General features: G+C 42.7%; 16 protein-coding genes and 2 long non-coding RNA genes across 20 annotated transcripts; 11 read left to right on the forward strand and 7 right to left on the reverse strand.

Moving 5' to 3' along the window:
* Window positions 4,773–7,440, reverse strand: LOC8080799 (peptide methionine sulfoxide reductase B5). Its single transcript, XM_002467783.2, has 3 exons — window positions 7,232–7,440; window positions 5,309–5,465; window positions 4,773–5,222 (listed from the first exon to the last, which is right to left on the reverse strand). The coding sequence occupies exons 1-3, from the start codon at window positions 7,327–7,329 to the stop codon at window positions 5,073–5,075; spliced, it is 405 nt and encodes a 134-aa protein (XP_002467828.1). The 5' UTR covers window positions 7,330–7,440; the 3' UTR covers window positions 4,773–5,072.
* LOC8080800 (ER membrane protein complex subunit 4) lies at window positions 9,504–12,709 on the forward strand. Its single transcript, XM_002465190.2, has 6 exons — window positions 9,504–9,758; window positions 9,849–9,905; window positions 10,074–10,227; window positions 11,530–11,627; window positions 11,711–11,776; window positions 12,448–12,709. The coding sequence occupies exons 1-6, from the start codon at window positions 9,648–9,650 to the stop codon at window positions 12,484–12,486; spliced, it is 525 nt and encodes a 174-aa protein (XP_002465235.1). The 5' UTR covers window positions 9,504–9,647; the 3' UTR covers window positions 12,487–12,709.
* LOC8082615 (probable galacturonosyltransferase-like 4) lies at window positions 12,860–14,402 on the forward strand. Its single transcript, XM_002465191.2, has one exon. It carries the CDS (start codon window positions 13,222–13,224, stop codon window positions 14,281–14,283), a length of 1,062 nt encoding a protein of 353 aa, XP_002465236.1. The 5' UTR covers window positions 12,860–13,221; the 3' UTR covers window positions 14,284–14,402.
* On the forward strand, window positions 18,219–22,713 carry LOC8082616 (putative MO25-like protein At4g17270). The gene is made up of 11 exons (XM_002465192.2): window positions 18,219–18,476; window positions 19,084–19,248; window positions 19,338–19,456; window positions 19,800–19,874; window positions 20,426–20,519; window positions 20,597–20,656; window positions 20,896–20,961; window positions 21,042–21,140; window positions 21,962–22,006; window positions 22,117–22,219; window positions 22,350–22,713. The coding sequence occupies exons 1-11, from the start codon at window positions 18,366–18,368 to the stop codon at window positions 22,409–22,411; spliced, it is 999 nt and encodes a 332-aa protein (XP_002465237.1). The 5' UTR covers window positions 18,219–18,365; the 3' UTR covers window positions 22,412–22,713.
* LOC8082617 lies at window positions 23,105–27,264 on the reverse strand. The gene is made up of 3 exons (XM_002467784.2): window positions 27,151–27,264; window positions 26,670–27,026; window positions 23,105–23,574 (listed from the first exon to the last, which is right to left on the reverse strand). The coding sequence occupies exons 1-3, from the start codon at window positions 27,172–27,174 to the stop codon at window positions 23,500–23,502; spliced, it is 456 nt and encodes a 151-aa protein (XP_002467829.2). The 5' UTR covers window positions 27,175–27,264; the 3' UTR covers window positions 23,105–23,499.
* Window positions 30,177–31,034, reverse strand: LOC8080801 (translation initiation factor IF-2). Its single transcript, XM_002467785.2, has one exon. The coding sequence runs from the start codon at window positions 30,990–30,992 to the stop codon at window positions 30,435–30,437; it is 558 nt and encodes a 185-aa protein (XP_002467830.1). The 5' UTR covers window positions 30,993–31,034; the 3' UTR covers window positions 30,177–30,434.
* LOC8080804 (phospholipase A1-II 7) lies at window positions 40,320–42,882 on the forward strand. The gene is made up of 2 exons (XM_002465193.2): window positions 40,320–41,089; window positions 42,009–42,882. The coding sequence occupies exons 1-2, from the start codon at window positions 40,463–40,465 to the stop codon at window positions 42,651–42,653; spliced, it is 1,272 nt and encodes a 423-aa protein (XP_002465238.1). The 5' UTR covers window positions 40,320–40,462; the 3' UTR covers window positions 42,654–42,882.
* LOC110431647 (branched-chain-amino-acid aminotransferase-like protein 1) lies at window positions 49,280–57,404 on the forward strand. Its single transcript, XM_021450887.1, has 19 exons — window positions 49,280–49,536; window positions 49,895–49,993; window positions 50,371–50,442; window positions 50,529–50,621; window positions 50,844–50,981; window positions 51,380–51,438; window positions 51,539–51,641; window positions 52,585–52,773; window positions 52,864–52,964; window positions 53,054–53,108; window positions 53,274–53,360; window positions 53,474–53,525; window positions 53,917–54,002; window positions 55,132–55,185; window positions 55,300–55,383; window positions 55,466–55,537; window positions 56,186–56,266; window positions 56,557–56,592; window positions 57,012–57,404. The coding sequence occupies exons 1-19, from the start codon at window positions 49,441–49,443 to the stop codon at window positions 57,138–57,140; spliced, it is 1,686 nt and encodes a 561-aa protein (XP_021306562.1). The 5' UTR covers window positions 49,280–49,440; the 3' UTR covers window positions 57,141–57,404.
* On the reverse strand, window positions 57,984–60,470 carry LOC8082618. The gene is made up of 2 exons (XM_021450888.1): window positions 60,331–60,470; window positions 57,984–60,081 (listed from the first exon to the last, which is right to left on the reverse strand). The coding sequence occupies exon 2, from the start codon at window positions 59,061–59,063 to the stop codon at window positions 58,170–58,172; it is 894 nt and encodes a 297-aa protein (XP_021306563.1). The 5' UTR covers window positions 59,064–60,081; window positions 60,331–60,470; the 3' UTR covers window positions 57,984–58,169.
* LOC8080806 lies at window positions 61,876–63,495 on the reverse strand. Its single transcript, XM_002467790.2, has 2 exons — window positions 63,409–63,495; window positions 61,876–62,976 (listed from the first exon to the last, which is right to left on the reverse strand). Exons 1-2 carry the CDS (start codon window positions 63,493–63,495, stop codon window positions 61,876–61,878), a joined length of 1,188 nt encoding a protein of 395 aa, XP_002467835.2.
* Window positions 63,794–66,595, forward strand: LOC110432947. The gene is made up of 3 exons (XR_002450250.1): window positions 63,794–64,855; window positions 65,029–65,141; window positions 66,254–66,595. It is a non-coding gene; the product is annotated as an uncharacterized LOC110432947 (long non-coding RNA).
* On the reverse strand, window positions 66,688–67,938 carry LOC8080805. The gene is made up of 2 exons (XM_002467789.2): window positions 67,866–67,938; window positions 66,688–67,437 (listed from the first exon to the last, which is right to left on the reverse strand). The coding sequence occupies exon 2, from the start codon at window positions 67,432–67,434 to the stop codon at window positions 66,688–66,690; it is 747 nt and encodes a 248-aa protein (XP_002467834.2). The 5' UTR covers window positions 67,435–67,437; window positions 67,866–67,938.
* On the forward strand, window positions 74,063–83,594 carry LOC8080807. 2 transcript variants are annotated; one of them, XM_021449328.1, is made up of 14 exons: window positions 74,063–74,335; window positions 75,204–75,285; window positions 76,025–76,128; window positions 76,290–76,416; window positions 76,806–76,900; window positions 77,420–77,543; window positions 78,660–78,740; window positions 79,429–79,527; window positions 79,616–79,771; window positions 79,842–79,896; window positions 79,973–80,046; window positions 80,363–80,407; window positions 81,202–81,369; window positions 82,803–83,594. In XM_021449328.1, exons 1-14 carry the CDS (start codon window positions 74,298–74,300, stop codon window positions 83,271–83,273), a joined length of 1,719 nt encoding a protein of 572 aa, XP_021305003.1. In that variant the 5' UTR covers window positions 74,063–74,297; the 3' UTR covers window positions 83,274–83,594. The 2 variants fall into 2 exon arrangements, with proteins under 2 accessions (XP_021305003.1, XP_021305010.1); XM_021449335.1 differs by having other exon boundaries at window positions 74,166–74,335; window positions 79,979–80,046.
* LOC8082619 (rhomboid-like protein 19) lies at window positions 84,316–88,375 on the forward strand. The gene is made up of 8 exons (XM_002465195.2): window positions 84,316–84,615; window positions 84,881–85,005; window positions 85,572–85,632; window positions 86,036–86,202; window positions 86,607–86,718; window positions 86,815–87,017; window positions 87,502–87,636; window positions 87,842–88,375. Exons 1-8 carry the CDS (start codon window positions 84,583–84,585, stop codon window positions 87,969–87,971), a joined length of 966 nt encoding a protein of 321 aa, XP_002465240.1. The 5' UTR covers window positions 84,316–84,582; the 3' UTR covers window positions 87,972–88,375.
* On the reverse strand, window positions 88,797–91,503 carry LOC110431615 (probable glutathione peroxidase 4). The gene is made up of 6 exons (XM_021450783.1): window positions 91,234–91,503; window positions 91,040–91,116; window positions 90,880–90,941; window positions 89,868–89,986; window positions 89,234–89,404; window positions 88,797–89,142 (listed from the first exon to the last, which is right to left on the reverse strand). Exons 1-6 carry the CDS (start codon window positions 91,285–91,287, stop codon window positions 89,110–89,112), a joined length of 516 nt encoding a protein of 171 aa, XP_021306458.1. The 5' UTR covers window positions 91,288–91,503; the 3' UTR covers window positions 88,797–89,109.
* LOC8082620 (protein HUA2-LIKE 2) lies at window positions 110,777–123,587 on the forward strand. 2 transcript variants are annotated; one of them, XM_021451712.1, is made up of 12 exons: window positions 110,779–111,300; window positions 113,993–114,069; window positions 114,279–116,351; window positions 118,127–118,571; window positions 119,112–119,220; window positions 119,292–119,404; window positions 119,496–119,677; window positions 120,891–121,365; window positions 121,455–122,073; window positions 122,248–122,421; window positions 122,930–122,975; window positions 123,064–123,587. In XM_021451712.1, the coding sequence occupies exons 1-11, from the start codon at window positions 111,175–111,177 to the stop codon at window positions 122,953–122,955; spliced, it is 4,419 nt and encodes a 1,472-aa protein (XP_021307387.1). In that variant the 5' UTR covers window positions 110,779–111,174; the 3' UTR covers window positions 122,956–122,975; window positions 123,064–123,587. The 2 variants fall into 2 exon arrangements, with proteins under 2 accessions (XP_021307421.1, XP_021307387.1); XM_021451746.1 differs by lacking the exons at window positions 122,930–122,975; window positions 123,064–123,587 and having other exon boundaries at window positions 110,777–111,300; window positions 122,238–122,407.
* Window positions 124,688–125,545, forward strand: LOC8082621 (sarcoplasmic reticulum histidine-rich calcium-binding protein). The gene has a single exon (XM_021452781.1). It carries the CDS (start codon window positions 124,688–124,690, stop codon window positions 125,543–125,545), a length of 858 nt encoding a protein of 285 aa, XP_021308456.1.
* LOC110433367 lies at window positions 128,912–131,114 on the forward strand. The gene is made up of 3 exons (XR_002450779.1): window positions 128,912–129,138; window positions 129,279–129,584; window positions 131,063–131,114. It is a non-coding gene; the product is annotated as an uncharacterized LOC110433367 (long non-coding RNA).

Genomic DNA, 138,977 nt, shown 5'->3' on the forward strand with positions numbered 1-138,977 from the left:
GGCAGAGTCATTAAATAAAGAAGTTTCATCTCCATAAAACTCATGTGGCTCGGTTAATTAGTTTATAGTCTTGGTAACTGTGTCATGAAACTATGTATTAAGACTGGCCTAAGGCCAATCTCAATGGGAGGTTTCATTTCACTGTTTCCAAGACATGAAATCATTGGTATCAGTGAATGAAATAGACTCTCTCAATGCACATTTTCATTTTGTTGTTTCATAGACTATTTGCAACATTTAATTCTTGTAAAGTGTTGTGATCGTTTGTGTCATATGAACTGTGTAGCCATTTTATATTTTTCTAAGAATTAGCATGTTAGAATATCACAGTATGTAAAGAACGATTATTTTTCTCCAAAAGAATATTAGTATTTTTCTCTTTTAAAAATAGTATATATGTTGCCTTCCGTCCATATCCATGCATCTGCTCCCCTGCTAATCCATCCATCCATTCGAAGCTTGAAGGGCGGCCAGGTCGAACGACCTTGGTGTGGCCTAGAGTGGAGCAAAGCCTAGAAGGACGCCCGGAGCTCCCTGCAGGATGCACCGCTGATGTAGGAGGGGGTGCAACTGTGCAAGGAGGAAGCGGAGGTGCGCGTCTGAAGCAGGGGATCAATGCAGATGAAACTTTTCCTCTCAACGCAAGTGTCGTACGGTTTCCAATGACTAGGAAACGGCGCCCAAACGTTTCATGCCCATGAAACATATCCCTTCTCTCTCCTTCTCAAATCATGCAAAAATTCTATTTTTGCTGATGTGTTACTCTATTTAATGTGCATGAAACACTCATGAAATACCTATTGAGACTGGCCTAAGTGTCCTGAGGTCTTAGGTTTAACCTCCGGTGGGCACAATTTTGTTTGCTGGATTTTGCATGGTGCTGTTCATTTGGCCCTCATTTTGGCCGTATGGCGCGCTGGTCCGCTGGTTTGAGCTGCATGGCGCGTTGCATGCCGCCCGATTTTAATTTTTTCGCTGAAAAAACTCTTGCATGGCATGGCGCTAGGATTTAATTTTTTTCGCTGCTCGGCGCGCTCAAGCAAGACGCTTGGACTGCCCACGCTGCTGCGTTTTTAAACGCTTGGACTGCTGCCCAGTGCCCACGCTGCGTGCTCCAGTACTCAAGCTTGCTTGCTTCTCCATCTAGTACTCAAATGTCTGATTACATTTCAACATTCCTTGTGATCCATTATTGCTACATGAAGCCGAGGCTACTCTTGCTGTATGAAAAATTATCATGATGCTTGTTAGCTTTTGTAGTAGGGACATCTTGCTTTCTTGTAATGTTACATGAACTAAGTCATTGCCGACTGTTGCATGAAAATGTAATGCCTCGGCACTATGAAAAACATTTAGATTCAGTACTGCATGAAAAATATTATCCCTTGGCCAAACAAAACTACCAGCACTGCCGCTCGACCACCCAATAATTTTAACTGAGATGGTCGCTGGGCTTGCCGCTCGACCACCCAATAACAGACCTAGGCCTTATTTAGTTCTAAAATTTTTTGCAAAATAGGAATAGTAGTATTTTCGTTTGTATTTAACAAATATTGTCCGATCATGAACTAATTAGGCTCAAAAGATTCGTCTCGTCAATTCCAACCAAACTGTGCAATTAGTTTTTATTTTTATTTATATTTAATACTCCATGCATGCGTTTAAAGATTTGATGTGACGAGAAATCTGAAAAATTTTGTAAAAATTTTTAGGAACTAAACAAGGCCCTAGCTTTGCAAACACTGCACAAAAGCTTTTATGTAGTAGTAAAACTTATATGAAACTTTCACTAAAAACTGGCCTTGTGCAATTCCCTGGCATCCGCCAGCTCAGTGCTGTCATACTACGCGCCGGTTTGGCTCACTCTGGTAGGCCAGTCGGTAGTGCACGAGTACAAGCACCGCTAGGGGGTTCAGAGATGCCAAAGCGCCAGGGATCTACAGGCGGTTGACCGTTGACCGCTAACCGTTGGCCAGCTGGTTCCACCTGTTAGCCACGGTTAACCATGGCCCCTGCCTGTTAGTGACCGCACAGGAGCTTAAGCCAATCAGAAACCGCCACGTTTGACTCCTGGATTTAATCCACCCTTTTCTTTTTTCAGAAATAGATTTAATGTTAGAAAATTCATAATTAATTCACGCTCGTTGAGTCGTTGTCTCTGTCAACATGATACACGTTGAAATGGACGAGTACCCCGTCGGCCGTCAGTCACTACCGAGCTGCAGGTATCCTACTCTGTACTCTCGCCCGTAGGAAGCCCGCCCACACCAATGTCGTGTCATCTGAGGCTAATCTTAATAGAGTTTTATTAAAGTTTTATGGACACTAAATATGCTAATGTGGTACTATATTAATGAAAAGAGAGAGATGATAAGAGTTTTATAGAAGTAGAGAGAGTTTTATAAAAATAAAACTTTTCTACACTGTTTTAAAAATGGATGTGTTGAAAACTTAATCATAAAACCTGTGATAGCCTAATACTCTACAGCGACATAGTAGTGCAGATTCCCAAATGGAAATACTCCTAGCTGCAATGGGAAGAAGACAACGTGCCAACCCTCAGCATGTACAAGAGTGTCCGGTTCTTGTGGCACTCAAATCTGTAACCATAAACTCTGTAATGGTTCTAACAGTTTCTTGCTGTTAATTAAGAAATGAGGTTGTTGTCAAAAAAAAAAAAATGGCCCCAAGTTCCAACGGGCGCGGATGAGCTACTACATAAACTGAAGGAAAACTACGGCCATCGGCATCCAACGATTATTATAGCACTACAATTTTAGAAACAGGACTACACACAAGTCAAGCCTCGGTTGATAGTTTTAAAAATAAATATAAACTTCTGCCGGCGACATCAAGTTGGCGCCAAATTTAAAATGCTATGTTAATTATTAATATAAACTCACCTGATCCTAGCGCTGGCAAAGATAGGAAGACTGGCAAGTTGCTATCCTCCAACGCAAACGCAAGCAGCAAAATTGCAAACACGCAAGCATCCCTTGTCACCATGCATGACTGACACCATCAGGTTGCTTAATTAACATATCAAGCTACTTCATCCCTGAGACCCTGACGAGAGGTTCCTTATAATGATAGTCAATTAATCGATAGAAAAACATGGCAGATGATGCGGCGCCATCATCCGCATGTCAGTGACCGTGCGCCGTGGCAGTGCGACCGGCGCCAGGTGACGCACAACTTTTTTAGGCCTGTTTTAGTTCTAAAAAATTTTGCAAAAAAAAAATTAGATTCTCTATCACATTAAATCTTACGGCGCATACATGGAGTATTAAATATAAATAAAAATAATAACTAATTATACAGTTTGCCTATAATTTGCGAGACGTATCTTTTGAGCGTAGTCCATAATTAGACAATATTTATCAAATACAAACGAAAGTGCTACCGTATCAATTTTGTAAAACTTTTTGGAACTAAACAAGGCCTAAGAGTAGGTGACGCACAACTAGTGGGAGGTTCCTTGGCCATTTGTTGAGCTACATACACATCCCTCCAAAGCTAAGAACACTCTCTCATCGTCTCCTCTCTTGACTTGGTGCCATTGTTGGGTGTCAGAAACCTAACTCCCCAAAAAATGATGAAAATATGATTGGATCGAAAAGAAATCCTCCAAATCACTTCAAATATATCAGTCCATCATGCTCCTTAAGAAAATGGTAGGGTTTGATATTTATAGGGGAGGCGACATGTCTTTCTTTGTTCTGACCATTTGGCCGCCGCCGCTACTACGTTTTAGGCATATTCTAGGGCAATACGACCATTAAATAATTAATTTTTTATTAGATTCAAAACCTATTTCGAATATCGAAAGATCAAGTTGAGAAGACGCCTGATAAATGGTTCGATGTAGACCCTCCGACGGACGCAAACAATCAATGTATCCCACAATCTAACCTAATTAATGACTATTAGGTTTATATACCACACATGGTTGGACGTTTAACTATATAGTACGCAACTAACTGTGTAAACTGAGTAGGTCCTAACGGTTCTACCAATAGAGTTGAAGCTATTTTGGTGAACTATTTGACAAAATAGCTCTATATATAGAGCTCTTTGAAATACAACCTAACAGAATTCCCGACGCAGGAGCCCATATAGGTAATTGAAACTGGAAGAAGCTGCTATTGAAAAACACGTGTTTTGTGTTAACCGCTCGCACGGCAGCACAAAGATACCAATTAATAAGCTCTAAGATCCCGATTTGAAAAAAAAAGAAACAAACAAACAAACAAAAAAACACGTGAAAATGCATTATCTAACGACACTTCCAACAAAAATATATCTATGGCTCTCAGCGAGCTCTTTTTGCGGTAAAAGATAAGCCACGACACAGCCAGTGACGAAGCATGTGCCTGAATATTTCTTGGGTCTCCATTCATCGCTCTGATCTGATGTACCCCTGCTAGCTGCTTGAATAGGAGAAAGGGTCGAGACAGTTGAATCGCAGGCTGTGCAGTGTAGACAGTGGTACTGGTCGTCTGGTACCCAAATCTCCTCTCTCTCTTTTTTGAGCATTGGCTGTGGAGCGCCTAAAGCCAAGCACTGGAACTGAGGCGTGACCGCGACAGCCAGTGTGAGCCCGACACCATGCTTCAACGAAGGCAATGGCACGGGGCAGACAAAGCCCTGCGAACCTGCGAGTGCGACCGATGGTGGATATGCAGCTAGGTCTGTTTGGAACGCGGAGGTTTTCTCGTGAAATTGAACTGATTTCTGTAAACTTCCTGCAGAATTCCTATGAAATCCCTGCATTTCAAACAAGCCCTCAGTGGAGACGAGTTCATTTGACGAGTAATGATCACAACTTCACATGTATCCGACTGACTGAACATTCTGGGAAAACAAATGGACAAAGCAACTTCAGGATAACTTTCATGAAAACATTACTGGCTGATGTAAATGACAAATCACGTAGAGTAACAACTGATTATGGTAATAGATCCATCTCTCAACCAGATAACACATGTGCTGAATAGATCTTATTCATCGTTTCGCTGTGCTCCCCCACAGTTCCAGGCACGAGAATCTCATCCAGGGGGAAGATGATCTAGCTAGGAGCTAGGACTGAACTTGATAGAAACACTGTTCACGCAGTGGCGCTCATCAGTAGGTGTCTTGAAGCCTTCTCCCTTGAACACATGGCCCAGATGCCCACCACAAGCTGCACATGTAATCTCTGTCCTCCTACCATCAGGATCCGGCTGAAACAATGAAATATAGGTATACACATTTGAAACAGGCAAATGAGGGGATGTAAGAGATCGAATTAACGGCTACTGAGGATTACTGTTCGGTTTATGGCTCCTGGAAGCCCCTCAAAGAATGCAGGCCAGCCGCAGCCAGAATCAAATTTTGTGGTGGACTTGTACAGGGGAGTCCCGCAGCCAGCACAGTTATAAACCCCGTCGCCATAGAATTTGTTGTACTCTCCTGTCCCAGGTAACCTGGACATGAATATGAGCCTAGCTTGAGAACAGATGTTTTATTATTATATGGGACCATTTGCATGTCAAGTGACAGCTATGATATTATTTTCCTGAAGCAAGGTCCAAGCCTCCAAGGTAACAGAAAGTACGGTACTGGAATTGCCAATATATGATTTCTAGCAATATAGATTTAGTTTATTCCTTTTAAAACTTTATTAATTGAGAATCCATGACTGAACATAGCCTGAAGAATTTGATAAAGCATTCACAGTCACACACACGTGCGATGATCACCTGTAATTACTCCACTCTTCTGATAGAGGTTACAGCTCACAAAACAGCATCATTAGAAATTTGTAAATGTTTGCCCGTAGCCCTGTGTAGGTGGTAATTACTAATGACTGTTCGCTGGTCTGAAAAGTCATGACTGAAATTACTGTTGGCTGATTTATTGTGAGAGAGCTGGCAGAAAAAGTACGGCTAAAAAGAAAAGAGAACAGGCTACTGACACTTGGATCTGGAAAAAAAGTACGGCTGACTGACACTTGGATCTGGAAGTTATGGTAGACTGTATACCAACCCTGATAAGGAGGAATGATGATTAGCACATGGCCAGCAGGTATAATAGAATGTACATACAGTGGATCCAAATTATACAGAGGAGCTTTCAAGTTCCCACTGTACAGTTCATTCAGCAGTGTTTTACTTCCAATCAGTATTTCAAATCACAGGTTATGACATCTAGCGATCTGCCTCCTCAAACAGCTAATCACCGAATAAATCAAGCTATAGCGGCTAAATTATACTACATGAGAGCAAATAGCTAAATCCTCCTCAAACAGCTATATCTAGAGATTCAAAACCATGTCGGATCCATATTATGCCCCCCCCCCCCTCTCCCCCCACCCCCCACCCATCTCTCCTTTTATTTTTGACAAGGGCGATTTCAAATCCTACAGTTGCAAGGGAGATTACTGAACCTGTTATGATTAGCCAATCAGCAGTACTCTTACAACACAAGATAATGTTTCATGCTCTCTGTGAATCATATTTACTCTGTTTCAAATTGCAAGTTGTTATTTTGGCTTTTCAGGTATTTGCTATGCACCCATATATTCGCTATATAGAAAAGCCAAAGCAAACTTACAGTATGTAACATAAGGAGTATTTTTAGTTTGGCCACTGCAATTGCTCAAATCCACACGTGAACAGAGCAGCAACTACATGTGTTTCTCTTAAACCAAGAGACCGATCGTGTTAAGAAATGATAAATCAAACCATAAGGATATTTCAAGTCAAGTTTCAAGTCTGAACTTAGATGTATGACATAAATAGTACACGTACTACAAGGCTAACATGTTGGCATTTTTTCTTCTCCTCTAGACTAGACTCATTTTATATCAGAAGTCAACTTGAACACTGAAAGTGGAACAGTTTGAGACCGAAATCCAAGAGGACTTGGCGCAACGCTCGATGAACTAGTAGACGAACAAGAATCTGAACGAGGAGGTAAAATCCCTCCGTCGGAAACTCTAGGACGGGTTCAAAAATCAGTGATCAGTAATCTCAACAAACCGGTGGCCATGGGTCCTGGCATCGAAGTCGACGGCCACTGGTATCAGACATTCGAAGAACATCAAACAGGATCCGATCGGATCGAATCGATCCATGGGCAAGGTAAGTAGATCAGAGGAACAACAGACAAGCAGCACGCTCAGCCACAAATCAATCGTCATTAGCGGCAGTCTCTTAGGGAAAAGGACGAGGGGGGCTAGAGTACTGACTCGGTGCCCTTCTGGCGGATGATGCGGAACTGCTCGGGGGAGAGCACGGCGCGCCACTCCTCCTCGCTCCTCTGCTTGCTGTTGTCACCCGACGCCATCGCCGCGGCAGGAAGGAAGAGAAAACACCGGCGCAAAGAAGCACAGGGGGGAAGAGCCGAAGAGGAATGCACGAATGACTGCGATAAAGCACAACGGCAGTCACCAACAGTATTTTAAGGATTAGGTATACGTCTCTTCGTTTACAGATACACTGTACCCGGACATAGGGCCTGTTTAGATTGGTAACGAAAATTTTTTGGATGTCACATCGGATATGTCGGAAGGATGTCGGGAGGGGTTTGAAACTAATAAAAAAACAAATTACATAGCTCGTCAGGAAACTGCAAGACAAATTTATTAAACATAATTAATCTGTCATTAGCATATGTGGGTTACTGTAGCACTTAAGGCTAATCATGGAGTAACTAGGCTTAAAAGATTCGTCTCGCGATTCTTAACTAAATTGTGTAATTAGTTTATTTTTTTATCTACATTTAATGTTCCATACATGTGTCCAAAGATTCGATGAGATGGATGAAAAATTTTTAGGTGGGAAACTAAACAGGGCCATATTGTACGTCTAAATGAATAACGAATCTGTTCATAAAAAATATAATTCTTGTTTTTCAAGAAAATCAAGTCATCTGAACTTTAGCTGAATTTATATAATAAAGTATAAAGTACTAGCATTCATGTAAATGGATAATAAACGTTATATTCGTTATGTTTATAAAAAAATATAATTATTGGTTTTCGAGAAAATCAAGTCATCTGAACTTTAGTTGAATTTATATAATAAAGTATAAAGTACTAATATTTACGATATAAAATAAGTACTGAATTAGTTGTATATTTTATAATAAATTTGTTTAGAGATATAAATATTAATATTATTTACTATAAATTTAATCAAACTTCGACTAGTTTGACCGCTACCCTTCTTATAATTATGTTCTTTTTGCGGACGGAGAATGTACATCTAAAAAATTAAAAAAATCTTATAATCTAGAACGTAAAGAAATATTTATCGGATAAGTTTCATAGTGCCGTATGTTCTATGTGTGGTACTCGTAAAATCAGCTGCTCTAGTATGTCCCAAAGAAGTATCGTTATGTTATTTGTGTCAACCAAACTTTTTTTGATTTGACTAAGTTTATAGAAAATATTAACAATATTTATATCTTCGAATAAGTTTATTATAAAAATAAACACTGTAATAGATAAAGAGAGGATTATACTAGACTAGCTATTTCGGAGTGACTAGTTACTCTATAACAATAGAATTTTTTTGACTAGCTATTTGGAAACCATTAGGAACATCCTTATAGAACATAAAAAAGTAATTACGCCTTATATACTAAGATAAGATAGAGAGAGTACTAATTTAGTGTTTTAAATCTTTACAATCTTTTTATTAAATTTAGTTTTTTCTATAAAAAACAACTTAAAACAACTTTAGAAATTGCACGTACGGAGGTATAATATTTTTTGGGCTAGAATGCTGATCCATGAACTCTGGATACCCTATCCATGCCTGGATATCCGATGGGCCAAATGTGGCCTTAGCCGTGTTTAGACGGTGGAGGAAAATTTTTTAGATAAATGTGTCGGAAAGATGTCGTGAAGAGTTTTTAAAAACTAATAAAAAATAAATTACATAGCTCGTCAGAAAACTGCAAGACAATCTGTTAAGTATAATTAATCTATCATTAGTATATGTGGGTTACTGTAGCACTTAAGGCTAATCATGGAGTAATTAGGCTTAAAAAATTTGTCTCGCGATTTTCAACCAAACTGTATAATTAGTTTATTTTTTTATCTACATTTAATATTCCATACATTTGTCCAAAGATTCGATGGGATGGATGAAAATATTTTAGGGGAGTAACTGCCTTAAATCGGACCGAGGCGAACCAGGCCAAATTCATTTCCAGAATCGACCAGTGTTACTCATGGCCTTGTTTACTTCTATCCCAAAATACAAAATTTTTCAAAATTCACCGTCACATTGAATCTTGAGACGCATACATGCAGTATCACAAATATAGACAAAAATAAAAACTAATTTTATAGTTTGGTCAAAATTGACGAGATGAATCTTTTGAGCTGAGTTAGTTTATGGTCACAAATAAACGAAAATATTACGGTGTCATGAATTTTTTTTCATAAGAAACTAAACACGGCCCATATTGGCCTCATAATTGAACACATTACAATATCGAGGACCTATCCCGGAAATTCACGGTCACGGCCCCACTAGTTCGAGGCTGCAACTCGGACTAGCACTCGTCCCCGTCTCGAGCCCAGACGCAGACGGCCACAAAAACGACGGCGGCGGAGCGCCAGGTCGTCGATCTCCGAGCCTCGGCCCGCCGGCATGGAGAAGGGAAAGGGCCTCGCTCGCCGCTGGGCGGTGGAGCTCCCCGACGCCTCCTCCTCCCCTGCCGTCCCCGACCCGCCCGGCTTCACCAGATCCGCACCCGATGCGGTAACCCCTACTCCTCCTCCTCCCCCCCGTTCGCCCCTTCGTTGGTTTGGCTCTGTCTCCCGCAATTCACGTGCTTGCTCTGGCTCGCAGGACGACGCCGCGGGTGCACGCCAGCGCAAGGACTCCGAGACTGCATGGAAGGCGCAGGTTCGTTCGATCGGCACCGTATTTGTGCTTGGTCTAGTAGATCCAGGCCGCGGTCAGCGCGACCTGCCCGCTATGATATGATAACTATACCGTGCAGTTTTACAAGAGCTCAGATCTTGATAGCCTTGGAATTGCTGTCTAACTGTGTGCGCTCCCTGATGTGAGCAGAAAGCTTGGGAAGTCGCACAGGCCCCGTTCAAGAACCTGATGATGATGGGATTCATGATGTGGATGGCAGGGAGCACCGTCCACCTCTTCAGCATCGGAATTACCTTCTCTGCTCTGTGGCAACCCCTCAACGCCCTCCGTTCTGTTGGGAAAGGTACTGCTTTATGGTTTCACCCAAGTGATTGGTATGATCTATAAAGGTTTGCAAACCCATGGCACTCTAGGACTGTTTTAGTTTATGGGCAACTAGTATATTATGTGTTTAAGGCCATACTTAGCAATTTAGCTTAGCTGAGCTACAAAGGCTAGGAGGTTTACTTCCAGTGAGCACTCAATGTTCCATGGATTGCCATCTAACTTCTGATGTAATTTTTAAGCCTTCATGTTCATGTTAAGTCATTTGGGAACATGCACCACTCGGCGTGTACTCATGTCGATTCATTCTGGATGTGCAAGTAACTTTTAGGTGTGCGTTTTAGTTTTGACAAGCAAGTTGATGGTTTATGCTCGTAACCCTTGTACAGTTTGTAAATCAAACACAACATTAATCATTCCTAAAAGGCTCAAATTGAGTTCCTATGAATTATTATGTATTTCCTGATTCTGTAACATATATACTATTGCAAATGTGCAATTCAGACAAGAATGCGTGTGCCAGAAACAAGGCATAAGGGTACCTTTTATGCTGCTGCTCATAACTACCATCGTGTGAACTTGGTGAACGAATAGCATAGCACAGCTATTTCATGGGATGGCTAAAGTTTTCGTGATCGGCTGGCTTCTTTTCTCTAGTAATACACTTCTCCATGTGATCATTGTGTTCTTTTCAGTCTCCCGTAGGTGCATTTTCTTATATATTTGGTATGCCCACACAAAAGAATGCAATGTTAGTATCACTTTATGGCTTATTGAAAGCTGACAGTTCTGCACATACAAATTGACTTATGAGTCTCCAATGCAGTGCGATAAGATTGTCTTATTCCCTAAGTATTATTTGGGATACTGTAAATATTATTTGCGGTATGGTAGTGCATATAGTAACAATAGCCACATATTTCACTTGTATATGCTGCTTTATTTTGTTGTGTTATGCTAGTCAGCACATCTGCACATGGAACTACAGAGAACAACAAAGTTGGCTGAATGCAATGTGTGTTGAAATGAAATTAATCATGTTTAAGTTATTTGCTTTTGGTCCATAACGTGGCGACATGTTTACAAAGTTCTGGGTGTGCTTTATGAAGAGAAGTGAACAGATTGCAAATAAAAAACTAGAACAAGATGACCAATGTGATTTCACGCCATACTTCAAAAATCCACTTGGAAACAGGAAATAACTTGGGATGCTTCAGTTGATTTCTTGGGTCATTGTAGTTATTCCAAATCGAGTGATATCCTTAGTTTCTAAGCAACTCAACATTGAGTATTTTCTTATAAACAGTTTTTCTCTTTGCAGTTTTTGAACCATTTAAGGACCCAAGGGTGGATACTATTGCTCCTAAGTTGCTCTTCATTGCCCTCAATTTGGCTGCCATGGGTCTGGGTGTATGGAAGGTGAGCTTTTTTACATGGCTAGTCATAGATAATTATCTTGTTTTCTCTAAGCATTTGAAGTTCTGATATAACCTCTTCTACAGCTTAATACATTGGGCCTTCTTCCAACAAATCCATCAGATTGGGTATCTTCACTGGCTCCTGCTCGGGTATGCTTTTTATAGCCTGATAACATACGAGCTAAATTCCTTGACTTCAGTGCTCAGTTTTGACATTGTTCAATCATCTTTAGGTTTTGGACGATAGTTTGAAAGTACTGTTCACTTTAGTAATTATTAGTTATATATACTGTAAGTAACAGTGTGCAACTTTGTATTACTTATCTGTATATTCCCAGCTGTTATTTAGTGTGCTGTAAACTGGTACTAGTGAGTATTAGTTGCTGGCACTGGTTTTGATATCTGATGGAAGTGGAACATAGTCTCATCTGTGTTACAATGCACCTTTGGCACTATCTATGATCTGCCTGAAAATGATCTAATTGACCAATCCTAAAGAAAATTAGTTTTTGTACAAATTGTGAGATTGTTTCTTCTCTCCAGAATCAAAACGAAACTTCGCCAGAATCATATGTTGTTGCTGATTAGCCGATCTGACTTACTTTATAGTGCCAATGAAACATTTTTTTTAGAGTGCATGTTTGCGTAGTGGAATTAAATGTTACAATTTTACCATGATGACTAAAGGCAAACTTTAATACATGAGCTGAATGTAATCCATGGCCTCTGATTGAGATGCATTTGAAGCTGACAACTGTACTATTCCGCTGATCAAGCTTAGATTGGTTGTCTAAACTGTTTTTTTCTCTCTTATATTTCAGGAGGTTGAATATGCTGGAGGAGGGGTCCCCTTAATTTAATGACCATTTCCACTTTGGAACTCATTTTACTAGTTGTAATATTACATCAGTACTGAGTGAAATTTTACCCCTGCACTCCTGAATACACGAGAAGTGCAGTTTTATTTTGTGTGGACCTAGATGATTCTGTACCCAATTTGCGACCGTGCAGCAAAGTCGCAGGATATCCACTGGACAGTAACAGACAGGCAGGTTTTATTATAGATAGTTTGTTCATTTCCCATGGTTCCTTTGTTACCCTTGTTTCAGAAAAAGAATCTGTTACTGCTTTCCAAGAGTAGTTTTGTGCCAAATTTCAGCAGCCGTCAGGCGTCAGCTGATTCCACATGCATCTGCATGCAATGGAACCATCCATATCCACGAATAGGCAACGGAATAATCCCAGCTTGTCTCCAAGTATAGGCAGCACCCAAAGCCGGCAAGCAGGCGTCAGCCACCATCTTCCCTTCTCCTAGCTAGCTTGTCTCCTGGCCCTCCGCCCCTCCATTGCCGCGGCCTTTATGTAGCCCTTGGCCTTCCGCTCCTTCGCCTCCTTTCCCCACCATTCCCATGGTGGCCCCCCTCGCCTCCTAAACCCTTCACGCACCATCTCGCCGAGGACCAGGGCGGCCACCACCTACCCCGCTTCGCCTTCATTCGCCACCGCCACCTGCGTCGCCGGCAGCCGCCTCAGTCGGCCGGCCGCCTTTCGGTCCTTGCGTGCCCAGGGGCACGGGCGGCGCATTTTACAATACAATGCCTTCAAATTGTGCCGTAGTAGTAGTTATCGCCATCTTTGTTGTTGTTGTTGTTATCCTCAGCGCCAGCCACGCGGTCACCGGCGCCCGCGTTGGCACCATGATGATCCGGCAGCCTTCGTCCGTCCTCATGTTCAGGGAGGCGCCCGCGTTCCGGAACGGGCCCGAGTGCGACGGCGACGGCCGGGTGGACATCGCCATGACGCTGGACGCCAACTACCTCCGCGGCACCATGGCGGCGGTGCTGTCCATCCTGCAGCACACGGCGTGCCCCGAGAGCGTGGCGTTCCACTTCCTGACCGCCGACGCCGACGCCGACGACCACGTCGGCCTCGCCGCCGCGCTGCGCGCCTCGTTCCCGTTCCTCGACCTCCGGGTGTACCGCTTCGACCCGTCCCGCGTCCGCGACCGCATCTCCCGGTCCGTCCGGCAGGAGCTGGACCAGCCGCTCAACTACGCGCGCGTCTACCTCGCCGACACGCTCCCGCCGGACGTGCGCCGGGTCACCTACCTCGACTCCGACGTGATCGTGGTGGACGACGTCCGGACGCTGGCGTCCGTCGACCTCGCGGGGCACGTGGTGGCGGCGCCCGAGTACTGCCACGCCAACTTCAGCAACTACTTCACGGACGCCTTCTGGTCGCACCCGGCGCTCAACGGCACCTTCCACGGCCGCCGGCCCTGCTACTTCAACACGGGCGTCATGGTCATGGACGTCGACAAGTGGCGCGCCGGCGGGTACACGCGCAGGGTGGAGGAGTGGATGGCCGTGCAGAAGCGCCGCCGGATCTACCACCTCGGCTCGCTGCCGCCGTTCCTGCTCGTCTTCGCGGGGCACATCAGGGCGGTGGACCACCGGTGGAACCAGCACGGGCTCGGCGGCGACAACGTCGAGGGCCGCTGCCGGGGCCTCCACCCGGGCCCCATCAGCCTCCTGCACTGGAGCGGCAAGGGTAAGCCGTGGCTCCGCCTCGACGCCCGGCGGCCGTGCTCCGTCGACTACCTCTGGGCGCCCTACGACCTATACCGTTACTCGTCGCCGGTGATCGACGAGTGGTGAGCCGTGACGTGTACGTGAGCATGCATGCACCACCGTACCTGAGCTACTAGCAATGGTAATTAACGTAGGACAGTTGTTGCAGAGGGAAGAGGCGCCATAACAATGCATGCATGGCTATATATATATATATATATATATATATATATATATATATATATATATATATCTCTTGGTCTTGGATGGATCTTCTAATTTTTTCTACTGTGCAATTCACCCTCTTAATTTTGTATATATATATAGATCATGTTGTAAATTTGTACAGATTATATATATATATATATATATATTATTAGCATGCATGGTGGGGAAGCTCATGCTGACAAATGTATATGTACTATTGTGTACTGTATATTTCGAGTTCATGTTAATACAACACACAGATTCCGTATGCAGTACAGGCTGTTAAATACTCCTAGATAGGACTGGACGTCTGTGTTTTCGCTAGTTATACCGCCGATCGAGGAACTAACGATGCTTATCGGCAGGGCGGCGGAAGGGCCTTCCGTCATCATCAAGACGAAAGGCCTTTCGACCTTTGTGACCCGTTTGAGCAGTGCGCGGTGCTGTTCGCCATGACGCTTTCAGTATGAGGTAGTGTTGTGTTGTGCAGGTTGCATGACCCATTCATCGATAGCGCGAAATGGTAGAAGCATCCGAAAGGATGAAGATTGTGAGGCTCCTTTGGCGGGGTCCCCCCGTACGTCAGTTGCACAGGAGGGGTCTCTTGGGGTTCTATTGTTCGGACCGAATTGTCGGTCCGGTAATTTTCCCGCCGAGGCTGAAGACTGTTTTCCGCCGAACCGTATGCTGCCGTCACCCAAATTATTGAGTTGGGTCCGTCTGGACTGTTCTTCAATTTTTCGCGCGTGTGGCACACAATCCACCTCACTCAACAGCCTAGCTCACTGCTGACACGTGACGCACAATCCACCCCACTCAACAGCCTAGCTCATGCATGCACATATACTTTCAACAAACTAAAAAAAGTCATAACTCCAAAACTAAAAATCCAAATTAAATTTCGATTTCACCATCAAATTTCTTAAAATAAATTCTTCGAAACAATATCCCACATGAATATATTTAGACAAATTTATTAACGAGCATTTCTCTTATGAAGATAGAACATTTTTTTATTGAGTAGAGACAATGTTCTAGATTTAAGGAACATTCCGTCTTCGTACGGAAAATATTCGCAATTTAGAAAAACAGTATTTTTCAAATAGTAGACAATGTTCTAGGTTCAAAAAATAATGTTCCATCTTTGTAAGAAGAATGTTCTCAGTTTAGGTTCATAAAATTAGTACTGTAATATACGTAAAACTAAATAAAAAAAATACATAATACAAATAGAGATCAATAAAATCCAGAGCAAAACATAAGAAAAAAAATAAAAATATGTAGTAGAGAAAAATTAAAAGAATACAATATGGATACTTTTCAAACATTCTGAAATATATTATAGGACATTACATGCGAACTAAGTGAACATCAAAGAATAATAGAACAACACATGAAACATAATAGAACAACACATGTATACTACATGAACATCAAAGAATACATCATAGAACATTATTATATATTATGTGAACATCACATATGTACTTTGCGAACATCACAAAAAACATCACATCTATACCACGTGAATATAAACAAAATATAATAGAACATCACATTTGTAACACATGAATATCACATAAAATATCGTAGAACATCACATGTATACTACATAAACATCATAAAAAATATCACAGAACATAATATTATAATCATATGCATATCACAAAAAACATAGTAGAATATCACATCTATACTATATGAGCATAGAAAATAGAAAAATTAAATATAAAACATAATTAAGTAAGATAAAATCGCAAAAAAGATATGCAGAAAACCTAAAGACAAAAAAGAAAATAAAAAATAATGAAAGGTCACACCAAACAAAAAATAAGCAAAAAAATAAATTGAAAAAAGAAAATAAAAAATAATCAAAAAATAATGGAAAAGAAAAGAAAAATAAGTTGAAGCTATAAAAAGGAAATAATAAAAAAAAGAAAGAAAAGAAATGAAAAGAAAAACAAAATAAAGAAAAAAAAAGTACCAAGAAAATAGAAAAGAAACAAAAACAAAAGAAAATAAACAGGCAGGAGTGAAAAGTAAATAAAATAAAGTACGAAAAAAGAAAAGAAAAAGAAAAAGGAAAGAAAAAGAAAAAGAAAAAAAAAGAAACACACGTACTTACCTGAAGAATCGTCGCGTGTGTACGTGAACCACGCCTGCCTGCTCACGTCCGCATGCGAGAATCAGGCGGGAAAGCATTGCGCGGGAATCATCGGACAAGCGCTCCCGTCCGAACGTTCGGACTACCAAGGGAGGCCCAAAGCGAATTGGACGAAGGATGCGCCATGGATTCAAAATATGGTTTAGGATCTAGCTAGGTAGTTAGCAGAGCATTTGGTCTTATAAAAGATACAGATCTATATAAATCAGTGGCGGATCTAGGGGTATTCCCCGGTATTTCCGGGAATACCCAACTATTTTGGTACACTTTTATGTAAATATGTGTATATACTTATATATATAAATGTATAATGCTATAATATATAGTATTTTGCACATTTGAGCTCAAAACATGTAAAAAACTAGCATTTCAATTAGAAGTCTATGTTCTAGAAAGCAAATATTAGTTTAAAGTTGCTAAATTGCAGTACAATTAACTATATTTTCAACCTATAGATTAACTTTGTGGAAGTAGGAATACCCAAATTTAAAATTTTGGCTCCGCCACTGATATAAATAGAGCTCCAAGAGAGCTGTGAAAACGAGGAGGAATGAAACCTTAATTCCTTTAGTTAAAAAACCATATATACTTCTTTTGTCTCAAAATAAAAGTCATTCTCGCTTCCAAGCAAGGGCGGATCTAGGATGAGATAAGGGAGAGAGGGGGGGGCTAAATAGTAAAAATTTAGAACTTAAGCTATAAATTACTTGTGATTTAAGGCTAATCAATATTAATTTAATGGACAAATCATGTTCATAGGGGAGGCCTGCAGCCCACCCAGCCCCCCTGGATCCGCCCCTGCCAAGAAGTTATCTTTTTTTAACTTCAACCAATTATATATATATATATATAAATATTAATATTTATAATACATAATTAGTATCAATACATAGATCGTTGAATATACTCTTTTAATAAATTTATTTAAAGATATAAATGTTATTGTACATATTTTTTACAAATCTAGTCAAAGTTAAAAAAGTTTGATCAACACACAATCTATAGCAGTCATCTATTCTAAGACGGAGGGAGTATATTTCTAAAGGCCATTGTCGTGCACTCTCTCTCTCTCTTTTTCAGACTTGGTCTGTCCACGGTTAATTTTACCCTTCTCGCCACAACATGTCTATTGCGTAAATTAATTGTATATTTCTCATGCATTCCGTATATATTTACGTTTCACATGTACTTGTGGATATTCATGTCAGTAATTTTGTAAAAACATGCGTAAATATCCTGTTTAGAATAAGTTTTTCTGCAATTAGCATAGATATTTCCTGATAGGTTATTTTCGCAGAGGTGGAGGTGAGGCGGAGTTAGTTAAAAAATGCAACGGACAGAGACATAAAGTTTTGTGTTGCGTAACAATGATTTTACATGGAGAAACGCGGCATGATATTTGGCATTACCTTATATCTTCTAAGAGCGAGATCTGTGAAATTGTTGAAGGAAGCTAACAAATATGCTCTTAATTTTTTTAGTCGCTTGAAATCTCATTAATTTACCAAGTGATTTTTTTAGAAATTAGTGGAGATGCTCCATCGATAGGTTCAAATATAATTCATAGATAGGTCTGGAGTGAAAAGAAGTATTGTAACAGGCACGGGAGTTATATATGTAAAATCTATGCGCGGCCAAATACAGGGCCAGGCCAGAGGAGACAGAAAAAGGGCGTCGCAATCGCAACCGCCCGAGCCCGACCGCTCCGTCCCTGTGCATTGACGCCCGCCAGTGTGCATTATTACGCCCCGTCCGCGGTCCGCCGTCGGCCCGCCGGCAACGCCGCGACAGAGCTGAGATGTCCTTCTTCTTCCGCATGGCGTCGCGGCTGCGGCCGTCGACGCCGGAGGAGGTGGTCCGCTCCATCAAGGACTCCTTCCTGGCGCTCCACACGCGGACCCACGCCAAGGTGATTTTGCTAGTCTCCCCGCCCCCTTCCGCCGGGCCTCTCCCTCCCTCCTCTTCAGTAGTTCTTGCGCGCTTTTCTCTGGAGATCTAGAGGCCGATCGATCCATGCGAACCCACTCCCGGATAGCCTCTGGTGACGCAATCGGATGTGCCGATTTCGTTTCGGTGGTCGTCTCAAGATCATCATCTTTGTTGGGTTCTCCCCATGTGCCTGGTGATCATTTCCTTCCTTTTGTTTTGTTTATATAATTAAGGGGTTCCGATTGGTCGTGACACTACTGGCATATTTTGGTGGGTCGAAATGGGATAATGCGAAATGGCTCAACCCTTCGTCGTGATGATGCTTGAATAAAACAGAGAACTACTGTTTTTTTTTTTGCTAAATTAAATTGGTAGAGGAATACGCAGTTGCTAGGGTGTCATGTTCTTGTACTGCTTTGTTTGTCTGACTGTCTCCACCATGATGTCAGGATGTGATTGATTATTTCCCTTGTTCTTTGCTCCTCAATGCCAAGTGATAGTTCTGATGTAACTCAGTTTACTTTGAATTCTCTATCAAATTATTAGAATACTACTTGTAGACTGATTGGTATTCACCTTCTTGTTAGGCTCTGGAAGAGGTCGAGAAAAATATCTCATCCTTGAGATTGTTGATCTATGGTGATGGCGAAGTAGAACCAAATCAAGAGCAGGTCCTACAAATAACCCTTGAGATTTGCAAGGAGGACGTCATTTCCCTGATCATCCAGAATCTTCCTTCTTTGGGTTGGGGAGTACGTTAGCTCTCCTTTAATATTTCTTCATGACTTTTTTTTTTCAATTCAATGATGTGTTTAACTGATTATTAGCTCTATGCTTACAGGTAAGAAAAGATCTGGTTCTCTGCTGGTGCATTTTTCTTAGGCAGAAAGTTGATGAAACTTATTGCTGTGTGCAGTATATTGAAAATCATCTGGAGCTTTTAGATTTCCTTGTTGGTTGGTAAGCCATCTATTTCTTGATGTTAACATGATAAATAATTCATTGATATATGAAAAGTGATTTCGAGCTAATAGTGTTATAAGAAAGATATATTTCAACAAGCTTGTAGTTAGCTAGCTGCTTGTGCTTAGCTTATGTCACATATTCTCCTTTTTGGACCTTTATAATTGTCAATGGGGTCTTTAACTACTTGCGTGTAGCTAAAGTGTGTTGAATTTGAGCCTTTTGGTCCATGGTTTTCATCTTTTTATGGTAGCAGATTATGACTTTCTTGGTCCATTTTCCATGTCTGTCTTATACTCTTATGTCCTTTATATTAAGCTTAACTGTTATTTTTCAACAGCTACAAGAACTTGGATATTGCATTGAACTGTGGGAATATGCTAAGAGAATGCATAAAGTACCCTACACTTGCAAAGTAAGGGTTCAAAGTTACCATTCAGCTATGGTTCCCTTCTATTCATAATTTAAATAGACGATGCATGCACGACCTTAATAAACATAGCACTGCATGCCTCAGAGAGAACAAATTGAGGTGATCTATATATTTGGGTTTTACCTTGCTTGGAACTCTCTGTTTTTATGATAAGTAGGACATAAAAGTCACTTGCTCTCTGATGATTTATGACAGTCACGTGTAACAAGGGAAGATAGAAGATGGTAGATGGACACATGATGTTTTCCTAATTTGCACTTGGAATTTTTTAATGAAAAAGACAACACCATTGCAACTTTACAGGACATAATACAATAAAACCTTCGTTTTAGTTGTATCTTTCTAGTTCCAACACATTATTATGCACTAAGTCAGCAACCAAACCAGATCTGCATCCTTACATTAGCCTTTCGATTAGTCTATTCGCTAAATGAGCTTTTCTGCTCTGTTGAGAACTTGAGGCAGACTTCTAAAATAGCACTGGGTTTCCTAAAAGTGAATTTCATGCATTTGATTTTGAAGTGCTCTTTCAGATACATATTGGAATCTGGTAGCTTTGAGCTGTTCTTTGAGTATGTTGAGCTGCCAAACTTTGATATTGCTTCAGATGCTCTGAACACCTTCAAGGTAAATCCACATGTGCATGCTTTTTCAGATGGTCGAAGAATCAATATTGATGATCGTCCTTGATAAGATTGTTGCAGGATCTGCTTACCAAGCACGAAGATGTAGTCGCAGGGTTTTTGAGTTCCCACTACGAGCAGGTCATTACTTGTTCTGAAATACACCTTTGGTCATGTCAACAAAAGAAAGACATCAAAAAACTTTTTTAGATAAAGTTTCATTAAAGCATATACTCCTTGAATCTATCTTATTTATTCCATACTCTATATGTTGTTGCTTCGCTAATGCCTTATTCAAAAATTGTATTGCAATTGTATCAGCATGTCAGATATATTCTGTTTGTTTCTGTTTATCACTCTGATTACGTAATCTTCTATAGTTTTTTGAACTCTACTCAAGGCTCTTGTCGTCAACTAATTATGTAACTAGAAGGCAGGCAATCAAGGTTTGACTATTTTTAGCTTAACTATATTATTATCTCATTCACTTCAGAAGGAAACTTATAGTGCCATCTGTTGTTGTCAGTTCCTTTCAGAATTTCTACTAGAGGCTCCTAACTCTCAAATAATGAAGAGATACATTGTGGAAGTTCGCTTTTTAAATATTATGATCAATCTACTAAAGGTATTATATATATTACTTCAACTCTTCTTTTGGAAATTACTAGAGAAAATTGGATTTATATGATGATTACATTACAGTCTCTTCTTAGGTTAAATTTATAACTTTACTGCCTAACTTTTTCTTGTTCATGGTATACAAATCGAACCAAATACACATTTGATTATACTAGATCAGATCCCCACTACGAATTTGAAAGGGAAAAGGTAGTATTGCACTATATACACATTTTACTGAATTTTCAATCGCTGAGGTTATCGTGCATCATTACAGGTGAAAATCTTTTGGGTATCGGATCTTCCTTTTGAACTATACTTGTATCTGCACAATATTTAAAAGTTCTTGACCAATTTAAGTACTCCCTTTGGCTGTTTTAATTTTGTTCTAAGTCAGAGTTATCTAACTTTGACCAAGTTTACAGAATGATGCATATCAAATTAGTTTCATTAAATTCACTATGAAATGTTCTTAATAGTGAATTCATTTGGTATCGTATATTCATATATATTAATATATTTTCGTACAACTTTTATCAACATTAGAGAAGTTTGACCTCAGAGAAAACTAAAACGGCCTACATTTTGTTACGGAGGGAATAGCTCTTATAATAGATATGTTTCTTGATAAGATGGATGGTAATAGTTGTCACAGGCATGTTTAAAAGGTTCAGCAATGTATTCCTGATCTTTCATAAAACAGCATATCTTATTTAAAGCATTTCAGCAGTTCTCCCTTTTATGCCACGAAGTGTGTTTAGTCAGGTTTTTTCATGCACTTCAAACTGACCTTGTAGCTCTGTTTCTTCTAACCTGTATCTTTTGTAGGATTCAAGCAAAAATATCAGAATATGTGCCTTCCATGTTTTTAAGGTATGATGATCTTTTTTAAGCATGAACTTCTTTGCACATGCGGCTATGCATTTGAATGACCCCCACCCCCAAAAAAAAAAAACAATTAACCATTTCCTGTGCTCAAACAGGTATTTGTTGCCAATCCGAACAAGCCTCAGTGTATCATTGTAGCTTTGCTAGACAATCGCAGGGAAGTTTTGAAGCTACTGCACAGTCTTCCTACAAGTAAAGGTATTGCTGTGCATGAATATCCTATATTCCACTTGGGGAATCAAGATACGAACTGACCAGAACACCACAGTGTTGTAAGTAATGAAGTATGGAAGTATATTAAGATCGCCATTTTTCCTCCTTTATACAGGTGACGATGAACTTGATGAGGAGAAAGACCTAATCATTCAGGAAATCCAGAAACTGGCATAGCCCAAAAGCTTCAAGTTACCATTTAGCAATGCAAGAGTGTCTTTCTGGAGGACTTTTAGCACTTGTCAGCCATATAATTCCAAATGCCAAGAACAAAACCATGTATATCACATTGCACATGTAGCCATCTAGAGCTGTTGTCTTTTTTTTTTTTGGGGGGGGGGGCGGGGGGGGTTCGTTTTTTGTCTCAGGAGACCATAGCAAAGGATTGTCTTTTTGACAGAATTCTACATATGATTTTGCGGTACCATGATTTACAGGGAAAAGAGACAGAGAATCGCACCGTGAGATTGCCAACCAAATGAATTTTAGTTTTGTTTCAGAAAAAAGCGAAGGTGTAGCCATTGTAGTATGTAGAATCGACGATACTAGTAAAATATCCAGTGCTCCAGAACTTCTTAAAGCGACATACAAATAATCATGAAAAATTATAACAAATTTGGACGCTGTTGGATATGCTACTCCCTCTGTTCCAAATTAAACTCTACGTTAACAAACCTTTTCGTAATAATTTTTCTCTGATTATCCGCATGCCGCTTATAAAGACTAGAAATTTGGAAGTGCCAGCTATGGTCTGCCTTTTGCAGGAAGAAGGGTCCTAACCTATATTCAGCTCTGCCTTTTGCCGGAAGAAGGGTCCTAACCTTCAGAGATTATAGAGAAAACCCAGAATAGCTAATAACACTTGGGAAATTCTCCGAACATAGCATGAACAAACACATGTACGAGACCGTCGTATTCAGCAACCAGACATTACCTTCCCGTCCTTACCCCCATAGAATACCATGAAACTGAAAGCCCCCCAACCGCATTACGGCGAAGTAATGACAACATCATCCAAATTCAAGCAGGTAGAGCAGTAAAATTCAGAATCCCAAAGCGAGCAGCAGCATACGATACAGTAGGATGCACCGAGTTACTAAACGAAACAAATCGAACGACAGCAATTGTCAAACAACTGATCAGTTTCCAGAAGTCTATCGCTGCTCACAGCTCGCTGATGCCCAAGTACCAGTTGCCAGCATAGTCAGCCAGCACGGAGCAGTCATGCTCGCCGGCCGGTGCCCGCCGGGCCAACCAGCACCTTCTCAGCTGCGCCCACCACAACGAGGACGAGGATGCAGTGGAACCAGTATGTGACCCTTCTCCTCGTCATAGTAAGTCTGCACATGCACACGCACACAGTCCAAACACAGGAAGTAAAACAAACTGGTCTTAGTTTAAAAGGAAAAGGGTCAGCTACTGGTTCTGCTGAAACAAAATATACAAAGTTGCCTATCATGTCGAGCTCTACAATTTTATATAATATTATATTTCTTATAAAAGAGAGATCTCATAATGGGACACCTAAAAAATCAGTTTGAAATGGTCAAGAGATATTTTGTCCTTCTTTAAAAGTTAATGAGATGCCCCCTCCCCCCCAAAATTCGGTGATAAGTTTATGAGTTGTCACCAATCGTTCCTCAAACCAGCAAATGCACCAACCATTATTCCTACTAGCCTTGTAATATCCGAATGCATGGACCTTTTCATGAACTTGTATGAAAGTATGAAACTATAAACAATCGAGTCCACGAGCCCTGTAAGAACTAGAAATAGGAGGCAGAAATTAATCCTTAATCCTGCAGAGTACTTTCGGTAGGGACCCAAAATAGGGCACCTATTCTATCTTTCCGTGTAAGAGGGAAAAAAAACTTAATGCAATATAATCCTAACTAATAAAGTCCCCAATTCTTGGAGCCCCCAAATCTCCCACCTCAGCCCCATCTCTTAGGGATGCCTATCTCCCTACTTCTTTCCAGGAAATTTTCTCCTGTATCAACTCACTTGCACACGGACGCAGATTCAGTAACGTTGCTCAAGGAAATCACAACGTAACTTCCGCCTGTACATCCACCATTCAAGAGAGATCCAATGGCTCACAATGCTTGCAAGCAAACTAGCACAGATATGTCAGCTTTTTGACAAGGGAAACGAGGCGGGCAGGAGCCTCAGCTATCATATGCTGCCGGTTGGCTCCGGCCGAGATCTCCGTTCCCCATCCTCTTCCTCGCATTCGACTTCAGCTCCAGCAAGCTGCTGCATGCGGAGCAGCTCGCTGCTGCTGCCGCTGAACATCACTTAACAAGTTTTACCACTACTTTGTAAAACACAAAATTAGCCCCCAAATCATCATCACAGTGAGATGAACTGCAAAGAAACGGCAAGCACTACCTACAAACTGTCCATTGTTCACCTAGGTGTTGTGGCAGGGACACGGAGTGCAGGCCTGCAGGGTTCCTCACTCACGGTTGGGCCACAGTCACTCGACGACGGATGCAGTCTATGGCAGCAGCGGCATGGCCCTCGAGGCCTCGACAACTGCGGCTGAACATGGGGCGGCAGCGGCAATGCGCCAGGCCTGCACGGGCAAGCCCCATGAGAGAGCGGGATGGCAGAGCAGGAAGGAGCGCAGCGGGCGGGAAAGGTCTGTCCAACGCGGGAAGCTGTGAGCGCTCCTGCCCGCCTCATTTTCCTTTGTCAAAAAGCAGAGATTCTATGTCTAGATTGCTTGCAAGCATTGTGAGCCATTGGATCGCACTTGAATGGTGGATGTAAGTGCGAAAGTTACGTCGTGACTTCCTTAAGCAACGTTACTGAATCCGCGTCCGCATTAAAAAAAGACGTGTGCAAGGGTATATCCCCTTTTCCATGTGTCGCCCTATTTCCCTCCCTGGTGAAGTCCCTCAACCCAATTCACGTCTTTTTTTGTCCAGACTCTCTCCCACGTTGCTGCCCTATTCCCCTCCCCTGACACGGTGTGGCTCCCCTGCGAAGCCCCTCAGCTTGGCGTGGCTCCCCTCCTAGGCGCTCGTCCTGTCCCTCTCTTGCCAATGCCCGTCTCTTTTCAGCAAGGCCCATTCAATGTGGCTCCTCTCCTCTCGGCGAGGCACTCGACCCTGCCGCATCTTCGCTCCTCAAGTCCCAATGCTCCCCGTCCTCTCTCAAAATGTCAATGGGGAACCGATCCCCGATTCTCCGCGGGGAATTCCCCTATTTGGTGATGGGTTTGGGGTAAAATCTCTCCCCACGGGGAGCTAAATGGGGCAAAATCTGTCCCCGTCGGGTTTCGCGAGGGCGGGTCTTGTGTGCCTCCCCCCGTCCCCGTTCCCCGTGGAGACCCGATAATAATAAACCTATGCTTGATGTTTGGATTCTTAGTTGCTATTTCTAGTTGATGAATCACTTGTGGTGAATGTATGAACAATGTGATTGTTTCTGTGTTGTTATGAACTATGCAATAGACAATTATAGACAAATGGCTGTTATTTGCATGTGACTTATTGGATATTTGTTGTTGTTGTTTATGTAAGTGATTTGTTGTTGTTTATATAATTGACGCGGAGACGGGGATCCCCGCGGGGATTTAATCCCCGAGCGGGGACGGGGATGGGGGAGAATTTGCCTCCGCGGGGACGGGTTTGGGGCAGTAACCTCCGACGGAGAATTCCCCGTTGACATCCCTAGTCCTCTCCCATGCTCTCATAGCCCGATTGGAGCAAAGGTGGATATAACCTAATGACGAGTAGATCTCGAATGCTAGTGTCTGCTAGAATGGATTTGAGGGCAGCCTATCCATGTCCCCCTCCTTTCCCACGCCCCCATATATAGCTCGATTGGAACAATGGTGGATATAACCTAATGATAAGTGGATTTTATATGACAGTGTCTACTACAATGTATTTGAGGGTGCTCCTGCTAGAGTACTTGAGCACTTTTTAAACATGAATTCATTTTCTAACTGCCTTTCGTGTTTTGCTGAGTTGATTGAGGAGATTTTTTCGCTGACCACACCCTCAAGAGTAGGAGAGCCCTCAAATCAAAGATAGAGTCGACTCTAATTTAAGGGTTTATACTGAAGTTGCTCAAGACCTAAAGGGTACTAATATTAACACAAAACAACACAAATCTAGAGAATTGATACCCTAGTTTTCGTAGTCTAAACTAATACCCAATACACAAAATGACAAATTCGGGATTTCGGAATTATTCAAGTATCGAGGGAAGATAAAATGCTGTGTTGTCCGTGAAGGATTTCAAGTTGGTGTCTGACACCCGATGTCATCTATCATCTGACTCTGATCCACCACGACCACGACGTAACAGAACAACAGCAAAGTAGCAGAAAAACGGCCCCGGTCTCGAAAAATCAGCAAAGTAGCAGGCTAACAGCACTGGTTGTACTCGTCATGGAAGGGGAGGGGGAAAAAATGCTTACATCGATACCGTCGAACACGTGGAACCACGGCTCGGAGCCCGTGCAGCGAGCGCAGTAGCGGCCGTCGCAGACGTCGATGCGGAAGCTGTCGTGGCCATTGTGGTGCGCGCACAGCGCGGCGGAGAAGCCCGCGGCGCAGATCACGCAGAACGAGTCCCTGCTGCTGCTGCCGGAGTGGCCCTGCGCCGCGCCGGGTTCCGCTTCGGCGCGGACGACGACCTCGTGGCCCTGGCCGCGGTGGTGCGCGCCGCAGCAGTGGTTGCAGAAGGCGGCGGCGCAGGGCACGCAGAAGCGGTCCTCCTTGCAGCCGGCGGAGAAGTCCTCCGCGAGGAGCCGGTTGATCCACCCGCCGCTGGCCTGCGCGCGTGCGTAGAGAGCAGCATATATGCGCCGCCGACGGGTCGCGTCAGCGCGCCCAGCAGAAACAGACGAGCGAGATCGTACAAAGGAACCACGCGGGGATCGGAGAAGAATCACTCACCCAGATGACCCAGTCGTTCGCCATTGCTGAGATCAAGGAGAGGGGATTCGCTTGCAATCGGGTTTCGTGCGGCGGAAAGCCAGAAAAACAGGGCGCTTATCAAGGTGGGGTTTATGGCCTGAGCCCTGAGATGATTATATAGCCATTTATATACCAAAAAAAAAGGGGCATCGCAATTTTAAAATAAAGTATTTCTCTTAAAAATTGTTAGTTTTTTTATATTAGTAGGATCAATGACCCAGCGAAACCATAATCCTAACCCAACTGGACGTGCCTCTTTGCTGAGGGTCCGAAGCCCACAACAAAGGCTTTAATATAATTTTAAATCATTTTTTCAACAAGTGGTTTATCATGTTACGCGTAAAAAAATATGTAGAATTTGATGCGAGTTCGTGTATAGAGACTCGACATACAAAATAACATGAATAATATTTTTCGAAAGACTATAATAAATTATTCTATGCACCTACAGTTCAAATTTATAACAGCCAGAAAATTATGACAAATTGAAAGAAATTAATGAAATATATAAAAAGCGTCAAATTTAGCCCAATTTTTAAAATTGTGTTTAAAACAATGTATTTTGTACCCACAAAAAATGGGCTCAAAAATCCAAAAAAAACTTCTTTGTCGAGAGCCTGAGCTGTGGTCCTCGACAAAGATTTTTTTAAAAAAAAAAATTAAAAACCTTTGCCTGGGGCCCGACAATTGGCCCTCAGCAAAGGCTGATGGATCTCGGTCGTCGTTACCCAATGGACCAAAATTGTCGAGGGCTAGGCTCTTGGCAAAGGCATCTTTGCCGAGGGCTTTTCTTTGTCGAGGCCTCTGAGATAGGCCCTCGGCAAATGGGGTCTTTGCTCAGGGCCTAAGTTGTGGCCCTCAGCAAATATTTTTTTTAAAGAAAGATTAAAAACCTTTGCCGAGGGTCTGACGGTTGGCCCTCGGCAAAGGCTGACGGGCCTCGGCCGCGCCGTTACCCAACAGACCAAATTTGCTGAGGTCATCTTTGCCGAGGGCTAGGCCCTTGGCAAAGACAACTTTGCCGAGGGCTTTTCTTTGTCGAGGGCCTCTGAGAAAGGCCCTCGGCAAAGAGTGTCTTTGCCGAGTGCTCGAGATTTGACCCTCGGCAAAGCCTCAGGCCCTCAGCAAAGAACGGGTTTCCAGTAGTGTACATTTATTTTTTGCACACCCATGTCCCCCCTCTCTCGTCCTTGCACATCGCCACCCTGCTCCTCTACCAACATCTACTTCATATTCACATGATCAATGACCCAACGGCTTAGATTTATTTGGAAACTCTAATCCTATCTTCGTTTTTTTGTCCACCCGCCTCCCTAAGCGCCACCACCCCACTCCTCTACCAACTTATTGTAATGGTCATCTTAGTGTAGCACACCACGCTTTACTATAGTATTCATATTAACGATACATTAGTGTAGCACACCACACCACGCTTGGGGCATGAACACTTTGAAACCATCAAAACCATTGTGTTTTTTATGGTATTGTCCCCAATCTTGGTGGTGCTCTTACCCTTGCCGGAGAAGAGTGCTAATTGTGGAGTCTAACAAGCAGAGAAGCTAAGGGTATATCCCCTTTGAACTTTGATAACCCCTCTTCTTGATGGTTACCCTTCTTAGTGCTAGTCTTTTTGGTCACCATCCTTTCTTTTTTGGGTGCAAATATAATTTTTAAGTAATGTGTGGCGTGTGTGTTATGGGCTGTGGCCCATTTCTTTATTCTTATATAATATAATATAATGAAGCGCACTTCTCGTACTTTTTTTTAGAAAAAAAAATCATCGCTACTTACTCTTGTATGCCTATATTTTTCACTAGAACTTCAAAACCAGATCTTATATATTTTCTTATTACTTGTGCAATGTGTTCACTAGATCTCAACTGTCACATATGGATCTCTCTTCTATCCTTTTCTAGAACTACCATCACTATTTACTCTTGAATGCTCGGCGGGCTTCCATCGGACTTGTTTTTCTCAAGTCTATTCCCTAAGTCACTCGAGAACCCAAAATGAAACTGAGTTAATTTTCTACATAAAACTTACATAGAGGACTATTAAAGCATTTTCACCCAATTGACGAAAATAATACTCTTTTCTTAAAAAATATCGTATAAAGGAATGAGGTGAAAGAAAACTTAGATCATGTTAGTTTTCTTTGCTAAATTTTAGTCAGTTAAAACTATTTTAGCTACTATTGGATGACTCGTGGACCTAAACTATTTTTAACTCTTTTTTAGTCAACGTGTTTGGAAGTTTACCTACTAAAGTGACTAAAGTTTAGCTGGCTATCAAAGGAAACCAAACAGTCCTTAGGCCTTGTTTAGATACACTCAAAAACCCAAAATTTTACAAGATTTTCCATCACATCGAATCTTGCGGTACATGCATGGAACATTAAATATAGATAAAAAAGATAACTAATTTTACAGTTTACCTGTAAATCACGAGACGAATCTTTTAAGCCTAGTTGCTCCATGATTGGATAAATGGATAATGTTTGTCAAATAAAAACGAAAATGCTACAGTGTCAAAATTTAAAAAGTTTTCGGATCTAAACAAGTAGTCTAGTGGATCCCTTTTTGCACCTTTTTTGAGCTCAAAGGGGAGAACCCCAGGTCCCTTTCGACACCATTTTTTCCTTCTGTTTCGCTCGCATCCACGGGCCGGCGCATCCCATCACGTCCAACGCACCGGGGTTCGTTGCCGGCGAGGATGGAAATCGATCAGAATCGGCTTACCGTAGCACTACCGACCTTTCCGAAACTCACAGTGGTGGCGCCTCCAACGGAGGGCTACTTGTCGTCGTCATCACTAGTAGTTGTCGTTGCCCCCACTGGCAGGAGCAGTTTGTGCAGCTACCTGTGCCCGCCTCACCGAATGTGCAACGAAGAAGGTGTGCACAGGAGTGATTGTTTTTCTCAATCTGTTGCATTTATCCAATTTTAAAACTGGTGGAGTTGCTCTAGTGGACAAATTAGAACCTCACAACACACTTAATCCAAGAGTAAAAGTTCTAAGGAAATCGATCACTAAAACTTCTTCTTTGATACTCATAATTAATTTTGTAACAAAGTGTGGTCTTCTCCGTGTGGATGGCAACAACGGTTTCGGGCCTAATTAATCATCATATGACGGGCTTCTTGTTCATTCGTATTCCACGGACTTTGCTACGATACCAACGTTATGGAAGGAACACGTACTAGCTGCTGCATACACCATTAGGATCAACCTTCTTCCGAAATCCCACCCTGTTCATCTCTCTATTACTTGGACGACAGCAACTGACGAACCCTGGACTTCCCTTTGGTCTGCTGGCCTATGTCCCCGGCCTTGGCATCCGCCGGTGTCGCCATTCCCGCCATCACGTCCGGCGGTGGCACAGGCACCGGCGGCCCCGTTAGCGCGCTGCCCGCCGCCACTTTACTGGTGACGGCTGGTAAGCGCACGGGAACCGGCCGCTGCTGCTCAGCCTGCGGTGCTATGGCCGGGGCCGAGGTAGCGCCGCCAACGCCAACCGGAGCCGGCGACGGCGTTAGTGGCCGCGGCGCGGCTGGCAGTGGCGGGCCGCTGTGCTTAGCCTTAGGGGCAGGCCCGCCAGGCGCAGCGCTGGTGGCTCCATCACCGGCACCGGCAGGCTTGTCAGCTCCTCCTCCTCCGCCGTCCTGGTGGCGGACGGTGAGGCGGCGGAGGGGACGGAACGCTGGAGGACGGGTTTGGAAGGCCCTCTGGAGCCTGTCGCAGATGCTCGGCGACTTGCCGCCGGCGGCGGCGGCGGCGGGGGCCGCCGCAGCAGCTGCAGGCTCTGCCTTGTCTGCCTGCATCGCGCACAAACTTGCAGCGCTCGCCTAAGCGCGGATGATGAACTGAACTGCCACTTTTATAGGCAAATGGCGGTAGCTTTACTGGTGACGTGAAACAGATGCAACTGCAACAGTTTATGTCCGTTCTTTTCAACTGATGCTGTGCGCACAAACTAAAGTGAGCTTCTATGAACCGACGAGAAGAGGCATCACATTCCCCAGGAAAAAAACAGAATCTGCTTTTACATCATGTAGAAACTAATTTACTAAACAAATTGCGTGACAGCAAAACTTTCAGAAACAAAAAAAAAAGTTAGTGCTGCCAACTTCCAGAACAGAATTCCTCGTACCGCCAACAGGTTCAGAGGCGGATAACAGAGTATCGACGTTCTCACAACAATTTGCATACTTCGCTACCATCTACCAAGTGTTACAGATACAACACATCGTCCTCCTCTTAATGAAACACAGGTGAATGGCCTGTTCTCAAAAAAAAAAGTACAACACATCACGTGTTCATGTTAAAAACCGGATGAGCTAGAGTGAAAGAACATACTGTACTTAGAGCTTGTTTGGCACAGCTCAACTTCACTAGTAAAACTGTTTTTTTAGAAAATAGCATTATGAGTGACTTTCTAGATGAAGCTGAGCTGTTTTGGAGAAAGTGTTTGACAAAATAGCTTCACCAACTACTTCATGCATAGTTGAGAGAGAGAAATGAGAGAGAAGCTGCAATAAGCTACTTTTTTCCAGCTTCATCCAACTTATGTCTTTGTGAGAGGAGAGAAAAAACAGCTTCACCCATGAAGCTGTTGTAAGCTGTACCAAACAGGCCCTTAGTAGCCCGACAGCTTGATAGATAGAACTAAGAATATTTTTACAATTGTTGGAGAGGCGATAGATGTATCTATGGTCGGTGAACATCAAAGGCGATGAGAGGCGATAGATGTGTCTATGATCAGTGGGCTCATATGTGTCACGTCGCCTCCATCGCCTCTGATCACTTTCGAAATTGTGGAGATTAGGACCCAAAATACAAAAGTGGTAATTCCCTTTTTGTAGTTCTTTTATTCAATGAAGAGTAAAAGGGTAAATTTATAATTGCCAAAAAGAAATGTTTTGGAATTAGGGTGTATAATTAAGCAGTATAGTTAGCTGTATATTTTTTTGTTAGGGTTCCCTGCCGCTTTGCAGATTGGGCCGGCCCAAAAATAGATAGTTCTCAGGTGTTCTCCTCATGCACGTGAGAGCTTCGTTTTTGTTACAAAAATTGTACTGTGTAGTGTAGTTCTATATTACTCACATAGAAATAAAAATAAAAAATCAAATTCTATTCTATCGTCATATGACACAAGCTTTTATTAATTTCAACTTTCAATTTACACCTAATGCTACCAACCGATGGTCCTATAAATCAGGCGCTGAGCAGGCACAACTATATAATATAAATATTATAAAACTTCCACAAAAGAAAACAATCTTATATTTAGGTCAGTTGGTGGTATTGCCCTTAAGGGCAAGGCTGCATGGGTTCAACTCTCAAGGTGTATTGTTATTTATTTTTTATTTTATTCTTTTTGGTTTTACCTATAGACTTTTTTATAAGCATTACATCTTGTAGTTAACTATAAGAGTAAAGTCCATCAGCGGTCCCTAAACTTGTTCGGATGTGTCATCCCGGTCCTTAAACTCGCAAAATGACCGTTTAGGTACCTAAACTTGTTTGGTTGTGTCATCCTGGTCCCTAAACTTAAAAATCTCCCGTATAGGTACTTAAACTTGTTCATTTGTGTCATCCCGGTCCCTAAACTTGTTTTTAAGTCTTATATGGGTCAAAACAGGACGAATCTAAAAACTATATTGAAAAATAATTCATAACTTTTTTATATGAACTCAAATAAAGATAAACTTTATATCAAAATTGTAGGCAGCAACATGATCTACAACTTTGCAGTTGAAAAGTTTTTAAATTAAAATCATTTAGGTTCGCAAAATATTTTTTATAAGTTTATAGATTTTAAAATTTAAAATTTAAAATTAAATTTTATAACACTAAACGACTTCAAATAAAAAACTTTTCAACTACAAAGTTGTAGATTGTGCTGAGGACTATAACTTTGGTATAAAATTTGTCTTCATTTGAGTTCATATGAAAAAGTTATGAATTATTTTTTGATATAGAGTTGTTAGATCGCTTTGTTTTGACCCAGATGAGATTCAAAACCAAGCTTAGGGACCGAGATGACACAACTGAACAACTTTGAGGACCTAAACGGATGATTTCTAAGTTTAGGGACCGGGATGACACAATTGAACAAGTTTAGGGACCGAGATGACACAGATGAACAAGTTTGAGGACCTAAACAATCGATTTGTGAGTTTAGAGACCGGGATGACACGACAGCACAAGTTTAGGGACCGGTAGTGGACTTTACTCTAACTATAATATAGACTTTTTGTAAGCACTATATCTCATAGTTAATTGGACCAACTATTTACAGTTTAGTGTTTGGAGGACATTGCTCGTTAGTGTGGACTGATAGTACCACTTTCTTAAAAAATGAGAATTTTATAAAATTCTTATGGACTCAAAATACGTCGATGTGTCAATTTGTTGAATCTTGTGACCAAATTTACATATTATTGTAATTGTTTGGTGGAATTACCATATAATAATTTAAATAATATGTAAATTTTGCTAGAAAATTCTGAAAATTTTGCTAGAAAATTCTGAAAATTTTGCTAGAAATCTTTTCTTATTTTTATTTCTTTTTATACCCTTCAACCTCTATATTTATATATTCTTTCTCACTTGTACATTTACATCAGGAATCCTTTCTTGTTATTTATTTTATTTCGCACCCTTCCACTTAGGAAGTGTCGTGGGATCGCACGTCGTAGGCGGACCGATGGAACGAAAAAAAGTCGCACGATAAAATAGTCTTACTTTTGTTCTTTTTAGTTGTAGTAGAAATAAACTAAATAAAAAAATAAGAGAAAAATTATTTATTTAATTTATTAAATTATACTAGAGAAGAAACGTGAGTATTCATCGTCATCCTTTTTTTTTGAGGAAGGTAGGATTTATATTATCACTTTGAAGTGTTTACATAAATAGATACAGGAGGGGACTCAAACCATATATATCTTCCAGAATCAAAAGTACATACGAACTTTGCAATCATATGAGCCTCCCTATTGAACATCCTACCTTCATGTGCAAACTGCACATAATTAAAAGACTTTGATCTTTTATAGATGTCTTGAAGAATCATCATATAAGGACATCGAGGCATCTCCCTGATGTTTTTTATAACATTAAGACAATCTGAAGCAACAATGAAACTCTTGATTCCACAATCTTCAGCAAGAGCGAGAGCCTCTAAACAAGCCATTGCTTCTAGTGTTTCCGGATCAATTATATATGGTATCACCATAGCGCTTGCAGCAACAAATTCTCCCTGATCAGTACGGCATACAGCTGCCACTACACCTTTTGTTCCTGATCGGTCAATAGCAGCATCCGTATTAATCTTGCTGATACCATTTTGAGGAGATATTAAATTTTGAGTTGACTTGTTTTGATAGTGATCTTTCTCCTTGAAATCAATTTCTTGAATAAATTCAAATTCTTCTATCAAGCGATTAGTCATCATCATAATAGAGAGAGGACTTTGGAAGATCCTGTCATGAATAGCTTTTCTCCTAGCATACCAGATGGCCCAGCAAGTAACCAAGATGCGAACACCATCAGCTTTTGGAATATTGCAGCATATATATGAAATCCAATGCTTTGGGTCAGAGAAGTGTAATGAAGCTAATAAATCCAACAAATCTTCATCCATTAGTGCCCACACACACTTTGATATATTACATTGTAGCAACGAATGAATCCAAGTATCTTCTTCTGCCCCACAAATCTTGCAATTCGCTGTAGCTGTAAGGTTCTTGTTCTTCAAAATAGTACCAGTAGGTAAAGAGTTATGTGCCAAACGCCAACAAAAAACTTTGATTTTATCTTCATACTCCAAAGATGTTTCCATTCATTCTGAATTCTTTGGACATCAGAACAATTGCCTCGACTTTCAAGGTAGTCCTCTCTATTTTTCTTTGTTTCAATCAACATCATGTATGCAGAACGAACAGTGAACAAGCCATTTCTTTCATGATGCCATGCCCAACAATCTTCTTGTTTTCTCATGCTGAGGGGAATTTTAAGGATTACATCACTGTCAAATTCAAAGAAACAACTCCTTACCAAATCAGCTTTCCATGTCATAGAAGTGTGATCAATAAGTTCACTTACTAGAGTTGGAGGCTGAGGAACTTTGGAGGCTATAGGCCTGAACATCCCAGTTCTTGGTATCCAATTGGAAGCCCAAATTAGAGTGCTTTCACCATCTCCGATACGCTTAATCAATCCTTGTTTCAACACATCAGTCCCATCACATGTAGCTCTCCATGTCTTAGATGGATTGGAACCAGTATATGCACTAAGAAGATCACCTGAGGGGAAATAGATAGCCCTTAATAATTGTGAGCATATAGATTGAGGATTAACAAGAATGCGCCAGGCTTGCCGAGCTAACAGGGCTAAATTGAAAATTTCTAAATCTCTAAATCCAATTCCCCCCATATACTTAGGTTGGACCAACTTCTCCCATGCTATCCAATTTGTTTTTCTTTTGCCTCTATCACATCCCCACCAAAATTTTCGTAACAGAGAATTTAAATGATCACATAATCCTTTTGGCAATCTGAAACACCCCATGGTATAGGTAGGAATTGCTTGGGCAACAGCTTTGATTAAAACTTCCTTCCCTCCAGCAGACAAAGTTTGTTCTATCCAACCTTGAACTTTATTCCAAACTCTATCCTTAAGATACTGGAAAGCCCCAATTGTTGATCTTCCTACTTCAGTAGGAAGACCCAAATACTTTTCATTTAAGGATTCATTTTCCATATGAAGTATAGATTTAATTTCATTACGGGTGATTTGCCTACAACCCTTGCTAAAAAATATAGAAGATTTTGCTAGATTTACCTTTTGACCCGAGGCATTGCAATATTTTGATATGAAATCTTGCACCATTCTTGCTTCACTTGTTGTAGCCTTAAAAAATAGAAGACTGTCATCAGCAAACAGAAGATGATTGATTTTTGGAGCTGTTTGCACAATCTGAATTCCTTGTACACCATTTTCACCTTTCAGCATACTCGAAAAACCTTCAACACATAACAAGAATAAATAGGGTGAAATTGGGTCTCCTTGTCTTATTCCTCTTGTTGGTTTAAATTCTTGCAGCTGCTCTCCATTGAACAAGACTGAAAAAGAAACAGATGTAACACATTTCATAACTTTATCAACCCAAGATCGAGCAAAACCCAATTTTAGCATTATAGCTTCTAAATAGTTCCATTCAACTCTATCATAGGCCTTTGTCATGTCTAATTTTAGAGCACAATGAGCATTATTTTTTGATCGGCTTGTACGCATAAAATGCAAACATTCATAAGCCACTAGGACATTGTCAGTAATGATCCTACCAGGAACAAAAGCTGATTGCTCTTGGGAAATGATATCTGGAAGAACCCTTTTCAGCCGATTAGCCAGAGCCTTTGATATGATTTTATAAACCACATTGCAAAGACTAATAGGGCGAAATTGGTTCAAAGAAATTGGATTCTGCATCTTCGGGATTAGAACAATGAACGTGCTATTGATTTCAGTGGGTATATCATCTCCATTAAGAACCCTCAGCACCATCCTTGTTAGATCCTCACCACAAATATCCCAGTGACGCTGAAAAAAATATGCAGGAAATCCATCAGGGCCTGGTGATTTTGTTGGGCACATTTGGAAAAGTGCATTTTTAACTTCATTTTCATCAAAAGGGGCACATAAAAAACTATTCATGTCATCCGTAACCTTTCGACAGACATGGTTTAAAACTAGATGCATATCAGAGGTTCCTTCAGACTCGAATAACTTGCAAAAATAATCACTTGCCATTCCATGTAATTCATTTATATTTGTGCATTCTGAGCCATCGGGTCGATTCAATTTTATAATTTTGTTTTTTCTTCTTCTTCTGGATGCTATTTGATGAAAGAACTTAGTATTGCTATCTCCCTCTCTAAGCCAAGTAACCTGTGATCTTTGTTTCCACATAATCTCTTCTTGGTAATTCAACGTGATAATGCGCTCAATTATTTTTTGTTCCTCCTCAGATATATAATTCCTGGCTGGGTCAGTTCTTAACCTTTCTAGTTTTTTCTTTTGGTCACGTAGTTCACGCCTTATGGCACCAAACTTCTTATTTCCCCAAGATCTAAGTTCTTTGGCAAGGTTATGTAATTTTTCCTTCAGATCTTGCATTGAACTGCAACTCTCCCTATTCTCCCACTTGTGTTGAATCAGGGAGCGCAGACCCTTATTAGTTTCCCACATAATTTCATATCTGAAAGGTTTTCCTTGGCCACACTCAAAATTACTTCTTTCATCTAGCTGAAGGGATAATAGAATTGGACAATGATCAGATTTCACTGCTGTAAGGTGGCGAAGTACCGCAAAAGGAAAATAAGAGCTCCAACTAGCTGATGCAAGTGCCCTATCGAGACGAACTCGAACAAAATGACCTCCAGCCACTTTCTTTTCAAAAGTCCAGTCCAATCCCATGTAGCCTATGTCACAAAGCTGGCATACATCCACAGCTTCCCTGAAACCCTCCATAAGATAATCTTCTCTGATATTTGGACCCAACTGTTCATCTCTCCTTAGAATTTCATTAAAATCACCTATACACAGCCAAGGAAGATCAAAATCGCTCCTCATTTGCTTCATGATATCCCATGTACGGTGCCTAAGAGATCTATTTGGCTCCCCATATATGAAGGACATACGCCAAGGCTCCTTTCCATTCTCCTCAATAATTGTATCGATATGATACTTTGAGAATTTTTTAATGGAAACATTCACATCATTCTTCCAAAAAAGCCCCAAACCACCACTCTTCCCTGAACTATTAACAGCAAAACTATCATCATAACCCGGCGAGTAACGCAGATTTTCCACTCGGTATTTATTAATTTGAGTTTCCATGATAAAAATTACTGCAGGGGCATAATCCTTCGCTAAATCGCGAAGTTCCTTTACTGTCGCAGGGTTGCCAATCCCACGACAGTTCCAACTCAAGATTTTCATTGCTCCCGGCGGTACTCCTCAAGGGAGCCCGCCGATCTCATTTCAATGTCATTTACTTCATCTTCTACCCCCTCTACTCTTAGGCGCTTTTGGTCACGGTTATGCAGAATTTTGTCAAATTTAGAATCATCATGAACACCAATTGTTGTCAAAGGAGATCCAACAATCGCCATCGGCATTTCAGAAGTAGGGACTAGAGCTAAGGCTAGATTATTTGTTTCCTGCTTTTCACCACATCGAAGCACGGGACCATTTTGAGCCTCAGATCCATCATATTTTAGGAGTCGATCACTATCCCTCTTCAAGGTGCTTCTTGTATCATCTTTTAAATTAGCTGAGTCATGGGGAATACTTAGACTGGTACCATCTTTTCCATGTTCAGAATTTCTTAGAAGGGGAATATCCTTGGTTGTTTCTTTTGGATTTGACCCTTTTGTATCTAACGAACCTGATGATCTACTTCCTTTGATTGTTGCTTTCCTGTCAGGCGCAATTAACCAATCCCCATATTGGAATGTTTCCTTGTCATGCACTCCATCCCCACATTCAGTATACTTAGAACACGCGGATGGGTCCATGCTCTCTTGCGCACGTGTCGAGAAGAGCCCAACACCAATTGGAGAGATCAGCCCAGCCCAGCCCATACAGTGGCCGTGGAACCTGCTGCATTCTTACGGGCCGGGCCAACGGGCTGATTAACATCGATGCTTTCTATGCCCGTTCTGATTCTAGTTGTTGGAAACGGTTAGGAAAAAGTCTACCCTCAACTTTCGCGAAAGTCTGATTTTCATCCCTGAACTCTAAAACCGGATGAAATACATCCCTCAACTTTTAAACCGTGCACATTACATCCTTGACCTAGTTTTGAAAGCGGTTTTACCTTTTTCTTTTTATTTATTTGGCTGATTTTTTAAAAAAAAAATCACAGTAAATCACATAAAAATCATAAATAGAAAACTCAATTTTGTTGGACTTCAGATCAGTAGATCTACAAATTGAATATATAATATAGTATGTTCTAGTATAAATTTTTTGATGCATCTTTAGATCTATGTTTTTCTGTAATTAATTAGACTAATTATAGCTACATTTTCTATGGTCTAATTGTGATGAAATTTATATGGTGAGCTAATTATTCTATGTTTGAGTTATAGTAAAAATTTTATACTCATTGAATCATGTATTACATAGTTATAGATTTATTTAGGTTTATGCTTGTTAAATTATAATAAATCTATAACTAAGTTATACATGATCTAATGAGTATGAATTTTTTACCATAGTTTAAACATATAATAATTAGTCTAACATAAAAAATTCACCACAATTGGACCATACAAACTATAGCTATGAATTATTCTAATTAATTATAGAAAAAACAGTTCTAAAGCTACAATAAAAATTTTGTACTAAAGCATATTATATTATATGTTCACTATGTAGAACTACTTATCTGGAGTCCAACAAAATCAGATTTACTATGAATTTTATGTGATTTACTATAATTTTATAAATATTCAGCCAAAATAAATAAAAATGAAAAAGACAAAACTGCCTTCAATACCGCCCGTAAATGACAGGGACGTAATATGTATGGTTTCAAAAATTGAGAGATGTATTTTACCCGCTTTTGAAGTTTAGGGATGAAAAAAAGACTTTTGCGGAAGTCGAGGGACCGGTTACAGCGACAATCCTACTGGTTAGCAGTACGAGTATAGTCTATACAGTACTCAGTACATACTGATCTATCATAACCGTAGAAATACGCATTGAATACAAAGATAATGGTTCCGGCTCTATCTACATCATCAATAAGCTAATATGTTATTGGCTGGCCTGCATACTGGTCAGAAGTTGCATTTTTTTAAAAAAAATTAAGACATGTATACAAATCATGAAATAAAATAATTTTGAAAGCAGGAGTATTGTTTTTATAAAGCCGCAATTGTAGTTGCCGACCAGTTTCCTATAACATATACTTGGGCATATACTTAGTCAGTTAGTCTACGAGTATACATAGACACATTACTGAAAGCCTCCAAAAAAAACGCATATTATTGAATGATAAGTGTGCTATAGGAGTAGGTTAGACCGAGTAAAACCACATCGATGAAGTGATCCTGCAGCGTGTAGTGATTATTATGTGATTATGTGATACAAATAGCACCAATGCAAAGCACCAAGCAAAAGCAAAGAAACCTGAATTCCTGAACCAAAGCACTTGCGCGAGCTACTACTACTACTACGGCCCAGGTGCAGCCACACACGTACGCCGTAGCCATCGGCGATGCCTGGAAGCATAGCCAGCAGGTGGCGCGAGCTCCATGGCAAGGACTCATGGAAAGGCCTGCTGGACCCGCTGGACATCGACCTGCGCGCGTCCGTCATCTCCTACGGCGAGCTCGCGCAGGCCACCTACGACGGGTTCAACACGGAGCCGCGGTCGCCGCACGCGGGCGCGTGCGTGTACGGCCTCGCGGACCTGCTGACGGCCAGCGGCGGGGCCGGCGGCGCCGCCGCGGCGGGCGGCAGCAACCGGTACAGGGTGACCAAGTTCGTGTACGCCACGTCGGGGCTGCAGGTGCCCGACGCGTTCCTGCTCCTGCCGCAGCCGGGGCTGCAGGGGCAGGAGCCGGCGTGGTGCAGGGAGTCCAACTGGATGGGGTACGTGGCGGTGGCCACGGACGAGGGCGCGGCGGAGCTGGGGCGGCGCGACGTCGTGGTGGCGTGGCGCGGCACCGTGCGCAGCCTGGAGTGGGTCAACGACCTCGACTTCACGCCCGTGCCCGCCGCGCCCGTGCTGGGCGCCGCGGCGGACACGCACCCGCGCGCCATGGTGCACAGGGGGTTCCTGTCGCTCTACACGTCCAGTAACGCCAGCTCCAAGTACAACAAGCTCAGCGCCAGAGACCAGGCAAGTGGATCCGTATCGATATCACTTTATTATTTAATAGTTTGATTTGGAGAATTTCATTCATTTCTTACTGAGCTTAGTTACGTTCTATGAAATTTTTTTTATTGATTCTTATACTGAACTTAGTTTGCAGAGAGATTGTGTTGTTCGATGATCCGTGGTACAATACTAGTCTAAACCCAACATAGGATGCATGAACACGAACTACACTCACACACACGTCATTCTGATTTTGGTGCTGATGGTTTGAACTCTTTTACCCTTCTTTTTTTATATTTTTATCTTCTTTTTGCGAAGGAGGTCTCTTTTAGCCTTTCTACGTTCAAACTTCAAATGAAGGCACTTTTTCAATGCAATACTTGTACCAGGTCTACTACAGATGGTGGTTACTGATTCTTAATGACTGAAGTTAATTTACTGAGAGATCTTGTTGTTTGACCATTGGTACATCACTAAACTAAGAATCAATAACTTGTACTGGGTCTGCAGCACACGGTAGTTACTGACTACAACTGACAGGACTTCCTCTATCTAACATTGTCTACAATACTAATAAGTGTGGCATGAGTCGCATGACTGAAGGCATTAAGGATCGCTGTTTCCCTATCACTATTCACTGACGGTGGACCAATCATGAGGTTCGATCATGGTTGTTTTTCTAACGATTAATGATTGTAATAGAAATCTGTGGTCAAATTGTATTCTGCGGGAAGACACCGTATGTAGCATCGATGATCTCAGCTAGAGTGTCTCGTTGATTCCTTCCTTTCAAGCATTTCGGCTTCTGATGTTTCAGCCATCTACTACCCACGAGAGCGACACCTGGATTAGCTATCGGACCCACGAAAGCTACAGCTACATCTACATGCCATTTTGCCTTTGTCTGAAGCAACCGAGACATGCATATGCGTGCGCGCAGGTTCTTGAGGAGATCAGGAGGCTGATGGAGTTGTACAAGCATGAAGAGACGAGCATCACCATCACCGGGCACAGCCTCGGCGCGTCGCTCGCCACCCTCAACGCCGTGGACATCGTCGCCAACGGCCTCAACTCGCCCGCCGCCGCCGCCGGCGGCCATTCCTCCTCCTCCTCCTCGGCGCAGCCGGCCCCGGTGACGGCCATCGTGTTCGCGAGCCCACACGTGGGGGGTCCTTTCTTCAAGGCCGCCTTCGCCTCGTTCGGTGAGCAGCTGAGGGCGCTGCACGTGAAGAACCAGGGCGACGTGGTGCCGCTGTACCCGCCGCTCGGGTACGTGGACGTGGCCGTGCCGCTGCCCATCCACACGGCGCGCTCGCCGTGGCTGCGCCAGCCGGGCACGCCGCAGACGCTCCACAACCTCGAGTGCTACCTGCACGGCGTGGCCGGGGAGCAGGGCGGCGGCGGCGCCGACGACGGAGGAGGGTTCAGGCTGGAGGTGGACCGCGACGTGGCGCTGGTGAACAAGGCCGCCGACGCGCTCAGGGACGAGTACCCCGTGCCGGTGAAGTGGCGGGTGGCTCTCAACAAGGGCATGGTCAGGGGCGCCGATGGCCGTTGGGTTCTCAAGGACTTCGAGCATGTCTGATTCAGCTTTATTAACAAGCTGCCGATAGTCGACAAACTTCGGCCTTCTAATAAAGGTGGGTGAATGAGTCTGTTCGCCGGTCATATTGTTAAATGATTGGCAAATTCAACGGATAAATTCAAATGAACAGGGGTGTCTAGAAAAAGAACAAGCTGCCTATGCATGATTCTGCATGCTGTAATGCATGCCTTTTTTTTTCAAGTGTCAATCAGAACTCAAGTACTACAGATGCTCGTTTTGCTGCATGTTATTGAGTCAACATTTTCAGTCCTAGAGATGTGCAGCATTTGTACATGTCTGATGTGCAGCATTTGTACGCGTCAAAAGGAGTGATACGTACACGTACCATGAGTCCATGAGTAGTGCATTATCATTCGTATAGTAGCATCGTTTTCAGAAAAGGTGCAGAACAGAAGGCACAGCACCAGCACAACACACGCTAACGCTACCCCTCATGTTGAACCGAGGTCTGCTTCCGGTTCCGGGGGTTGGGTTCCGGGGGTTGAGAGAGAGAGAGAGGATCAGCTCGTGGGCTGAGCGGCGGTGTGGCGCTCTCTGGGCTCTGCCTCTGCTGAAACACGGCAGGCGTTCTCATGACTCATCGTGAGTGGGCTGGCGGCGGTGTGTGCCTCTCTGCTGGGCCGCGGGCCGTCTGGTGAACGAGAACGTACGTAACGGCAGCGAAACCCTTCATTCGACGCGAGCAGCTGGGTGGCGTCAGCGGCATAGGGGGAAATCCAAAAAGTCGGAGGAGCGATCATGATGTCCCTCCGGGCCCTCGGTTCTCTCCTCGGCCGGCGGTTCTCGCCACGCGGCGGGCGGGATGATCCCCCGCGCCGCCGCGCGGGGGTGCTTGGCTTTGCACAGGCCACTTCCGGTTCGGTCTCTCCACACTCCGATGGATCTTGACGTCGTCGACGGCGCTATCGGCGCCTTATTAGGGTCTGTTTAGATTGGAGATGAAAATTTTTTGGATGTCACATCGAATATGTCGGAAGGATGTCGGGAGGGTTTTTTTGAAACTAATAAAAAAACAAATTACATAGCTCGTCAGGAAACTGCAAGACAAATTTATTAAGCATAATTAATCTGTCATTAGCATATGTGGGTTACTGTATCACTTAAGGCTAATCATAGAGTAACTAGGCTTAAAAAATTCGTCTCGCGATTCTCAACTAAACTGTGTAATTAGTTTAGTTTTTTATTTACATTTAATGTTCTATGCATGTGTCTAAAGATTCGATGGGATGGATGAAAAATTTTTGGGTGGGGAACTAAACAGGGCCTTAGCCGCTGCGGGTGGGATATAGCTGCATTGATCGGAATTCTGTTCTCCAACGGAGACGAGTCACCTTCTTCATCTCTGGAGGTGACCGGCGGCGCCAAGGAGGACGAGATCACGAACAACGTCGTGACTGACAGCGTGAAGAGGCGCCCCCCGGTTGATGCATGATCCAGCTATCAGAGCAAACTTCACGGATGAAGATGGCAAGGTTGCCTGGGTTTCAGTACGTACCGTGACTGTACATCAACTTTCTAATGCGGCATCCTGAGGTCACTGACCAAGACTGAGGAACAGGAGGGCATGATATATGAACGTTGGTGATGAGCCAGCGATGAAGGCGAGGTTTGAGGAATGGATGAAACACGGTTTGGGAGGACATACAAGAACGAGGAGGAGAAAGCTATGAGATGTGAACTATTCAAGGCGTGCGCAATCATATGTGACAAGAACAATGCATCAACCAAAGTCCAGGCCAGCGCCCGTTCCCTCACCCCCCCCCCCCCCCCACCCCCACAAACGACCTCGACCAAGAGATGTATGGTCCTAGTCGCCAGATGGATGGCCTTGTTTAGTTCCACGTCCCATCACATCAAATATTTGAATACATGCATGGAGCATTAAATATAGATGAAAACAGAATCTTATAATTTACCTGTATATCACGAGACGAATCTTTTAAGTCCAATTAGTTGGGTTATGCATTCTAGGAATTTGCCAAAAACCTTAAAAATTGGTCTCCAACAGTTGGCCATTTGACTTATGTATTTTGTCAAACTTGATATTTGATGGACCAAACTAGACATTTTTGCATAGGCTCTTTGGCTTGGCAAATTTAGAATCCCGGACTACCTGGAGCACGCGCGTTGAACCTTTGACAGGAGTGAACGACGACTTGAATCGGTGTTTGCCAATCTGGAGTCCATCGGTTGAACGACGACCAGACCGCGATCTAGTTCCCGTGCGTCGAGCGCTGCTTTGGCGACCTGTCGTCCGCGATGGAGCAGCGATGGAGTGGAGGACAAGGAGCCGCGATGGAAGCCTGTATCTGGATGCCGCGATGGAGCGATGGACCGATGGTTTCCCTAGACGACGGAGCGATGGTTTCCTAGGACGACGGAGCGATGGACGATGGGGCGATGGATGCCGCGACCTCGACTTGGCGGGTTTCTGGTGCCGCGATGGTTGACGGGCGCCGCGATCTGGTCGAGGGATGCCGCGATGGATGCGCGCAAATAGGATCAGAATCCCGGACAAATCTTGGTGGATCCACAATTTTGAAAAATGGTAAGGCCTTGTTTAGTTCCCAAAAAATTTTGCAAAATTTTTCAGATTCCCCGTCACATCGAATCTTTAGACACATGCATGAAGTACTAAATATAAACAAAAATAAAAACTAATTGAACAGTTTGGTCGGAATTGACGACACAAATCTTTTGAGCCTAGTTAGTCCATGATTAGATAATATTTGTCAAATACAAACGAAAAAGCTACAGTGTTCATTTTGCAAAATATTTTGGAACTAAACAAGGCCTAAGTCAAAAATACCCAATTGTTGGAGATCATCTTTTTTTCCCTTTGCCAAATGGTTTTGAGACTTGGCATTCTCCAAAAAATGGCAAAGGAAAAATGGCCAACTGTTCGAGATGCTCTTATAAGCTCTACTTTTTTTACCAGATAGTAGTGTTTTTCTCTTATAATAAATCAGCAAATAATATTTTAGTCATGATTTTTCAGACAAATAAATGAACAAACTTTCGCAGCAGCATGCCCGGAGCGTTACCAACTCCTCCGAGCAACTTAAATGGATAATAAATCTGCAAATTATATTTATATAAGAAATGTTTTAAATGCGGCAGTGTGCCAATTGGTGTTAGTTTAGCAAAGTCAGCCGGCGACACAGCTAGCTACTAACAGGCTGTCTATAGCAGGGGAAAAAAATTAAAAACATGCCAACTAGTCCATTGTTATTCTTATGATCTTATCCAGTAGAAGCAGTAGATGCAGGCGACGATCGTGGTGCCATCAATCATCATCGTTTGTAATAATAATAAAAAAAAGGAGCGTGAGAACCGCGCGCATCCATCACGGCTGACTTGCTTGCTTGTTTAATCGTGTAAACACGTGCACCAATAAGTTCACTACTAGGTTTATCCGTTCATGCTGCCGAGGTCAACGGTAAGCGGGCGAGGATAAGTATGTACTCGTGATTGGGAAAAAGAATTGTTTGCACCCGTCATGTATAGCATCCCTGCGTGCAGCAGGAACCGTCGATGTGTCGATGGACCGTGTTTCGTGGCGTGAAAATATTGGGCTGCAAGATGGGCCAACCGGCCCAAGGCCTGCATGTTGCGGAGTCGGTGCTGCACGCATGCACCGTGCATCACGAGTGCATTTTTTTTTTGTCTCTCTCGTGATTCGTGCAATCGTGGCACGCTGCATCACGAGTGCATAGTTTTTTTTTTCTCTCTCTCGTGAAGTCGTGATTCATGCAATCGTGTTCGTGAAGGGAGAGGATAGCCGTCTCCGTCAATTCCACCCACCCTGTGTCCCTGCATAGCACTGTTGACTTCCTAAAAATACAAAATGTTCAAGATCTCTGTCACATCGAATCTTACAGCACATATATAAGACATTAAATATAGATAAAAAATAATTAATTATATAATTCACATGTATTTTGCAAGACGATTTTTTTAACCTAGTTAATCTATAATTAGACAATAATTGTCAAATACAAATAAAAGTGATACAGTATCATTTTACAAAAAAAATAGAAACTAAACAACCCTTTATTATGCACTAAGGCTCATCTCATCAAATCTTTCGACACATTTATAAAACAGTAAATATAGACAAAAAATTAACTGCATAATTTAGTTGTAAATGAATCTTTTAAGTCTAATTAATCTATAATTAGCCATACTACAATAACTAACATCTCGCAATTTCCACGAGCTATGTAATTTATTTTTTTATTAGTCTATATTTAATACTTCCAATATATACTGACATATCCAATATAACATTAAAAAACTTCTTTTCATAAACTAAGGCCTTGTTTGGATCCAAAAAGTTTGGATTTTAACATCGTAGCATTTTCATTTTTATTTAACAACTATTGTCCAACCATAGACTAACTAGGCTTAAAAGATTCGTCTTACAAATTACAAACAAACTATTTAATTAGTTTTTATTTTTTATCAATATTTAATGCTTCATATATGTGCTGCAAGATTTGATGTGACAAATAATCTTGAAAAGTTTTTGATTTTTGGTGTGAACTAAACAAGGCCTAAACAAGACCTATAGCACTTAGGCCTTGTTTAGATGCATTTTTTTTTGAATTTTGACACTATAGCACTTTCGTTTGTATTTGATAAACATTGACTAACTAGCCTTAAAAGATTCGTCTCGCGATTTACATGTAAATTGCGCAATTAGTGTGTATATATATATATATGCAAGATTCGATGTGATAGAGAATCTTATAAACTTTTGAAATTTTGGGTGCATCTAAGGCCTTGTTTTTAATTTTTTTGCAAAACGGATACTATAACATTTTCATTTGTATTTGATAAATACTGTTTAATCATAGACTAACTAAGCTCAAAATATTCGTCTCACAAATTACAGACAATCTATATAATTAATTATTATTTTTATCTACATTTAATATTCTATGCATGCGTCAAAAAATTTGATGTGATGGAAAATCTGAATTTTTTGTATTTTTTTTAAAAACAAGGTCAAGGCAAACTTCAGGCTTGTTCAGTTTGCAAAAAGCATGGTTTTTGGCTACTGTAGCACTTTCGTTTTTATTTGACAAACATTATCCAATTATGAAGTAACTAGGCTCAAAAGATTCATCGAACAAATTACAGGTAAACTATGCAATTAGATTTTATTTTCATCTATATTTAATGCTTAATGCATATGACCAAAGATTCGATATGATAGGGAATCTTAAAAATTTTTGCGAACTAAAAGAGACCTATTTCGCCAGCTAGTGTTCACTTTTGAGCGAGTGAGGGGAATCTGGCCCGTGACGTGACATGCAAAATGACAACCAATAATCCACACGCCGGCTGGTGCTACGTTCTTTTGCTAGCTTAGCTCGGGACCTACCTGGCAGTCGCGTCGTGCTCCTCTTGCCGCGCCCAGGCCACTTCACCCACCAGGGCACCATCGCGGCATCGCTGGTGTGGGGTGAACCTGAAATCGGATGGATTTTTATTTTATTGGAGTAAAGGTACAAGTTAATTTCTCTATTTATAGATTTGTTAATGAGTAAAAATCTAGATCCAACAGGTTTATGAGATGTAATACCTAAACTCGTAAATCTATAAGTTTTCGAAATCCGATCCATTATAATAAAACAATCATGTCGGTTCACAAAATTCTTAATTTTTCTACTAAACTACTTTGTTCAAAGATATATATAAGATGACATATTCATTCAAGTGAAAAATAAAAAAATGAATTCAATTTCATGCTCGAAGATATGATTTTTCATGTTATGTTTTTTCTTTGTTGCTATGGTGGTGTTTAGTTCCCAGAAAAAATGCAAAATGTAAAATGGCAACAAATTTGGAATGATGAAATGTAAAATGCTAAATTTCAGGGTCATGTTTAATTTCATCTAAAATAAAGAATTTATTGTCCTCATGAGAGCCACTTGAGGCTCTTTTTGGTTTTTTTGTCTCTTGATGCCAAAATTCAAAATGAAGAATAACCACCTTTTTACCAAAAAAAATTTGCATGGTATTTAGTTTCATTATGCAAAATAATAAACTAAAACCTAATTTTTTTTTAAAAAAAAGGGTAACTAAACATCCCTTATGGCCCTATATATATATGCCCATAGACAACCCAATGGGTACCCGTGACCCAATAGACATCTTATACTCCTATAAAGCTAAACCCCACTACTTATTTCTCTCAATATGCAAGTTATCTAACTAAGCAATCCACTATCACATATAATTAAAAATCTACTAGCCCATGCAATTGTAGTATCCACGTCAGCAAGTTATTATATTTCTCTCAACATACAATTGTCCAACTAAGTAATGCACTATCACACATAACTAAAATCTGTTAGCCATACAATTATAATTTTCCACATCAACAAGACATATAAGTACTTTGTTTGTCCACGTCATCATGCCACGTAATTTATTAATCTATATTTCTGTAGCGACGCACGGGGTATTCTTCTAATTAATCTGAATACCAAATTAAACTCGCCATAATTTTTTTTAATAGGCAAATTTTATATTCATGGTGCTCCCCGCCTCTCCCTCCTACAGTCCTACTAATAGCCTTCCTGTACTCCCCCTCCTCCCTTCCCAAATCCCAATTGACACACACTCCAGTCGGGCACTCGAGCGGGTCAATTCGACTCGGGAGGGAGGAAACAACCACCCGGAAATCCCCCTCCCCTCCACGGCCAGTCCCCAGTCCCCACTCGATCGGCGAGGCGCTGCGGCCGCGCGCGGGCGAATGGCGCCGGAGGCGGAAGCGGAGTCGCCCGTGGTGATCCACGCGTGGTCGGCGCCGCGCTCCCTCAGCACCAGCCTCATGTACTCCTTCGCCCAGGTCGGTCCGCCACCCTCCTCCTCCTCCCTCCTCTCCTGCTCTGTTCGCGCCTCGACGCATTCCCGAGGGCGCGAGATGGGGGATCACAAACGGACGGGAACCCGTTCCGGCGCACGCGCGTTCGCTCAGCTGCAACGCAGGCGCGTTCTCGGTGCTCCGACCGACGAGGGCTTGTGGTAGGCGGTAGTAGGCCTATGCGTGCGACGCGCGTGCTGCGTTAGCGAGTCTATAATCGACTGCCACTCTCAGTGCCGCTGCTTATCCTCGCGCCGCGCCTATTTTTTTTCTTCATGTGCGTTAGCTTAACTTGGCAACTGAATCTCGATTTTTTTTTTGTTTTCTGTATGTATGCCGCCAGAGGGATGACATGGAGGTGCTTGACGAGCCTCTCTACGCGAATTTCCTGCGTGCTACTGGCGTCGACAGGCCCTACCGACAGGAGCTCCTGTCTAAAATGGTGAGATTCGGCGGTCAACTCTATCTTACGTTACAGTTTGAATTACCTGGAACTATGCCTTGTTTCAACTAGCGAGGTGGACAGGTGGTTGGCAGACAGGCAACTCATTTGATTCCCACCTTCAAGCTTTCAGGCTGCAATGCCACTTTGATATCCTTTTATGGCCTCAAACAGATGTCTGCATCTAGGACCATTTAGGTGGAAATTTCTCATTGTTTCAGTTAATCCTGATAAATTTTGTATGGAAAACACTATCATGTACCATAATCTTGTATGCCCCTTTTTGGCAAGAGCAGAGCATGTTTTCCCCCAGAAAATGCTGTTTACGAATTGTGTTCCTTGTCTAACTGAGTCACCTGGGGGCATTTCTGGTGCAGGACCCTGATGGAAATAAGGTTGTCAAAGAGGTGATTTTTGGCCCAGGAGACAAAAAGTATCGTTACTGCAAGGTATGATTTCAAAAACTTGCAGCACAGCTTTGTGAAATGATAAATTTTGTTTATATATGATAACCCCATTTCTTTTCTTTGAGTAGCACATCTCAAAGCAACGTCTCCCAAACCTGTCAAGCGACCTCATGAAGAAGGGAAAGCATTTCATATTGATACGTAACCCTCTAAATATACTGGTATCTGTCACCTTAAGCCTCACACATGCAGTTTACTTTTCTTTTTTTTTTTGGTTCTGTTTACCAAGTTTTATCTTATGACATGTCACTTTTGCGTTTGCCTTTGTTTTTTCAAAAAGAAAATACCTGATTCTTTGAAGATCTTTTTCTTTAGCAGATTTTGCTGTGGTGTGCATGTTACCTAATGTGTCCCACTAATAATATCCAATTCCATTATCCCAGCCATCTTTTGATAAAGTTGTTCCACCATCCTTCATGGAGCTTGGCATAGGCGAACTTGTCTCAATATACAGTGAATTATGTGGACTTGGGAGCCCACCCCCTGTGATAGATGCAGATGATCTGCAACAGGATCCTGAGGTAAATCTATGACTGGTTACTGCAGTGGTTTTATTAGAGTGACCACTGTACATCTTATGATTCTGATCTAAGAGTAATAGATGTCATCTTCCACGATGATATAGTAAAGCTGCTTTAAAGGGCATGTCACTTTAGTCCTCAGCTTATCGGCTACACCGACTACTTTTCCCCCTTCTTTTTGCATGAGTATGCCAACTTCTCTAGTGCTACATTAGTTCACAATCACAATTCACATCAGTTTTGATGGTCATAAATCATGAGCCCTGCAATGGTAGTGGTTTTATAACATTTAAATAAGTTGATGCAAATGTTTGCTGGTTCCAATCCTTGTGTTAGATTTCTCATAATATTGACATTTGTGGTCCAATGTATTCAGTTGGTTTGCACCTCACATGCAGGCTGTCCTGAGTGGACTCTGTGAGGATCTGGGCATTCCTTTCCAGCCACAAATGTTGAAGTATGTATGTTGTAGACAATACTAACACTAGTATTACACTTTTGTTGTGATATACATATGTAGCCTCATCATGTTCACCTGGATTTGTTTCCTCTTTTAGATGGGAAGCTGGCCCCAAGGAATTTGATGGTATATGGGCCCCCTGGTGGTATGGGAGTGTGCACAAGTCTTCGGGCTTCTCTAAGCCTCGCCAATATCCTCTGGTAAGCTTACACACACAAAAAAAAAGCTGTCTTGATCCCCATTCTCCACTATTTATGAGTATTTTTATGCTGGATAAAATTTGCATAGCAAGTCAATTCTACCTTGATTGGAAAAGGGCATGCTGGGAAAGGTAGATGGTAAGAAGCACGCCAGTCGGTGAAAAAAACTACCTAGACAAACTGAAATATTTTACTTGGAAAAAATATGACATAAATATATACATAATTTAATAGTTTTTTGTGTTCAAGGAATCGTGAGTGTTTAACTGGATGTTTAGTATGAAAACTAGTAGGGGCCGTTTCGCGAAATCTGTCCTGAGACGTTGCATATTTTTTCTTTACCATATTATTCCGTTGCAACGACAAAATTTTGTGGTTGCAGATAGTGACTTATAAGAATGTCATCTGTGGTAGCAGATGGTTGATTCACATCCTTGTCTGTATAAGTTGCTCCCGTGATTAATACATACTGAAATTCTTGGTCTTTCATTCTCTGTTTATTTTCTCCTCAAGACAAATTTTCACCCATCTTGAACTGACATGTCACATGGCCATGTGTTCCACAGAAAACCTTAGCTGTTTATCACAATGCTGCTGGTAATTCTGAAATACGCTTAAATGGTGTTGATTGACTAGCAACCAGATTTTTCAACATTCTCCTTGAAAATCCATTGCTAATACCTAAGTCATGACCATTATGTTGTGGACATTTATGCATCCTGTTTAACCACCTGATGCTTCAGGGCTATGATTAATCTGTGATGGACTGTAAACAAACTGAAGCACCAATAAGAAACTTATTTGCTAGTAAATAAGCGCTTTGCAAACTACTAATGTTTTAGCATACTTCCATTTTAGTTTATCAAATTGCAATTCGCTTAATCTTGTTTTGTACCATCTGGCACAGTTCTTATTTACCATGGAGTTTCTTGTTTGATTGCAGACTTTCCCATTCGCGTTTTATGACCTGCTTGAGCAAAGCTTGCCTTTCTACAACATGTTGAAGCGCCAAATGAGGAAGACAAGAGGACTCCAGCAACCACCATTACCTGACCCTCCTCTGCCTGTCCCTGCAAATAAAAACATTCTTGTTTGGGTTGGAGATGAACTTTTGCCCCGTGACAGTGCAAAGGTATATGCCACTGGTACCTTGTGGCATGCCACTATTATCAGGACATAGTAAACTCTCTACATTCTTTCACTAATAATCTTTCTTGTAAAGGTTTCAGTGTTTGATTCAGTTGTACAAGGAGGAGATGCTGTTTGGGAAGGTTTACGTATATATGATGGAAAAGTATTCAAACTAGATGAACATTTGGACAGGTGCAGTAGCTAGTTCAGTCTTCTGTCTGCATCCCATTTTCTGTTTATGGTTTATCTAACAGCTATGTTCTCTTTTTTTTCTTATCTAGATTGTTTGATTCTGCAAAAGCTATGGCCTTCATAAATGTGCCTACTCGTGATTGGGTAAGCTAACGTTAGCATACGAGCTTCATGATTTCGCTGTAGATTGTATTCAATGTAGGTGCTTGTGGTGCTCTAAAATCTGAATTCTCATTTAGAGAGGATCACTGGAAACCAATTTCAACTTTTTATTAACTGAGCTGTCATTTCACACATGCTTTGGTGCAGATTAAGGATGCCATCTTTAAGACTCTGATTGCAAATGGAATGTTTGATAATGCTCATATAAGGCTCACGCTCACCCGTGGGAAAAAGGTAAAATATAGATCAAGATTCATCACAATGTCACTTTTTATAGTATGTTATCTATCACCTTCATGCTACCTGCTCGCTCATTCAATTCATTAGCTGTAATTTATCAAGTGAAGGTGACATCTGGAATGAGTCCTGGTTTCAATCTTTATGGGTGCGCCTTGATTGGTATTCATCTTTCCACCCACATTTTTCTCTTTTTGCATCCATGTGCACCTTCTTCTCTTTGGCATCATGAATCCACCTTTGAACGCACACAAAGCATTTTCTTTCTACCATGAATTTTATTTGATCACAAAGACACACAATAGGCCATGGAATGGAAGAGTTTAAGCACCAGTGGTGTTCTATAATTGTTCTAAAACGACAGCATAACATCACATGTTCATTGACTGACCTGTAATGCACAAACTGGTAACATATGGTATAGCTATTGCTATTACTGGCAATACATCTTGAGGAAAGGAAACTAATTCATGTCACTGTTACATCCAATTTTGTATCAAGAGGTGCAATGAATGCTGTTCTGTTAGTTTCTGATATTTTTTTTTTTGTTCAGTGCTTGCAGAGTGGAAACCGCCAGTGTATGATAACTCTCATGGAATAAAATTGGTTACCGCCACCACACGTCGAAATTCTCCAAATGTAAGATATACTTACTGAATTCTTCATGATTTTTTTTATTTAACTTCAGCTAGCTTTAGGGTCATTTAGAAGAGTAGTTTTTGTTAATAGGTGAATTTCTTTCTCACATAACTAGCATTTACTTGGAAGATGAAATGTGCTGGAAAGCACCTACTAGGTGGAAACATGGAAACCAATTCAAAAAATGTACTTTGGTTCAAAAAAATTTGAAACTTGGCACATCCATAGTGCATACAAATATGTACTCACATGCAAAAGTTGGAATTCAAACTCGCATTTGAAAAATTCATACTAAAATGACAAGAGATCACAATGTGTTACCAGTAGCCATCAGTGCTGACAAAAGCAGCATTTCGTCCTACCTGGTGGTCTCAATATGTTTGTTTCTTTATAATTGCCACTGAAAATATTGGTTTTATAGTTTAACAGGAAAATCATTGTTAACTTCATGGACAATTGAAGTTCAAAAAATCAACTATATAGTTTAAGATCATCTTTAAAAGGCTGATATTCTCAGACAATCATCTTAAAAGGACAATACCAACTTCTTTGCATCATTCGCTGAGTTGCTTGAATATGGAGGAATTGTGACTAGCACAATCTCGAACATATTTATTAATTGCAATAATTTGGCTGTCTGGTTTCTTTTTACCCACCAGCTTGCCTCTAGGCTGATAGTTACCATTAGACCCCAAGAGTTCTCATTACCTAAATCTATCGACTCAAAGAAACTTTCCAGAGCAATCATAGTGTTGTGCAATTGCTGGGCTCAGGGTTGCCATGTTAACACGTAAATATACTTCTCACTGATAGACATTTGGCATTGATCGGTCATAGCTGTAGACAAAAGTGAACTGGAATCTGTAAAACTTGTTTTCTTTTCAAGGCTGCAGAATTTTGTATTCACCCACTAGCTCATCAATACCTGGTGTAAACCAAATATATTTGTGTATTACCTCCATCACTTACAGTTTCAGTTGCTGTCAATGTCTTACAGTTTCACTATTTTCAATGTTTCATATACCTTTAGTTCAGCATCGGTTCAAATACTCTGAAATATGTTGTTCTGCTACTTTCTATTCTTTTAATTGTCAATTAAACTTGACCATGGTTATTCTCCTTGTTCCAGAGTGTAGACTCCAAGATACATCACAACAATCTTATCAACAATATTCTGGCAAAGGTTCACTTTCCTTTTGATTTGAAGCTCTTAATTAGCTCTTAGTATATACCGCAACTGTAATGGAGTTTTTGTCTTTTGATATGTTTGGACTCAATTTTCCTTCCACTTATGCAGATAGAAGGTAATCTTGCCCAGGCTGAGGATGCCATTATGCTAGACAAGGATGGCTTTGTATCAGAAACAAATGCAACAAACATTGTAAGCATACATACCTTTGGCAAATCGACTAACAGACACCTGGCACATGACTGCTCTAAAACCACCATTGTGTTAACTGCAGTTTATGGTTAAAAAGGGAATTGTATTGACACCTCATGCTGACTATTGCCTTCCAGGCATTACGCGAGCAACTGTGAGTATAATCAGATTCCAGTTGGAACAACTATATAAGTGCCTCCTTTCCATTCAGACCAAGTTTTTTTGAGATATATTCTGTTCTATTTGTGCACCAATACTTCTGAGCTCAAGTTGTTTCACAATATTCGAATTATGTTGCACATTTATATACTATTAAGATATGTAGTGGAAAAATATCGGTTCTAAACTAGCAGGAATGGTTCTATCTGTTTTCATTTTGATAGAGGGACTTTGGTACATATTAGGAAGTAACATTCGATTCCTTTTATTCATTATTTTTCTGCATACGTTCAAATTATTGGATTAGGGTCATATTCCAACCATCTTTTTTTGAGCGAGTATTCGAACTATCTTCATCAGGAGAAAGTGTAAAATATTTGAACTACAGAAGCAGAAATTCTCCACAATTCTAGTAACCTTGCTATCTTTTCGTTAGTGTCCTGCCTTGTTGAATAAGTTTGCCCGTTCAATACATCTAGAACTCTGTTATATCACTGTATGCTTAATGTAGTGTTTCTGGATTCTGGTTGTGTATGCTTACTGTAAAGCGCTACATATATGTGGAAACGTGCAGAATTGGTGCTAATAAAGAAAAGGTGTGGTTTACTGAGTCTTTCTAACATTTCTCAAATGAAAATAACAGGTCATGGATCTTGTGGTGAAAGAAAACTTTGTGTTACATGAACGACGCATTAGTCTGTCAGAATTTCATGCTGCAGATGAGGTATGGTACTTTACTTGGAGATATCAGTTATGTGCTCTCTTTAACTGGGTAATCCACTAATCCTTCACTGAATGTCTCTTATAAGACTTCCTGTTGATGAACTAATATGACAAGATGGAGCGCACTTGATCAAAACTTTCCTTTCAAAAGGCTTCCATGTAGGATGCCATGCACTTAAACTTGATGTTTAGAATTATGCATGAATTGTTATTGATATATTAATCTGCCCGCACCCACCATAAGTCCAGAACATGTATGTTTATTCTTACAGCTCTGATTTTCACATGCAGGTATGGACAACTGGAACAATGGGTGAAATTACTCCGGTGAGTTTGACTTTCTTGCACTACATGGTCATATTTTTGTTTTTCCTAGCCAGTTATTAACTGTCAAATGGTTCTCATAAACTTGAAAAGTGAAGTTGGATTTGATGCATAATAGTGAAGAAATATTTGCATATATTCTCTAATTTCAAATACAGTTTGCTCTTCCTTTTATTACTTGTCAAGGAGGTATGGCCCCCTAACTAGATTGATCTCTTTTCTTTTGCATGCTGCCAAGTGACATCAAGTATATTACTGCCTGTGACTTCGTTGTAGAGTGCTCCAGTTTTCCAGCAATGCACCTTTTGCTGTTTTCCGATCCCAATCTATGTTAAGAAAGTACTGAAAAGTACTGAGAAGCGTCAGTTGCCGCTGTTTTCCGATCCCAATTTATTGCTGATACATTCTGTGCTTTACAACAGGTTGTAATGATTGACGGGCGAGAAATCGGCGATGGGAAAATTGGTCCAGTCACTAGACAAATCCAGAACGCATACAAAGTCCTGACAGCAGGGCAAGGAGTACCGATACCGAGGATTGCTGAGGTGTAATTGTCGAAGATGCATCCCTTATCTAGCTAGGATCAGTCCCCCAAGGAGCCTGATGATACCAATCTAGCACAACAATAAATTAATAATCTCCATTTATCACTGTTGTTTAAAGGCACCATGTGGAGCATAATAATAAATTAATAATAATCTCCATTTATTATCACTATTGTTTAAAGGAACCATGTAATCATTGTTATTCCAAACAGGATGTATACTTCTGGAGATTATAAACGCAATAAGTCATTGCACTGGTATGCGCTCATATGCGTCTAAGTTGCCTAGTACTCTAATCCCCGTGCTTATTGCTAATCCAATTTGCCACCATGTTCCATGCCCATGCATACGATTCCAGTGCTTTTTGTCGAATCTGAATCTCTCTCTCTCTTAATTTCCTTGCAGCATGCAATATATGGGCATGTTTGGTTCTCTTGTTAAATTTTAGCTGCTAAACTTTAGTCACTTTAGTAGAAACTTTCAAACACAGTGACTAAAAAGGAGCTAGTCACCCATGAGTAGCTAAAATAATTTTAGCTAACTAAAATTTAGCAAGGGGAACCAAACAGGGTCTATATATCTTTATAGGAGAGCACAAGCATTTTCATTGCTGCGTGTTGGAACCAAATCTCCAAGGAGCTCAGTGCAGCATAGTAAATAAGGCCTAAGGGTATGCTGGAACCCAGCAATGAAGATGGCAGAAAGTAAAACATATAGATACAAACCCAAGACATTTCTAAAGCATTAGTCCATCTCTATTTTCAGTAGTCCAGAAACCTTCAAGGCTACCAAAAATGGAACACAAAAAGTCCATGGCTCCAAACTACTGTGTTCGTGCATCAGACAATGCATTCAGAATTCAGATTTCAGACGAGCAAACAAGGGTTCATACAGAGCAAACTAGTATGGCGGCAATAGAAGTGCAGAATCACATAGGTTCAGAAGATAAAATGTGCATGAAACTGACATGCTGCTGCAAAAACTACAAGACACTGTTTTGATAGAGGTGTCAACCAATCACTACACTTGGTAGCCTCACAGAGATGCGATGACGTCATCATTGGTTATGCTTTCAAATATATCGTGCTCCAGGAACACCAGTAAGCAGTCACTGGTCCACTGGTTGCAGGGTTCTTTCATCATTGTGCTGTCTATGAACTTCATTGTTGAAGATGCTGTCTTGGCGATAGCTGCTGTGCCAGGAAGGATGAGAGCGAGTTTCAGGAGCAGATAAACCAATGGATACATGTTGTTCTTCCCTGTCCCCACCATCTTCACAGAAAGATCGCTCAATCTAACCATTTCATGAAATCTGGCATCAGAGCGCACATCAGTTATGAACACCTGGAGTTGCAGATCAAGTGCTGCAATAGATGTATCGGGAAACTCAGATGGATAGAACCGAGCAAACTTAATGAGCTTGTCCTTATCAAAAGCTTGGAAAAGATTGCGTGGGTTTAGGCATGATGCGAGGCAAACCAATTCAGAGCTTTCCTTGCTAAAGCGCTTATCAAGCTCCCTGAGTTGGTCGTTGATAACTTTTACAAAGACATGAATATGGTAATGCTCCAAGTTTGTCGATGTTGGAGATTCATCGTCGCTCCACCTGTGGTGTGCATACTGCTCTCCCATGTCAGGCATAGGCATGTCACTCTCGGTGCAAAGCAAGTCCACTTCCATGAGAAAAGATGGCCATCCTTCATCTCTCAGTGCCAGCAACTGTCTCTTGGACTCCTTGAGAAGAATCATAAACTTCTCAGCATCCAGGTCGTTCCTGTCCAAGGCCAGAGACAATTCATTTGTAGCAGCTAGTACATCTCGCATCAAGAGCAAAACAAAGGGCATGTCCTCGGTGAATGCCCATTGTGCTCTTAATACCGTAAGTTTCTCATCAGTCCTTTTGGAATCATCTCTCCCCATAAAGTGCATCACAAACAGCAGGTAAATAAGCAGCGAGTTTCACTAGTGCCTCATAGTATGAGCCCCAGGATGTCTCACCTGGCTTCTCAAGGTTGTTATCCAGATTCAAGCCTCTCTCTTGGATCAGCGAGCGGACCCTTTGATTGAACTGAGGAGACTCTTGAACTAATTTTGACAAAGCATCAATAGCTCGGAAAAGCTGGAAAGTTTCAAGCAGATTTTGGGAAGTAGAGGCAAGAATGGAATGCAACTGGAAAGCGGAAGGATGAACATAGTACGCTGATGCACTTGCTTTACTGACCAATGTTTTTAGTTCAGAAAAAGTTTCATCACCATACCGAGCCAAGCCATAACCTTGGCCCCGCACATTTGTCAAGCTCAATCCAGCTTCAGAAAGCATCAAATCCACTGCCACTTTGACATCAGGCTCTGGCACAATCCCAAGAAGCCTCTCCAAAACCTCACCCTTGCCATTGAGATAGCGCACAAACAGAACCATGTAGCATTTCCCTGTGGAAGGGGGAGAACACATATCAACGACTATCCCAAAGGGATCTCCCTGGAACTCATTGGCAATACCTTTTCTTACTTCTTTAGCAAACACATGGGCAATATCCTTGTCAATGGTAGGTTTCACCGCCCGCATCCGGCGGGAAGCACCGCGATGTGATGCACCTCTCTCGAACATCAGATTGACCATGTAGCTAGACATGTCGATGATATTCCTTTCCTCAAATGATCTCCCCGACCCATTATCCAGAAAAGCCATCCCTTCTCTCAAGGAAAACCTCATGAGATCGATTGCTTGGTCAATGTCGACCTTCACATGAGATGGACCTTCTTCCTGAACCTCCTTGTTAACGACATCAGCTACATATGCGCCTGAAGATTTGGCCTTCTTACGTGATGGACCTCGCCGAGGCCCCTTCCTAACAACATCAGCAACATATGCCCCTGAAGATTCGTCTGAGTGGAAGTGGGCACCACTGGCTTCAGTACAGGATTGGCAATCTGATGGCTCCATACCCTAATTCACCAAGCCAAATAGCAAGCATTCAGTCACAAGCAGATCCCCATGAGTATGGAATCACAGAACTGAATAATAAAGACATAAAGAGTAGAGATATATGGGCAATCGTATGGGTTTTGCGTATTATAAAACTCGACAGGTAAACTCGAGCCCTAAAACTTTTCCTGTGAGAGATTGCCTGGGGCCGCATTTACTGATACACGCGATCATATATAGATGAGGGATTTGGGGATCAAGAAATGGTACCTCGGAGGGAGGCGAAATGCAGGGCAAGGAAGCGGAGCGCCTCTCCGCGCTACTCTCGCCCACTTTGCAAACCTAGCGGCGGCAGAACACGGATGTTTTGCCCCCTCGTATACACTGGACTTCGATTATGTCATGCTCAGTCAAATATTTTCTTCTCCATCAGCGACTCCAGATTAGGCCTTCTTCAGTTGGCGAAACAAAAAGTTTTCGGCCACCATAGTACTTTCATTTACTTTTGACAAATATTGTTCAATTATAGACTAATTAGACTCAAAAAATTTATCTCATTATTTACAGTTAAATTGTGTAATTAGTTTTTATTTTTGACTATATTTAATGCTTTATGCATGTGTCGTAAGATTTAATGTGACGAAAAATCTTGAAAATTTTTGGTTTAGGTCTAAAAAATTATAATGTGGGCTGTGGGGGCTGTTTGGGTTTGGGCTGAATAGAATGTGGCCATGTGGGCTTGGAGAAAATAACAGAGACATAGCTCCGCAAGTGGTTGGCCTTCAAATTCCAAGTTAGTGAAATCTAGTTCAAAGTTGAACCTTTTTTTATAATTGCAAAAAAAAAAAAATCCTAAACCTAGTTGTAAGCAGATATTTGTGAAATATTTGCGAACGTTACACATGTGCCCATGACCTTTTTTGAAAATAAAGCTGAAACCTAATCCACCGATTGACAGTTATCTTTTCTTTTTTCTAATCATCTCCTGATTATCCTTTTCTAGTTCGTCCCGCTCTCTCTCTAAATTGCATCAATGAAGAGAGAGAGAGAGAGAGAACAAATAAGATCCTATCCCCCTAATAGCAAATACTCATTCCTATTTATTGATAGAAAGATCATCACGATCTTACGAACATACTCCTCCGGGCAGCTTTTGTAAGGCGAACATGCAAAACAAGATTGCCCGCCTAATGATATGGGTAGTGCTTTCAAGATTTTTTTTTATCAACTTGACCCGCCTAATGATCTTAAAAAATAAATACAAATTTTCCCTGTCTAAAAAACTGCGAAGTGATTCAGTGAGGGATGGAGGAAGACAATGATCCCCCATTGTGTTTCTTTGTTTAACGTAATAATACTAAGTTACTATAATAAGGCAGAGCTATGTGTGGCTTTGCATGGAACCATACGCCCATAACCAACTTGAGTTAGCTTAATTTCAACAGATTTAAGTCCTCGCCAAAAGAAATGAAGTCAGTAATCCTGATATGAGTTCAGATTCTTCCACCTGTGACAGAAATGAATTATCCAGGTAGCCTATAGAACGATGTAAAGAAGAGAGTTTCAGCATGAAACATGAATCCATCTAGTCCCCGTACTACATAAACATTCAAGCTGACAAAAACACTGGACACCAGAATTCCAAATCTTCAAAACCGTATAATTCTGTTCATGCATCAGGCAATGCATTTAGATGAACAAACCAAGAGAGACAGAAAAAAAAATGCATAGGTTGAGCAGATAAAGTAACAGCTCATGAAACCAACACCTCCATGATGCAACAAAAGCTCCAGTTACCGACCCAGCAATGTAGCCTCAAAGAGATGCAATGACAGCGTCATTGGTAACATTTTCAAATATGTCACGCTCCAGGAACAGCAATAAGCAGTCACTGATCCACTGGTTGCAAGGTTCTTCCTGCATAGTGCTATCTATGAACTTAATCGCAGAGGATGCTGTCTTGGCAGTGGCCGGTGTCCCAGGAAGGATGAGAGCAAGCTTTAGAAGCAGATATACCAGAGGGTACACAGTGGCCTTGCCTGTCTCCACCATCTTAACAGAAAGCTCACTGAGAGCACTCATTTCCCGAAACCTGACATCAGAGCGCAAGTCCGCTACAAAGGCTTCAAGTTGCAGATCAAGTGTTGCTATGTCAGAATCAGAGAAGTCGGATGGGTAGAGCCGAGCATACTCGAGAAGCTTCTCCTTATCAAAAGCTTGGAAAGAATTGTGTGGATTTAAGCACGATGAAAGAACAAACAACGAAGAGCTTTGCTTGCTGAAACGCTTGTCAAACTCGTTGAGGTGAATATTGATAACCTTTTCGAAGAAATCGATATGGTAGTGCTCCAGGTTCGTCATCGTTGGGGCATTGCCCCTCAATCTTGGCCGGGGTTCAAATTTGGCACCCATATTGGGCATGTCGAATTCATTTTCACTGCAAAACAAGCCGACTTTGTTGAGGAAGGATGTCCATCCTTTATCCCTCATTACCTGCAGCTGCTGCTTGGCCTCCTGGAGGAGAGCCATACAGTTCTCTGCGTCCACATATTTCCTGTCCAAGGCCAATGAAAGCTCATTTGTAACACTAAGTACATCTTGCATCAAAAGCAAGCCAAAGGCAAAGTCATAGGACAATCCTTTAAGTACTTTGTATGCCAGATATGTCTGATCATGGTCTTTCACCTCTTCTCTCACAAAGTAAAGTGCATCACAAATTGGATCAAGATAAGCAGCAAATTTCACTAGTGCCTCATAATATGAACCCCAGCTCGTTTCACCAGGTTTCTTAAGATCACTGGCCAGGTTCAACCCTCTCTCTTGAATTAGTGAACAAACCTTTTCTGTGAACTGGGGACATTCTTTGACTAGATTTGACAGTGCATCGACAGTTTGGAACAGCTCATAAACTTTAAACTGCCAATGGGAAGAATGTATAAGACAAGAATGCAGCTGGCAGAGATAAGGATGAACATAGTACTCCAATCCATTCTCGTTAGTGATTAATCTCCACTACTATATAATCCACCAGTTGAGAACTTAGCTAAATGCACCCCATAACCCACTACTATAGTCATAAACTCCACTCAATACACCCAGATAATTGCACCCAGAAAGCTCTATCTTATGAAATTAAGGGACAAGATTAACTCTAATCACTCATTTCTCTTACTCACTCATATCCAACGGACCAAATTGTTTGGATCAAAGCTCATCACTCCTCCCATCCCACAGCGACCCCACGCGCAACTCCCTCTCTCGGTCTCTCCCCGACGTCACCTCCTGCACATGTAATTTTTTATTTCCCGAAGTGACTCCGACTCCTCATCTCCTGCTCCCTTCACATACCCCTCCATCTCTCTCCCAAGTCCCAAGGAGGCGCGGCCGTAGGGCGACGGCGCCCTCGCAGGCGGCGCGCTGGCACGAGCAGGCCATGGCGGCCCTCCTAGATCCTCCGCTGCCGGTGCCCATACTGAAGGTCCTCGCCGCCACCGGCACCACTCGGACGGCCACGGCTGTGGCCCCTGCTGTTGGCGGCCCCGGTACGGCGTGGCGCAGGCGGTGCGCCGTTGGTGGCCACGGCTGCCCCCTTCCCGGCTTCCCCCTACCCACACTAGCGAGGGCTGGTGCCGGTGTTCTACACCGCTAGGCGCTCTGCTTGACCTCCCGTCGTCTGATCGGTTTGCTCCTCTCTCTCTCTCTCTCTCTCTCTCTCTCTCTCTCTCTCTCTCTCTCTCTCTCTCTGCCGGATTTCCCACTCGTGGAGGCTCGCGTCATCCTAATTTGGTGCATACAGATAGGGCCAACAGGGCAACGGCTGCCAGTACGGGACAAAACGGCAAGAGGGCAAAGGCCGCCGACACCCACGGGGACTGGGACAATGGAAAATGCCATCGATCACGGCCTGTTTTTCTCCTTGGACAATCTCCTGCAGATCCGGAACAGATCGAGAAGGTGAGTTGCTTCGCTTTCTAGGTGATTTGGAATTTTTCTCCACCTTAGGCTGATTCATTAGTTTGTTGGTTGTTTGCAGCCTGAAGAATAATTGATTAATTTTGTAGAGTTAGGAAAGAAGCAAGTTTTGCTCGCTTCCTCTCTGTTCTGTAAACCATATATTCTTTAACGATGTCAGTTTCCATGTATTTAAGGTTTGACACAAAATCTGAATTCTAACCCACCCTAATATGGACAAATATAATATATGGCAATAGAGAAATTGTTAGTTGAGTATGTTTTCGATCACTATTACCATCACCCCTACAACATATAAAGCCAAAGCTTATGGATAACTGTGTTTTCACTAGAGCTACATGTATTTCCTTCATGACAGAGAGGCTCAATGTTTTAAATCTTTTGTTCTTATCTTACAACTAGCATCTTGTCATATTTTGTGGTCTTGCAGGATTGAGATGCTACAGAGTTCAAACATGTTGGGAAGTGCCAAAATTGATGGCTAATATGTGATAATAAAATCAACACATTTTAAATTATTTGTTTTCACAGTGAAACATAGCATTGCACTGGTACTTTTGGCCTCAAATTTGCACTGGTACTACTGAAGTGTTTTAACTTTCAGAAATCAACGGCTTGTCTCATGTTTGGGAGTTGAAATACACACCTACACTCTTGGCTTTCTTGCAGGGTTTTGTTCCTTGAATCTTAATGATATTTTGATTGTTCATTTTATTTTTTTATAATGTTTATCTTATTTTGTATGTTACTGTAGCAGGCACACTGGGGATTGGCAACGACCTCTGAACAGTATGTAGAAGAATCGCAGAATAAGATATTAAAGGTGGAACTCTGAATTACCCTGAATAATTATCCTGACAATTGGAACTCTGCTTGTCTTTTTGTAGTACTAATATTTCTGCATTTCTTCAGTATATAATTATGTGATTTCTGCATTTCAACCAAAACAAGTTTTTACTTGTGTTACTGATTTCTGTTTTTTATTTGGTGTTTCAGTCTTTACTTGGCCAGCAGTTCCAATGTTGCAGTACAAGCACTGCTGCAATTCCAGATTGCCGAGAGTTACAGACAAGAGGGTCTACGCTGGTCTGATATGTGCATGCTGCATGGTATGCCTCCATCTTCAATAATCATCATGCATCTTCTTCTAATATGCATCAACTAACCTGTTTTAAGTAGTTTATATACGAAGTGATAGGAAACAAAAATGCAATTCTACTGTCTATGTGAGTTTGACTGGTTACAGAATTGCATGAGGCTTTCTTGTATTAGGAGTTTCCTTCCTATAAATCACTTACACTTTTGACAAGCATGTAAATGTAGTTCCTTTTTCCCTGTGTGAAAACCAGCTCAAGGATAGTGTTGATAAGTGACAGTACGTAGAAGAATCACAAAATAAGACATTAAAGGTGGAACTCTGAATTACACTGAATAGTTGTCCTGACAATTAGAACTCTGCTTTTTGTAGTACTAATATTTCTGCATTTCTTCAGTATACAATTATGTGATTTCTGCATTTCAGGTTAAATATTTGACGATACAGTTTATAAGATGTCAATGCTTCCTGTACTTGGTCAAGAATACATGAACTAGAACTTAATCCTGGGTTGATCTACTTTATTTTCTTCTATCTTATGACATTTCCACTATGTTAGTACAATTTAGTAATTTACCAGCTAATACTTGGTCTGGATCCATGACGGGGTGGGTAAACTTTTTTATACTGTAAAAATATAGGTATGCATGCAAGAGAGTTTGATTTGTATGATAGGAAACCTATCGATATTAATGAAGGGTGAGTTATTTGCAAGCTAATTGAAGTTCATGCTAGCCTAGAGTTCGTGTTGGAAGGCATCCCTCTAAAGTAGTGGGAAGGTTCTTGTTGTATTGCTGATTGCTAATGGAATTATTATGATATCAAGATCAATTTTATTTTTGATGTACTAAAAATTGCACTATTTATTCAGCTTTTTATGATGGAATTTGTATGGTGGGTCAGTGATAATTTTTTTATTGCCTACCTTATAGCCAATTGACTAATATTTTCGATATACATATTCAATTGCTTGATATAGTACATGAATGCTGCTTGCAACATATTGGCGTAGGGCTGCAGCCTATTAGTACTGATATTAGCCTCCTCATTTTCATGCAACAGTGGTGCAGGCTCGCAGTTCCTCTCTGACTAAATCTAATATTCATGTGTTTTATTGTTTTGTAGAACAAGTTTGGACTTTGCATTCACCAGTTGCACTCATCCGTCAGACTCTCTAAAAGCATTTTCTATTTAATGTTCTTGTGTACTGACTTGCGGATGTGAAGACCGTCAGGATGGAAAGGGGTGTGAAGGCCGTCAGGACTAACTCGCCTCAACTTTTGCTGGGTTAACTAGCTCTAATCACAGCTTGTACAGTTGCCGGCTATAGATTTTTATGCCTTTTCAATTTTTTATCTTAATGTGTCCCGTGCTTCAAATTAAATAAGTTAATTATACTATGCGAGACATGACTTTATTATGTCTCATTATGCATGAGTATTTTTTTGTATTATATGTATGGTCACATATAATTGCATGAGACTTAAACTGTAGAAAACTATCATTGTTTAGTTGTTTTCATGTGCATTCTGAAAAAAGCCGTAGCGTTAGCACGGGCACTATACTAGTGTCTTTAGTTCGGTGAAAAGTTCATCGTCGTAACCAAACAAGCCATGGCCTTGACCACGCAGCTTCGACAAACTCAATCCAGCTTCAGAAAGCATCGAATCCACCATCACTTTGATAGATGAACCACGGAAATCAGGGTCTGGCACAACACCGAGAAGCCTCTCCACCACATCACCCTTGCCATTGAGATAGCGCACAAACAGGACCATACAGGACATAATCGTGCTAGGTATGTGAACTGTATCAACAAATATCCCATAGAAATCTCCCTGGACCACACTGCCGATACCTTTTCTTGTTTCCTTAGCAAATGCATGGGCAATATCCTTGTCAAGGGTAGGTGTCATCGTCCACATCCGACCGGGAGCATTCTGCTGGGAAATACCAGGATCCTGAAACATCATGTCTACCATGAAGCCTGACATGTCCACAATCATCCTCTCTGCAAAAGATCTCCCAGACCCATTGTCTAGGAAAGGCATCCCTTCTCTGAAGACAAATCTCATGAGGTCAATTGCCTGATGAATGTCAACCTTCTTATGAGATGGACCATCCTGAGGCTCCTCCATAACAACATCACCGCCATGTGCAACTGATGATGATTCGATCTTCCTCTTGCGAGATGGACCTAGCAGGTCCTCCATGACGACATCAGCTGCATGTGCGTCTGAAGATTCATCCGAGTGAACAGGGGTGCCACTAGTTTGGTTACGAGATTGGCAATCTGACGGCTCCATATCCTAACCACCAAGCCAAACCACAGTAAGTCCCAAGTAAATTCCGATGAGCATAAAAATTAAGGGAGCAAGAGGCCTGAAATTTTATAATTATACACCCTTTTTTTGAGAGGTTAATTATACACCTTATATGTGGGAAGGAATCACCAAGAAAAAAAAAGGCATTCATCAGAGTATGGCGCATATCTAAACATGAATCACGGTTATCTTGTACCTACTATTAGGGCTGGGAATCACAACAACTGAAGAACGAGATTCAACGATGCAGTTTTTCCAAGGCCAAAACCCTACCAAGGAGCACTCCCTAAATGAATTTTTTTACAGAAACCTTAGAATTGGGTTGGGGCGCATTCGACACATTCAATCTATTCAGGGTTTAGCGGTAACCATGGTCGTGCCAGGACATGGATTTGGCGATCAACAAATGGTACCTCGAAGTCGAACTCGGAGGGAGAAGGCGGAGGCGGCGGGGGCGAGAAGGCCAAGCGACGAGTCTCCTCCGTGTAAAAACTCTCTCCGCGCCCCCCGGTCCCCTCTTTCTACTCTGCGAACCTATCGACTAGCGTCAGTTGTGTCACACTGAGCTATCCATAAAAGCCCTTTTTCGTCACCGAATTTACAGCTTACGATAAAATACAAAACAAGTGGTAAAATTTACATAAAAACAATAAAATAGCAATCGGATTCATTAAGATTCACGTCTCATATATTATAAACCAAATATTTTATCACATAATGAATGTGACAGGATATAAGGTAATAATAAGTCATATCTCATCTCAACCATCTAATTTCTGATTCCGTAGGTCTTGGAATTCTGTAGGGACAATGTATTTATATTTATTTGCATTGCACTTCAAATATCCAAAAAAAAAATCATCCTAATTAAATGTGTTTCCTGTGCATAATAGATAATAAGATTGACTTATTAAATTGCGGGCAATGTTGATCAATGACAATCTTATGTCATCCCACGACCGTATGAAATTGTATACATAAAGAAGCCTGTCAGGTTGCTGGAGAAAAACATCGTTTAATTGTTGTAATAAATCAAATAATTATTGATAATAAAGATGAAACATATCACTTTCTTCGGTCCATTTTATCTAGCTAAATTAGAATAATACAGTCTCCTAGATTACACTTTAATCATCCATTTGCTTTATATTTTATATTATTTATACTTATAAACTTATAATCATTGTATAATACAATTTCTTACAAATCTAATCATATAAAATATGTATTATAATAGTTAAAAACTATTAGCCTATTTTTTTGTCAAAGGTTTTAAAGTTTGAATCTCAATATACGTTTGCGCCAGAAAAAATGGACCAGAGGTAGTATAAGTTATTACCCATCCGATGTTCTTATAACACATGTTGGGAATTTACAATGCCGGTAATAAACATTTTTTTCCATGTAGGATGTGCTAAGTCCATGGCGAGTTTAAAATTACTCCTTCCGTTCACATATATAACATAGACGGATGGAGTATTTCCACGTAGAATGCCCTCAACCCATTCTTTGCTAAAAAAATAAGGACCAGGAATGAATTAGTTGATCACATCTTAGTATGTTATATATGCAATTAATTGGTCAACAGATACTTAGGGCACATTTGCAACACATGAATTCCACAGGAATCTTGTAGAAAAAATCATAGGAATCAGTTCGATTTCATAGGATAAACATAAGAACAAGAATTTTTTCCCGAAATCCAAACAGGCCTGAAACACTCTTCGTCATTTATAGATCATATCTACGTGCTCAACTAATACCATATTCTGTCAGTGAATATTTTGGCAAATGGTTGAGGACCAGCAGCAATTTTGACCTCACCTGAATTATTGATCATTATGATATCACTTGGTTTATCGCCAATCTCTCTTATCTTGTTCATCATCTTGGTACCCTATCGTTGTGTTTAACGTGGACTCGTGGAGTTCCACAAGATTATTCGGAGCTTGGACCTAAACTTATATCATCCTGAAATTTTTGTACAAATTACCCTGAGTCACATGGTTAGGTAGAGAGATGACAGCAGGTTAGATAAAGTGTGGTGTGTGGGTGAAACAAATAACCATGGCCCATGACGAATTACTAAAATTTCACTCATATTTGTACTCTTTGGTAACATTTTCACCCACACCACACCCATCAAAATATGATACCCGCCAACATTAGCCTAGATGTTTAAATGGATTGAACGGACATCTATCATTTAGCTATCTATATCTCTTATAAAGATAAACCCACTAGCTTAATTCTCTCACGCCTCCTCGAGCCATGTCATCATCCACTTCTCCTGCTGCCACATGTAAGAGCTCACTCATAAATAATTTCAGTAGTGGATGTAGTTACCTACACATTACCATACACACATACTACTAGCATTATTCTCTCACATGACTTTCTCTCTTCTCCTCGAAAACCGACTATTAATAATCAAGCTATATAAAAATGACTCGGTAGACTATAGTGAGGATATATATATATATATATATATATATATATATATATATATATATATATATATATATATATATATATATATATATATATATATATATATATATATATATATATATATATATTCTTTCTTTATACTCGCGGCAACGCGTGAAGAATCCTCTAGTTTATTAAGATTAATCGGTCATATAAACGGAATAAATAGTGATTAACCTGGATAAATAATTGATTAAATAGACACGACAAGCCACTACATACTTGTTAATCATGTAGATAAACAGTGAGACCCCTGAATTCGATTATAGTATTATATTATTACGAAATCCAATGCATTTACTTATGCCCATACCAAAATGATATAAGATAATCCTATATTTGTAAAAGGGCATCTAGCCTAGTGGTTAGAGCACTTGAGATCGTGGGAGCGAATTTAGATAGATCTGCATTATAAAAAAATAAAAAATAAGCTGGGGTTTCTCTTGCTGACTTCGGTCAAAAAAAAAGATAATCCTATACTTATATCTTAATCTTATACTTGTATCTTCCACACGTAAAATTTGTATCCATATCTACATCTATCGTGTATAATACCTTGTATCCATATCTACATCTATCGTGTACAATACCTGCAGACAGAAAATGCAATTATTGCATATCTACATCTATCATGTACAATACCTTGTATCCATATCTACATCTATCGTGTACAATACCTGCAGACAAAAAAAAAATGCAATTATCGCTCACATGGAGAACAAAAGCCTTAACCTAGACAAGGGCTTTGTCCAAATTTCTATCTTCTGAAAAAGTGTTTCAAATTGTCAAATATTTAAAGGTAATCAAATATCAAATATATAAAAAATACTGATATTTACTATATATACAATGATATTAGATTAGTAGGGAAATATACTTTAATAATAAATATATTTATAAATAAATGCCGATGCTACCTTACCGTATAAATCTAACTAAACACAGAAAAGTCTGGCTCGTTATAAAAAACGAAATGTGCGTTTTTTTAAATTCCGAGGGAGTACTGTGCTCGTACTCCGCTGCGCTCCTGCCGAGACGATCCGTGCGCCCGAGTCCAACGGAGCAGGTCCCGGACAACGAGGAGTCAACCGCATCGGTCAAAGCAGCCAGAGCAGCAGAAGCCGCAGCGCTGCCACTGCCAGTCTGCCAGGCGCCAGCAGGGCGCATCTCGGGGGCAAAAGCGCGCACGTCGTGGCCCCGCTGCCCCGCGGGCCCCAACCACGGCGTCGCCCCCGGTAACCGTTGGACGGAACTGGGGGCTTTGGGGCACCGGGTACTCCACAACAAGCCCAGCTGGAGGCCGTGCCCGTGGCCGCTGAAAGCCGGGCCCCGCGGAGGTTCTGCTTCTACAGCTCCTACCGGTTTCCACTTGCTCGGCGGCGGGTGGCCCAAATCATGCCGCGCACGTGCCCCACCTGCAATGGCTACAGCTACTCCTCCTACTATGCTCTTCCGGACTCGTGGGATCGTCGACTTTGCAGATGAGCCCTTGCCGCTTTGGGCCTTGTTTAGTTCTCAAAATATTTTGCAAAATTTTTCCAGATTTTTCGTCACATCAAATTTTTAAACGCATGCATGAAGCATTAAATATAAACGAAAATAAAAACTAATTGCACAGTTTGGTCAAAATTGACGAGACGAATCTTTTGAGTCTAGTTAGTACATGATTGGATAATATTTGTCAAATACAAACGAAAGTGGTACTATTCATATTTTGCAAAAATTTTTAGAACTAAACAAGGCCTTGGCATACCCAGCCTTTTGCAGGTGCGATGAGAATACGTAGTACACTGGCCTTGTTTAGTTCCAAAATATTTTGCAAAACAGGTACTGTAGCACTTTCGTTTGTTTGTGAAAAATATTGTCCAATCATGCATTAACTAGGCTCAAAAGATCTGTCCCATCAATTCCGACCAAACTATGCAATTAGTTTTTATTTTTGTCAATATTTAATACTCTATGCATGCGTCTAAAGATTCGATGTGACGAGAAATCTGAAAAATTTTGCAAAATTTTTTGAGAACTAAACAAGGCCTAGTAGGGTGTCAGCCGGTTAGTATAGGATTCATAAATTCCCACAATTTTCTTTTCTTTTTTTTTGCCTTGTTTAGTTCGCGATTTTTTTGATTTCGCTAATATAGCATTTTTATTTTTATTTAATAATTATTGTCCAATCATAGATTAACTAGGCTCAAAAAATTCGTCCTATAAATTAGAGATAAAAATATATAATTAGTTATTTTTTATCTATATTTAATATTTCAAACATGTGACGCAAGATTTGATTTGACGGAGAATTTTAAAAAATTTTAGAAACTAAACAAGACCTTTGAGTAGAGGAAAGGAGAACGCCTTGATTGTAAAATGGCGTGCAATAATCAACGTTACCGCATGGTAAGGGTTTGTTTAGAAGAGCTCCGGCTCCATGTTTAAAAAAGTAGCTCGGCTTATTCAAACCTAACACTTAAAGCATCTTCAAGAGTCTTTTCAAATCCTACTCTTTCAATTGGGGAGTCGTTTTCATAAAAATTACTTTCAATATCTTTTCATTCTCATATCTCGTGGAGAGAGCTATTCTCATCTTCTATTTTTGGTTAGCAAAAGATCCGAGAATTGAATATGGTTATATTTTCATACTCCCTTCATCCCCACAAATAAACACAATTCTAGTAATGACCCTAGACATACGTGGCGTCCAAATTCATTGTTAGAATTGCATTTTTTTAGACGAAGAAGTAACCATTTAGGAAAGATTCAAAGAGTCTTTTGGAGTTGCTCTTATACACATGCAGATCCACACTAGAAAACCTCGACAAAAACTATAGATATACCCTTGTTCCAATAATTTTATGGAGTATCTCAAGGAGTGCTATGAAAACAGAATTCATAGAGTTGCCACTGATTCAGTACATCGGTACCCCAGTGCAGCCCACACCTCTTAGGCTCCGGCCTCTGCCCTCAGCTCATTACGCTTCCATTTCCTCGGCTACCCCTACCAAGGTGGTCGCGTGCTCCTCTCCCTCCCTGCTTGGTCGTGGAGGAGTTCTTCTATGGTATCCGCTTAGGGGATACCTGTCTCAACAAGTTCGGCGCGCACCTCGTTGAGTTCGTGGGATTCATCGATTCATGGATGGATGGGTGCCATTCCCTTGTGGCCTCGTGCCCATCATCACGTATGAGCCATGCTAAAATTGCTCTCAATAATATAAAACTTCTTGATAATTTTTTATATAAATTAGTTAGACTTAAAACAGCTTGAGTTACACTAAATCTAAAATGACATTCTTTAGCGTATCAATCAATCAAAAGTGTCGTTGTAACCGAAATACTATGAGAAAGATATGAGAAAGAGAAACACGGAAGTACACGAGTCAAATATGGAAACAAGGGAGTACAAATTCACAAGAGCAAATATCCTGCCGTAGGGCCGCGGCGTGCGGTGCCGCACCCGCACGTGTGGTCCAAAACGGCAAAACCATTACCCATTTTGATATTTGTTAAATTCATGAGCACCATATATAAATAAATGAAAACACGAAAATGAGGCAGTCCTTTTTTTTTTGTCTGGGTCAAATGTACTTTTGAGCGTTCGCAGAATCTTGCAAAAAGTCATTTGAAAACGACCGCTAGGAATATCTTAATTCTCCGTAATCTAAAAAGGATTATCTGAATTCTCAACTGGAAAACCGTACCTGAAATTTGAAAGTTGCAAGTGAAAAAAAGCGCAGTCATCAAGACAAGTAACTGCGGCAAACTGAAAAAAATAAGTTAGGCCTTGTTTAGTTCCCAAAAATTTTTAAGATTCTCCGTCACATCAAATCTTGCGGCACATGCATGAAGCATTAAATATAAACAAAAACAAAAACTAATTACGCAGTTTACTTGTAAATCGCGAGACGAATCTTTTGATCCTAGTTAGTCTATGATTGGATAATACTTGCCACACACAAACGAAAGTGCTACAGTAGCGAAATCCAAAATTTTTCTCAAACTCAACAAGGCCTTAGCCCCGGAGCAGCAATGGCGCATAAAAAAAAACAGAAGAACTGAGGGTCCCAGACGCGAAAACCGGCATTCGTTTCAGCCCTGCGCTGTCGCCGTCTGCCGAGGCGGAGCCCGGAAAAGGGGAAGGCAGCTACGCAAACGCAAGGCACCCCACCCCGCTCACCGCAACCGAAGCAATTAAAAAGCCGGAAGCCCGGAGGAGAGGGGAGGCGGCGAGAAGAGAAGGTGGGTTGGGGAATCGGAAGCGATCACAGAAAGCAAAGCTTGCTTGCTTCGTCTACCCGAATCCCCCCATCTCGCGCCGCGCCCTCCGTCTCTCGCCCGGGGGGCAGATTCGGCCCGCGCCGCCGATGGACCAGCTCGTCAATTTCATCATCCGCCCGCCCAGGTGAGAGCTCCCCCCTCCCCGTGCCCCCGCCGCAGTGATTCGGGTGCTGTGGGTTTGGATCTGGGCCCGCGCCGGCTAGAGGGTTTTCTGGTGGGAGTGGATGGGCGGTGTACGTGTGCCGCTGCCTCGCTCTGCCCCCTCCCGGGGTTGGTTTTGGTTCGCGTGCGGTCGAGGCGGCAGTTGGATCGGGTTCCCGGGGTGGCAGGCGGTCCGTGGGTTGTGCTGTGCCCTACTGCCCACAATTCAGGAGGCTGGTCTTGAGCTTATGTATGTAGGATGGTGACAGTGTATGTGTATGCGCGGCTTGCAATCCGGTTCATCCGGGTGGCTGGTTTTGCTCCCTGTGTAGGTTACTGGATTTGGAAGTCTTGTTGTTTTGGTTCAGCTCAGTAGCCGTTAGTTCATAGTTTTCCTGTGCCTTTTATATATGATTCATAAGTGCTAGTACAAATGCTGTTTAGTATCTTTAAGAATGTGTGAGAGAATGCATGACATGAGGGAGAAGTTATAAATGGACATCCATCTAGTTCCTCTTGTGAGACTGGCATACTTGCCAGTAAACTGATCTCACAAGATACCTATTACCCATGATCAAATCTTATGTTAAAAATGGTATTGAATGCATTGCTTTTGTGGTCTTATTGGTGTGGGCGTGGCATCTGTGCTCTTATCCTCTCTTGTTGATTTCTTCATTAATACTTCCATTTCAACAACATAAATCGTCTTTCTCAAATTCAAGGGTTGCTGGAGTTCTTTCTACCACCAATAGACAAGTTTATTTCTGTAACTATTCAATTGATGGCATACGCTGTTTGCCTCTTTGAGTAACTCATTGTTATTGATGGTCTGGTATTTCATTGCATGACAGAGCTGACTACAGTCCAAATGATGATTTATTAGAGCAGGAGTTTATGCTGAAGGGAAGATGGTTCCTGAGGAAGGATTTGGAGGTCAGATTTTCTATATATGCCACATCATGATGATAACAGACTAAAACCAGTCCATGAACCTCTAAATCTTTTGGCTCTGTGCTAGTAACTGTTGCATTATTATTGGGAACAATGGTCTCATGTCTCGTGAATGAGCAAACCTGCTAGACAAACACCCAAAATGTTGCAATGTCAGAGTAACTTTGGATATCATACATTATGTTTATGTTTTCGGATATCCAGGAATAATCAGTATTTGTTTGAGGGGATAGTAGAATATGTGGATCCATACATTAAAATGTTCCATGGATGTGTGGCGGCAATGTAGATATTTTATTATTGATGTCTAAATGAAAGTTTTCTGTTTGTTTATTCCATTAATGGGTTGACTGTGCTTTTAATTGGTTATGTGTTTTGATTCATGGAAAGTGATTTCTAGTTTGTTTGACTTTAGAGCGTTGATATGCAGCAATTGATTTTTTGGACATATGCTACCAATGGTTGGAGGATGGGATATTTACATGAAAGTTGCATTCTTTATTTTATTAGCTATTTAACTTCCTCATAACATCTGTTCTTAGTTGCTGTTTTGCTGTGATACTGTAATCTTACACTGGAACTGACCTGCACCCTTTTGTTATTTTGTTAGATGGCTTATATATTACAAAATAACGAACAGAAAGATTAATACCGACTGGGATAAACTTGGGTTCTTCTTCAATTAGATTCTTTGATTAAATGTTCTCTGTATTTTTTCCAGGTAAAAAATGGCCAGGGAAAAACGTTGCAGTGTAGTCACTACATGCCTGTTGTGGTTCCTGAAGGAAAAGCTCTTCCTTGTGTCATATATTGTCATGGAAACAGGTAAGGCTATATGCACGCCAACATTAGTATTTGTTAACGTATGCTAGTGAAAATGGTATGTCACCTATAAGAAAGTCAAAGCCCAGTCCTTATACATTTGTTATGATATTTATCTCTTCTGTTGGCTTTGTGTTAATTGATCTACATTATTTATTTTCCAGTGGGTGCAGAGCTGATGCTAGTGAAGCCGCTATTATTCTTCTACCATCAAACATTACAGTCTTTACACTGGACTTTTCAGGGTCTGGACTCTCTGAAGGAGAGCATGTCACCTTAGGCTGGAATGAAGTGAGTTCTTGTGCTTATAGAGGATAGAAACTAAACTTGTTCTTATTACGAAGATTCAGTTTTCTTGTATAGTTTTGCATTCAGTGTTTGTAGAAATATGTCCAGGAAACTTGAGAAACGAATTGTATGAAATATGTTGGCATTTGTTGATTTTTGTTCAGAAGTATCTGAAGAAACACCATAAATCTTTGCATAGAAGACTAATCAAAGCTATAGCATGGAGTGATTTCTGTTTTCCACCTGATTATATGTTCCCACCCCTCGAACCATTTGTTTCTCACTCGTGTTCTGAATGTCTTTGTCATGGCATATTTTCACCAAGTGAATGTCTTTGTCACAGCATTGTTATCAAAGAGCACCTGCTGATGAACTTTTTTTTTGTTTAACAGAGAGAAGATCTGAAAGCTGTGGTTAACTATTTGCGAACAGATGGGAATGTATCTTGCATTGGTTTGTGGGGTCGCTCAATGGGTGCGGTCACAAGGTAATTCCTTTGTGTTTAAATGAATCTGGTCTTGAAGTAATTGATAGCACTTAGTTCAGCTTAGTACAGCCATATGATTTAGGGTTAGACAACTGTTAGTTGTGAATCTAGTTGGTGTTTGGCCTGAAGCATTCTGTTGGCCAGGAATTAGAATATGACATGTCCGACATTCGGACATTCCTAAGAGAAGGAACCTTTTCTCGTTTATCATCATAATTAAAATGTAAAATAAGGGGAAACTATTAGGATTTTGTTTCCACAGTTAAGTTTTGTTGCCACAGCCAAAGAGCACATATGGCATAATAGGAGCCATATCATGCTATATTAGCTGGTGGTGTGAAAAAAAACCACATGTTTATTTTTAAGTTTGTACCTGACATTTATCTTCTTTTTATTAAAACAATATATGTAATGTTTGCTCCCTCCATGTGTGTTTCCATGCTTTGAACCCTGCCCATATATCTTCGATGCCTCTTAAGGCAGATTCATCCTTTGACTCTTTATTTTTATTGTTTTCAGTCTAATGTATGGAGCGGAGGATCCATCAATTGCAGGAATGGTTCTTGATAGCCCATTCTCCAACTTGGTCGACTTAATGATGGAGCTAGTGGACACCTACAAATATCCACTGCCAAAATTCACTGTAAGTACAATTTGTCGATAAGGACTTGCAAATTGCAATTGTTACTATTAGTTGATGTGTCGAGGGCTTGTTTGCCTAGGCAGCCATGATAGTCACTCTGCGCTTTTGCTTTACAATGCTGTTACTACCATCATGTCTTACTGTTACATATACACCTTAGAGCATCTCCAAAGGCTTTGGCAAATTGACTTGGCATTTGTTGCTATTTGCAAACTCCCATAACAAAATGCAAATGATAAAAATAGGTCATCTCCAAGGGAATTGGCATTTGGACTTGGCAAACGATAAAAATAGAAGGTCTCCAGGCGTGCGCGCTTTCCTCGCGCGTGACTTTGCTCACGCGATCGGGTTTGCAAAGTCGTCCACAGCTTGACATTTTTGCCAAGTTTGCTCCCTCATTTGCCAAGTTGCCCAAATTGCAAACTCCAGATGCAAAACCGTTGGATACCTTTTAGAGCTTTTTGGCAAATTACTCAAATGCAAACCTCAAATGCAAAACCCTTGGAGATGCTCTTATTGTACCACTTGAATGCAGGATTATAATAACGTAGTAGTTAGAATGTGCACCAATACATCAAAAAAGAACCACATGAACAAGACAAGAAGAGCTAGATGAAATTGTAACTCACAATTTCCTTCTAGTATTCATCAGTCCTAGCAAGTGATTTTCATTATCAACTAAATTCTCAAAAATGAGGGCTTCACATGTATGGACCGCGCAGGGCCAACTAGATAGTACCTGGAAAGGCTAGATAAAACTGAACACTAGGACTATTAATCTTTTTAGCCAAACAGTTACTAGGAGTAGGATCATTTGGTTTGTAAACCGGACTCGTGCATGACCTCTGCACTCCCAGACTCCAATTTGTGCGCTCTATTTTTACTAGTATATTAATTCTGATGCTGGGTATCTCTGTTACTTTCCACCCTTCTGTTTACCACCAGGATTCATTGTTTTGACCTTAGTTTTTTTAAACTACAACTGTATATCACATTATCACTTTCAATTGATTTCTATATTGAATTTACTTTCTTTATATATGTATACATGTCTGCAGCTTTTCTTGCATAGAGTATATTACATTTAATTTTGTGGTACTTCTGCTTGTTGCATAGGTCAAACTTGCAATACAGCATATGCGAAAGATTGTCAAGAGGAAAGCTAGTTTTGACATCATGGATCTTGATACCATTCAGGTTATTATCATCTATACATAAAGTTATTTTCTTGCATTAAATATTGATATCGTGTCAGCCATTAGGTTTTGAGGAATATTTTCTGATATTACACTGTCAAATTTCATGTTGTTCCCAAGACTTGACTTTCAGTATGTTGCTTTTTTTTTCCTTGGTCTATGTTTGTTGATTCTCTGCTCTTTCTCAAATATAGTTAGTTACTATTAGCTGCTAGGAGATTTTTTATAAAAGATATTTTCTTGTCCTTTACATTGGATGACTACATCCTACACTGTTAAGTTGCCTTATGTATCCTTTCTTCACTTTTTCCCTTGCTTTCTTCTCATGTCATAACCTTAAGTAAACAAGGGGACTATCTAGGCCGTTTCTCTTATGACCGTCCACTAAACTATGCAAGCTTGTTCAATAATGCTGCAACAGATCATAGGAACACTTATAGGTTGTTTGGTGTTGAATAGGATGGTGATGGATCATAAAATCTTAGCTCTGAACATAGCACATTTGTTTGGTGTTAGGAACTGAAGAGTTTGATTCCTCGCCACCTTGTCCCTCCCAAGCATAAGTCTTCGTATAATATTGAAATTCATGGGATGGTCCCAAGATGGACTATCTGAAATGCCCCATTATTTCTGGTTCTGTTATGAAGGCATGCTAATGTGTATTTTCTACTGGAAATGTAACCTTGCAGGTTGCAAAACGATGTTTTGTTCCTGCTTTGTTTGGACATGCAACTGAGGATGATTTTATACTTCCCCATCATTCAGACAAAATATATGAATCATATATTGTAAGTTCCCATCTTTCCCTTCAACGTTAATCACAATTGACCTTTTGTCTGTCAAGTTAGTAATATGTGGTTGTTCCAAATTCTGCAGGGTGACAAAAACATTATAAAATTTGATGGGGACCACAATTCACCACGTCCTCAATTTTACTTTGACTCAATCACTATATTTTTCCATAATGTGCTAAACCCTCCTGAAGTGGCAGAGGATCATTATTTCCTGACACCACGTAGTAGCCTTGGTCAGGTAGTATAACAATGTTCTTCACATCTGATTGAATTATGTTGGCTTTACTTACCTTAGGTTCTGCTGATAGGGTCATTGGGATACAGAACAGGACATAGAGTATAGGTTCTCTCAATCACCTACAGGTACAATTTGCAAAATTTGATCTTCACTTGGTACAACAATTAGCAAGAAGCCAAGAACCCATGTGATTTGTTTCAGGGACAGCCCGTGCGGCTACGACAGAAGATGCCATTGCACAGTTGCGTTCTAGAAGGCTCATGAGTAGAATGGAGGTGTGTGTTTCCATTGGTTGATATACTCAAAATGTTTTCTTAGATAAACACTGCTTATTTACTCCGTCCATCTTTTAATACTTTGGCTAAATGTATTTTACTGGGCAATCATTCCTTGTGTAAAATGTGACCAAACAAAACATCCCTAAATTATATCCCAAGCACAAATAATGGGCGGACATTGGAGGGGAAGGAAGAGAGAAGGGGGTTATTTTGGCACAATATCCTCAGTAACCAAATGTTTCTCCTTATGCATTGTTCTCTGACTTAATGAGGTAGCAAGCATAGCTTCGGCTTATTATTGTTATTTTTGCAGGTTCCATCTGGTGCCACCACTGAAGACAGGGCTGATCGAACTGAGGTACTTTCCCCTTTAGGATATGCATGTTCTTTCTTTTGAGACACTGAAGTTTCTTATCTGATCATACCTAACTGTGACTTTTTACAGTTTGAAAGCAAATCACCCTTACTAATCCTAGAACCATTGCAATTTGGAAGATATAACATACTTGATTGCCATCAATTACTTGCATACTGGGTCCGACAAGGTGTCATAGAAAATTTGTAATCCAGAGCATATGTCATGACCAATAAAAACTTCTATTAAATTTGAAGTATTTAGGAAAGACATGAGAGGTTGATGTGTTCAAGTATGATAAGTGCATTGCACCATATTTGTGCTGACTGTTCCTAATTTATCACACATCTTAATCATTAAAAAGACCATCTTCCTTTGTAGTTTCTACCTTTTCCTGTTCTCATCTGTGTATTCCTTTCCTTGCTGATTGGCCAGAACTTAATAGGTACCAAAAACCATGCACTTGATCAGTTACTGTATGAAATATAAATTATATTATCAGCATTGAGTGTGCAGTGTGCTACATATGAAATTTGAAATGCAATATGGAATTTAGATATCGTTTATTTCAGAGTTGCATTTATAATTAAAATAGGTGTTAGGCCTCATTTGTTGTGGTAGTGGTATACCAAATTCATCTGCTTCAAGAACGTGCGTGGGCTACCTTCCAAGTTCATATATTTTGCTGATATAAATTTCAGTGGAAATGCTTTGTTGTGTCAAATGCTAATCTTTGCTATGCTAATTTACACCTATTGAACATAACCACACATATTCTTACTTGGTTGTCTTAACAGGGTTTGGATAGTGATCAAGGTCCCTCCTCATCTAGTGTGTCAACAGCAACTCCTCCCAACGGCCGCAACGGAAGGTTGCTGACTCCAACCTCTGATGATGGCGAGTATGTGGAGTACTCATTTGATAGCTTGTCAGATATGCCTTACACCGTGGAAGATGAAGATAGAGTAAGTCTTATCACAAATTCCTTCACCCTTCGGAGTCATAGTTGTGCCTTTATGCAGCACTTCCTTGTGTAGTGCCTTAGGTCTTATACATAGTTCAACAGAGGGTAAATATAGCTAGGTGCCTGGACCACTGATTAAACATAAGGTCATGCCTTGATAAGTTCTTATTAATCTTTGGTTGAGTGATGAGAGTACACTACTTAGAGCATCTCCAACAGATGTACTATCCAGCTTCCAATAGCAATATTTAGAAAACCCAGGCCAAATATGTGCTCCAGCAGCTTCTCCATCAGGCCCTCCAAAAGTTTGGACGCCCAAAACGCTTCTCTTGCTTTCCACTTGTGGAGAATCTTCTCCCACTTCCCAAGCCTCCTGATTGCACGTCGTCTTTTTCCGTCCTTGCTGATCTGGGTGTCCTTGCGTTGAGCACCTGTGCCTTCTCAGTTCTCACAGTGTTGCTCGCGCCACCCCCTGTGTCTGGTCCCTGTCGCTCCCTGCCAAGTCTGGCACCATCAGTTTGCCAGGTTGGAGTGAGGCTGCCAGCTGCCATGCTCGTCGACGTCCAGTCAGGTCAGGCCCATCTACCTCTTCTGGAGTGATGCCCGTGCTTAGGTTCCCATCCTGCTGGCCCCAGCCCCTTTTGTGCTGGTGCCTCTTCTGTCTTTTTTGCCCCTTCATTTTTTGAAGCTGTTGAGCCCAACAATTGAAGGTCATAAATTCATTGCTAGTGGAGTTGTGCCTTCATGTTCCTTCTCCAGGTGAGGGAGATTGATTGTTGTGCTGGATTTCTTTTGGCCATGAGAGTCCGAGTAATGAAGCACTGGTGCTTTTCATGGCCTGTGAGAGAAGGGAAAGGGAGGATAAAGATGACAGCTGGGGTCCTGTTCATGAGGGGGGGGGGGGGGGTATTTAAATTTAGAGAACAAGAAATAGAAAGTCTGTTGGTAACATAAGAGATAGAGACGTAAACTTACCGGGATGGCCCTCCAAATGAGGACAAACTTGCCTAGCGCACCATGTGTTCCCAGCTGTCCGATTTCGGTCGCATAGGGGTCTGGATCGTTGCCTGGGTGCGAGTCTGCCTGGGAGGGTTCAGTCCAAAAAGCCCCGTATAAAGTGAATAATGGAGAAACTACTGGACATGGTCTTAGGGACTATTGGTGCAAACAAGCGCTCCGATTTGAAATGGGGATCTTAGCACCATGAACTTGACTTAGAGCTGTTGGGTATGTAAGCACTTCAGCAGTACTTTTCAGCAAATGAACGGTGTTTTCCTCTCACAACAAATCATAAGCATCAGCAAAAGCCAAATTTCAGCGAAAAGAACAGGGATGCATGCTATTTATGTTGAATGTGTTATTTTTTAAGATTCATCCTTTTTGTGTTTCTAAGCCTATCAGTATTCAATATTGTATTGCTGTGCTGACATGCAGATGCTGATGCAAGCAATTCTTGAATCACTGAAAGACTATGAACAGTCAAATATAAAAAATGTGCAATCCACTGCATCTGATGCTGCACCCAAAGAGAACGATACTGTAAGAGAGAGCAATGGTGTGGCTGCTGCAGCATTGGAGCAAGATGCAGCCTCTGCATCATTCGATGCTCCTGCCAAACATACGAATGTCTGCAACAGTGGAGAAAAAGTCAGTGAAGGGCAAACTACAGATTGCGACGCTGTAAAGAACAGTGCTTCGGTCTCTGCTTCTGGTTCTTCAGAGCCCTTAGCGTCAACACAGATGACCAATGGAAAACCTGCTTCGGCAGAATCCCAGAAAGTGACTCAGAATGCCAATGGGGAGGACGGCACTAGAGCAACTTTGGTAGTCCAGAAGAGCCGTACGGGCGGCCTGATAGATGGTTTGACACAAAAATGGGGTTCTTTCTTCAAGAACAACGACTAAGACGAGGAAAGATACATGATGATTCCCTTGACAATACGTGTTCCGTCGTGTTAATAGTAACAGAGTTGCCGTTGGCAGATGATGTCCAGCTTGATTGGTTTTACATGTAAAATGGAAAGGAAACAGGTGATTTCAGGACGGACGTTCGTGTGTATATAGAAGTAGGAATTGTAGTGCCCCCATTGATTTGTATCATCTCGCAACGTCCGGTGTGAATTGGCAAGACCTTTCTTCTTGCTAATGGTTGTAACATAATTTGAAAGCCGATTACCTTGTAGGGTTTTATATCTTTTTTTAATATATAAAAACAGTAAAGGGTAATGTGCCTCTTAATGTCGATACGAACTCTCATTACACTACTAGTATGGTCAAATAAATCGTTGTAATTTGTTTTGCATAAATTTGTGTATGGTACTTCTTGGACTTGAGGCAGCAAGCTGAAAGCAAAACGCCGTTTATCTATTCCGCCTGCCCGCCCGCACCGACGTCAAGAGTATGTGGGGATTCTAGCATCTCGCCGATACAGAGTATACGACGGTTGACGTCGGAGCAGGCTGGTGGGAATGGGTCGTTGCACTCGCATTCTCTGGAAGGCAATATGGGATCGCCGATACGAGGACACGACGATTGACGTCGGGGAACAGGCTGGTGGGTGGTGGGTATGGGTTGTTGCACACTTGCACTCGCATTCTCTGGAACACAATATGGGGGCACCGAGGTGTGGCACGATCTGGTAGCAAGCCCGTGTAGCCGCATTACGCTGCCTCAGCCTCACTCGCAGTCGCAGCGGTTCATGTTTCGTTCACACACAATGGTGGATGCATCCAGTCACGCGCGACGCGAGCACGGTAGGAGCGGGCACACTCGCCGGTCGCCGTTGTGCGCGTGCGCCACTGCGCGTACTGGGTTTGGACCCAACCAACCGAGTCCCAACTCCCAACGGACGGGACTGCCCCACGATTGGAGTGGGACGTACACGGACCGGCGGCCCATGCCCACCCAGCCTAGTTGAGTCGCACCCGTCCATCGCCCTCGCCGCATAAAACCCCGGCTCGCTCAGTCGCTCGACTCGGCCCCGCTCGCCTCTGCTCACCGGCGACGGAGGACGCCGAGGAGGCTCTCCGCTGCCGACTCCATTTCTGCGAGACCTTTCGCCGCGTGTGCCTGCACCCGCGAGTCGCCAGCCGCGGTCTGCTTTTCCGAGTCCCGACTCCCGAGCTCCTGCCGCCAAACTTCTGACGGGTGTCGGTGATCTCGGGACTCGGGGTCGGCCTTCGACGGAGAACTGAGGGAGGTCTCCGCCGACGCAATGAGCGCCTCTGCGACCCCGACCCCCGCAGCGGTATGGCTCCACTGGCCGCGCTCCTCTCCTCGTTCTCCCCACTCGTTCCGCCGCGCGGACCCGTCCCTTGATCTGCCTGCCAGTGCGTGCTTCCACCGCCTTCTCATTGAATCCCCCCTGCATTCCGCTCTGCTGACGATTCCACGGGCCTCACAACGGAGGATCGATCACGGGTTCCCGGAGCACCAGTTCGGCGGCGCCGGATCGCTTATACCAGCTAGCGCGTCTATGCGTGTCTGACTGATCGATCTCGCTGATGATGCAGGGCAGGCGATTCTTCACGGGCTTCACCAGGCTGTGCAAGGGCCTCGCCGTCATCCTCTTCCTCGCCCACATTTTGGTCCACCTCTTCCCTTCAGCCGCCACCTATCTCACGCTGATACCAGCCAGGTACCCGCTCTGACTACTGATCCTGGATCCCTGATTCCTGAACCCACAGGGAGGGTTAGCCGAGCTACCTGCTCTTCCCTATTTGGCTGAACAGCGATCAGTCATGTAATCTGTACCCACTTACTCTTCATCGGTTTGTTTAATTTGGAAACTTATTTTATTGACGTTTCCCTTCGGTTGCTGCTCGGTTGTGTTTAACTGAAATCAGAAAAATAATTTTCTGAACGTAATCTGCACTCCCATTCAGTTATTGCTAATGCTCTTCTCTTTATGGGGAAGTGCAATTTCATGTAATTCACACACCGATTCACCTGCTTAGTTGCCTTTAACTGAAATTAGAAAAGAAAAAGGTTTCTAAACGGCAGTAGTTAATGCTTAATTCAAATTTGATGTAAGTATCAATGTCCATTTCCACTTCCACCTGTGCTACACTGTTGGAAATGACCATATATAATATAACTACCTCAATCTACATACTAAGATCCTTATTGTACCATTTCTTCATAGTAGATTACATGAATAGCTCTTTCCAGGAGATTAACTAACTAGAGGTGTTCTCTGTACAGGACAATCCCTTTTGCTTGGAACCTGGTTACCGCTGGTTATATTGAGCAAACAATTCCAGGGGTATGTTTGCTCGACACATCTCCAATAGTCCAATATAACGATTCACCATTCCGCGATTATGTTTGCACGTCCTGCTGACCAAACATCGAAACAAAAGAAGAATTCTAAGCACGTAAAAAATTGTGAGGAATGCTATGATATTTCATATGTTTTCTGTTTCCCATTATATTGTCTCCTATGCCTGTGGAATATCTGAGATATGGTGCTTGATGTGTACTTTAAATTTGAAATCATGTTATTCTGCTGTCTGTTGGTTTTCAGTTTTCTAGGAATAGGAAATCTTTTTATCCTTGCTCGTTATTCTCTCTTACCTAGGATACTGCATCACACCACAGTGTCGTGAATGCTCTTATTTACAGTGGCACCCTTAAACCCTTATCTTACAAGGCTTCTGTGTTTCCAGGTGATAGTGAGCATAGTTGGTCTTCTTCTATTTGGGAAGGTGTTGGAGCCTTTATGGGGAGCTAAGGAGTTGCTCAAGTTTATTTTTATTGTTAATCTCTCAACTTCAGCTTGTGTCTTCGTAACTACTATTGTGCTGTACTACATAACACAGGAGGAGAGCTACCTGTAAGTGTCACATTTCATTACTAGCTTGCTAGTCAAATAGTTTTTTTATCCGATTTACATCGGCACTTTGTTATGGAATATTTTTTTAAGCATACTTGCACAAGTGTTTCCAGACAGGCAACCTGCAGATTCAGTGTCTCCAAGTATCGTACTCTAAGAAATGATGTTCTGAGCTCCCTCATTTGAAAATTGAAATGATGTTTTTGTCTCCTAATTTTATCATAGGATATCTAACTGAAAAGAAAGAATTAGGTTTAGATGGCTTGTTGGGAGATGCAGCAACATAATGTTTTCTGATTCTTTTCAATAGTGGATATTCATAATATTCAGTTCAGAATGATTAGTTTCTTGGCCTAGTTATACTTTGCCATGAAAATTGACATTACATATATTTGATTCTGCAGTTACACACCCGTTTCTGGGTTTTATGGAGTTCTTTCAGGACTACTCGTGGGCATCAAGCAAATTTTACCCGATCAGGAGCTTAACCTTCTTGTGCTTAAGATTAGTGCAAAGGTGTTTGATCACTTCTATAATGAAATTTGTCTAATTTGGCAATCAGTTTTGATTATCTCCCAAGGTGTCCTAACATTTTTTTTTCTGTTTATTCAGTGGATTCCATCTATTGTTGCATTTATCTCAGTTGCTGTAAGCTTCTTCATAAAGGAATCAATGTCATACCTTCCCATCATATTGTTTGGCATCTACATGAGCTGGATTTACCTGCGTTACTTCCAAAGGAGATTAGAAGTAGGCCTTAAAGGGGATCCAAGTGATGAATTCTCATTTTCAAGCTTCTTCCCTGGATTTTTAAGGTACTGTTTTTCACAAGTGATCTTGCTGTAAAGCATTGAGAAATGCAAATGCATTGCAATAATTCTGTGAAGCGAAGAACATTTTAGAGTACCCCTTACTCAGGAATGTGTGAATCCCTAGTTTAAAATGTTAGAAGAAAGTTTTGGATTACCATTGCAATTTAACATAACATCTAACTCTACCTTCGAAAGCATATATGAAGAGAAAGAGTTAGGAAATGGCTGTAGAGATATCAGATATAGGTGCTGATCCAACCTTTTTTTTCCATGCTAGGTAGCAATAACGCAGAACTCTAGCGTTAACCCTCCAACCATATCATTTTATGGATTCCTAGCTCTAGGGTTCTGCATATAATTGTCCTTGGATTTTTTTTTCTGAAAGTTGAGATTGCTAAACACTTCCCAAGCAATACAGGACTCAACAAATCTAGAAATAAGTAGACCTAAACTTTTTTTATCTCATAAACTTATTAATATGTCACAGGCCAATTTTGGACCCTATTGCTTCCATATTCCACAAACTTTTCTGTGGGCGATCTGCAAGACCTGAAGGCACAGGCCAGACACTGGATGGGTCACAGTTCCCTGGTTCAGGCTCCATTGAGGCAAACAGGAGGAGGTGTGAATTCCTTCTTGTTTTTTTCTCGTCGTTCTAGCCATGCATCACTGAAACCATCTGCTTAGTAGAGCACATGCTGTTGGTTTCCTACCCGTTGAGCACCATCACGATGATTCCTACCCGTTGCAGTCTTGTTGCTCTTATCTGGTGAAACCGGCTTCAACCGGGCATCTCATTTGATTTGATCATTGTCCGTTCCTTGCAGAGAAAGGGGTCAGAGGGCACTGGAGCAGAGACTGGCAGAGAAGCTGGCCGCGGTCAGGAATGCGGAGGGCACGCCTCCGCCGAAGCAGCAGCGGGAGGACGCGGAGGATGATGCTTCTGATAAAGTCTGAACCCTCATGTTCTCAGCTGGTGGAATTCGCTGCCATGGGAGGAGATCCTTCTGTCAACTTTTCCTTGTATTTTTGCGCGTGCCGTCGCGTGAGCGAGACAAAGAGTATAGTGAAGTAGCAGCTCATGGCATGGCGATTGTGACAAAAGAGTGCAACCGTGCAAGAAGGCAAGTGCGACACGCAGTCTCGAACCAATTAGACAGCGAGTAGTTTTTTTTCTTTTTTTTTTGGTATGGGTGTTTCGTGTCGTGCTCAGTAGTCAAACCCTTGCCAAATACTCCTACTTTACGTTGTTTCATGTGCGATCTGACCGAAATGCTACGCTGCTACCCGCCAAACCTGCCTTATCTAAGGCCTTGTTTAGTTCGGGGAAGGAAAAAAATTTTGCGACACTCTAGTACTTTTGTTGGTTTGTGGTAATTATTATTCAGCTATAGACTAACTAGACTTAAAAGATTCGTCTCGTAAATTTCAACTAAACTGTGCAATTAGTTTTTATTTTTATTTATATTTAATACTCCATATATGTATGTAAAGATTCGATGTGATGGAGAATATTGAAAAATTTTAGATTTTTAGGTAGAAGTAAACAAGGCCTATATTTTCCGGCCGTGTCTTTGTGTTAGCTATGACATCCGGCCTAAAAATGCCTAGAGCATCGAAGACCTGACCAGAAGCGGTTAAAAGGTCTGACAGCGGCCTGTGAGATCGTCTTAGAAGAAGCGTGCAGATGCGATATGGCGCTAGACATGCCCATCCAATACCACCAGCCTCAAAGAGACCACACATAGTCCGTCAGGCTATCAAGCATAATTAGGAATGGAATGAGCGTAAACACAAACCTTATAAACTAGTAGGAGTATAATACTTCACCAATGTTACATAGTTTTGCATCGATATAGCATGACTTAACTCTTCAGTCCAAAAAGGGCAAAAAGAAAAAAAAAGACGGAGAAGATTAATGGCTAGTTAATACAACCAATACTTACACGAGCGCAATGAGCATGAAGGCGAAAAGGAGGGCATTATACAGATTTACTACAAACAAGCAAATGTTGCTACGACGGAATACTTCTGCGAGTGCCTATTTCTGCCAGTGTGGGTGATGGATGAGACGAGACAAGAGGACATGGGATCTTTATTCCTCATCAAGGGCCTTCTGGATGTCCTTCTGCAAAGTCGAAGAAACACCAATCCATCAAAAATAAGCAGACGTCTGAAAAGGGAGAGACAGAGACAGAGAGAGGGAAGGAGGGAGGGACCTCAATTGACATTGGAGCCGTCGATGTTCCGTATCTCTCAACGACCTTCCCATTTTTATCCACGAGAAACTTGGTAAAATTCCATTTGACTCTTGCTGATCCAAACAAACCAGGCTTGCTAGCTTTCAGAAACTTGTAAACCGGCGCGGCGTCCGGGCCATTTACACGCACCTGCAAACCCAAGTTCAAAATGCAATCAGCTTTCTTATAGCAACATAAGAACACGGTTTGCACGTTGATGTCAGCCTGTCAGGTCTATCCAAATACCAATATGCATGCCAACAAATTTCACACCATGGCTGATTACTTGTATTTTTAGATGGTGAGATGCAGATGTAGATTGCGTCTGTAAATACGCTTGTGCAAATCAACTAAAACTTGTCTGATTATGCATAACAAAAAACAATATAACAATGTATCGTCAAGTTCTGAGTTTATTTCTACCACATGACGTTAGTTTCCAAATTGATGTATTCTGCCATGTGGTCTTCGGTATCATCTAGAAATTTGCATAAAGAATATCCAGTATTATTCTAACTACTAGGTACATGAAACGAGTATTCAGAAGACATTATCTCAGAAAAAGGATCAAAAGTTTCTTAGCAAGCTAGCATGTCTGACAAACAGTTCTCACCTTCTGAAAAACTGGGTATTCAGCTTTAAATCTGGTGCAAGCAAAGTCTTTTATCTGCTGATTAGAACCTGGCTCTTGTCGCAAGAACTGATTGCAGGGGAATGCCAATATCTCAAAGTCTGACAAGTTTGGAAGTAAAATCAGTTTCTGTTAGATCTAAAGAATAAAAATCAGTTCAATGGAATAGCATGAACAGACTGAATCAAAGTACAGAGGCATAGTCACAAGAGACATGGGCTTGCTTGATAGCCATATATACTGAACTTAAAACAAAGCAAATTTGCTGCAAGTGTAAGTGGGTACAATACTTGATGTTTAAGCAACAACAAATGGTGATCATTCTAGCGTCATTTAAACTCCATGCAGTTTTGATTTAATTTCACTCAACAGTGCCCATATTGGCTCAGTCAGGAAAATGTTAAGTTGAAGCTAATTTTAGTTGTCCAAGAAATTTGGGGAAACAATCCTCATGGAAACAAACATCTTCTTTGGAAAACAGGGTTCTCACAGCCTCCTTTCAGAACCCTTCGCTGATCCTCAAAACGTATCTGCAAGTTAGAAGCACTCCAGAAAACGGAAGATCGCTCCGATTTGATAAGGGAATGCAATGAAATTGTATGCATGTTGTACCAGCTGCCTATCTAATGTAAGCTGCATAAAACCCATACATGTCGAAAAACAGTGGCAGAAATGATCTACAGGTAAACAAAGCTTTTGGTATGAGTGCTGTGTGGCAAACAATGTAAAATCTCCGTTGGGCAAGACTAATCCCACACTTTTTTCAGGTGAAAATTTATGTGTGTGTTTTTGCCATTCCACTTCAAACAGAAATTTCAATTCAAACAGAAGACAATAACCACTATTCCGACGAGCATCAACGTGCACTACCCCAATTCTAACTAGAACACTTGTTGAACCCACTTGTGCACGCCAACCCCAGAGAGATTCACATTTCATACCATTAACAAGCACAAACAACAGATCAAGAACAGGAGCAAGCAAAAGAACTGACCTTTGTCCCTGTACTTCCGATAAAGCTCCGTCAGCTGCGTGTAATTAACCTCGGTGAACCCACTGACGGCACCGAGAACATCAAACACCGTCTCATCATCTCACGAACCAGGAGAGTACAAAGAACAAATCCTATCGACAGTCAGGGAAAGATAGCGTACCATTTGGAGGCGACGTTAACAACAAGGAGGACCTTCCCCTTGTAGGTCTCCAGGCTCACTTCCTTGCCGTTGCAATCCTGCTCCGCGAAGAAATCCCCAAAAAAATTATGTTTTGCGAGAGAGAGAGAAAAACAGTAAAACAAACAGGACCACCACGCATAAGGAGCGTGATCTCGGGATGGGGATCGCCGCACCTTGACGGTGAATTCGTGTATGGAGGTCTCCGGCACGGACTCGGCCGCCCCCATCTCGCCTCCGCTCCGCTTCGCCTCTCCTTCCCTTCCCTAGCCGAGCGGGGGCGCTCTGGAATCCCCGTCTCTTGGATTAGATTTTTCTCGTGTTCTTTTTTTTCCAGCAATAATGGGGACGGAAGAGAGGAGAGAAGCGCGTGGTCGGTCGTCGTTTATTTATAGCGGGGTGAGATCATTGGGCGCGTTGAGCACTGGCACAGGCTGTCTGCGTCTGGCTCAGGCCCAGCTCCGGTCGGAAGAACAGCTTTTGCGGTTCCTGGGCCCACCAATAGCATTCATGTGACGGCACAAGACCACAAAACCGTCTCCGACTTTACCTCTGTGTGCCGTGTATACCTGGATATTGCACGGGGAGCCGGGGAGGATTTAGTTTGCAAAATTTTGGCTTTTTGCTACTGTAGCACTTTCGTTTTTATTTGACAAACATTGTCCAATCACAGAGTAACTAGTCTCAAAAGATTCATCTCACAAATTTCAGGTAAACTGTGTAATTAGTTTTTATTTTTATCTTTATTTAATGCTCCATACATGCGACCAATGATTCGATGTGACGGAGAATCTTGAAAATTTTTGCGAACTAAACAAGGCCGAAGTCGTGAGTTTCAGTCCTACGGCCTTGTTCAGGCCTTGTTTAGTTCGCAAAAATTTTCAAGATTCCCCGTCACATCAAATCTTGCGACACATGCATGGTGCATTAAATATACATAAAAATAAAAACTAATTGCACAGTTCAACTGTAAATCTCGAGATGAATCTTTTAAGCCTAGTTACTTCATGATTGGACAATGTTTGTCAAATAAAAACGAAATTACTACAGTGTCATTTCCAAAAGTTTTTCGAACTGAACAAGGCCTCAGTTCAAAAAAAATCCAAAAATTTTCAAGATTTCCCGTCAAGTCGAATCTCACGGCACATGCATGGAGCATTAAATATAGATAAAAATAAAAACTAATTACACAGTTTGCCTGTAAACCGCGAGATGAATCTTTTGAGTCCAGTTACTCCGTGATTGGACAATGTTTGTCAAATAAAAACGAAAATGCTACAGTACCCAAACCAAAAGTTTTTGCGAAGTAAACAAAGCCTAAGATACACCCAAAATTCCAAAATTTTACAAGATTCTCCATCACATCGAATCTTTGAACGCATGCATGAAGCATTAAATATAGATAAAAATCACGAGACGAATCTTTTGAGTCTAGTTAGTCCATGGTTAGACAATGTTTATCAAATACAAACGAAAATGCTACAGTATCAAACTTAAAAAAATTTTGCATCTAAACAAGACCTTAGTCGTGATTTTATCAGTGGTGAGTTTTCGTAGCGTCGAGTAACTGTGACAGCGAACTTTACCTAGATGAAATTCCATGTAACATTTTGTTTCAGAACTATATTATTATAAATTTAATGTTTTAAGAAACAATATTAGTTATTATCTAATACAGCCGATGCCGGTATAATTCTTGTAGTATCTCACGCTACTTTATACGGTCAAAGCCTTTTGTGGCTGTATCTCACGCTACTTTATACGGTCAAAGCCTTTTGTGGCTCAAATGCATGCGCACAAATGAATTCGTATTTTTCATAAGACAAAAATACACCTCTTAGGGTCTGTTTAGATTTGAAATTTTTTGGCCCAAAGAAAAAAAGTTTTATGGAATTGGGGCTTGGGAACTAAACGGGCCAAAAAAATTTTGGGAAAAATTTTTGGAGACGCAACTGTGCACGCACTCCCATGGAAGCCCACCAATGACAACTGCAAATGCATGCAGCCCAAGTTGTGTCACAAAAAAATTTGCCAAACTAAACACCTAAATTTTTTTTGCGTGTTCTGACCACAAAAATTTTTATCACTTTGGCCAAAAAATTTTAAATTTAAACAGGGCCTTAATCATCCTATGCCGCTCAATAACATAAGGGCCCCACTCATTTCTCTCTTCCCGTCTCTCATTATAGCATCGCCTCTGTCTCTGTCTCCGTAGGGAGGAGCAGCAAGGGACGGTAGTAACCAGCCAAGGCGGTGGTGTAGGTGACTGTGGGGAGCCGGCAACGACCTGTACCTATAGGGTATAGGCTACGAGCAACTCATGTTCTCCCGTCTAAGGGGCATACAATGTTCAGAGCGGGCGATGTCGATGGCGGACATAGGGTGGCTGATGACAGGGAGGGCGAAGAGGTCACTCTCAGACCTGTCAAGGTGTGGAGAGGAGAGAAGTTTTGTAGATAAAGATACTATTCCACCACATCGTTATTGAGAAAGCTCGCCCAAGCAGAGGAGCTTGGCCTCAGCTGGTGCGTAGCGGGCACCGCCGCTCGCGGACCCGACAATGACATCCATGGTGCCTGTGGATCTGGCTACACCGTCGCTGCAATAAGCAGCCCTGACCCTCACGCCATGCCCATCTCTGCAGCAAGCATCCATGGAGGAGGGAGTTAAGGGGATGTTTGGTTATGGTGTTAAAGTTTAACATATTTTTATTTTATTTGACAATTAGTGTCCAATTATAGACTAACTAAGCTCAAGAGATTCGTCTCGTAAATTATTCTATAGTTGTGTTTTTAGTTTCGTAAATAATTTATATTTAGTACTCCATACATGTGTCCAAATATTTGATGTGACGGTAGTTAAAGTTTAACACTGCGAACCAGACAAGGCCTAAGTGGGAGTATGAAGATGAAGAGACATTCTCTCTTCCTCTCTTTGTATATGTCTTTGTGACATGTCGTATATGTCTTTGTGACAAGGAGTAGCAAGAGGCAGTTGCTCAGCCATGACAGTCGCCAACTGGTGAAGTGGTGCGCCAGGAGGCACAAATGACATGAAAAGCTGAGGAGATAGAGTGATGGGAGGCCCAAGACAACGAGATTGAGTTGTGGAGCCCTGTCCGGTCAGCCATGGATACGAGGACCCTACCTAGGCTAGTTCCACGTGTATTCCTCTTAACCAACACGATGGATGTGGATGACTCCTTGGACTCACCGTATGCAAGCTCCACTAGCACAAAAACTATCAAGAACCATCTCACAAGGATATTGCACTCACAACTTATACAAAGATTATAATAATTAGTTAAAGGACTAGACACAACAACGTAGAGATTTCCATCTAATTATCCCAAAACACTTTATATAAGAGAGAAAACTACATTTCACTCATGTAGCATTTGCTCCATTGAAGTTACTTACCTCGTCAATGGTTGTGCCACCAACTACACTTGAGTATGGCTCAAGTAACCATCGAGTCTTTAGCAACCTAAAAAACTTAATGGTAGGTATCATGAGTACAAAGGTACTTATAGGCATTGGAAGCTTTGATTCAAATGGAATTCAAGTTGATTTATCACATATCGAGTTAAGTTATGAAGCTTAGTACAAGTCCAAACCTAATGCAATGATAAAATAGTGAAGTCCAAGTGATATAAGTGGGAACTCAAACAAGAAACAAAAGGACTTGAACAACGTATCAAGGATGAAATTTGGATTTGAGTTGTGCTCATCAAGTGGGATCGATCAAACAAGTAATTGTCTTTCAACTGGTATCAAGAAGTGTTCGTTGGTGACCAACTGACTTCACACTAGTCCCCGTGCTATTGTGCATACATGAGGCTAGTGAAGTGCTTGAGCTCCTATGCTCATAAGGCTAGTGAAGTGGTGATAAAAAGGATATATTAGTGGTATCACAATGAAGAATCAAAAGATTGATCAAGAGCAAGCAAGTTACCCCAAGAAAGAATACAAATGTTGATGGTCACTAAACATCAAACTTTACCATCAACATTGCACCAAAAGTGAAAGAATAATCAACACCAAACTGGTATTTTATTTTGAAATTCATATGGTTGCACTTACACTTAGAGACTTTTGCTTACGTAGGAAAACTATACAAATCATCAAAGATCAAGCACCAAGGGGATACGGTGCAAGATAGTGCCACTAGGGGCCACTTGGTGGGGTTGAGCGACCCTACCAATGGTCGCTAGACGTGGCCCCACCAGTGCCACCACACCAATCTGTGGAAGTAGCCAAGAAACACAAGTCCATGCTCCATCCATCGTTGATCCTACATCTGTTGATCAATCAACGCTCAAAGATGAGAGTGCATGGATCTTTGGACCCACCATGTTATGTCTATGATCAAATGGACACCAGTGTTTCTAAAATACCCCATGATGTGCTCCACAAAAAATGTTAAGGTGTGAAAGGTCCTAATATGGCTAGAGGGGGGGTGAATAGCCTATTTAAAAAATTCTACAAACTCACTAGAGCAAAAGGTTAGTAAATAACAAAGCGAAGCTTTTTGCTCTAGCTCTAAAGGGGTGTTTGCAAGCCACCTACCCAACAATTCTAGTTGCTAAGATCTCTATGCATACAAGAACTAAGTCTCTACAAGTTACACTAGAGAACTAAGCTACACAAGTCAAAGTAAGCAACTAAACTAGTTACACTAGTTTGCGGTAAATAAAGATAAGATGAGATATTTATACCGCCGTGTAGGAGATGAACCAATCACCAATATAAACAATCAAGCACCGGAAGAATGCCAATCAAACACAATTGAGACACCGATTTTTCTCCCGAGGTTCACGTGCTTGCCGGCACGCTACGTCCCCGTTGTGTCGACCAACACTTGGTGGTTCGGTGGCTAAGAGGTGTAGCACGAACCTCGTCCTCACTAGGACACCACAAGAACCCACCCACAAGTGAGGTAACTCAATGACACGAGCAATCCACTAGAGTTACCTTTCGGCTCTCCGCCGGGGAAGGTACAAGACCCCTCACAATCACCGGGAGATGGCCACGAACAATCACCAACTCGTGCCAATCCTCCTCCGCTGCTCCAAGCCGTCTAAGTGGCGGCAACCACCAAGAGTAACAAGACAAACCGCAGCTAGAACGATCCCCAAGTGCCACTAGATGCAATCACTCAAGCAAATGCACTTGGAATCACTCCCAATCTCACAAAGATGTTTAATCTATGAAGGAGATGAGTGGGAGGTGTTTGCTTAGACTCACAAGGATGTTATGTATGTTAGAATGCCAAGAGGGTGAGCCCCAAGCCGGCCAAACACGTATTTATAACCCCTCAAGCAAATAGAGCCGTTGGCTCTTTCACTGGGCGAAATACGGGGTCACCGAACGCTCTTAAAGGGGCACCGGACGCTCAACACCAGTGTCCGGTGCTCCAACGTCAGCCGCGTGTCAGAGTCTAACGGTAACCTGCAGAGCACCGGACGCTGAGCAAGTTAGCACCGGACGCGTCCGGTGCACACCGGACTCATGCGCAGAGAGCTCCGCAAACTCGCACGGTCACCGGACGCAAGCCACCGGACGCACCCTGAGCGTCCGGTGCTCACCGGACTCATGCGCAGAGAGGGTCGCCAGACCGCCCGCACACCGGACGCTGAGCACCGGACTCTCTCCGGTGCGTCCGGTGCACTCTGCTGCACCCGACAGCACACCGGACGCTAAAAGCCAGCGTCCGGTGCCTCCGCGCAGAGCGTCCGGTGAGTGTTTCCTACTGAGAAACACTCTCGCGACTTCTCCAAATTTCCCACCGGCGCAATAGAAAATATGCACTTCATTTTCTCGAAAAGCGCCGCATCCTCTCTCTACCTTCCAAAATCCACCTCCTTCTCAAAGTGTGCCAACACCACAAGTGTAAACCAACAAGTGTGCACGTGTGTTAGCATTTTCACAACCATTTTCTTTGAAGGAGTTAAGTTAGCTCACTAGGTTCTAAATGCATGCACATGAACAATGACACCTAGTGGCACTCGATAACCGCTTAGCCAAAGAATTCCCCGGCTGGTCTGCGTCATCGGCATCGGCGTAATTTTTGGCCGTGGCGAGGAGCTCTGCTACCGTTGTTGGGCGTTTGCGCAACAGCTTGTTCCTCAGCGCTTCGTGGAAACGCAGGCCCTTGATGAAGGCTGAGATGGCCTCGTCATGGGAAATCTTCGGGATTTTGAGGCGCATATCCGAGAATCGTCGGATGTAATCGCGCAGAGGTTCGTTCTTCCTGTCCCTTATCCTTTCAAGATCATACTTATTTCCAGGCTGCTCGCATGTGGCGATGAAGTTGTCGATGAAAGCCTGGCGTAGCTCTTCCCAAGAGTCGAAGGAGTCCTCGGGCAAGCCGAGAAGCCACTGATGACCAGCCTGGTCGAGGACTACGGGGAAGTAGTTGGCCATGACGTGCTCATCCCCTGCCGCTGATCGGACGGCGATTTCATAGAGGGTGATCCAGTTCTCTGGATTTTCCTTGCCGTCGTATTTTTTAAGTTTTTCGAGCTTGAAATTGCGGGGCCACACGACCTGGCGGAGGTGTGAGGAGAACTGTCTTAGGCCCGGAGGCCCGTGCGTTGCATCGTACTCGATGCGGCGCAGGTTTTCGTGGACTGCTCTCTCTGCGGCGCGCCTGTTGATGCGGTCCCGGGCATCTTTGGGAGGGATGTTGTGGCGGAGATCCTAGTGTTGATCTTCTGCTTGGCCGCGTACGCGGTTCTGCTTGCGGCGGCCATCGGCGTCCCGACCACCATCGTCACGCCGTGAGTCCCCTCGACGGTTGTCGGGGGAGCGGCTGTGGTGACGCCTGCTGGGTGAGGCCCGGCTACGATTAGTCTGGTCGGAGGCGGCTTCCGTATAAGAGACGTCCTGGACTCTCTTGAGCAGAGTGGCTGTCTGTCCCATTGCGGCGATCAGGTGTGCTCGGATGCTGGTCCGGACTCCCTGGCATTCGGGGGTGTCAGGAAGCCGATCCAGGTTAGCCATGGCGACAGCCACGTTGGCGCTTGGCGTTTTGTAGACTGGCTGGTCCCCGACCATATCAAAGGCATCGTTGAGATTATTTGGTGGCATTTGTTGTTGCTCGTCCGCACGTCGTCGGGCGCGATCGACGTTACGCTGTTCGCGGAGTTGCCTCTGGTCATCTGTTTCTCCATCAACGACCGGTTCGTCGGCGCTGACATTGAACACAATATCCCCTCGCCGGGGGGGGAATATCGGGAATCGGTCGAAACCCGGGGGGTGTGAAGGAAAATCCAGGTCGTAGTCCTCGTCTTCGGTGTTTATAACCTCGGTGGGGACGGAGCCGGTGCTTGAGTTGGTGCTGGAAACCTGGCCGTCCCGTAGTTCTCGGATTGTCACCATGTTGACGTGGTGACGATTGTTCCTTGTCGGCGACCAACCCGCCTTGCTGAAAACGGATTGGGTGTGCTGTGAGTAAACAGAGGCCGAGTTGTTCAGGCCGCAAGGATAGTCTTCCTTCTTGAGCTCGACGGATCGTCCTGAGGGGGTTGAGGTTATCGTCAGAGACGTTCCCAGCCGTTCGTGTGTGGCGACACGAGTTGGCCGGCGGGATTTGAAAAAATCCGCTGGAGCGGCTTGGTCGGGCCGACGCAGAACTCCATCTATTAGTTGGGAAACTTCGAGTAGCTTGGAGTCAGCGCGATCAAGCGCTTGGAGAAGGTCCGAGCAGTCGATCTCCCTTCCCTTGTAGAGTGGGAACGGTGGTCGGGCGCTTGGTGCCGTCATGCGTGTGGTCGGAGACGGCGTGATCTCAGATTGGATCTGGATCTCTTTCGAAATCGTGGTCGCGAAACCGCCGCTGCACGTCGTCCACGTGATCTGGCCGACGGTGAACGTGAGGCCTTCGGGCACGGTCGCGGAAGCTGGGATCGTGACCATCTTGTTCGCCGGAAAAGTTGCACGCACACCCCCTACCTGGCGCGCCACTGTCGACGAAAGCTGGTCGGCAGTCTACCTTGGGGTATACCCACGGTAGTAGTTTATCGGTAGACGGTGCGCAAACTACGAACTCGATGGTGACGCAAGACACGGACAAGCTTTTTATCCAGGTTCGGCCGCCGAGTTGGCGTAATACCTACGTCCTGCGTCTGGTTGTATTGATTTGTGTTAAGAGAATATGATGTGTCCTAGGGGGGTCCCTTGCCCCTCCTTATATAGTCTGGAGGGCAGGGTTACAGATCGGGAAACTAATCCTAGTCGGTTACAATTGCCATGGATAATTCGATATCAGATCCTATTCTAACCGACTAGAATCCTGCTCGATCTCCACATCTTGTTTCCTTGCGCGAAACTCCAGGTTGTCGGATCAAGCCTTGAACTCGTCTCGTAATGGGCCAAGCCTCCTGGCCGAAGTCTAGCCGTAAGGGTATAGGGGTTTATACCCCCACAGCTAGTCCCCGAGCACCATGTATTGTGATGTAACACGCCGTCTTGAGCTTCTTCGATCAGTGAAACTTGACGTCTTCAATAAGTGGGAAGGTCGCCCAAACAGTTGCAACGGTTCTTTGACCAACTCAAAAGACAGTTGATCAACATTGACATCGAAGAAGCGAGTTGTTCGAAGAATGCATGGTGCTCTAAATTAAAAAAGATTTCTTTCCTGGTGAAGTGTGCCCACTTTACTTTTTTGAAAGGTATAAACATCAAAAAAAAGCAAGCATATTCACCGCAAGGTGAAGTGTGCCCACTTAGTCCCCGAGCCTAGTAGTAGGTGACGTAGGCACGTGGTGCCAGGGTCAAAATAAAAGTCCTCAAAGAAATTCTGTAACTGAGATGCATCGCCAGATGCATCGTACCGATGTAGTCCCCGAGCTTGCTAGAAGGCGAAGTATGAGCCTTATAGCAAGGTCTAAAAAATTGAATTTACCAGTCCGTCTGCAATGGAATAGACCAATCGACCAGTCCCCAAGCACCAAGTGCGCTCCTTAGAATTCTGTGTTGCTGTACTGTACGACCAGTCCCCGAGCATCGAGTGCTCGGTGGTCGGTGCAGTCCTTAAAGTTCCGAGCTGATAGACTGGGCGACCAGTCCCCGAGCGTCGAGTGCTCGGTGGTCGGTGCAGTCCTTGAAGTTCCGAGCTGATAGACTGGGCGACCAGTCCCCGAGCGTCGAGTGCTCGGTGGTCGGTGCAGTCCTTGAAGTTCCGAGCTGATAGACTGGGCGACCAGTCCCCGAGCGTCGAGTGCTCGGTGGTCGGTGCAGTCCTTGAAGTTCCGAGCTGATAGACTGGGCGACCAGTCCCCGAGCGTCGAGTGCTCGGAGGTCGGTGCAATCCTTGGATTGTTGACTCTCTGGCATATGTGTCTTCTTGTTTTTGAAAAGATCTTTCCAGTTAAAGTTGACGTGACGAGACCTCCTGACAGGGTGTCAGATGGATGCATGAAAAATTGAGCCTGGCAACTGTGCAGCCGCCCTTTGCATGGTTTGACAAAAGGAAACCATCAATTGGTACGAAAGTTCCGCCGCATTAATTGTCTATAATCATTGTAAACCGAAACGCCGCATCCGCCGCATGGCCCGCCCACTTCCCGAGATTACGGGATGTGGGAGAGGTGGAGTTGCGGGTTATAAGAGCCTGACAGTTCCGCCTATACTGCTTACCCTGCCATTGCCTTCAAGCCTTCCGCTCTCGCCTCCTTCAACCACCTGCATCTTCCTAACTCAAGCCCACCTTCGCACCTCCAATGGCGAAGAGCGACTCCAAGAAGAGGGCCGAACTGATGGCCAAGGAGTGGAAAAAGTCCCGCAGCACCGCGAAATCTCTTGGTGACCTCGTCGATATGGGGCTTCTGCACAGCCCGGAGCTCGGTGGCTGGAGGGCACCGGAGGGGGAGAGCTACCCCGACCCCCGCGCCGGTGAGATCGTCGTATTTGAAGATTTCATTAAGAGGGGCTTTGGTGTTCCTGTTCATCCTTTTCTTTAAGGTCTTCTTTTGTATTATGAGATCGGGATTTGCAATCTGCACCCGAACTCAATTCTCCTCATTTCCACTTTTATCCACTTGTGCGAGGCCTATGTTGGCATAGAGCCGCACTTCGATCTTTTTCGGTATCTTTTCTGCTTGAGGAAGAAGGGAGCAGTTGGAGGCTCCAAGGTTGCAGGTGGAGTATACCTCAACCTTCGTGATGGAATGAAGAATCGCTACCTGCACTGTCCATGGAACACTTCCTTGACCGAATGGTACAGGAAGTGGTTCTACATCAGGGAGGAACCGGGCAGCTCCACTTTCTGCGACGTGGGATACATTCCTGAGAAGAGGATGAGCTGGACCGACCGCCCGGAGTTCGACGGTCCAGTGGCGGATCTCATGAAGCTGATCGACTGGTCGCGCCTGGACGGGCTTGGCGTGGTCGGCAACTTCATTTGTCGTCGGGTGATGCCCTGCCAGAAGAGGGTGCACTCGGCGTACGAGTATGCCGGAAGCGTGGACCCGACCAGGATGCGATCAGAGATCTTGGAGAAAGCGGAGGTACAACAGCTGTTGAACGAGCTGTTTAACTTCGCGGACGGAGGCTTCATCCGTGGCAGTGACCGGGTGCAAGCCTTCAAGTTAGGACGACCAGCACCAAAGGTATGTAGCAGATTATTTTGTTTTAGCATTCGTATATCGTCTGCACCTGACTCATCTCTGTTGCTTTTGCAGATCGGCGATGTCGACCGGTGCACAGTGTATGTATCACTGGCACCGGGGATGGAAAATCCTGCGGGAGAAGACCCGCCAGAGGAGGACGCTGCTCGGTGTACTCATTACACCAGCAGTGAGGAGGACCAAGCCCGCCCCGTCCCGACCTCCGAGGAGAGGGTAGCGGGGAAGAGGCCATTGCCGGCAGATCCCTTGCCGACACCGGAGCTGCCAGCAGATCTACCAGCGGAGAGCAGCCAAGCACCGAAGCGTCGTCGGCTCGTGCGAATCGTTGACGACGACGACGACGACGAGGAGGCTGCGCCGTCGTTAGTCCGACGGGCTCGGAGCCGCCCAGATAATGCGCCGGCCGCTACTGATCGAGTGGCCAGCGACCCCCCTGCACCGCAAGTTGTCGAGATGGGGGCGCAGGTGCCGACCGGCCGGGCGAGGAGGAGGTTCACCGCGACCCACCGCCGATCAGACCTGTAAGTGTTCGACTTACGTATTTTGGACTTCTCTTTGTTTTTTTTTGTTTTTTGAAATTACACTTTTGTTCCTGTAGTGCGGCGTCGGATGTCGACCCCGGCCAGGCTGCCAGCCAGGGGACGGGCGAGCCTGTCCGCGCTGCTGAGGATACGGCTCCCCAGACCACAGAGCAGCCTACAGCCGCAGTCGCGCCTGGGAGCACCGAGGGGCTCCCGACCGCAGCACCGACTACGACAGGCAGCCCGACCAGGGCTGAAGAGGCTCCCTCAGCTGGCTCCACAGAAGAGGAGGGAAGATCCCCGACCGCTCCTCCTGCCGGGAGGAGTGAAGTCCCCACACCACCCCGAGCAGGACCCTCTTCGGCTGCAGGCTCCCCAGGTCTGGTCCGAGGGCCAGTAATACCTGGGACCACAACCGGGGGTGGCGCAGCGCAGGAGGAGGAGACCCGGGCGGCCTCCGATGACGAGGTGGAAGAGATTGAGGGTCGTCCCCGTGATGGCCGCCAACACGTTTATGTGTGGCGCCAACGCGGGGATCACTTTATCGGGCATGAGGAGCTCGCCGAGACCGAGGAGGCCGCCAGGGTGGAGCGCGCGGCCAAGCGCCTCGTCGACGAAGTCAAGGTAAGCGGCTTTTTGTACTGCTGTACATTGTATGCCTTGCCTTGCATGGTCGTTATACGCTCGCTTTGCAGGGCGTAATGAAAACGGCAAAGTACCGGAAACGGTGCTTTGACCAAATAGAAGGCGTCGTGGCCGAGAACAAGGCCCTTGCCGCAGAGGTAGACCGGCTGCGGTCGGAAGTCGGGGAGAAGGTGGCCGAGATGAGTGCCCAAGAGGAGCGTCGTCTCGACCTCACTCGTCGCTTGGCCGATCAGTACCGGCAGCGAGAAGGTTAGTCACACGCTCTGAGCAGCTTTGCGTACTTGTGTAGTTTGCTTTACTGACCAGTTTATGATTCACGCAGACTTGGAGGAGGAGGTGGCGCGCCTCCGACAAGAGAAGGAGCAGCTCAGCCAACAGCTCGCCGGTGCGCTGGAGTCCGGGCGGCGAGTGGAAGAGGAATTGGGTCGAAAGGACCGGGAATTATCTGGTAATGGGTGCTGCTGCTTGTTGCCCCTTTGTTTGTTTGGTATGCCGAAAATAACGCTTTGTTTCGTTTGCAGTGCTCAAGGTGAACGCCAAGAAGCACCTGGATGATCTGATCAAGGACCGGGACTCCTGGAAGATCAACTGTTGCAGGATCTGGAAAGGAGTGTCCCCGGTCCTAGACCTGATCAATCCCGAGCTCCCGGAGAGCCAGCCCCGCGCGCCGCAGTTGACCCCGGTCGAGAAGGCGCAACGGGCGTGGGACTGGCTCCAGCAGTTCGTGAAGGACGCCGGGGAGTTTGCCGGCGCGCACGTCCTCAGCATGGTGCGCGCCCACTACCCCCTGGTCGACTTGAGCCGGCTGGAGAAGGGGTACCCGAAGGAAGTCGGTCCACTGGAAGCAGACGAGCTTCGGGGTAGTCTGCTGGACTTGTCGTCGACAGTGATTGGCGACATCAATCTGTGCGGAACGGCCACTCCCCCCGACCAGCCGAGTTCAGATAGGTCGGCCAGGGAGTTGTCGGGCGCGTCCGTTGCGGGAGATGGGCGGTCGACGCCTGCGGTCTCGACCAGCCAGGCGCCGGTGGCCCCGACCCCTTCGTCCGGGCAGCAGAGCCAGGCGGGTGATCAGCCCGAGCAGCTAGGCCAATAGTCTGTAGAAATAGACTAGTGTCTGCCCGTCAGGGTATTTATTGTAAACTTTGTATGTAAAGTTTGTAATAAAGTTGGTCTTTTTTGTCATGACTGTTATTTTGAGCGCTGTAAGAATATCTGAGTGACGTGTCACCGTATTCGTCTTGGTAGTCGTTAAGAGCATCCATTGCAGGAGTTTTGCCGAGTGCTGTGTGCGACAAGGTACAGGCAAAAAATAGAGAATTTCATTATCAACAATTATAAGATACTTACGAAGGAAAGTTATCAAAACTTTATGGATAGAAACGTCGCAGCTTGTCGATGTGCCAAGAGTTAGGCACTCGCGTTCCATCTGGGTATGCCAATCTGTAGGACGTAGGTCGTGTGACCTCGGTCACCACGAAGGGTCCTTCCCAGGGAGTGGATAGCTTGTGCATTCCCTCCTGGCTTGTTTTCCATCGAAGTACCAGATCGCCGACCACGAAGGAACGGTCCTTGACATTCCTGTTGTAGTATCGCCTGACTGCCGCGAGATATTTTGCTGTTCGGAGACAGGAATCTAAACGCTTTTCCTCCATGCAATTGATTTCGAGTTCTCTGGCGTTGTCGGCGGTCGCCTGGTCAAAGTGTTCGATTCTAGGAGATCCGAAGTGTATGTCAGACGGCAGGACCGCCTCTGCACCGTACACCATGAAGTAGGGAGACACCCCTGTGTTTCGACTGGTCTGAGTTCGGAGGCCCCAGACCACTGCCGGCAATTCTTTCATCCATCGACCGGGCGCTCTGTCGTTTTCGGTGTACAACCTTTTCTTTAGGGCGTCAACGATCATTCCGTTAGCACGTTCCACTTGACCGTTGGCACGTGGATGTGCCACTGACACGTATTTTATGACTATGCCTCTGTCATCGCAGAAGTCCCAAAAAGTGGTGCCAGTAAACTGAGTGCCCAGGTCGGTGATTATGCTGTTCGGGATGCCGAATCTGTGTATGATTTGATTGAGGAACTCCACAGCCTTCTCGGAGGTTGCCTTGACCAGAGGCATGTATTCAATCCACTTGGAGAACTTGTCGATTAACACGAAAACAAACTTGAAATTGCCCGGGGCTGGTTTAAATGGCCCGATCATGTCAAGCCCCCAGCAAGCAAAGGGCCAAGACGACGGGATGGTTTGAATTTCGTGGGCAGGTACGTGGGTCCTCTTAGCGAAAAACTGGCATCCTTCACAATGTCGAACCAGTTTTTCTGCGTCGCCGACCGCGGTTGGCCAATAAAAACCTGCTCGGAAAGCCTTTCCGACCAGCGTTCTGGATGCGGCGTGATTGCCGCAGGATCCAGCATGTATGTCCTCTAAGAGCTTGATACCATCATCTTGGGGTACGCACTTGAGCAGTACTTCGGAGCTTGCGTTTTTCCGCATGAGTTTGCCGTCGACCAGGACGTAGTTCTTTGATCGTCGAATCGTCCTGAGGGGGTTCAGGCCGCAAGGATAGTCTTCCTTCTTGAGCTCGACGGATCGTCCTGAGGGGGTTGAGGTTATCGTCAGAGACGTTCCCAGCCGTTCGTGTGTGGCGACACGAGTTGGCCGGCGGGATTTGAAAAAATCCGCTGGAGCGGCTTGGTCGGGCCGACGCAGAACTCCATCTATTAGTTGGGAAACTTCGAGTAGCTTGGAGTCAGCGCGATCAAGCGCTTGGAGAAGGTCCGAGCAGTCGATCTCCCTTCCCTTGTAGAGTGGGAACGGTGGTCGGGCGCTTGGTGCCGTCATGCGTGTGGTCGGAGACGGCGTGATCTCAGATTGGATCTGGATCTCTTTCGAAATCGTGGTCGCGAAACCGCCGCTGCACGTCGTCCACGTGATCTGGCCGACGGTGAACGTGAGGCCTTCGGGCACGGTCGCGGAAGCTGGGATCGTGACCATCTTGTTCGCCGGAAAAGTTGCACGCACACCCCCTACCTGGCGCGCCACTGTCGACGAAAGCTGGTCGGCAGTCTACCTTGGGGTATACCCACGGTAGTAGTTTATCGGTAGACGGTGCGCAAACTACGAACTCGATGGTGACGCAAGACACGGACAAGCTTTTTATCCAGGTTCGGCCGCCGAGTTGGCGTAATACCTACGTCCTGCGTCTGGTTGTATTGATTTGTGTTGAGAGAATATGATGTGTCCTAGGGGGGTCCCTTGCCCCTCCTTATATAGTCTGGAGGGCAGGGTTACAGATCGGGAAACTAATCCTAGTCGGTTACAATTGCCATGGATAATTCGATATCAGATCCTATTCTAACCGACTAGAATCCTGCTCGATCTCCACATCTTGTTTCCTTGCGCGAAACTCCAGGTTGTCGGATCAAGCCTTGAACTCGTCTCGTAATGGGCCAAGCCTCCTGGCCGAAGTCTAGCCGTAAGGGTATAGGGGTTTATACCCCCACAGCTATCTATCCTAAATGTGATCACACCCTCTATGGTGTCTTGATCACCAAAACCAAAACCCTAAGCAATATCTTTGCCTTGATCTCCATAGGGTTTTGTTTTTCTCTTTCTTCTTTTCCAAGTTGAGCACTTGATCATCTTGTGGTCATCACCATCATCACCATGATCATCACTTGCTCCATCACTTGGCATATACCAACCTTATTAAGTCTACACACACTTAGTATAGAGGTTAGTACTAGGGTTTCATCAATTATCCAAAACCAAACTAGGGCTTTCAAGGTGGCATTTAGCTCCACCTTTTCCATTGAATGGAGTTCGTGGAGTAGAGATGGCAACTAGGAATTCCACGTTGAGGGTTGCTTCCCCATCATTGTCCTAGCAGAAAAAACCCATCCTATCCTTGTAACACAGCCACCGGAACATTTTATCCCCATCTTCTTCCCCTGTGGGGATTTTATACCCGATAGGGTCCTGTCCCTGCAAAATGAATGACAAGAATAGGCAACCAACTATCCAATTCAAACACATGTCGCATATGAGCATATCCATGGAATGAGAGAAAAAACTAGGACTAGATTATAGGGAGTACCAAGACTCCAAGACATGAAGATAGAGCTTAGTGGCACTAGATCTGTGGTCCATGCTTCGAATTGAGCACACATGGCTATGGATGAAACCACCTAGAGTCAAGGCCCATGGTTGTGAGTGTTAATCCTCGTCTCATGCCTAGGGAGGATAGTGACGGTGCTCGAGGAGCTGTGACGCTCGTGACTGTGGATAGGGATTATGGTGGTGGCACTCGTGGTTAGGGAATAGAGAGGGTGGCAGTAGTGCTCGTGGCTCGGGAGGGTGGCGATAATGCTTGCTGAGTCATGATTGGGGAAGATGACGATGCTACCTATGAGTAATGAGCTAGGATTAGGTAGAACACAGGCAAGGAGAACAATGGGTAAGGGAAACGCCAAGGCATGAGGCCTAAGGCTTTGTGTAGTATGGGTGGTTTTCATATGATTAGACAGACCCATGAATAGTACATAAAAGAAGAATGGTTGGATCTAGATGAACCAGCTAAATGGGTGTGGGGATTGCTCCCTCATCCTCGATCTCATCAAACCTAGAGAGATCTTCCCCATTAAGTCCCCCAAGAAAAGATGTCCTCATTCCCATTCCTTAATAGGAATTTTCTCTACAAAATTGAGGATCACGTTCCATTGCCATCACTACTGTGGAGTTGACCTACTTTGACTAGTCAATTTGGTAACAGTTTTAAAAAATGAATTAGACTAGTCCTAAATAGACCCTTAATGAATACTAGCATATACTCTCTCATACCCAAACAATTATGTGGGTGTTTCAATCCAAAACTAAACTTTAGTTCCTGTCACATTGAATGTTTGAACACTAATTAGAAGGACTAATGTAGGATCTCCTGGAAGAAAAGGAGGCCTAGAGGGGGGGGTGAATAGGCCTGTTTAAAAATAACTCAATACTGTGTTAGCACAGAGGGCGGCACTGCCGGCCTACTGGGGCGGCACTGCCGGCCTGCAAATAAAAATCCCACGGTGTTAAGATTTCGCAGTAAATTAACTTAGGTAAAGACGAGTCCAATCCTGCAAAATAAAGATCAGATCCAGTACGATGACTGGATGCCACAGAAAAGTCTCACAAGACTAGATCGGGTTACCAAACCCTAGAAAAGTAAAGCTTTGAGAAAAGAACTGCAAGGAGCACACAAGACTCAGAGATTTAACCTGTGGTTCAGCTCACCACAAAGGCTTGCCTAGGTCCACGTTGTTGAGGAAGCCACAAAGGCTTAGGCTTGCCACAAAGGCTTGCCCTACCCTCGTTCTCAAGTCAAGAGAGTAAACTCTTGAAGTGAGGGGTGATTTCTTAGCTGCAAGAATCAAGTTTACAAACCTCCCAAAGCTGCCACACAGGAGGGCAAGCTCATGGGCGACGCCTAGCCGGCTAGGAGCAAGCTCCAAGAGTAACAAACCCTAGAACCGCCGACCAAACGTGAACCAAATGCTCTTAGACTTTGGGGAACGAAGGATCTACTCTCCAATCGAGTTTTGCTGCCTTTTCTCTCAAGGATTGATGGTTGGAATCAAAGATTGCTTGAGGGAGGAGGAGCAACAATGGAGGAGAGAGAGAGCTCTGTTTTTGTCTGAGCACGAGGTCGGTCGTCTGAGGTTAGTGATGACCGTTGTGAGGAGCGTCCAGGGGTATATACCTCCCTTGGGTCCCAACGGTCATAAGAGGGCGGCACTGCCGCCCTGGCCAGAGCAGTTTAAGAGATAAATTGTTTTGCTAGCTGCTTTGGCTGAGAAAGAGGAAGTTGTTTTGAAAAGATGAGCATCTGGTTGCACACTTGATCAACAATTCTAGAATTCCCCTTTATAGTGCGGCTTTTCCTAAACTCAAATAAAGAATATAAAACTGAGTAACACATCCTTGAGTTTGGATCAGCTCCAATCATGCTTTCGGAATACCAGCAACTTGTTCATCACTTCTATAGTTTGATCCCCTGCTCATTAACTCGATAAAAACTTGTTAGTCCTCTAATTTTGTTGTCATTATCACCAAAACCCACAATAGGGCTTGATTGCACTTACAACTAAACATAAGCTAATTATAAAACTAATTGCATGTGACTAATCTACAAGAAAAAAATATCAAACCTAATTAATTCATAATTAGCATATGTTTTAGCATAACATTCACTAATTATGGACTAATTAGGTTTAATAGTTTTATCTCACAAACTACTCCTGACATATGCAATTAGTTTGATAATTACCCTACTTAGTATCAAACATCCAACTAGGGGTATGCAAACACCCCCTATATGTAGGGTCTGTTTAGTTTGTTTCCTAGACATGGCTACCTAGCAAAACTAAGACAACTTTAGCTAATGCAAGCACCACATGATTGATTGCTTGTACTGGCTAAGCCTAGCTAGGAATCAGTATGTTTGGTTGCCTAGTTTAGTTTGCAGAGATTCACCTTTTCTCTCACCAGGTAACTTTACTCCATTTGAGGACTTAGTCAAACAGGTGATGGGCATGATCAAACAGAAGGCGCTGAAGTAGGAGATGGAAGCGAAGGAAGAGGCTTGCCTGCTGCTTGTGCTTGCCTGAGACTTGTGCTTGCTGCCACCATTGGGAGAGGTGGAAGAGCTCTTGGTCGGCCTCTTCGCGTACGACACCACCATTGTCGATGTGTGGTGGGGGCGGAGTGGCATCGACGACCGCCAATGGTGGAAGAGGATGTTTCGGGTGTTACTCGCGTGGTGGAAGAGGAGGTGATTCGGGCGCTGCTTTCGTGGTAGAGCTTGATTCAAGTTGTGGAAGAGGAGGTGAGCAGGTGGACAGTGGACGGACAAAGAAGTACTCATCTTGTCGCGCGCGCTTCATGGTGGATGGTGGGTTGCAGGAGTGGAGGAACTTGATGGCCTCCCTACTGGCCTCTACGAGCAAGGGCAGGGCGCCGGTGGTCACCTTCTAGCTCATCCACGTGAGGTCGAGGGCGAACATAGCGTGCGGAGAAGGTGTTGACCATAGCCATGCTACCTTGTCTCATCTCCTACAAGGCTATATCCTGCCCAAGGAGCATTGGGCCTTCGCCAGTGAACATGGAGGAGGTGGTGGATGAATGGGCGAGTACGAGGTGGTGGAGGAGCGCTGGTGTGGGAGGGGGTGTCACGAGGGAGCGACGGGAGGTGAGGCGACGCTGGCTGAAGCCAGGCTCAGCACAACACAGCCGCCCCCTCCGTTCCCACGGAGCCACGCTACCCCCTATGGGCTCGTGGAATATGGAAGCCTAGCTAGAAGGGCCTTTCAGACAATCAAACAGGTCTTGTATTATGAAAACCTAGCCAGAAGTGAGGCGAGAGAACCAAACACATCGATATACAACACCACATTTGAAAAAAATCACACAAAGAAGTACTCATTCCATCTTAAATTATAAGACAACTGACTTTTTTGACCATAAATTTGACCGCTCGTTTTATTAAAAAAATACAAACATAGTTAAATGTAAGTTATTCTTAAAGAACTTTTATTAATAAACCAAACTACGATAAAAAAATATTATTTTACATAAATTTGTGAATAAAACAAGTAGTCAAATTTGGTATTAAAAAATTCGAACATCTTGTAATATGGACGGACTGACTACTGAGTAGGATATGGGAGCAGAAAAACACGCAAAAACCGGAGCCCAGCCTGATTTTTTTATAAAAAGAATCGGAGTCCAGCCCATTACCCCTCGGCTACACAGGTAAGGGAGCTTCGGCAGATATGGAGATGGGCACGCGCACTCCGTCCACATACGCCATACGGCGGCCGCCCTGCCCTGCTCACGCGCACCCCACCCCCATCAGGCCACCGCTTCTTCACCCCTCCCACGCCGCCCTCCCTCCCTTCCCCTCTTCCACCGAACTACCAACCCCAGCACAGCGCGAGCGCGAGCGCAGTCGCACGCTCGACGGCTCCAGTAAAATAATAAACTACTAAAAAAACGCGCACATAATAATACCGAGAGGAGAACCAAAAAAACAAAAATCCCCAAAGCTACCTCTCCTGCTCCCCTTCCCCCCTCCCATGCCTCCGCTCCTCGCCGCCGCCGCCGTCGCCGTTGAGAGAACTAGGACCACGGGCGGGCGGAGCACTGGCTTCCTGCGGACCCGCCGCCGCTCCTCGGGCGCAAGCGCTAGCCGTCGCGGGGTCGCCCTGTGAGCCCTGATCGGTAGTGGGCGGGGGTCTGGTCGGCGGCGGGCCGGTAGACGGGCGGGGGCCGTGGCGGGCGATGGCGCCGGCGAAGAGGAAGCGCGCAGCGGCTGCGGCCGCCGCCGCGGCGGCTGCCGCGGCCAAGTGGAAGGTGGGCGACCTCGTGCTCGCCAAGATGAAGGGCTTCCCGGCCTGGCCGGCTATGGTGAGTGCGTCGTCTCAACAGCTCCTTCTGCTCTGCTCGCTGATCTGTGGCCTCCTTGTCGGCTGGGCAGCCGGGGGTCCGGGGATTCTGGGTCTGGGCGGGGGTTTCTGGCTTAGGGTTTGGTGGGGAGGCGTGGAAGGCCGGTCTCTGGGGGCTGCCCAGCGGTCGGTTTGGTTAAATCTTAGGTTTTCACATGGTCTCCTACCCCGATTTGGCCGTTTTAGCTATTAATCTGCGCTAATTTTGCCCTCCTGTTGCTGCATAGCGCGGGGAATTTGTGCGAGCAGGGTTTTGGTTACCACATGCTCAATAAAGATAGGATCTTTAGTACAAGAAATCCCTTTCCCTTACTTTCTGCTGAGCTTTAGGGAGTAGGGGCTTATTTCTACTGCATTTTTTGGGCCTAGCTTGGTTAATTTCTTGGTGATTCGTTTGTTTAGATGTTGGGTTCTTTTAGAGATCTAGTGTTGCTTGTGATTTGTGGCATGGGGGCTGGGTAGAATTTGGGCGATTACTGATTAGGGGTCATCTTCCTTGTGTTTGGATATGCAGTTAGGTTTCGACCCAATTTGACCTATGGATTCCTTAGCTTTGTAGTGGTTAACTGGTTGTGGATATGGACTACGTTCTTGGGGATCTGGCTCTTTGTACTTCCTGTTTACAACTACAGATGTCAGGATATCTGATGTTTCCTGTGTTCCACAAGGCGTTTTATCACTTCTAAAGTAGCATAAGATTTTATTCTTGAATGTCATCGAACTTTTGTAATTTCGTTGCTTTTCAGTAGATTCATCTGTAGTGGAAATAAATAGGTTGTTTTGTCTATGGTTTTCATATTATGTGGAATATTATGATTATTATATGTATGCATGCCTCTATACCACAGAGTGGTCTGCAACTAAGTGTGCGCTATTTGTTCTCTCATGTTTTGGGTTAAATAAGCTAAAATATGTCCTCTATCTGTATTGGTATTGGTAGTACACCACAGGTGTCATATGTTTAGCAACTTCATGCAGATTCTTTTGAGTTTATAGAGCTCTTCTGACTTTGTATAAGGCTGTTTGGTGATACAAGGTTTTAATTCACTAGACCTCCATATAGGTTGTTTTAGTTTTTGCTGTGATTCTTCTTCTTTATAATTTGTCCTCCACTTAAAGATGCTTCTCATTTTCATTGCATTTGTTAAATCACTTTGCAAGTATTCTTAATCCTTCTAATCGCAGCACCCTAATTGAACATTTGAACACATAATTGTTGATTTATTTCAGTAAGTCTTATGTTTGGTTTCTGGGATGGAATGTTTTGGTAATGCGCCATTACCGTATTCTATTCCATTGCATGAAAATAAATATGCTAAATATATTTCATTTGGCAGATTAATTTTTGAAGTTAATTTAAACAAAAATATATGGCTAGTCATTTGCTTTGTTTAAATTGGCGGTGCTCGCTGCACATGTCAAAATATTGCAAAAGGGATTGTAAAAGACTACAAAAGCTTGTCCTGCATGTATTATTCTTTACTACGATGTTAGAGTAAGATAAATGTAGGGTCCATAATGCTGTGACTTAAGTGTGTGGGTTTGGTTAGAGATGTTTGGGCAGAGATGTTGGTAGGTCTGAAATTGAGAGCACATGGGTAGTTCTCAGTCTCTGTATGTGATGTTTTTGGGCCATTGCCAAGTTGGCATTGATTGCTACAGGAATGTATTTAAGCCAATGTTTGCTGATATGACCAGTATTTAGGATGGAACCAAGTGCATCATCTTCTGTCCTGTGCTATGATGCCAAATGCAGCCTCACACAATTCCTTACCTGAACAAATAGAAGCTTGGTTGAACGTCACTACTTGCTATATGTCGGCTTGGCCATTCTTATGTTGGGAAGCACGCTGTGGGTGATTTTGGACAGTAAACACTTACAAACATACTCTTCATTATTGACATGACAGTTTGATTAGATTAAGTGGTGGTATCCGTCTCAATAGTTTGTTATTATTTTATTTGCATTCTGCCCCCTAAGGCCCTAACTATTAGCTAAAATGCTTAAGTGCTTCCAGTCAAAACTCATGTTACATTGACATCCTTGCACAATTTCTCTCATCCTGTATTCACCGAAAAGGCATACTGTTAACTTTCTGTCTGCTCTGCAGCTGTTGTAGACACTTTCCTAAGAATCATTATGGTTCCCAGTATATCCATTTTCTTTTGGGGCTTTATTTTTAAGTTCAACTGGTGTACTTACTCTCGTCTTGAATATAAGCCTATTTGGACATTGACAGGCATGTTCTCCAATATGACATTTCAACCAGTAATATCTATAAGATATATAATCTTAAAATCGAAGACTTGTATACCATGAATACTTTTTCATAATTAATCTGATAATGCCAATTTTGTGTTGTCTATAAAACTATAGATATTGATGGTCAATGTTAAAAGAAGTTTGATTTAGGAGTTAGGACAAGCCTAAATGTGTTTGTATTTTTTTTATCAGAGGAGATGACTCTCATGAAATGCCACAGGCTTACTCTTGCTATTTCTTTGTATTTTGGGTCTGGCTACCCTAGTAGGGCGCCGGTATTCATGCGAGCCTATGCTTGAATGAAATTCCATTTTGCACTTTCAGAAGTTACCTTTTTGATGAGGGAATATGGAGAAATTAGTTCATTTTGTGAATATTCGTACTTTTGCAGATTAGTGAACCAGAGCAGTGGAAGATGCCTTCTACTAAAAAGAAACCGCTGGTTTATTTCTATGGTACTAAACAGATGTAAGTGCTATTTTCAGTTTTATTTGAATTTGTGAGTTTCTTTTGTATCTTCTTAAATCTTAACATCCTTTTTTTTGGAAACATCTGAGTATTGTTACTTTTGATTAGCTTATATTAGCACTTTTTGGTAGTTCCTTCTCAAGAAGTAAATCATGTTTTAGAACCATTTCAACATGTAAGTTATTCGTGACTAGTTCTTTCTATTGCAGTGCTTTCTGCAATTATGCTGATCTCGAGGCATTCACTGAAGAGAAAAAAAGATCTCTACTTGCTAAGCGACATGGTAAAGGGGCTGATTTCTTGAGAGCAGTGGATGAGATAGTTGAAGTTTATGATTCTCTAAGGGATAAAGGTAATAACAAGGTTGACTTGGCTGCCGAAGAAGTAAAGCCAGGTGTAGAAAAGTTTGCTGAAAATAATAGCTGCATGGATACTGAAAATCTGGTCAGTAGCTCTTATATGCACAATGATAAAAAGATAGAAGATCATTATGTCACTACCAGGAGCCGAGACATGGTCAATTCTGACAGGCCTTCAGTCACTATAATGGGTGACGAGTGCTGTGTTGTAAATTCTGCCCCTGAGCCTACTGAAAATGTATCTGTCCTTGATGAAATGAGGGATATTTCTTTGCGTACTAATTCATTTTCAAATAAGCAAAGGGATGCACAGCCACAAAATTGCTACACACGTAGTAGGGTTCCATCTCTGCGGAAGTCAAGAAGTTCAGTAAGTGTGGAATCAAGAAAGGCTCAAGGTTTTGGTAAATTTTTTGATCATACCAATTTGGCTTCTATTGATTTGGTCCCTGGTGAACATAAGGAGCGTTCCGGTCGTCATGGGCATGAGGATGGCAAAGCTAACTCAGTTTCAGTTTCTACATCAGATAATGTCTGGTTGCATTCTGGTGGAGGCACTTCCAACCAACCTGTAGCTTTGGGGGCTAGTAACAGCAACAGAATGTTGAATCCTCCTGCTAAGGTGGATAGTACTTGTAACAGTGAAGCATCTGAAAATGGAACTTCAGAGACAGAATTGAAATCAAATGGCACATCAAGTCTACCCATGAACACAGTTTTCACGAGAAAAAGAAAATCAGATAGAAAACCGGTCCCTCATTATAAAGATTGTACAACACCAAATAAAGATGAGCAATTACGTGCTGAGTACAGTGAAACCCTTCCAGATTCTCCAAATTCAAAGAATGAAGTAAGCAAGTCAGATGGAGATGAGCACTTGCCATTGGTCAAAAGGGCAAGGGTCCGAATGGGAAGGTCTCAGTTGGAGGATTCACCAGTTGATGAAATTGATGCTTCTAATAAGAAACCAGAGCTTGCAACAACCTTGGACCAGTGTGATAGGAATGGTAAACCTACAAGTCCTGCCAATGATTACTCAGCTGATCAGGTGTCCACAGTCGTAAGTTCTTCTAATCCGTCCTGCAAATTTGACACAACTATCCTGTCAAAGGAAGCTCATCTTCCTTGGAAGAATAAAGAATACCATCCAAAAATTTTAGCATTAGATGTGGAAGCTGCTTTGCCTCCTTCCAAACGCCTTCATCGTGCCTTAGAAGCGATGTCTGCTAATGTTGCTGAGAATATCAATAATATACCTGAAGTGACAGGACCAAATGAAACAGCTCTAAATGGCTCTTTGTTGACAGCAAACAGCCATTGTAATAAATCTGCAGATGCAGTAGTCACAGTATCCAACAAACCTGTAATAGTTCAAAGCCCTGAACCTTCTTTAGACACACAGTTAGTGCATAACCCATCGGGCAAATGTACCTCAGAATTGATTTTACAAAATAACACCATTCCTGATTCTGCTTCAGTTCCTTCAAGAGAAAATGATTCCCGTGAAGAAACCCTCATGGATACTAAAATGGCCAATGGTTCTTGGGTTTGTAGTGAACTAGATAATGATTCCTGTGGGAAAACTTCATCCCTTTGTACGAAATTGAATCGGCCTACACTTGATGTTACCCAAGCCACATCTGTACCTGACCGGTTGTCTTCGTCTTTGGAGAAAGCCAGTGAAAATGTGGCAGCAAGCGGTATCAAAGAGACAAAACCATTTGGCTCAGCTGTTTGTGATGTTGACAGAAGTGCAGAACCAATTGACCATCCAAACAACAATGTGATGAGCAACACTATACGGCATAGTGAGACTATTGTAGTGGATTCAGTGAACAATGTGGGGGATACGGCAAGCAACTCTTCGTTGGCTACTAAATCATCCAGTATACAATCCGATGCAGACACCCGGACATCTGAAGTGTAAGATCTAAGATCTTATTTTTGTGCTGATGTTACCATGAATGTTTTTAACATGAATATATGATGTATTTTGTACCTACATATCTATGTTGCTCTTCTGCAATTTTAGTACATGTGCCTTTTCTATTTTTGACATGCATCTTTTCCCAAGTGTGTTATGATGGGCCTTCTCATTTTTCTGGATGATGTGAGATGATTATTTCACCAAGATGTCTACCTTTGAAATTGCATATGCAAAACTAGATCTATGTGATGGCTTAGAGCCTAGGAGAATACACTATATGCAACATCTTTCTGCTGGTATGTGGGTAGGGCATTGACTCTAAAAACTACTCCCTGTTTTCTACTAATAATAGTCAATTTGCTTGTGTCATGATAACTTTGGTGATGGATATCTGTGGACTATTTCTAAAAAAATCTGCAATAGCTGGGCGCTGTTTTCTACCTCGCTGTGCACCAGATGCTCTATCTGGACACTGCTAATTGATAGTTCTTTTGAGCTGGCCGAGATTAATTTTGCAGAACACAATTTTGTTATTATTGGGACATGCTTGAGAAGCATGAAAATATCCATTGTTTAGGCCCCCTTTGGAACAAACGATTTACAAAACACAGGAATAGGAAAAAAGTTGGACTGAAATGCCCTAACACTTCAAATCCTACAAGATTTCAGAACAAAGGAAGGCTTGGGAAGATGCCTTTGAAAGCAAATGTAGGAGAAACATAGGGAACAAAACAATGAGGCTGTAGCTCATGTTTTGTTTCCCAAAATTCCCTATGGCTCAATACATAGGAATTTCAAAGGAATTGTTGGGAAGCATTCCTTTGTTCCAAATGGCTTCATAGGATTTTTTTTTCCCATTGGAACTGGATCCTTCAAAATTCCTATGTTTTTTAGGAGCTCTTATGTTGTGCTGTTATTAAGCATGATGCTTATATTCTGCAAGAATGGAAAGTACTGTATTAACCTTTATATTCACTTATGGTTTCCTAAGATCATGATTCTTCTGTCATACATAGTAGACTGCCATCCATTTACTGAAATCTAATTTTTGTTATCCTGAAGGTGTACTCCCGTATTTTTTATCTGAACCCAACATGTGCACAAACCAAGGAAACACTAAATGTAAGGGGAAAAAAGAAGATGAGTACACATTCTCCTATTAGATATGACTGGCCCTATCAACCTGCATGTTTTTTTTTTCTTCAGAGTACTAAAGTAGGGGTGGGAGTGGAGTTATCGCACTTAATTTTTTCTTTAAAAATACACAAACATTTTTGTGATGCTGCTTCCTGAGAATTTGGATAAATATGTAAAATGGATGGAGAGTAGATTTTGTTGTTCATTTCAATCAAACTGTGAACTTGTGAAGCATAAACTAGAGTAATTCTCCTATGAAATCTGAATGCAATATCTACAGTTCTAGTATTTATTGCTTCCCTTTGTTTTACTATTTTTGCACATGGCTTGCAATACTTCCACTCCCTTCCTCTAACTAAATGATTTGATATAAGAGAAATGATTATATCATAACATTTAATATGGGTACAGATAGTCATTTCACATTATCTTTTTCTTGGATCTGTTACTTATTGAGTGCACCTGGTCTGCTATGGATAAAATATAGTGAAACAGAGGTAGGGATACTGTACATTAGGTTCCTGAACATGCTGCTGTCTTGCTGTTGTGATCTTCTGTTTTACCTTCCAGCTTGATGCTTAAATTTACAAAGCAGCCTTCTGAGAAGGCATGACTGTACTTATTTGTCTTGCAGGCATACATTCTCATCTTTGGCATTGAAAGAACTGAACCATAGAAAAATTAAGGACAGAAGCACTTCTCCAGATTCAATGCCAATGAAAGAACTTATAGCTGTTGCACAAGCTAGAAGGTTTTCTCGATCAACTTCCTTTCCAGATAACTTCCTAAATGCCAAGTATATTCCTGAGACATCAGTAAATACACCTCCCAAGGAAGGCTCACACAGGCAGTTGTCACCCTCAAATCGGATAATCAGGTCCACCTCTGGAAATGATAATGTTCATTCTAGGAGTCCTTTTGATAATATTCAACCGAAGAAATTAGCAGGGCATGATGAAGCCAATGCAGCACGAAGGTCTTTCAAAGATTTCCTCAGTACATTGACAAGAACCAAAGAAAGTATATCACGCGCGACACGTCTTGCTATTGAGTGTGCTAAATTTGGCATTGCTGGTGAGGTTAGACTCTGCATATCCCTCTTTTTGTTGTATCTTTTCACATAAAAAAACCCTTTTTTTCATAAGACTCCTAGTTATTTGTTCATGCTCTGTGACTAGATGTTTTTTAGGATTGTCGATTTGTTTGCTTCTGGATTTTTTTTGATGTAACTGGTTTGTTTGATATACTGGATTTTTGGTGGATTGATTAGTGTAGAACTGTAGATTTCGTGCCATGGTTTTCTTACTCTGTGATGATGTGTTTTGTATGCCTTACGCTAACTTGAGGAACATGCATTTCATTTTGATGTATGTAGCTCGTTCTCTACTTGCTTAGACATAGTATGAGGAACCATATCATATACTTGAGGACTTGGAAATAACAAATGATAATCCTGTCAGACATGCCACTTACAAATTCTAGTTTAGTTCGTGAAATTTACATAAACATGCATGCTGCCTGCATCCAAGCTTATGAAGAGAATCACATGGCCCTTATTTCTTCCACCAAAGTGCTATCTATCAAAATTTTCTGATGCCTGTTTTTGTTTGATTGATTAGGCAATTGACATCATCGTTGAACACCTGGAAAAGGAATCAAATTTATATAAGAGGGTGGATCTCTTCTTCCTTGTAGATTCAATAACACAATGCTCCCGCAATCAGAAGGGTAGGTGTTAGCCCATTTTTGGTTCATTATTTTTCATGATGGTATTTATGATTACGTTAAAAATTATGCAGGTGGAGCTGGAGATGTATATCCCTCTCTCATTCAGGCAGTTCTACCTCGAATTCTCTATGCTGCTGCACCTCCTGGAAACTCAGCATGGGAGAACCGAAAGCAATGTCTCAAGGTAAGTACATTTGATGGTCTTGATGAAGTAGACATCACATACTGCACTGCCTTTTCTTTTGCTTCTTACAAGTTTGTCATTTAATTATTAGGTTTTGAAACTTTGGCTTGAAAGGAAAACACTTTCAGAATATGTCATCCGTCACCATATTAGAGAAATTGAGACTATCAATGAGGCATCATTTGGAAGTTCTCGCCGTCCTTCAAGAACAGAGAGAGCTCTAAATGACCCTTTGCGTGACAATGAAGGAATGCTTGTTGATGAGTATGGGAGGTATGGTGCTATCCCTTTATTATGTTCCTGTAATGAAAATGGTTAAAGCTATATCAGTGTGAGCGTTACATGTTTGTGTCATTTGCATGCTATCATGCAATAAGCACTAGTTTTCTATTTGTTGCTTACAAATACATACGAGAATTGGAGGTTTGGCAGCCTACTTTCATATTTTGGAATTGAAAAATGGTGTTAAGCTATATGCTGTCTTATCTTTGCAACTTCTTCAATTATTTTCTCTATATGCAATAATCTTTTATTTGTTGTATCCCAATGCACAATCAGGACAAGAACTATATGAATTCACCGTCCATAAAAAAACATGCGCGAGCCCTAGGTAGGTTTGATTAGGGTATGTTTGTTTATATCCTCAAGTCCACGATTTTGCTCATACAAACCCATTAGGGCATTATTTTATAACTAGATATATGCCTGTGTGTTGCACTGGGGCCACAATTTTTTGAACTGAACCCCAGTGATTGGAGTAATCGGATGCAGATGCGTGAGCTCCGAGGACTTCATATCGGACACAGACATATGGATCCAGTCATTGTATCAGAACCGGGTAAAACGTGGACGCATGAACTCCAAGTGTAGGATGATTTGTATCAGACGTGGACGCGTGAGCAGGGATCGAGACTTGGTATCACCGGGTAGACGATGAGCGTATGCTTGAATGAACTCCAAGTCTTTTTTAGGTGTAGAGATTTTGTAAGTTGGTTTGTTATAAGCAATGTGCTATTTCGGCCTTTTGGTAACTGGTAGGTACTAGTACCAACCAAGAATTAGCAAATATTTGGGGAAAAAAAAACTTCACCAGTTAAATTGTTTTGCTTGCCCTCTTTTGCTTACTATTAAACTTGTATATATCAGCTAAAAAATGTAACAGAGCTATCACTGGAAATACAAGGGAGCATTTAGAAAAATTGCATAAGAGTTCAGACTGTACAATACCCATAAAACAACCTTTCTATAATAGATATGGGACACAAATGGCAAAAAAAAGTGATGACGTGTTTACGATCATGCATGATGCATGCAATGCGGAGCTGCATCTGTGGCATCTTGGGTCCTTGCAGGCCTTTCAATTTGGCCTTATTACTTTAACAAATCAGTTATGCACATAGAGCATGTAACATCATCTTTTGTCCCGAGCGTTTCTCCTACTTTCGTCTATTTGCCTCATGGTTGTGTGTTTCATTGTTTTCAACAGCAATGCTGGTTTTCAGCTACCCAACTTAATTTGTACAAAAGTACTTGAAGAAGAGGAAGAAAGCTCTTCTGAAGATAGGAGCTTGAGCTTTGAAGCTGTTACACCTGAACAGGATGCCCCATATAATGATGACAATGAAGAATCTCAAATGCCTGTTGAGAAGCATCACCACATTCTTGAAGAGGTTGATGGCGAGCTTGAGATGGAGGATGTAGCTCCACCATCTGATATTGAAGCAACCACCAAATGCCAAGCAGAGCAAAGTGACACCAATTGTGCACCATCTGACCAACGGCCTTCAGATGTCGGCCCTCCACTTCCTGTGGACCGGCCTCCGTCACCTCCGCCGTTGCCATCATCTCCTCCACCTGTGCCACCTCCTCCACCTGCCCCTGTTCCTCAGAGTGCGCAGATGCAGCCTAAATTACAAATGGCATCTGATCCCATTGGGCCGCATCCTCCAAGAGCTACATATGTATGTATATTTTGTTCCTGTGCAAGAAGAGATTATGCAATCATAATGTCATGTACCTAATAGGTACTTCTTTCGTTTCTTTTTTACAGAATGTTCAAAGTCAACAACCTCATTCTATTGCAGAGCGCCCCGGTAACATGAATTCTTCTGTCACATCATTGCCGCCCCCACCTTTTAATAATTCGGGATATGGAGGACAACCAAATCAGATACCACCTCCCCCACCAATGGCACCACTCAATCCTCCTGGTCCCCATGGCAGTTTCCCTGCTCCCCCAGCACCATACCATGGGAATAACTATCATCGGCCTCCATCCACATCAATGCCTAATGAGGGATATCATCTGCAACCACCACCCCCTCCACCGCCTCCAAATCAATTCCCTTCTGTGCCACCAGAACACCAACATAGGCCGCCTCACTGGGGTAATAACTGTCCACCTTATCCTGAGAGATATCGGCACAATGGACATGATCGAGGTCATCATAGACATGATAGAAGGCATCATGGGCATGACAGACAACACCATTATGATGATAGAGGATACCACTACGATGATAGAGGATATCACTATGATGATAGAGGCCATTACTTTGATGATAGAAGACATCATTTTGATGACAGAGGACATCACTTTGATGAGAGAGCTATTAGGGGGCCAATGCACAATGAGGGTGCTGACAGGGGAAGATATCCTTTTCCTCCAGGTACACTTCTTGCCATGGTCATGAACCTCTTCTTATTTATCATTGTCATCATGCTGTAAGGTACCCTAATAAAAACAAGACATGCTAGTGCTTTTTAAGCAATGGGCTGGCTTGTTATATGATCATCTACATCCAGCACTGAGTTGGTTTGTTTTGTTGTTGAGTCATATGCAGGACCTCCTCCGATTCCTGACCATTTTGAAGCTCCTCCAGCCCCAATGCACTATGGGCGACCATCAGATCCTCCACCAGGGCCTTGTGCAGGCTGGTCTAGGCCACCTAGGATATCTAATAACTATTCTCCCACAAGACATTCTATGGAGCCTCCAGTTTCACATGCAGCTGGAGGTATGTAACATGCTGTGTTGATATATATGCTTTTTAATGAAAGTTGCTTCCATTTCCTATTAATATTTGTTTCTGGAAATCTGGTCTTGTAAAGAATTGCTAGTACCTCGGCCCCAAAATATTAAGGACTTTTGGTTTATCCCACGTCAAACTATACTAAGTTTTGTTAAGTTTATAATTATTTTGCTAAGGTAGGGATTTTCAGGCTTAATTCATGAGCTTCAGCGAAAAGTCAGGTGGGAACGATGTGAAATATTGCCATAATTTTGTTGAATAGGATCGGAATCTTGTTCTCCATTTTATGTTTACTTTGAAAAGTAGCTTTTTCATCAGTAGTCCACTAACTATAATTCCTGTTACTTGTTAATAACAAAGTTGTATTTATTTCATTTGCTTGTTGTGAGATGCTAAAATAAGAGCCACTGGGTATTTGTGAAAGAAAGCTTCTCACATTCTCTTGCTTGGCGAGTAAAAATTGTGGATACTAAATGTACCTTTGGTACTGCAGGGCATGGTGGATGGAGACCTAGATAACCTTTTGTAATACTGAAGTGGTAGGCTATTTGTTACAATGGCGGTGCTTTTGTTGAGGTTTACAAGGCATTGTATTTTCTGTTCCATCTGACATCCCGTTTGTTTCAGGTGCTGATGCTTTTCTTAGTCTTGGGGGGGTTTAACCTGGGAGAGTCTGGTGTCTCTGCTTCAGATTGAAGGCACAAACGGAACACTCCAGGAAAGTGGGAGCTGGTACCTGCCTCCTTGTACATATGTATCTCAAGGATTCTTTGGCAGTCGGTCTGCCTGAAGTGCTGTTGTATCCTAGGGGTAGACTGCGCGACCACACGCAGAGCTGAGTTGTAGGGATAGGATGTCTTTTATCAACCGATTGTAGTCTTAGATTGTATTTGATTTCATTGCTGATGTCCATTCCTGAATTCCTCCTGGCCTCAGACGACAGCCAGCTGCTCTGATGACTTGCTGAAACTGTTTGAGTACAGCGTACATATAAGCCCAAAAAGAGTGAAATACAAATCATTTTGCACCTGCTGGTGACCTGTTCAATCACTCAGTCCTTGCATCTAGACGGTTTCAGCTTTGATGTTCACTTCTTTTCAACCCTTTTTTTGTATATGTATATATAGAGCAAGTACATATGGCGAAACTAATGACCTGCCATTGATCATCATTGTTTCCCTAGAAAACTGCATATCTTATCTAATGTTAATTGGTACTTCCTGTGATCACAAATATAGTTCCATTTAATTCATGGCTGGTGTTGGTCGAACTATTTTATCGTATTATTACTCTTCCATAGATTGACAACAATACTGGTGTTACAAAGAAAACTATTCCTGAGCTTATATTTATTTGATTTAAGATCATTATTTTATGTGCAAGTGTTATGCTGGAGACCGACTAGTAATATTTGTGATGATCTCTGAAAGGTGTTTGTTTTAAATTTGCCCAAAGTAGTAAAACTTACCCTTAATCTCTAGAAATTTAATACAGCTTACCATAATAAGATTTGTGTTTAGATGAATCATGAGAAATATTTTCACAAAGTACAATCCGCATGTAGTTAAACTATATGAATCTTCGAAATTTATGGTCAAAGATGGAAGGGAAATATTTTGCTTAGAATAAACAACAAAGCTAGAATTAAGCGGATAGAGTATATTATTGTTCATTTTAACGGATGCAGTACATTATTGCTCATGATTTTTATTTTTGGTGTTGGCTGCATTGTGAATAGCGCGGCGGCGCCAGTCTCAAGTACTCCCGTTTAAAAAGTCTCTTCGACGAACATCTGAGAGCTATAACATACAGTCAAAGCAAGCTAGAAACAAGGGAGTTGCATGCATGACCATGACCAAAGGGCCACTAACCTCTCACCAGGCAGCAACCAGTACAGTTCCCGTAACAGGGTGGCCAAATGGCTGAATGAAGGATGCTGCAATAAGTCGTTGGCCTGTGGGTCGATGCATGCCACCGGTATGAAGCACCTAATTCAGGGCATGCACCGATGATCCGCTCACTCCTACTCTCTTCCGGTTACGCGCAGAGCAGAGCAGAGCAGGAGGGAGCAAGCACCTAATCCAGACCCAGACGAGACCGTGCAGCGGCTGACCCAACTAATCCCATGTCCGTTATATAAACAAGTCGCACGCCGCCAGCGAGCTAGGCGAGATCGAGCCGGAGAGAGGCGGCTAGCTGGGCCACAATTAACGTACGGCCGGGCAGCTAGCTAGACCACAAAGTCCATGCCATGGCGGCCCCGGCGCCTCACGTCGCGGTGCTCGCCGTCCTCCTCCTCCTCGCGCGCCTCGCCGCCGCGCAGCCGACCAAGGGCGCCAAGGCCTTCTGCATTAGCCAGTTCGCCATCGCCAGCCAGGCCTGCTCCATCCTGCCGCCGAGCCCACCCGACGAGCACCACAGCCACGAGGACGAGGAGGACGAAGAAGACGAGCACGAGGGCGAGGAGCACCACCATGCCCGCGACCGGCGTCGCAGCAGCCACCACGCGGCGGCCGCCATCAGCATCTCGTCCCTGATGGCGCGGAGTAACGGCAGCCACGGCGTCTCCGGGAACCGCACCGTTGGTCACCACCAACACCAGGGCGGCAACCGCACCCGCGGCGGCCACGGGCGCGGGCGCGGTCGAGGCCGCGGGCGTGGCGGGCGCCGTGGCCGTCTGCGCGACGGCGAGGACGACCACCATGACGCCGACGATCCTGACCACGACGATGATCATAAAGACGACGACCAGCATGATGCCGACGATGATCATAAGGACGACGACGGACATCAGGACGAGGATGATCACCAAGACGACGACGAAGACCACCACAACACTGACGACCCGGACCACGACGATGACCACGAGGACAAGGACGAGGACGAGGACGACGAGGAGGACGATGAAGATGAAGACCACGACGAACACCACCACGACGAGGAGCTCCGCGCGTACCGCGACTGCTGCCGATGGCTCAAGGAGGTGCAGAAGGACTGCGTCTGCGAGGCGCTGCTGCGGCTGCCCCCCTTCCTCGTCAAGCCGCAGCACACTTACGTGGTCAGGGTCGGGAGGACGTGCAAGATCACCTACCGCTGCGGCGGCGTCTAGCTAGCCCCCCATGTCGCCGGCCGGCCGGCCATCCACCGTACGACGTCCATGCTGCTGCCGCTCATGGCCGGAGTTTGATTGACTGCCGCGCGCATGCTTTTCTTTACGATTACATGCATGTTTTGGTCATTTTGTTCACGTAGGTAATATATATATTAGGTAGACATGGGGTGTGTTTGATTTATATATATATGTGTGGTTGCAATGTTGATTGTCCACGTCCAGTAGTTTTGAAGGGTAATGTAGCCCCTGGAATTTTTTCTACATGTCTCCTTGGTACTAATTTACTCCTATTTTTAGTAAATACTAGTACACCCTTATTTTAATTTTGTTCAACTTTATAGTAAAGATTATCAATATTTTTTTATACTATATATAGGCACATTATGAAAATGTATATTTCGTGGTGAATATAATGATATATACTTATTTGGTCTCATAAATTTTGATAATTTACATATATATGATCTTTTTTTTTTGAAACTTGCTGAACATTTATTACTCAGCTGACCCAGCAGAATCGCTGGTCACCAAATCCTCCATAGCTTGAGAGGAACCCCCTCCAAGTGTTATAGCAACCACTCGGGAGATTACAACCAAAAGCTGATCGACTCTATTATATTCACGCTTACAGACAGAGATAGCACAGAAGCTAAGTTCATCACTGACAATATGCTTGATCTCCGCGACGACGACTCCGAACGATGCCAACCTATTTTCGTCAGTTTCACTTGCCGCCTTGACCAGTGACGCATCCACTTCCAGGGTGATTCGTGTTATCCTTAGCCTCACTTCCTCCTGTAATCCTGCAAAGGTACCCCCCAGCAATTCGAGGAAGGCGTCAAGGAGTAAATCTTCGCGGACTACTGCTCGTGAACTCACAGCTCGGTCTCGGCCATCGCGGATTACAAAGCCTTCACCCACCCCTGGTTTGCTCCATTCCAGTTTCTAACGAGGATCCGGCAACAGAATGCGTTCAATTTTCAGTGCAGTATCAGCCTAAAACGCAACAATGACCTAGCCCATAGTTGGCCAACCCAACCATGAGCCCACAACCGAAGAAGGAGAAGTCCACTTCGATCAAACTTTGTACCCAAGCTCTAGAGGACTGAAGATGAGTCCATTGCCAGAGGGCCCCGGGCCACGTCAGCTGATGTGCTTGCTCTAGGTTTGGGCCTATTGTTTAGTGAGGTTTGCTTACCTCTTACCATTTAGTGCTTGTACACACTATTGTTGCACTCGAGAGGCTTGTAGTCTTGTGAGACCACACCAACCACATTTGTAGTGTGGCCACCACCATGTACTGGAGGGAATGAGGCCCATGGGGTTTTGGCTAAACTTGATAGTGAAGATGGTGGGAAGCAGCCCGAGAGAGACCATATTGGAGACCCACTTGCTCGTGGTGAAGGCCTGAGGGCTTGCGAGAGCATCTTTGTGAGGGACTCCAATGGAAACTAGGGGAAAGTATGAGCTTCTAGGTACCTTAGAGTCGGTGATGGGAGTTTGCATATACTATTACAGAAATCTTAACCAAGATGGTAAAAAACAACCAACTGAGGCGAGCATTCTAACCGCCTATAATATAAGGCCTCGGTTAATCAAAGAGCTAATGAGGTGGTTGTATTGGCTGTCTGGGTTAATAAATTAAAAAAAGTTAGCGAGCCCATCGATGAGCCCATTGAGCCCATTCACATGCACCACCACCACGAGCAGTCGCTGATGCTGGATCTGCCGCTCCTGCCCCGCATCGTCGTGATCCACTAGGATTTGGCTCGCGACCACCTGGAGGACCTCGGGCAAGTCATATTTGAGGAGTGCCACAACCGTGCTTGGATGGGTTGTCACCCTCCACCGGATCCGGTGGGTGGAGGCCGCCTAGCCCGCACCGTGCCAACCGACAAGCTGACGCTCCGCATGGGTGTGACAGAGTGTTGCACCGCGCGTGTGTGAGAGCACCACACCACATGGGAAAGATGTGTGTGAGAGAGAGTGGGTGCGAATGAGAGAAAACCCTATGGGCCTGTTTGGTTGGGTGGGTAACCCCCAATCAGGCTCCAGGAAGTCAACTTCTAGTTGTTTGGTTGCTTGTAAATAGCCTGAAGCTAGGCCCACGTAAGCCACTTTGGAGGCCCTAGCCTGGCTCTAGAAAAATGAGACGTGGATCCTTTTTTCCTGGCTAGACTTGGCTAAGCCCCCATCTCGCATCTCCTCACCGCCCGATGCTTTGCTCTCCACCCACCTGCTATGTGTTGGTATTTATTAATACACACAGAATAATCACATAGAATAATTCACAAGCACATGAATACTGATGTAGCACTTCACCTGGGAGTATTCTAGAGTATCGTATTTATGCATAAGGAAACTTGTGAGGTTAACTATGGTTCAACTTAACCCGGAGTAGCAACAAGACTTAAGAAGGTTGGGAGTATAGAGGAAATCGCCAAGGTGTTCCATTCTAATCTTGGTAAGCTATGCCTTCTACTGTTCTATCTGAGGATGTTACTTAAGAAAAGACACGATGATTTCCTTAGCAACTTAGTCCTACTTGGCTTACAAATGGGAGGTGGACTACAGAGGATTTGAGACAGTAAGAGTCACCCTCATGAGCTACCACCGATCCAAAAGGTAGGATGCATCTACGAGATATCGAGTCTAAGCTCCATGCTTACACTATGAATATTACTTTAACCTAAGCCGAATAGATTAAAGTACTCAAAAGAGACTCACAAACCAAGAGAACAATATAAACAATGTTGCTTACTAAAATAAGAAGTTGACTACCAGAGAAATCTTAGATGTTGGTTGATTTCCACCAAGGTACAAGCCGTAGAGGAAGCACCAACATGACAACACCTTATAACACCCCGAAATTTCTATTTCGGGTTGTTATTAGAAAATACTAAATAAAATGAATGGTTTTAATATGTGGATAAAATTTGCCAACAATAGTATAGATTTCTATATATTTTTATCAAAGAAAAATGGTGCTTTTCAAATATTTTGGAATTAATTAGACGAGCTTTAGTTGATGTGATGCTTGTCTATTACTTGAGTTTATTGTTTTTGTGTGTGATAAGATTTTAAAAACACGTTTAGATGCCGTCCGATCCTTTCCGATAATTTTCTAGACTTTTTCGAGCTTTTTCCCATTTTTCCTAAAACAAAATCTATTTTTATATGCTCTAAAATTCTTTTTTATAGGCACCAAAAAACTTTATTTGGATTGATCAACTCTCAATATATCTCTAAAAGTTTTCCTTTAATTTTTAGAATTTTGGAAATATTTTTCAGGGATTTAAAATGATTTCAGCTTTTTCTGGAATTATTTTGGAACTGAAAATGATTTATTTAAAATCCCGAAATTAAGAAATTCTAAAACTTTTCCAAACCCTAGACCTATATATATGCCGGCGTAGCCCTCGACGCGCTGATTTCAGAAGTACGACCCTTTTTACGAGCCGCCGCTCGTAGCTTCGTAGATCCATCGCCGAAGTTTCGGATCTCGTTTCCGGCGAACTTTTCCGGCGAACGTTCGGCGAGCGTTTCCGGCCATCTCGTGCATCTCCAGCAGAAACCGTCACCATCCCGAGGTTCGTCTCATCGTCCTCTACACCGGCACGCTGTTCGTTTTGCAAATCCGTGCCCGTTTACCGTTTCCCTAACCTCTCTTTCTCTTTTCCGGCGAACTTTATCCATGGCCGATCTTTCTTCATCTTCTTCGGTTATCCAGCGTCGCCTCGGCCTCCCAATGCCCAGACCCATGCCGCCGTTGATCCGCGGCCTTGTCGCGCCCATCCCCTGCGCCTCACGTCTCTCCCATCGCACCACCTGCGTGCTGGTCGGAGGTGCTGCTCGGCGGTGGCCTGTGCGCACCGACAGCCAAGGGCGCGTCCCCTGCTGGCCGCCACCACCGCGGCCCTGCAGGCCAGGCGCGCCGCAGCCGCTGCTAGCTGGTCGGCCGGCTGAGCCCCTCCCCTCCCGGTGTGATGCAGCGCACCATGGCTGCCATGGAGGTCACGATCCCCTCGAGCCAAAGGTAGAAGACAACTTATTTACAAGTTTGCCACTGGTCATTAATCCTTCGCCATTTAATCGTTCTAACTCCGTTTCATTCCGTTTCAATTGCGTTAGTTTCGTAACGTCGCGCTCTACGCAGTATTGCTAACTTTTATTATGTCATATATTTTTATATATATTTAGTTGAATATTCGATTAATTAATATATGCACCTAATTTTATAATTAAAAGCAATATAGAGTTATAATCATGATTTCTATTGTTTTATGACCATTCCAACGTAAATGACTTGTTAGCGATACTGTTTTCCATGTCCCATATTTATAAATATAATTAGTTTAATTAATTTTTGTTGAGTGCCATTTTTAATTATTAAAAAAAATAATTTAGGTTTACACTTCGGTATTTTTTATAATATACTATTAATTTAATTAATGTTAACTTAAATATTTATTAATTATAATTCTTTTAGTTAGACATAAAGTATATAATTAATTTGTTTAATATTTATTTAATGTCTTTTTGATTAAAAATAACTTATGTTTCTAATTTAGATCTTTTATAAATAAATAAATGATAACATTATTAATATCAACTGAAATGATTCTTTATTAATTATAAATTGTTTAGTATAAATGGAAGCATGTTAGGATTTGATTAGTTGCTCTCACTTGCTTTATGTTTCTAAAATTACAAAGACGTAAATGGCTTAAATGATATATAATCATCTACAATTAAAATATAACTAAAGTTTAACTCTGGTTTTTATAATTCAACATAATTTGATTAATGATTGCACATATTTGTTTCTAAATAAAAGTAACATATGAAAATATTGACCTTTTTATAATTACTTGTCAACTTAAATGTGTATTTATCAATTATTAATTTGCCTTGTTCAAATATGATCATATAAAGTTGTTTTAAATGAATTTAATTAGTAGTTATTCAATGTCTTTTTGAATTTGAAGTAGTTTAGGTTTATCTCTGATCTTTCATAAATCATATTAATTATATAATATCAACATAAATACCTTGTTAGTTATGACTTGCTCCGTTTAACTTTGAAAATAAATAGTGATTCTAATTAAGTTGCTATCACTCGTTTTATATTCTCTAAGCTATGAATGCTAAAATAGTTTAAATAATTTCTATAATTATTTATAAATAGAGTATGACTAGAACTATACTTCATCTTTTTATAATTATAATTTGTTTAATTCCACTTTTTGAGTTGTTTCTCTAAAAAGTCTATCACCTCTCTTCATCAAATAAAATAGATCAAGCGAATAGTTGGTCTTCTTCGTTGCGCTTCGAACCCCGAAAGTCGTGTCCGATTAACGATAGCTCCGTTCTCAATCGTTCTTACGTTGTCACGATCGTAGCAATAAGTTGTGTCGTTTAGTGCGCTCTTTCTAAGCTTTTCTTTTGATTGTTGTTTGTTCTTAGTCATGATTGTTTGTTTGTCTGTTCGTGTTGCTTGGTTGCTATGAGTAGAAGCGTGGTTCGTCAGCAGTGAAGACCAGGAGCTAAGGACCGATAGTCGAAGCAGAAGTTGGAGATCAGGAGAAAGAAGCTAAAGAATTCTGAGCAGATATACACTGGGAATTAAGGCAAGTGCAGACACCCTTTGATCATATTGTACCTATGAACTTTAAATACATTTACTTTCCATTGCATGTGTCTTAATACTGCAAACCCTAAGGACATGACTAGTCTTCTACTATATTCGTTGTATACCTGGGTTTATACATGGGTAGTATAGTGAACAGTAGATGTGCTTAGTTGCTCTACTCATCTAATCTATATAATAATAAAAATAATGATCTTGCTTAATAAATTCTTCAATGATGATAAATGATTAAATGATGAACAATGGTCACTTCAGTGATGGAGATGTTGCGGTGCTTGCGAGCGTCGTGTTTTGGTTGAGGACAGGGGGAGCGGGTACTGTTGGTGGTCCGGTTTGCCGGGCGTACCCGTCTCTGCTCTCCGTAAGGACTTAGTCTGGGAGCGGCCCCCTGGGACATACAGTGCAGCTCCAAGCTATATGGCTCTGGCTTGACTAATTAGCAGGACCTCCACTAGTAGGGTGTTACTTTCTGGGTAGGCGTGAGGAAGTAACTTGGGTAATGAATATTAAGTTGTCGGTTGATCGGTACGCCATGGCTATGGGTATCGACTGTCGAGCGCCCCGGCGAAAACTTACGAGTGGCATCCTATTAGTTGGACCCTGTGAAAGGTCTCGTAGTGAGACCCTTCCTGCTCACCTTGGCAGTGTTTTGGGGAGTCATGACCCCGGGCAAATGGGAATCACGACTTGGAGTGAACGTGCACACCTCTGCAGAGTGTAAAACTGATATATCAGCCGTGCTCACGGTCACGAGCGGCCCAGACCCTCACTTGATGAGCAAATTGGATTCACTGGATACTTGGAGATGGAACTTGGTGAGGTTGCTACCTCGTGTTTTGGCGGAATGGCTATTCCGTGTTGGCAGGATTGCTATCCTGTGTTAATAATTGGGGTTAATCCCTAGACTACTATAATTATTAGGATAGTCATTTAAAAAGATGCTAATTACTACTTACACTAATTAAGGGTTGGGTTTATGCTACTCATAATTAGTAATAGGTTGTTCTAATAATAGTCATAATTAAAAGTGATCAACTAAAATGCTACCGCAGTCAAACCAAGTCAGCTTTACCTTGTTTTAAGCCTTGCATGTCATTACTTTCCGTCTGTGCTTGCTGAGTTCGACATGAACTCACCCTTGCTATTTCCCCCACACCCCCAGTGTGTAGTAAAGTGCTGCTCAGAAGAAGGATAGAGATGCTATGGAGTTTTTTTCTAGAAGCTTATCAGAAGTGCTTGGCGTACGGAGCCCCCAGTCAACCGTCCCTGAGAAGAATGGAGCCTAAGAAGTTTTAGCTACTGTTTCTGCGTACTCTGATGTTTGTAAGTGTTAATATAAATATGTTTTCCACTATATATAACATTGTTTATGATATTTCTATTCTTTGTTGTATGTGTGGACTTCCTGGGCACACATATGACGACTCTGGTCTTATTTTAAAAGCCAGGGTGTGACACACCTCCTCCAAACTCTTCCCTTTCTCTACTATTGACGGTCAATAACGTCTTTTATTAGAACTTTAAACCCGAAGAAGAACATGAATACATACTAGTATAGGGTTTAAACTAACAATTTCCATGAGTTTTGCATATTCTGTATTTTCTAGGGTTTATTTCACACAGAGCTGAAAAGAGGGATTCTAGTGCATATTTACCACGAAACTCATCCACGCCGGAAAACATCACGAGAAGACTCAGGAAAGGTCTAGATGACACCCGAAGGAACGAGAGCCGCAGAGAAGAGAATGTGGGGCCGGCTGGCCCCACCCTGGGGCTGGTCGGCGCCCTGTTTTGGCCGATGCCCGCCGCCTTCTGGAGTCTTTCTCACAAGCATCCTTGGAAGCCAAGCAAAGTATCCCTCCGTCGATTTTATGTTGGTATGATCCGACGGTGCACACAAGATAAAGACGCGGATCGCTGACGTGGCGGTTCCTTGCCCTCTACTCCACCTCGTCCTATATAATGATGCCCAAGGCTCTCCCCAAGAGGCATTCTACACCTCAGTGCTTCATATTCTCTACATAATTAGGTTTAGGGTCCTCTAGTTTTTCTAGTTCTAGTTCATCTAGATCTAGTTCATCTAGATGTAGCAATTAGGAGAGACTAGTTCTCCTAGATCTAGTCTTGTTTAGAGATTAGAGAGATTGAGTAGAGGAGTAGAGATTCTAGAAGAGTTCCGGCATGTCGGCGCTTCTTTGTGGCTGTATTCTTCTAGATTCAGTTCCCTCGCTCGAAGCTACGTTCTGAGGTACTTTTGTACTACCCTTCTGATTTAAGTAAGCAACTTGTTTCTTATTTATTCTTTGGTTCACAACTCATATTGAGTGCTTTGATCTTGGTCGTAACTTGGTTGAAGTAGTATTTCGTAGTGTAGGCGTGGTGCCTAGGCTAGGTTTACTTGTGAATGTCCCCTAATCAGCCGGACAGTGGTAGTTCGCGTAGGTGACTTTATAGCTGCGTTGATTCCTCTATAGCCCACTTACCATTGATAGGATTGATAGGCTTATAGGTGCCTGGTAGGAGATTACTCTGATTCTTCTCCTATTCGGGGTTACTTGCCCAATAAGACGATATTATACAAAGTTTACCGGAGTCGAAACCAGAGTGCATTAGCTATTTCCTTTTTCTTGATATGATCTAGCCTAATTGTAGGGTTAAGTCTATATACTATGTCATCATCACAACGGTTCCTTGTGGATACGATATTTAAAATCTTCGGATAAAATGTGACATTGGTATGATATTTGTGTGCTTGCAGATAATTCTACTTAAATCTATTTAAATGGAGTGCAGTTAATTTATACCAACATCTACCTCTCTATTCCTAAAGACTAGATCCTAATAAGAACTAATCTTCTCTTGATAGCTGGCTCTAAGAGGTTGATCCTTTCATGGGCCCCTCTCAATTGATCCTAAAGGGCCGGAGAATATAAAATAGGGTTTTAGGATGCGTTTGCCTCAGGGGGTACAAGGCTTCTTATATAGGCTGGTGGGATGAACTAGAGCCCTAGGATCAAACTAACCTTGTTCAATGGTGTAGATGCAATCCTTATGGTGGTGGAGAACTGACCTACATAGGCGGGGGCTGACTGGTGGGACCCCAGGTTGGTCGACTATGACCGGAGGTACACCCGGAGCGGGTGGATGATTGAGACAGAGAAAAGGTCAGGGAGGGAGAAGAGGATGTACTCCTATGTGAGTGCCATGATCTCCAAGTCCTGGCCGAGGAAGATAAGAATATTGAACATGTTGAGCTAGATCACGAAGAGCAATAGAAGCAGTAGAGTAGGAAGAGGACGGAGCAGTAGAGGATGAACCCAAGCAGGCGTGGCTAGTTGGCACCGAACGCCTATAGTGGGTTGTTCGTACTTAGGTTGTTTCTGTGAGGTGCATTGTTTTTGTGACTGCCTCGTTAATAAAAGGGCACCACCTTGCAAACTGATCTTTATGTCAATTAAGCTTCTACATTTATATTGTGTACTTAGGTTGTGTGCTTTACTATTCTAGTTTAGCTTTCTAGGCTAGTTGATAGGATTGGAACATATATTTCGTAACTCTTTTGCAATAGAGATAGCAACACACCTAGCCAAACCTTACTTGCACATTTAGATAGAATGTTTTATTGCATAAGTTTTGACTAGGTGGAAGTTAGAGCCTATAATTTAGACTAGATTTTTATAATGACTAATTTACCCCCTCTTAGGTGTCATAGTCCCTTCAAGAGCATCAGTTCTTGCTGCATGTGCCCATGGAGGAGTGTACCAAGGGGTAATTTTGTACATCTATTGCGTATGTGGTGAGTTGTATGGGGCCATTAGCCCTTAGGGGATCAAAGTAACACCCTAACCCTTTAGTAGCATGTAGTAGTTAACCCATATGCATATGTATGTAGTTGTGATTGGTGGGTTTAGTACCACATTTAAAGTCTAGGAGGGTGAGGGCTAGGTTATAATCCTTTCCATTGCAAACGTAGCACCACTTGGTTGACCCTTTTACATGAAGCAAGGATAAAAGTGTAAGCGTGGTGCTATGCGTATGCAGGTCCATTCCATATGAGGAGTTGGGCCATAAACAACTTTTGGATGTAGGGTGTTACTGGCTTCGATCGGTTGATTGTGAGGGGTATTGTGCTCACCCCATGAAAGATCATGAAGGAGCAACTCAAGTGGAATGCTCGCAGCTAGCTGGAGTGCTCTTGGTCAGCTTCTTGCGGCATCCATGTTTAGGGTCAAGTTTGAGAGGGTTGTCAGTTGTGGTGGAACCAACAACTTCGATTAGTGGGGGACAAATATAATGACACTCGTACACATGCTTCTACATTTGTATTTAGTGTTCATAACAAAGTACCATGATATTATGATAAAATATGAGTTAAAATGGGAAATTGCAATATTATTAAGAGTATTAAAAAACTTTTCACTCTTTGGGGGGGAGGGGGAGGGGGCATGGTCCCTGCTAGCTCCCTAGTTCCACCACTGGTTGTTAGTGCATGAAACAATCACAAAAGACTCTCCTCAATAAGGATGTAGCTTGCTGGCAAACAACTAAAAACCTCTTGGATAAATCTTTGTGTACCTCTTGCCCTAATGGTTTGCATTAATACACTTGTGCTTCCCATTCTTGTTCTCTAACTTGTGTAGTGTAGTTGTTGCTCTCGGGCTATAGTGGTAGCCCTAGTTGTAGTTGAGTAGCTAGTTCAATTGCTCTTCTTGTTTAGCTCAACTACAAGTAGTTGTTAGTCTCTTTTATTTGTCATTGTAGTTCTCAGGTAGTTCACTTTGCTACTAGAATCATTTAGGTGGGTTGCTTTGTTGTGAATTAGGCTAGGCAATGCTATTAGGTTCACCTTTTGTTCTAACCACTTTGCCTTAAGGGTTGCGTCCAGTAGAGAAATCTAATAGGATATTCTTCCCCCCTCTGCCTATGCCATCTATATCCTTCAGGCATGCCTTGTGGCACCGGGTGCGCGCCCTATTGGTCTCGCTTAGCACCAAGCAACAATGACTCACACTGGTCCCGTGGCCACATGTGCTGAAGTTCACCCCTGCAGCCGGTAGCTCTGCCTCTGTTTGTCCACATGTCTAGCCATCGCCTCCACCTCATGACCGTTGCACCGACGCTGCATGCTGCTATGCTCATGAAGTGGATAAGGACAGGGAAGAGAGAGAAATGAGGATAAGCTGGCAAATGGGTGGATTTGTGCATTGAGTATGGTGGTTTCTTCGCATAGTTACCTAGACCTAGAGAGCATCGAAACTAGCAAGTAGTTTTTGAGTTGAGACGACATTTATGCTATTTCTTGTGGCATTAATTATCACATGAGTTGTAACTTCGAGTTATGGGCCACTAATATGGTCCAACTTTCAATGTTATTAGATTTCAGTTCGTGTCTAGGTTGTATCTTCCACATGATATACTACTCTCCTCTCCCTATGTAGCAACACATTTGAGAAAACCAAGAGATCAATATGTAGTGGTAATGATAGGGAGCACTCTCTAGATATGGATGTATATGTGGTCATATATATATTTGCATGCATATTATTACCTCATACTATTAGGGCTGCTAGTGTATTATTACCTCATACTATTAGGGCTGCTAGTATATAAGGAGCATTAGATGTTGATGTATATTGCATGCACAACACCACAGATTTAGGATGAAAGTGGGTATGCAATAATGTTATCCACCATGGATATCGAAGACCATCGGAGGCCGTGCTATGTTTGGACTGGACCAAAATGTCGAGCCACAGGTGGTGCTGACCAGCATCGGACCCTATGCCTTCTTCTTCTTCTTCTTTTTTAGCAGACGGACCTTATGTCTTCTATACCTGGTACGGATGCAGGCTCGGCCATCCATTTGTAATTGATGTGACTCGGCGAGCGCGTCCGAGCGAGTCCACGTTGCAGTCCAAACAACCATGGCTGCCTGGCCTGGGTCCCATTCTATTTCTATCGATGCACAGTTGAAGAAGAGAGACGGGCTAATAAATCTGCACCATGCATATGAATAGTAATATCTATGACTGCGAGCTAACAGTATGATTAGACATTATTGATTCCCATGAAGATTCTTCTCTTTTTTGTACGCATGGACATGCTTGTCTTCGTATATGTCAGCATACACCATAATGTAAGACTATAGAGAAGCGAACTAGAGCAACTCTCTCCATTTCAAACTAAATACATACATATTGTATTTAGAGAGGTTAAATAATTTTAAGTCTAACTAGGTTTATAAATAATAATATCAATATCTGCATATATCCAAATGGATTTAGTACGACATTCTATAGCATGATTAATATCATGATGTTTTATTTTATATCACGAATATTATTAGTACCTTTTTTATGTATTTGATCAACTTTAGTTAACTACTAAAAATACAAGATGTAAGATGTGTACTTATTTTAAGAGAGATAGAATATATCCTTTGGCAGCCAATAGCGGCAGCGAAAGATTTCCAATGGCAGAAGGTAAGGGCCTGTTTGGTAAAGCTTAGCTTCACCGGCGAATCAACTTTTGTTGGCTTTAGCTCCAAAAGCAACTTTATAGGCAGAGTTGAATCTGTTTTTATAAACGTTTGGTAAAATACCTTCTTAGGGAAGATTAGAGAGAAAGCTGAGAGAAGCTAGTATTTTTAGTGTCATCTTGTTTTTTGTGCTGTGAGAGGAGTTGAAAAATAACTTTTAGGGAAAAGCTTTATACCTATTTGGTAGGAGAAGCTGAGCAATAACTTAGGACAAAAGCTATACCAAACAAGTCTAAGAACCTGCCACAAGCTAATAACAATTGTGTCTCTCTCGGTGGCTAAACGTGGAGGCGAAAATAATGATATTAAAGATATAACTATCAGTGTGACGAATCAAATCAATAATGTCGCTGGTAAAACAGGTTAGTCAAAATGATCATGTTATAATTAGTTGACAAAATCGCACTAGATGCCTAGATCTGTCCACTCGTACGTCCATCGACCACCATACGTTGATCTATCGCCTTGATATATACGCTCAATTTTCTTCGCGTGCGTTCCTCCTCGTACGCTCGCGGGCTCGTTCGGTAAGGGGTGGATGAAACGAACGGGCCTTAATTAATTTGATGGGTCGTCATCAGCACGATCGGTATCACCACGTAAAGTAGAGCCAACGTACATAAATGGACCACAACAGCTATCTTTTTGGCTGATCGCTAACATTTTTCACCATGCATTTTTGGTACTCCGGAGTAATTACTCTCATCTTCAATAAACCACATTACTCATGTATTCATACTTGTTTATCAGTTTGTTCATATATTTATATTAAGATACTTTAGATCTTACCATGCGAAAAAAATTCAAAGGAATTTATATTTTTTAATATATTACTAAAATACCACTACGTACTGTAGTATATATATAATAAGTATAACCATATACTCTATGTATACATGCATACTTAACATATATACTACCTTAGATGATTTGGTATGATCATATACTTAATGTACATACACTTCATCGAGCCATATACATCCTAAATCTAGAGATATACACATAATACACATAACTGTAACTACTACTGGAAGTAAAAAGGAATTATCCTCTCTCTCTCTCTCTCTCTCTCTCTCTCTCTATATATATATATATATATATATATATATATATATATATATATATATATATATATATATATATATATATATATATATATATATATATATATATAAGTTAAATACAATGGCGGTCCTTTAACTTGCGTGCCTATGCCACTTCGGTGCATGACTAAAATTTTA

Source organism: Sorghum bicolor, chromosome 1 (genome assembly GCF_000003195.3).
Source record: "Sorghum bicolor cultivar BTx623 chromosome 1, Sorghum_bicolor_NCBIv3, whole genome shotgun sequence".
Lineage (NCBI taxonomy): Eukaryota > Viridiplantae > Streptophyta > Magnoliopsida > Poales > Poaceae > Sorghum > Sorghum bicolor.

Bases quoted from the DNA above. Each gene is read 5' to 3' on its own strand.
- LOC8080799 (XM_002467783.2), bottom strand. From the start codon at position 7,329: ATGGCGTCGGGTGACAACAGCAAGCAGAGGAGCGAGGAGGAGTGGCGC. The intron at 5,466-7,231 runs GTCAGTACTCTA...ATTCATGTCCAG, and splicing joins ATCCGCCAGAAGGGCACCGA to GTTACCTGGGACAGGAGAGT. The intron at 5,223-5,308 runs GTAATCCTCAGT...TCATTGTTTCAG, and splicing joins CAGGAGCCATAAACCGAACA to CCGGATCCTGATGGTAGGAG.
- LOC8080800 (XM_002465190.2), top strand. From the start codon at position 9,648: ATGGAGAAGGGAAAGGGCCTCGCTCGCCGCTGGGCGGTGGAGCTCCCC. The intron at 9,759-9,848 runs GTAACCCCTACT...TCTGGCTCGCAG, and splicing joins CCAGATCCGCACCCGATGCG to GACGACGCCGCGGGTGCACG. The intron at 11,777-12,447 runs GTATGCTTTTTA...CTTATATTTCAG, and splicing joins CTTCACTGGCTCCTGCTCGG to GAGGTTGAATATGCTGGAGG.
- LOC8082615 (XM_002465191.2), top strand. From the start codon at position 13,222: ATGCCTTCAAATTGTGCCGTAGTAGTAGTTATCGCCATCTTTGTTGTT.
- LOC8082616 (XM_002465192.2), top strand. From the start codon at position 18,366: ATGTCCTTCTTCTTCCGCATGGCGTCGCGGCTGCGGCCGTCGACGCCG. The intron at 18,477-19,083 runs GTGATTTTGCTA...CCTTCTTGTTAG, and splicing joins ACACGCGGACCCACGCCAAG to GCTCTGGAAGAGGTCGAGAA. The intron at 19,875-20,425 runs GTAAGGGTTCAA...GTGCTCTTTCAG, and splicing joins AAGTACCCTACACTTGCAAA to ATACATATTGGAATCTGGTA.
- LOC8082617 (XM_002467784.2), bottom strand. From the start codon at position 27,174: ATGGCGAACGACTGGGTCATCTGG. The intron at 27,027-27,150 runs GTGAGTGATTCT...GCACGCGCGCAG, and splicing joins CGAACGACTGGGTCATCTGG to GCCAGCGGCGGGTGGATCAA. The intron at 23,575-26,669 runs GTAAGCATTTTT...GTGCATGTGCAG, and splicing joins ACGTGTTCGACGGTATCGAT to ACTTACTATGACGAGGAGAA.
- LOC8080801 (XM_002467785.2), bottom strand. From the start codon at position 30,992: ATGCAGGCAGACAAGGCAGAGCCTGCAGCTGCTGCGGCGGCCCCCGCC.
- LOC8080804 (XM_002465193.2), top strand. From the start codon at position 40,463: ATGCCTGGAAGCATAGCCAGCAGGTGGCGCGAGCTCCATGGCAAGGAC. The intron at 41,090-42,008 runs GCAAGTGGATCC...GCGTGCGCGCAG, and splicing joins AGCTCAGCGCCAGAGACCAG to GTTCTTGAGGAGATCAGGAG.
- LOC110431647 (XM_021450887.1), top strand. From the start codon at position 49,441: ATGGCGCCGGAGGCGGAAGCGGAGTCGCCCGTGGTGATCCACGCGTGG. The intron at 51,439-51,538 runs GTATGTATGTTG...TTCCTCTTTTAG, and splicing joins TTCCAGCCACAAATGTTGAA to ATGGGAAGCTGGCCCCAAGG. The intron at 53,526-53,916 runs GTATTCATCTTT...TTTTTTGTTCAG, and splicing joins TTATGGGTGCGCCTTGATTG to TGCTTGCAGAGTGGAAACCG.
- LOC8082618 (XM_021450888.1), bottom strand. From the start codon at position 59,063: ATGCACTTTATGGGGAGAGATGATTCCAAAAGGACTGATGAGAAACTT.
- LOC8080806 (XM_002467790.2), bottom strand. From the start codon at position 63,495: ATGGCCTGCTCGTGCCAGCGCGCCGCCTGCGAGGGCGCCGTCGCCCTA. The intron at 62,977-63,408 runs GTATGTGAAGGG...TCCCATTGGCAG, and splicing joins CTTGGGAGAGAGATGGAGGG to TTTAAAGTTTATGAGCTGTT.
- LOC8080805 (XM_002467789.2), bottom strand. From the start codon at position 67,434: ATGGAGCCGTCAGATTGCCAATCTCGTAACCAAACTAGTGGCACCCCT.
- LOC8080807 (XM_021449328.1), top strand. From the start codon at position 74,298: ATGGACCAGCTCGTCAATTTCATCATCCGCCCGCCCAG. The intron at 75,286-76,024 runs GTCAGATTTTCT...TATTTTTTCCAG, and splicing joins TCCTGAGGAAGGATTTGGAG to GTAAAAAATGGCCAGGGAAA. The intron at 76,417-76,805 runs GTGAGTTCTTGT...TTTGTTTAACAG, and splicing joins TCACCTTAGGCTGGAATGAA to AGAGAAGATCTGAAAGCTGT.
- LOC8082619 (XM_002465195.2), top strand. From the start codon at position 84,583: ATGAGCGCCTCTGCGACCCCGACCCCCGCAGCG. The intron at 84,616-84,880 runs GTATGGCTCCAC...CTGATGATGCAG, and splicing joins CGACCCCGACCCCCGCAGCG to GGCAGGCGATTCTTCACGGG. The intron at 86,719-86,814 runs GTGTTTGATCAC...CTGTTTATTCAG, and splicing joins TGCTTAAGATTAGTGCAAAG to TGGATTCCATCTATTGTTGC.
- LOC110431615 (XM_021450783.1), bottom strand. From the start codon at position 91,287: ATGGGGGCGGCCGAGTCCGTGCCGGAGACCTCCATACACGAATTCACC. The intron at 90,942-91,039 runs GTACGCTATCTT...CGGTGCCGTCAG, and splicing joins GTTAACGTCGCCTCCAAATG to TGGGTTCACCGAGGTTAATT. The intron at 89,143-89,233 runs GTCCCTCCCTCC...TCGACTTTGCAG, and splicing joins CGGCTCCAATGTCAATTGAG to AAGGACATCCAGAAGGCCCT.
- LOC8082620 (XM_021451712.1), top strand. From the start codon at position 111,175: ATGGCGCCGGCGAAGAGGAAGCGCGCAGCGGCTGCGGCCGCCGCCGCG. The intron at 119,221-119,291 runs GTAGGTGTTAGC...AAAATTATGCAG, and splicing joins ATGCTCCCGCAATCAGAAGG to GTGGAGCTGGAGATGTATAT. The intron at 122,422-122,929 runs GTATGTAACATG...TTGGTACTGCAG, and splicing joins AGTTTCACATGCAGCTGGAG to GGCATGGTGGATGGAGACCT.
- LOC8082621 (XM_021452781.1), top strand. From the start codon at position 124,688: ATGGCGGCCCCGGCGCCTCACGTCGCGGTGCTCGCCGTCCTCCTCCTC.